Source organism: Chelon labrosus (assembly GCF_963514085.1).
Source record: "Chelon labrosus genome assembly, chromosome: 17".
Classification (NCBI taxonomy): domain Eukaryota; kingdom Metazoa; phylum Chordata; class Actinopteri; order Mugiliformes; family Mugilidae; genus Chelon; species Chelon labrosus.
Genome location: NC_140350.1, coordinates 763,414 through 907,592, shown reverse-complemented (window position 1 = coordinate 907,592; position 144,179 = coordinate 763,414). Strand labels below are relative to the sequence as shown.

The following is a 144,179-nucleotide window of genomic DNA, read 5'->3' as shown; positions in this document are numbered from 1 at the left end:
AATTAGGGGGCAGTGGCCAGAGAACGAGCCACGCACCACTGCAACCTCTACAAAAATCACAAACATTGCAATTAATAATTTATCAAATTATTATTTCAATGGAGTCTCATTCATAAAAGATTGTTATATACCAGTAAAAGCAGGTACAGCCTCACTGGCGAGAGGAGGGTGAGGTTAACTTGTCTGCAGCTCAAACCCACTGCAATCAAAAGTTATCAAAGTCAGTCAGCTGAGAGCCGAGTGCCAGACGAGATGGATAGGCAGGCAACGTCAACCTACCACGAACAGTCGACTGCACACAGTAAACACCGGTATCACCAAAGCACACATCGCACCGATAATGCACAGGAATGGCGAGAAGAAAATGGCCAAGTAGATTACCTGTAGAAGTGAACAATAGGACACGTTGTAGGCCAACACCTCAGTCACGCCAGATGAACACCAGGCTGCAGCCACCACCACGAAGGTGATCAGTGGAAGAGAGAGGGAAGGGGAGTGGCCATGCACCTAACTATAAAGGTGCGTATGGCACCACCCAGAAATGAGAGCACAGAGGCCCTGGCACAGTGCCCAACAGTGGCATGGAGGGAGACTACATCAGGCTACATATCTTATTATGCTCCTAGGCTTAAGGCTAACAACAGAAGAATGTAATAGGCGCAGTCAGGGGCGATTCTAGGGTCAGAGCTTTAGGGATGCTGAGCACCCCCCACCAAAGACTGGAAAGACAACAATAAATGAGAGAACACATCTTCCTTTAATGTCAAACTACTGTGTCACAAAGCTATCATTTGGTTTAAAAAATAAAGAAAAGAAATTGCATTTAAATGAGAAGATGAGGTAAGAACAATAAGTGCAAAACAAACTTAAGGTCAATAAACGTCAAAAAAGCAACTCCTAGCAAGCTAACCTCCTGACTATCAGGAAAAAAAATATTATCCAATCACAATTTATTATTTTTTTTAATTCCCCAATCTTTGTAAGGTAATTAGTGTAGCCAGGTGGTAAATGTTTATAGTGTCTCACAATATGTATGAGTTTCATTTATCATCACAGGGTGGCAGCAGTGAGCTGTGTTGGTTTCGGGCAGGCGCGTTTTGTTTTCCCGCCCAGTGCATTGTGGGTTATTGTTTTGTGCTTCCGTGCGAAGTGAGAGCCGAGACGACCATGTTGGGATCTGAACCTGGTGGTGCATAATCAGGTAACCACATGGCTGCTTTTGTCTTGGGAACAAAGGAGCCCTGGAAAAACCCCAGTATCCCACAATCCTCTAGGTGTGAAAACAGACTCAGCAGTTCACTGGCTGACAGTGGCATGTGACCTCTGAGGTCATCAGGTCATATAAAATGCGCTGTTTGGCCTTTGTTCTGTCTCTCTTATTCTCTTATCCTCTTACCCTCTACAACTCCACACCTCCACGTGGAGAACCCCAGCTGCTCGGCTGCAGCTGGGTGCCAGGCCTGTTCTCCTTACAGCAGCGAAGCGAGATCCTGCTGAGGAATCTACACCAGGTCTTTTAGCCAACAAACAGAAGGTTTGCAGGCTAAACTCCCAAACAACAGGAGCCACACGGCTAGTTAGCACCGAGCTGCTAACAAGCCACTTCAAAGGACTTCAAGGAGCGGCCAGTTTCCCTCCAACGTTTGCCATCAGGAAAACACAGCAAGGACTTCAACTTTTCCCGGTTTGGCTTTCCATCAGGAACCGCCAGCCACAGGAGCAACACACCAGAAATTGACTTTCCACCAAATCTGGTAGTATGACCTGGGCCTAGTCAAGCTAAGCTAAGCTAAGCATAGAACTTTGATTTGATGTGATATTTGTTTTATTGAGTTGTTTATAGTATAGTGGTTTGATGTTAGTTAGATTATGCAACACATAGACTCAGGGTCTTGCATGCTAAACTAACCACTCTTCCTCTAACCTGGCACCTCATAAAACGCTTATCACATTCCACACATCTACTGGCCAGCACATGGTCTGAGTGCCCCCACTCAGCAGCCATTGTTTCCTTTGTGTTCAAGACCTCAAGGCCCAGCGGCCATCTTGACACGCCCACAACCGGCGGTCATCTTGACACGCCCACAACCGGCGGCCATCTTGACACGCCCACAACCGGCGGCCATTTTGGCTCACACACAACCAGCGGCCATTTTGGCTCACACACACACACACACACACACACACACACACCTGTATTGAGTACACTGTAGTTAGCTTGTATGTTTACTTTTATTCTTGTTAATAAATGTCTTTTAAACATACCTGTCTGTTTAATGTTGCACAAGAGTGAATATTGCCAACCTCTACACTGCCAAGAACTCCAGATTCCTTCAACTGTAACTAGTTGTTAACGTGGTAATTTTGGTTATAGTTATTAAGTTAATTATTAATCCGAACTCCAAATTGACAATTTAGTATAATTTATGAGACTGTTTTGATTAATTGGCTATCTTTTCCCTTCCTAGAAGGGTGGTGCCCCGAGGTGATCTAGTAATTCAGATCCAATTATTTAATAATAAATAATTATTTTTGATAATTATTAATTATTCATGATAGCCAAACCCCAATACTGAGTGCCTTAGTACCAGGCCCAACAACCATAACGGTGCGGTTAACTCCAGAGACATTGTGAATTCATGCCAGTCGTAGACCGGGGCTGAAAGCTAGCTGCAGTGTACAAAGAAAACTCCAGCTCCGTGTTCATCGCTGTGTTGCATAGCCCACTGCCGTATTTTGTGTACTTTTTTCTTTTGTTTCATTCTCAAACCGAGAACAATTGACTTTTACGCTACTAATTCTGTCAAACCAGCTTCTTTTTAACTGCCATAAAATAAACGAGTTCAGCTATAAGAACCCCAGCAATTGTGTCCTGTGCGTTTCACATTTCCCGGGCAACACAATTTTGGTACCAGGAGTGGGGTTTGTAGCTAAAACAAACTTTTGAAATTGGCAGTAGTAGCTTATTTTTATTTTTATTCGAGAAAATACGGCAGTGGTGAAGATTGCAGGAGAAGCCTGTGGGTGGCCTGTGAGTAGTCGAGTCGGAGAGGTCGGCCTGTTGTGGAGGTGGTGACCAGTGAGAGACAGCGCGAGGTGCTCCAGGTGGTGCTACCGCTTCCTGATCGACACAGCTCATCCAGACCTTCGCGAGGATTCCGCCGTGACGTCAGCTGCCCAGCGCTACGTTCAGCCGCCAAGAGCAAGATTCTGTGGTGTTCCAAATTAAAGACTGTTTTCACAGTATCCTTGATTCTTGTGTTGGACTTAAGATTCACATTCAGACTGGACTTGGTAAAAACATTTCAAAATGTTTAGTGATTCTGCTGATGAAGTTGCTTCATGTCCTGGGGATGCCCAGTTCAGCCAGGCATCAGCTGAGGCTGCAGGTACTACAGATACTGAAATTCAGATTCGCATGCAAGAGCTTACAAAATTACGAGATGAACTCGTCAGGTTAAATGATGAAATAGGGGCTCAGAGGGCAAATGGTAACACCGCACCCACACGTTCTTACATCTATGTTCCAAGAGAACGCCAAGTTCAAGTATTTAGTGGGGAGGGTGGTACAGATGGGAGGTCTGTGGAAGAGTTTATCGAAGAGGTTGAAAGGGCATTGAGATCCAGAGAGCAGACAACAGAGGGGCAGTGTGACTACATACTATCCCTGTTGCGTGGTCCTGCATTTGAGGAGGTTAGACTATGCATGGGGTGTCAGTCAGTGGGGCCCAGTGATATATACTCCTACCTGAGAAATGCATTTGGGGAAAAACGTAGCACCACACAGCTTTTGCAGACCTTTTACAACCGTAAATAAGCTGACGGGGAAGACCTCCGTGACTATTCCCATGCACTGTCCCAGATCTTAGGCTCTGTAGTGAAGCAGTCAGCAAATGTAATACCTAATGAGAAAATCGTTCTCCAGGATCAGTTCATAGAGGGTTTAAGGGAGTCAGCTCTCAGGCGTGAACTCAGAAAGATGGTCAGGGACCAGCCAGACTGTGGCCTTCTAGATGTGAGGCACGAAGCCCTCTTGTGGGAAGTGGAGGAAAGCAGGTCCCATCGTCCCAGAGTTGTTAAGAGCAGCCAGGTTAAGTTGGAGGTTCCAGAATCCCAGTTGTCTGCTACCGAGACAAACAATGGCCAATCTACTGTGTTAGAGGATGTTCAAAGAGCGGTAGCTCATCAGGGGAAGCAGCTGGTGGAGTTAGGCAAAACACTTGCTGATCTAGCAAGTGCTGTAACTGAACTGAGTAGACGGACCACTCAACTGACTTTCCAGGAGCCCAAGCCACGAGCTAGAGCACAACCACGGTTCACCCCAGATGGCCAGCCTATCTGTTTCAAGTGTAGGGGCGTGGGCCATATTGCTAAAAGGTGCCCACAGGCCGAAAGGGGCCAAGATGATCCAACCCCTGGTGCTTCTGTAGTGCAGGAAAACTTTCACCCTCGGTTGTCATGAGCCAGGCAATTCGAGGGGAGTCTACTGGCTCACCATCAGTAACACAAGACAGAAGTAGGATCTTAGAGCGTGCAGTCGGGGAATGCAGAACTGTAGAGGTGAAACTTCAGGGAGTCTCAGTATCATGCCTACTTGACACTGGTAGCCAGGTCAGCACGATTTCTGAGAGTTTTTTCAGGGAACACTTGTCAGATAAAGGTGAAAACATTCACCCTGCATTTGAGTGGTTAAAGATCACCGCAGCCAATGGATTAGACATACCCTACATGGGCTATGTTGAACTTGAAGTTGAAGCAATGGGTCTGACTATTCCAGAGCGAGGCTTCCTGATAGTCAAAGATTCTGCACACTCATCCTCTGTTCCAGGCCTCTTAGGAATGAATGTGGTCAAAAGATGTCGAGAACTGGTACACACTGAGTTTGAAGGCACACTGCAGGGTAAACTTGACTCAGACTGGAGAGAGGCTTTTAGTAATCTTCATGCAGTAACTGTAAAAGACAGGCTCTCCTTTGCCAGAGTGGCAAGTAGAGAGATGGTCCATGTTCCTGCGTCATCTGCCGCCACAGTCATGGCAAGGGGACTTAGGACTGTGAGTGAACATGGCCCTTTAATGTTGCTGGAGCCTGTGAATGCACCCTTGCCTGGAGGTTTGGTTGTGGTGCCTACCTTAGTTTCATCTGAGAGTCACGTGTTCCCTGTACAAGTCATGAACATGTCTGATGAAGACATCTGGCTAAAGCCAAGGATCAGGCTAGGGGTTTTGACTCCTGTAGACAGTGTGAAAAGTGACGAACTTTGTGAGGTACAGTTCCAGAGAATTTCAGCAGACACTGAACAAGTGAGCATTGACAAGCACCCTGACACACCTACAGATGTAAAGTCAATCCTCGACCAACTCAATGTAAGTGGTAGCCCAGAACAGCGGGCTCAGCTGGCTTTGCTGCTGGAGAAATATTCTTTTGTGTTTGCAACAGAGGACGAAGATCTAGGCCACACTGACAAAGTACAACATGAGATCCACCTCACGGACGACATACCTGTGACACAGCCATACCGACGAATCCCACCCACACAGTACAGTGAAGTCAGGGAACACATAGGCAAGCTGCTAAAAAAGGGAGTTATCAGAGAAAGCTCCAGTGCCTATGCTTCACCGATAGTATTAGTGAGGAAGGCAGATGGTAGTCTGAGGCTATGTGTCGATTATAGGAAACTTAACTCCAAGACGAGACGTGATGCATTCCCGCTACCAAGAATAGATGAGAGTTTTGATGCATTGAGAGGGGCGAAATTCTTCTCAACTATAGATTTAGCAAGCGGGTATCACCAGGTGGCCATGCACGAGAGGGATATGAGTAAGACAGCCTTCACTACACCGTTTGGCCTATATGAATATGTGAGAATGCCTTTTGGTGTTTGTAACGGGCCAGCGACATTTCAAAGACTTATGCAAGTTACTATGAGTGATCTCATTTTTCAGATACTCCTGGTTTACCTAGATGATATCTTGGTTTTTTCAGAGACATTTGAGCAGCATTTGGAGAGACTGGAGACTGGAGACGGTTGCTGAGAAGTTCAGGGGATACCTGCTGGGTTCGAAATTTGTTGTCCTAACTGATAACAATCCCCTCTGTCACCTCAAAACAGCCAAGTTAGGTGCTATCGAGCAGAGGTGGGTAGCTCAACTGTCCGTCTTTGATTTTGAAGTGAAGTACCGTCCTGGTAGTAGCAATGCTGCCGCAGATGCCCTCTCTAGGCAGGAGTTTGCAGGGGAGCCTGAAACTGATCCTGATTCGGATTTTGATGGTTGTATTGCTGTGTGTAACCTGATTGAGAGAGGGACAGTTCTGGATCCTGATCTTGTCACTAAAAGCCTAGAGTGTTATAAGGTGAGACAGATTCGTGCTATGGAGTCTGGTTCTGGTGAGATAAGCATTAGGCAAGGCAACACACCCACACTTCCAGGTTTTACCAGAGAGGAGCTGATAGGTTTTCAGACAAGTGACTCCACCCTGAAAGAATTCAGGACATTTTGGGATAGAGGGAGGAAGCCTAGCAGCAGAGAGCGAGCTTCTCTGTCTAGCTCAGTGAAAAGGCTTTTGAAACAGTGGAAGTGTATACAGCAAAAGGAAGGGTTGTTGTACAGGGTTATCAAAGATCCCTGTCATGGTGAAGTGTGGCAGTTACTCGTGCCTGGTTGTTTAAGAGACCAAGTCTTAGAGAGTGTACACAACCACATGGGACATCAGGGCATAGAACGTACTGTAAACCTGCTTAGAGGGAGATGTTTCTGGGTTGGCCTTTATGAGGATGTTGAGAGCTGGGTAAAAAACTGTGAGCGGTGCATTTTGACTAAGATGCCTCAGCCAAAAATCCAGGCTCCAGTTAAAGCATTTCTGGCTTCCCGACCTCTCGAAGTGGTGGCTATTGATTTCACAGTGTTAGAAGCAGCTTCAGACGGGCGTGAAAATGTCCTTGTTGTGACTGATGTTTTCACAAAGTTCACACAGGCATATCCTACCAAGGACCAGAAAGCAGATACAACAGCTAAAGTTTTGCTCAGAGAATGGTTCATGAAGTATGGTGTTCCTGAGAGGTTGCATTCTGATCAAGGCAGAAATTTTGAGAGTGAAGTGGTCGCAGAGCTGTGCAAACTCTATGGGGTTAAAAAGACACGGACAACTCCATACAGGCCACAAGGAAATGCTCAGTGCGAAAGATACAATCGCACCCTCCATGACTTGTTGAGGACACTCCCACCAGAGAAGAAGAAGCGTTGGCCGGAGCATCTTCCTGAATTAGTGTATGCCTATAATGTCACTCCTCATTCCACCACCGGGTACTCGCCCTATTTTCTGCTTTTTGGTGTACAGCCACATCTCCCAGTCGATGCGTTACTAGGGCGTGAGTGTATGTCGGATCGTAAACAGGACTGGTTGTCTGTTCATCAGGAGAGACTCCGACAGGCACACGAGAGAGCCAGAGAATACTCAGAGCAGAAGGCAGCGGAGAGGGTTGCACTGCTAAATGAGAAGGTGTATTGTCCTCCAGTAGACATTGGTCAGTTGGTTTTCCTACGTCACAGACCCCTAGGGAGAAATAAGATTCAAGATGCATGGAGTCCAACAGTCTACAAGATAGTTGACATCCAGGGTACTACACATACGGTCGAACCTCTTGAGGGAGGTCCTGTTAAAAGAGTTCATAGGTCGGAGTTGAGGCCATGTGTAAAACCAGTTCCTAAACCCAAAACCAAAAGGAGGTCACAGATCAGTACACCGCCTGTAGTCAATGATGTGCCTCCCGAGTCACCTGACCCAGATTTTGTTGTGGTTGAAGAAAACTTGTCTCCTCAGTCCACGCAGACACCAAGACTGCCTTGTGTTTCTGACAGGAGAGATTTACCTGTGACAGCACCTGTAGGTGAGAGTGGCAGTGTAGGACCTGGGGAAGGTCATGCTGATAGGGGGCATTGTGACCGGGGATGTGTAGACAATGACATTCATTCAGACATAAATGACAGTGACTTGTTTGTACAGGAAAACAGGGCTAGAGACATTCCCACAGACAGAGCTGAAAGTAAGGTTTATGCACCTACACCTGCTATTAGGCGTAGCAAGCGGGCAAATGCTGGGTCTCATTCAAACCCTTTTAACCTGCCAAAGTCAGCCTGTAATGCTGTCTCAGTCAGCACGGACATGGTCTCCCAGGTTTTGACAAGCCTGGGTGCTGCTCTCTTTGAAAAGGCATTGCAGGGAGCATTTGAGTCAGTTAATGTTTTTTAGTCACCGAGGACGTTGACTAATTGCAGGGGAGCATGTAGCCAGGTGGTAAATGTTTATAGTGTCTCACAATATGTATGAGCTTCATTTATCATCACAGGGTGGCAGCAGTGAGCTGTGTTGGTTTCGGGCAGGCGCGTTTTGTTTTCCCGCCCAGTGCATTGTGGGTTATTGTTTAGTGCTTCCGTGCGAAGTGAGAGCCGAGACGACCATAACGGTGCGGTTAACTCCAGAGACATTGTGAATTCATGCCAGTCGTAGACCGGGGCTGAAAGCTAGCTGCAGTGTACAAAGAAAACTCCAGCTCCGTGTTCATCGCTGTGTTGCATAGCCCACTGCCGTATTTTGTGTACTTTTTTCTTTTGTTTCATTCTCAAACCGAGAACAATTGACTTTTACGCTACTAATTCTGTCAAACCAGCTTCTTTTTAACTGCCATAAAATAAACGAGTTCAGCTATAAGAACCCCAGCAATTGTGTCCTGTGCGTTTCACATTTCCCGGGCAACATTAGAATGCTGAAAAAAATAAAAATAAAAATAAGATTTCATATAACTGATGGATGACATTTTCCTTAATGAGAAAGAGAAAGGAACCAAAGCCCCACCCCTTTACATTTGTTATCATTGCAAAAGCTGTAAATGTCCTCTGTAGATAGGGTTAAACCTTGGCTTTAACATCAACACATATGCACAAACCAAAAGCTTAATATAAACTGTGGACAGTGGTTGATTGACAACCTGCACTACTAGCTTACCAGTAAACTCCTACTGAACAATAACAACAACAATATAAAAGTTGCTGTTGCTAATGACTGTAATGTGTTGGTGCTGAGTGACAAAGTAAATAGATCTATGGTAACTTATAGGAGCCACGCCCACGTGTGCTCGCTGCATGCGTGGGGGAGGGAGGAGTAAACGAGAAAGCTGGATCATACCACTGCTTTGTCTCCGCTTTTGTCCTCAGTTTGCTTTCTTTTCACTAACTTAATGTTAGCGTGACAACATTAAGTTAGTGAAAAAACATTCAGTAGTTCTAAATGTTTCGTTGGATTGCTTGTGCTATTTCGCGACGTAGATAGATCTTTTGGTTTCGCACATAAAGTGCACTTAACTACTATGCTCCTCATATCTTTATCTCTAACAAACTGAAAATAATGAGAGTATGTCCATCTCGAAAATGTACTGTCCGACGTCGAGCCTGCTTCAGCCGTACAGGAAGAAACGTTTTACAATTTGCGCGGAATTTTTCTCCTCTGCTGATCTCGTGGTGTTATTGGCGATAGTATAAAAACAAAACACCACTTAATTTCGGGTTAAAATGCATTGTAACGCGCGTTACTGACCTTTGTACTGATTAAAATATTACCCAATTTTTTTTTTGGAATGCCTTACATTACCGCGTTACAGCAAAAAGCAATTCATTACAGTAATTACATTACTTTTGTAACGTGTTACTCCCAGCACTGCTGCCAGATATTCCAAATCGGGGGAGCAAAAAGTTCCAATTATGCTCGTAGCTGTACACCACAAGTTGTGAATATACAGTGCCAAACCTCCACCTTTGGTCTTGCCTGAAGCTGTCCGTCTTATGTGAGATGATCCTCAGTCTGGCGTTGGTGAGGAGGAGACTGGGCAGAGCCGGTCTGTGTGGCTTAGCATGTAGCCTAGCACGCAACCCGCTCTGCTTGCCCCGCTTTTGTTCACGTTGTCTCCTCCGTCCCCTAGGCCACAGAGGGGTGATGTTAAGAGCCTCTGTGGTCCGCAGTAGTTCGGGTGGAATAAAATCCAGTTTAGGGGGTGCCACTTACGCCTTGGCTGAAGGGTATGGAGGTATTCATTTCTCCATCGACTCCAAAACTCATTAGCAATTGCATGCACTGGTCTCCACTGACACCTGAAAAGGTCTTTGTCATCGAAACTGCCAGCTGGAGGAGGCACACCTGGGGCCTCATGTACGAAGAGTTGCGTAGATTTCCTTCTAAATCGTGACGTAAGCTCAGATTTAGAAGCATTTCGAAGCACATTTCCTTTGTACATCCCAATCGAGCGTACCGGACCCCTCCCGGTCCACGCCCATTTTAAATATGCAACTCCCCGTCCACGCCCATTTTAAATATGGAAATTATATTTAAATTGACTCTGCACCTGAGATTCCCATCTCTGCGCGATCAGAAAACGAAAACATAAGAATGAGTAAGACGGGAAAGAAGAAGAACTTCACAGAAATAGAACTGGAGACGCTACTCACTGGAGTGGGGATGCGTAAAATGTGCTCTTTGGCACGCTGCCACAATGTTTACTTGCATTTGCGCATCACGTATGATCTGCACATTGATCGAATGAAAATGTTTCCTGTTGACATTTACAAATTCATGCGATGGCGCTTTTATATCAATGTGTGTGCAGTCGATAGCTCTGATTACATTCAGAAAACCGTCTCTCGCTGCAAATTGCTCTTTAATGTTGACCTGTTCAGATGCATTGTATGGGAATCTGATATACCTGGCTGACATGCGGATAATTCCGTCCCACACGGCTTGCATGGCTCTGCTCAGGGTCGACCGGCACAGCCCCGATCGGTCGGAGTAATAGTTTTCACATTGATGACAGTTTCCCGGCATCACCTCTAAGTGTCGCCAAAGGATCGACATCTGTAGAATCCTACTTACGCCAGCCACGTCGTTGGCGTAGGGACGTACAAAATTCCCAGACATTTCACTCTTGATACATCTGAACTTTTACGTGAGCGAGTACTTACATAACGTTTTTGTACTTAAGCAACGTTCGTACATGAGGCCCCTGGTTTTTGGGTCAAGAGCATAGCAGGGGTTAGCAGCATTGGGACATGAACCTGGTGGTGAGCTATGGAAGCTCACCATGCATAACCAAGTTAACCACATGGCTGTCTTTGTGTTGGAAACAAAGGGAAGCCCTGGAAACCCCAAGTCCCACAATCCTCCAGGTGTGAAAACTGACCCAGCAGTTCACTGGCCGACAGTAGCATGTGACCTCTGAGGTCATCAGGTCATATAAAATGCGCTGTTTGGCCTGTGTTTAGGCTCTTACTCTCTTACCCTCTTACCCTCTACAACTCCACACCTCCATGAGGAGAGCCCCAGCTGCTCGGCTGCAGCTGGGTGCCAAGCCTGTTCTCCATACAGCAGCGAAGCGAGTTCCTGCTGAGGAATCTGCACCAGCTCTTTTAGCCAACAAACAAAAGGTTTGCAGGCTAAACTCCCAAACAACAGGAGCCACGTGGGTAGTTAGCACTGAGCTGCTAACAAGCCACTTCAAAGGACTCAAGGAGCAGCCGGTTTCCCTCCAACGTCTGCCATCAGGAACACACAGCAAGGACTTTCCCAGTTTGGCTTTCCATCAGAAACCGCCAGCTACAGGAGCAACACACCAGAAATTGACTTTTCCACCAAATCTGGTAGTATGACCTGGGCCGAGTTAAGCTAAGCTAAGCACAGAACTAGAAACGTTGATTTGATGTGATGTTTGTTTTATTTAGTGTTTAGTATAGTGATTTGATGTTAGTTTAGATTATGCAACACATAGACTCAGGGTCTCTTGCATGCTAAACTAACCATCCTTTCTCTAACCTGGCACCTCATAGACTATTATCACATTCCACGAAGGCATTCAGCCAGCACACGGGAAATGACTGTCCCCGCTCAGCAGCCATCTTGTTTCCTTTGTGTTCAAGACCTCAAGGCCCCAGCGGCCATCTTGACACACCCACAACCGGCGGCCATCTTGGCACACCCACAACCAGCGGCCATTTTGACCCACACACACCCACACACACACCTGTATAGAGTACACTGTAGTTAGATTGTATGTTTACTTTTATTCTTGTTAATAAATGTCTTTTAAACATACCTGTCTGTTTAATATTGCACAAGAGTGAATATTGCCAACCTCTACACTGTCAAGAACTCCAAATTCCTTCAACTTTAACTAGTTGTTAACGTGGTAATTTTGGTTATAGTTATTAAGTTAATTATTAATCAGAAATCCAAATTGACAATTTAGTATAATTTATGAGACTGATTTGATTGATTGGCTATCTTTTCCCTTCCTAGAAGGGTGGTGCCCCGAGGTGATCTAGTAATTCAGATCCAATTATTTAATAATAAATAACTATTTTTGATAATTATTAATTATTCATGATGGCCAAACCCCAATATTGAGTGCCTTAGTACCCAGGCCCAACAGTGAGGAGGGATTGGAGGAGACCGGGTCTAAAGGTCTGGCATTGATTATGGCAGACACCTCTGCCATTAAAGTACAGAGCACATCATGAGTCAGGTGAGTATGTTTGGTTCGCAGCAATGTGGTATCAAGTATCGTCCTTGTCACGCCAATCATGCGGTCCCACACCCCACCCATGTGGGATGCATGTGGGGAGTTGAATTCCAATGTGCAACCTTTCTCATGTAGGTACTTTAAAGTGTTGGTTTGCTTTGGATCATCCGGTCTCATGCCCAGTTCAGAACTGGCTCCAATAAAGTTTGTACCTCGATCTAATCTCAGCTGCTTCGCTGGCCCTCTTAAAGCAAAAAAACTTTGGAGGGCGTTAATGCAGGCGGCTGCATCCATCGACTCTATGACTTCACTCTAAGAAAAAACTCCGTAAAAAAAACGTCAACCTGATAACGGATAATTCCATACCTTTTACGGACACTTCCGTCAATGCGTAAACGGATAATTCCGTAGCTTTACAGGTTATTTGCTGTACCCTTTACGGACGCTTCCTTCAACCTGATAACGGATAATTCCGTAGCCTACAGGTTATTCGCTGTACCTTTTACGGACACTTCCGTCAATGCTTAAACGGATAATTCCGTCGCTTTACAGGTTATTGGCAGTACCTTTTACGGACGCTTCTGTCAATGCTTAGACTGATAATTCCGTAGATTTACTGGTTATTCGCTCTACCTTTTATGGATGCTTCCGTCAATAAATCTGATTCCACCACAATATGTACAAATTGAGCAATTTTATTTTTATTTTTCAAGTTATTCAAGTGCATTTGAGGTAACAAGTAACTCTAAAAACAACAAACAAGAGAGAAATGTCAAATTTTGTAAAGTGTTATGGTCAGACAGGAACTTCAGCAATCTTGGTGGTATGTGTTGTTGCTTTGCTGCTTTTTTCTTCTCTGCCTTGGACCCATGGCCAGGAATTATTCCCTGGAAAATTCTAAGGAAATGTAAAAGTATTTTAGTTACACATGCATTTAAATAAATTAAACTGTAATACAGAGTAACATGCAGACAAGGTTGAGATGGATAAATACTCTTATACTCCAGAACTTTGAACATTACGCGAACAAACTCAAATGTATCAAATAGAAATACATTGAAGAATTTTTAAAATCCCCCTCAAATGTACACAGAAGGCCTGATTAACAGATGAAGAAGCGAACAAAATTATAAGACTTCAATCTGTGGCTCCATCATACATGGCCTCTGTCAACATCAGAATCAAACCCACAACCCTAGAGTCAAGTGTCAATCACTATACAAGCAGAACAACTCAGAGTCGTTAGAGAGACAGTGTTTTCTGAGACGAGTGGACCAAGCAGGCCGACTGAGCCTCAGCTCTTCCCCCACCGTCAGGAGGTGATGGGCCCTGAGCAGCTAACACTCCATGGGTTAAAGTGAAGGGGCTGAATCACAGCACCGTGTTTCGGTCATGTCTTATCAGTAATACACTACAACATGACAAGAATAAGAACTGCTTTAACCGACAATGCTGTGAATATTGTATCATATATGATTATATTTTTATTCATCTCTGGTGGAAAACAAAAGAACAAATCCATGTAAAAAAAAAAAAAAAGTTGGCTTCCAGCAGGAATTGAATATAGGCTACCGCTGGGAGAAATGCTGCAAGTGGTCATCTTGTCGTCTAGTAGTCATTTAATGGAATTTGGTCAGCTCAGGGCTACAATGGGGGACATTATGTGGTCACTGACAACTTCCTGATGGACAGCAATCTTGAAATGCCACCTTAAAATGTATATGAAAAATAAAATTAATTCAAGAAAACACAATATCGCATACTCTTTGACAAGACGCTAAAAGTCTACCACAGTCTGACCATAGACAAGTTTTGGTAAGAACAAGTATAAAATACCTTGAAAAAGATATTATGTACATTTTTTTCAGAATCAAAATTGTACATACATTAAGATTTTTGAGCTTGCAAGGAATGCGCAAATTGCACAAATTACAAACCTGTGATTGGGGGTACTTGGGAGGCTCGTCAACATCAGTCCTTCACTCTGACAGCATGAAATCAGCGCTGGCTCCATTCATTTCCCTCAAACTGTTCCTGCCAATATGGTGACGTCAACAAAAAAAGTCACATGACGCCCTATAGAGTGGGTTTCAAACCAGAGCCCCATCTGCGTGTCTCTGTACATGTGGATGTGATGAACAACAATACCAAGTTTAATTCAATTTCAATTCAATTTTATTTATATAGCGTCAATAACAATACAAATCGTCTCAAGACTTTTAGCTGTGGGAATGCGTCCATATTATTTACCGAGGGAATTCACGTCTGTCATCTTTGTGGGAGTTTACATCCCTCCCTCAGCGGACAAGGCAGCAGCGAGTGACACCATCCACGCCACTGTTGCCAGGCAACAGTCCAAACACCCGGAGGCCCTCGTTGTCATTTCTGGGGATTTTAACCACATCACCTTGGACAATGTTTTACCCACTTTCCACCAGTTTGTTCATTGTGCGACCCGGGAAAATAGAACTCTGGACCTACTGTATGCTAATTCAAAGGATGCATACAGTGCCACTGCCCTGCCCCCACTGGGACGGTCTGATCACAACTTGGTGTTGTTAACACCTGAGTATGTCCCTGCAGCGAAGAGACAGCCTGTCTCCACGAGGACAGTTAGGAGGTGGAGTGAGGAGGCTAGCGACGCTCTGCAGGACTGCTTTGATACCACCAACTGGGACGTGCTCTGCCAGCCCCATGGGAATGACATTGACAGCATGACAGACTGCATCACGGACTATATAAACTTCTGTGAGGATACAGTAATCCCTACAAGGACTGTCCGCTGTTATCCTAACAACAAGCCCTGGATCACCAGCCAGCTGAAGGATCTGCTGAACAAGAAGAAGCAGGCCTTCAGATCTGGAGATAAGGACGAGTTGAAGAGGATACAGTGGCAACTCAAGGTCCAGCTGAAGGAGTATAAGGACGCCTACAGGAGGAAGTTGGAGGCCAAGCTCCAGCAGAACAACACCCGGGACGTGTGGAGGGGCATGAAGCTGATCACTGGCTTCAACATCAAAGCCAAACAACAGGACGGTGGCCCAGACAGAGCCAACGAGCTTAATGTCTTCTTCAATAGATTCACCACTGGACCCCCTGCTGGCCCTCCACCCCCCACCACTCCAGTCTTTACACCCCCCCAGACGGCCAATCAACAACTGACCACTGATCCCTTCCTGCCTATCACCTCTGCTCTCCCCCCTACTCCCACCCCCACTGAGAAGACCAGCCCTATGACTGTGACGCCTGGCCAGGTGAGAAGACAGCTGGAGAGAGTCAAACAAGGCAAGACAGCAGGCCCCGATCGTGTCAACCCCCGGGTCCTGAGGACTTGAGCTTCATAGCTGTCTGGCATCCTGCACTTCATCTTCAACCTGAGTCTGAAGCTGGAAAGGATACCGGTGCTATGGAAAACATCCTGCGTAGTGCCGGTGCCCAAGAAGCCCATCCCATCTGGCCTCAACGACTTCAGACCAGTTGCACTGACGTCACATGTCATGAAGGTCCTGGAGAGACTCGTCCTGGCTCAGCTGAGACCCCTGGTGACCCCTGTCTTGGACCCTCTTCAATTTGCATATCAGCCTCATGTTGGTGTGGATGATGCTGTCATCTACCTGCTGCACCGTGCTCACTCTCACCTGGATGGTGGGAAGGGCTCTGTGAGGATCATGTTCTTTGATTTCTCCAGTGCTTTTAACACCATTCAGCCCTTTCTGATGAGTGAGAAGCTGCTGAGGATGGGTATCAGCTCTTCCATTGTCTCCTGGATTATTGATTACTTGTCTGACAGGCCCCAGTTTGTGCGGCTGGGGGGCTCCCTGTCTGATACTGTTGTCAGTAATGTGGGGGCACCACAGGGGACTGTCCTGTCTCCATTTCTGTTCACTCTTTACACCTCTGATTTCCAGTACAGCTCTGGGTCCTGCCACCTGCAGAAGTTCTCTGATGACTCTGCAGTGGTTGGGTGTATTAGAGATGGACGGGAGGTGGAGTACAGGACACTGATCGCGGACTTTGTGGAGTGGTCCCAGACAAACCACCTACTCCTGAATGTGGACAAGACCAAGGAGCTGGTCATTGACTTCAGGAGGAAGAAGACACCAGTGGAGCCCATCACCATCCAGGGTCTGGAGGTGGAAGTAGTGGACCATTATAAGTACCTGGGAGTCCACATGAACAGCAGACTGGACTGGAGGGACAACAGTGATGCTGTGTACAAGAAGGGACTGAGTAGACTCTACTTCCTGAGGAAGCTCAGGTCTTTTAACGTGTGCAGCAAGTTGCTGGAGATTTTCTACCAGTCTGTTGTTGCGAGTGCCCTGTACTTTGCTGTGGTTTGTTGGGGGAGCAGCACCAGCAAAAAGGACATAAGTAGGATCGACAAATTGATCCGAAAGGCTGGTCATGTGATTGGCAGTAAGTTGGAGACGTTTGTCTCAGTGAGGGACAGGAGGACACTGGACAAACTGCTCTCCATCATGGACAATCCGTCACATCCACTACACCAGACAATAGAGGGGCAGCGGAGCTCATTCTCCAACAGGCTGATCCAGCTCCGCTCCCACACTGAACGCTACAGGACTACTTTCATACCATTCTCTGTCCAGTTGTACAACAACTCACCTTTCTGTGACCGATAACTCATTGTTATTAATGTTAATGGACACTACTGCACCTTACACCTTACCCTGTATATATCATTTATATTTATATTCTTCCATTTCTTGTACATTTGTTCATATTCTAATGTGATAATTTGTACATTTTGGCTTATACTATTTCTATTTTATGTTACTAGATCTTATTCTACTTATTTTTTATTTCTATTTTATTTAATCTTTTCTTTTTATCTGAGGTACTTAAGAGTGTGTTTTTTATGACAACTAAGCTACTGTAACCAAGCAATTTCCCTAGTGGATCAATAAAGTTTATCTAAGTCTAAGTCTAAGTCTAAGACGCTTTACAAAAACCCGGCCCGAAACCCCCAGAGCAAGCCTGAAGGCGGTTTAGTAGTAGAAGTAGTAGTAATAGTAATAATGGTACGCTGATTTTTAACTTAGAACAATTTACCAGCTAGAAAAAACATACAGTAGTCCATGTACTGTAAAGGGACATCAAAAGTGAATGGAAATTAATCTTTTTTTATATATATTCTGTGTGTGAGATTCCTCCACCACCTACAGTAAGATTGCTAAGTCTGTGAGAAACACTGTATCCAGATAATAATCTTATGATCATTTTCTGGGGTTTAATTTACCTCATTTTGGTAGAAAAAGTGATCAGTGTTTTCCTTGAAGTATCTCACAATGCCAGAGGTCAGCTTTACTGTATTGTCACCGATCTTCATCCCTTTTGAGGCAAGGAAATTTTGGATGTTTGTTCCTTTTCTGGAAACTTCCTCTGTCAGTTTTGTTTGGACCGAAAAGCCTAGGAGGGTAGATGTGTGCTCAAACAGGTGAACAGCTTCAAAAAGGAATGGCCACTCTTCCATTATGGTGTTTACACTGCTTCCTTTGTTGATAATTTCATGCTGGATGGCATATGTATTGGCCATCAGTTTTTGAATAGTTGATTCCTGAAAATAGTGAGCACACGGGACATAACAGTTAATCAAATGAATCAATTCATAATTTACTAATAATATATATTTTTTAAATATTTGATGTTAATAATTATCAATTTTGTGCTTCTCGATTCGTGGAAAAGTTAGCCATAGAATAATTGCCAAGATAATAACAGATGATTGCAGCCCAACCTGAAGATGATGGGTTTTGAAGGCACTTCTCAGTTCATCTTGTTTAGAGTGTTGTCCTGGTCCACCCTCAACAGGAGGCTGCCACTGCACACATCCATAACGATCCGAATTTCTGGACTTTTTACTCCAACTTTGTCTTGTCTTTGAGTCTAGGTGCATCCGTGACACGTGGACAGCAAAACTATTAAATGAGGAAAACCTCCTCCCCGTCTTGGTGACCATGTGAAAAAATAAAAACATTGTTTACATGTCTGTGACATCTGCAGTGTTTCAGGAAGTCGACAGAAGAGACACAGTTAACACCACAAATGTTACACACCAACACAACATTAACTCTATTTATGTGGGGGAAGTATTGACACGGCGCTAGCTACAGGGTTCGAATTACAAAGTGGCTTTCGGGGGAGCCCTATTTTCCGATCCTCCCTGACTGACTTTAACGCTTTTGGTGCGTGTTCGGCCATCGCCCCCCCCCCCCTTAATATAATACTAAATAATATATATATATATATATATATATAATATATATATATATACATATTATGGCATGCCGTTCAGAAAATTAATCTTTGAATATATTGAATGAAACCTTGAATATATTGAATGAACCTTTGAATATATGGAATGAATCTTTGAATATATTGAATGAATCTTTGAATATATTGAATGAATCTTTGAATATATTGAATGAACCTTGAATATATGGAATGAACCTTGAATATATGGAATGAACCTTGAATATATGGAGTGAACCTTTGAATATATTGAATGAATCTTGAATATTTTGAATGAAACTTTGAATATATGGAATGAATCTTTGAATATATTGAATGAACTTTGAATATATTGAATGAACTTTGAATATATGGAGTGAACCTTCGAATATATTGAATGAATCTTGAATATATTGAATGAAACTTTGAATATATTGAATGAATCTTTGAATATATTGAATGAACTTTGAATATATTGAATGAAACTTTGAATATATTGAATGAACTTTGAATATATGGAATGAACCTTGAATATATGGAGTGAACCTTTGAATATATTTAATGAATCTTGAATATATTGAATGAAACTTTGAATATATTGAATGAACTTTGAATATATGGAGTGAACCTTTGAATATATTGAATGAATCTTGAATATATTGATTGAACTTTGAATATATGGAGTGAACCTTCGAATATATTGAATGAATCTTGAATATATTGATTGAACTTTGAATATATGGAATGAGCTCCATATATTCTTGGCTGGAAGAACTCTCAGCCAAGTTTCATGGATCGTCAGTTTTCACAAAGCTCGATCTACGCCAGGGCTATCTGCAGGTTCCCCTTCACCCAGCCAGCCGCAACCTCACTGCCTTTGTGACTCACATGGGAGTTTTCCGTTACACCCGCATGCCCTTTGGCCTTAGCTCTGCCCCCAGTTGCTTCCAGAAAAATAATGGCTACCATCTTCGCTGGGATTCCCGGGGTGGCCGTCTACCTGGACGACATCGTGGTGCACGGAGCAACATCCCCTCTGCACGGCGACCGCCTTTCCAGGGTGCTGGGTGTGCTCGCCGAACATAACCTCACGCTGAATGAGGAAAAGTGCATCTTCGCAGCACCAGTCATAGAATTTGTGGGGTTCCGCCTGACTGCCGATGGCCTGAGCCCGCTCCACTCCAATGTCGACGCTGTCCTGCAATTGCCCAAACCCTCCTGTCCTGCGCAGCTTTCGTCATTCCTGGGGATGACTGCGTACTACCTGCGTTTCCTTCCTAGGTATTCGGACACTACCGCACCACTGTGCGCTCTCCTCAAACAGGATGCACCCTGGGTCTGGACCGCCGCATGCTCCGCTGCGGTGTGTAGCATGTAGCAAACTTATAATCGTTATCTTTGCCAGATAATTTATCCGTCAGTCCAGGTTTGGAGGTTAACTTTATGTTTAATGATTTAGCCAAGACTAGACAAGAGACAAGAGTTGGTGAACTTGGAGCCTCCAGTGAAGGACACAACGGGAAGGTGGCCAGCACTCTTTACAGAGGGTCAGGTAATTTAAAACTCTTCCTATCTTTTATGCATTAAGTTTTTTAGTTCTCTTATAATTCATTGTTTGTCACATCTTTTATTAAATTACAGAATTAGCTTCAGCGTCCTGCTAGTGAAAAGTAGTCCTAAGAGGTCCAATATCACTATATCTTAAATATTAATTTGTCATACTTTTCCTTCAGATTCTGGCAGAGTTCTGTCGCTTGTCAAGCAAAAACCTGAATACAGAATTCTTCAAAGAACTTGACAAATACACCCCTCGCTTCTTTGAGATTTTCAAGACGCGGGGGGGGGGGGTTGGCCAGAAACTTCAGAAGTATCTGCAACAAGTCAGACCAGAGGTAAGTTTCTCAGATACAAAGTAATTAATTTCTCATCATGTGGGGAACAAAATACACAACCCCATTGTGTGTGCAGCTCTATTAATTGATTATTCTTTACCACAGGAGTGATGTGTGTTTGACATGATTTTTCAGAGTACAGATATTACTGCGAAGTGAACGGCAGTCCTCCGTGGCCTTCCTGTGATCCTTGGAGATGAGAACACAGACTTCTTCAAGACATGCTTTGTAAGTCGAGTCCAGAGGGCAGCCCAGGACAGAGCTGGACTTCCTGATGATCTTATCCAGCTTCTTCCTCTCCCTCTCTGTGATGCCACTGCTCCAGCAGACCACTCCGTACAGGATGGCTGATGCCACTACAGAGTCAAAGAAGGTCTTCAGGAGTGCCCCTTTCACTCCAAAAGACCTCAGTCTCCTCAGAAGGTAGACCCTGCTCTGTCCCTTCCTGTAGAGTGCGTCAGTGTGGTGAGTCCAGTCCAATTTGGTGTTGAGGTGAACACCCAGGTACTTATAAGAGTCCACTTGCTCAATGTCCATTCCCTGGATGTTCACTGGTGAGGGGAGGGCAGAACGATGTCTACGGAAATCCACCACCATCTCCTTGGTCTTCCCCGCGTTGATCAGGAGGTGGTTCCACCGTTCCACAAAGTTCCCCTTCAGTCCTCTGTACTCTGCGTCGTCGTCATCTCTGATGAGGCCAACAATCGCAGAGTCGTCGGAGAACTTCTGCAGTACACAGCTGTCGGTGTTGTGTCTGAAGTCTGCTGTGTAGAGGGTGACAAGAAAGAGGGCCAGAACAGTCCCCTGGGGGGCACCCGTGCTACTGGTGAGCAGGTCAGACACACAGTTCCTGTTTCTCACAAACTGTGGTCAGTCTGTGAGATAGTCCAGGATCCATGTAGACAGCTGGTGGTCCACACCCATCCTCTCCAGTTTGTCCCTCAGAATCACCGGCTGGATGGTGTTGAACGCACTGGAGAAATCAAAAAAGGTGATTCTCACAGTGCTGCCGGGCTTTTCCAGGTGAGCGAGAGCTCGGTGTAGCAGGAAGATAACGGCGTCCTCCACTCCATCATTAGGACGGTAGGCAAACTGTAGTGGGTCCATGGAGGGGCCCACCTCAGAGCGGAGATGTTCCAGTATCAGTCTCTCCAGTGTCTTCATCAGGTGGGAAGTTAGAGCCACCGGTCTGTAGCCGCTGAGGTCTTTAGGGTGTGATGTTTTGGGCACCGGTACCACGCACGAGGTCTTCCAAATCTGTGGTACTACTCTCAGCTCAAGGCTCAGGTTGAAGACATGCTCCACAACTACAGACAGTTTGTTTGCACAGGACTTAAGGAGCCTGGACCTGATACCGTCTGGTCCAGCTGCTTTCCTCGCTTTTATCTTCCTGAGCTCTTTTCTCACCTGGTCTGCTGTGAAGGACAGGGGTGGGGGATGAGTGGCTCCATCCTGGTGTGAAGTGGTTGTATTGTCTGATGAGCCAGAGGTGTGAGGGGCTGAGTGAGGAGGGCATAAGCCAGGTGTCGGCAAGTGAGGGAGCGGCTGCATGGGTGGAGGAGTGCGGCTTGATCAAACCTGTTGAAATGTAGATTTAGATCGTTGACCCACTGTCGATGCCCCTCAAGCTGTGCATGGGGTGTTTTGTAGCCCGAAATGGTTTCCAGGCTTCTCCACACCCCTCTGATGTCCTGCTGCTGCAGCTGCTCCTCCATCTTCTTCCTGTAGATGGCCTTTCCCTCCCTGATCTTCTTTCTCAGCTCCTTCTGCACGGTCCTCAGCTCCTTCTTATTCCCTGATCTGAAAGCCCTCTTCTTCTCCTTCAGCAGAGCTTTAATCTCAGGGTTAATCCACTGCTTGTTATCTGAGAAACGCCGTACCAACCTGGAGGGAACGGTGTTCTCAAAGCAGAAGTTTATGTAGTCCGTTATGCAGTCTGTCATAGCATTGATGTCCACCCCATGTGGATCACAGAGTTCTGTCCACACAGTGGTGTTGAAGCAGTCCCTGAGAGCTGCCTTGCTCTCTGCAGTCCACCTCTTCACCATGCGTGGGACCACAGGCTGCCTGTGTACAGTAGGTTTATACACAGGCTGCAGGTGCACAATGTTGTGGTCAGCTCTTCCTAGGGGAGGGAGGGGGAATGCAGAATACGCCTCCTTGGTGTTGGCATAAAACAAGTCCAGTGTTTTATTGTCTCTTGTGGGGCAGGTGACATACTGAGTGTATGTGGGCAGAACAGATGAGGGAGAATGGTGGTTAAAGTCTGCAGAGATGAGGAAGAGGGCCTGTGTCTGCAGCTTGTTGGTAACTGAGAGCAGGGCATCGGAAGCTGTGTCCGCCTTAGCAGATGGGGGGACATACACTGCTATCACAATAGCATGTGAAAACTCCCATGGCAGATAGTATGGCCTCGTGCTAACTGCTAACAGTTCAATGTCCTTACAACACAGTTGTGCTTTAACAGTGCAGTGTGTAGGTTTTTCACCACCTCTCGTTCACAAACACAGCCAGGCCTCCTCCTTTCCCCTTACCGCTGTCAGCTGTTCTGTCTGCGGAAGATGAAAATTGTCCAGCATAACAGTGGCGTCCAGGATGCTCGGTGTAAGCCAGGTCTCCGTGAAAAGAAGGATGCTGCTCTCTCTGTACTCCCGTTGGTATCGCGTTAGCGCGGCCAGCTCGTCCGTCATGTTGGGTGGAGATCTCACATTTCCCATGGCAACGGAGGGAAGAACAGGTGTCAAGCGTCTCTTCTTTTCACGACGTTGTTTTCCAGCATGGCATCCACGGCGGGTCTTACGGAGTAGCTCCGGGGGAATCTCGTGTCTGTCCCGAGGGAACAGTACAGCGCTACGCAGTGCGATCAGCTGTTCCCTCCTATAAACAAAGCACACGCAGGCCGCTTCGTGCATTGTTACGCCGGCCGGTCTGAATGTTGTTAAAAATACTCAGAAAAAGACTCAAAAAAGAGTGAAAAAGTGCAGAGCTGTCTTAAAAGTATATACAAAGTAAAAAGCGAAGCAAAAAGTGAAATAAATTAGAGAAAAAAAGAGGAAAAAGAAAGATTGAGTAAGAGCTGTTGCAAGCAGCTGCCGGCTTCGACCGGCGCCGGATGTAGGAGGTAACAACAACAAATCAAAATTCAAAATAAATGACAGTTGCAGTAGGGTGAATAATATTTAAATGCACATCGCATTTTTCATTACTATTTCAGTCAGTTCAGTTTTTTTTTACCAAACCACTGGTTCCTCCACTTCTTCCACTTGTAGCGGCACAACTGCTCGGTTCCCACACCGTATCGGTTCCAATGCATAACCAACTTGCTTTATAACAGGCTCGACGTGCTTTTCCATTTAATTTTCATCAGAAATGCTTCACACTCTTCAATAGCTGAAGGATCCAACCAACTCCATGACATAGTCGATGAAGTCACGTCAAAATGGCGACTCGCTAGCTAGCAAGCTAGGTAGAATTTTTGAAAAATGAACTTCTTAAATCTTTATCTTTTGACTTTAGCAAAGGTGTTATTCCTGATATAGTTCGCAGCACCCAGATCAACGTGTGTGTGTTTCATGTCCCCTTTAAAAGGGAGTTTTTTGTTTTTTCCTTGCCTTCATGCTGAGATGTCAGGCCGAGTTTTAGAACGGATTTTGTATAGCGTCGTGGTATAATTAGGGGTCCACGCAAACAAAGTTGCAAGATCCCTATTGTTTTTCTTCCGATTTTTCTTCTTCTTATATTTCTTCGCCTTAATGTTCTGTGTACCTACAAATGTCTGCCCAGGACAAACTGCAAGGGCGAAACACATCAAACCTGGTAACTTGGTAGAAGTCCTGCCATTCCACTTTGCCAAGGTGTCAATACACATGCATACAGCTAGGTGGCGCTATAATAAGTCAATTTACGTTTTGACACATATCTTGAGAACCGTGGGCCCTAGAAACAAAATTCTTTCTCCATCTGATTCCTTATATAGCCATGGTTCTAATGTACGAGACCACGCCCATTTCCGCTTGCAATTTTTTCCCGCCATTTTGAAAAAATTGCACCTCAAAGCAAAATCAACTCCTCCTAGCCCGTTCATCCAATTCTTACCCAACTTGGCATGTATTATTTGTGGACAAAGATAATGAAAATTCTTCAAAAGAACATTAGCAGGGTTATTAATGACTCCTTACAAGCCCACCAGGTTTGGTGCAATACGGTCAATAGGGGGCGCTACTGATGACTCTGCATCCCGCTCGGGGCCCACCCAGCAAAAACACGTTGAAAAAACATTTAAAAGACATCACCGCGTTACGCCTAAACAACGTCTGGATTTAGTTGAAAAGTGAAAGGTAAAAAGTCGTCATTTTCATGTCGTCTATAAGACGGCTCCATAGAGACGTCTCCGTGCGGTCTCAATTTGGTTGAAAAGTGAAAGGTAAAAAGTCGTCGTTTTCATGTCGTCTAAAAGACGTCTCCATATAACGTCTCTGTGCGGTCTAAATTTGGTTGAAAAGTGAAAGGTAAAAAGTCATCATTTTCATGTCGTCTAAAAGACGTCTCTATAGAGACGTCCCTGTGCGGTCTAAATTTGGTTGAAAAGGTAAAACTCTTCAAGCTCAAAATTATACACTACACCCAAATGTACAGTTCAAACATTTAATTACAAAACACTTCCCATGCATGAACATTATGCAAACAAACAAAAGTCGCCACCGCTCATTTCACTTTATAGCCGCCACCACCAGAGCACCCAGACGCATGTTCGAGGTGGTCCCCGAAGGCATGAAAAATCTCATGCTCTGTTGCCTTGTTGTTCCATTTTTTCACTGCAGCTGCAATGGCAAAGAAAAACATTTTTTAACAACACAATTGATAAGACAATGCATATTAAACATTAAAGGGGAACTACTGTTTTTTTTTTTTACAACCTGGACCTTATTTCTAACATAAAATATCATCGTTTACTCACCAATATCACTTTCATTTGCAGTTGTTCAGAAGATAATTAGATCAGCATATATCCATGTAGCGGGGGTGCCCAGGGCACCGAGACGCAGCTTCTAAATAACGCATTATCTGCCGTGAAACTCGTTCATTTCACCAATATTTTGTTATATACGATACGATACGATACGCTAGTGCTACCTGTTATCATCATTCCCCGGATGGTGTCTTCTGACCGGACGATGTCGTCTCTGAGCTGCGCGCGCACCCGCTACGGTCGGCTGGTTTACCACCGCAGTGAAGTTAGTTTTATGTTGTATATTCGACAGACATTCACTCTGGGTAAACCTCTCTATGGGTACAGTATCTCCGTGTGTTTACTGTATAGTCTTGAATACTTGAAATGTTGGAGTGGCTTGCTCGGAGTCGCACCGTACCCGTAGCGAAAAAGAGGTTTACCGAATGTCTGTCGAATATACAACTTAAAACTAACTTCACCGTGGTGCCGCACCGGCCTAACACGGAGGCTAGCCGCTGCGCACTTACCCAGAGGCTTTGGCAGCAGCAGCACTGGAACAGTCAAAATTTCCGCAGGAATTTTCTAGTTTGATTTTGTAAGACACTGGGATATTGGATGATGACGATTAGCAACTGTACTAAGGTTTCTGACACATTAAATGGATAAAATCATTACAGAAGACCTTGCCCCGGAGACAAATAAAGCTTTCTGAATCTGAATTCACCGCGGATTTGGAAATGATGCCGTTTCAGTGTATTTTCATTAGGCATCCAAAATTTACAGGAAAATAAATAATAAATAATAATAAAACCGGGAACATACCTCTTTTTTATTTTCCTCCGTTCCTCTTCTCATCTCTCAGCTCCTGCTCCTCTCCAGCTCAAACCGGTTCTTTTCGCGGGCTTTACAACTACGTAAGTAGGTATAACCAATGAGAGTGTGGGAACGAACTCACGTTGAGGGCTGGCCAATGAGAGCCGCGCTCTGCCCATGGTCCCACGCGACCAGTGGAAACACCCAGACTGCTTAACGTTTTTATTTTTATTAAACTTTTTTTGGGCTAAATTTGGACTGGACAAGACAGACTAAACACAACACAATTTTCAACAACTTTTTTTGGGCTAAATTTGGACAAAAAAAGGACGATTACACAAAGCCCAATTTTCAACAACTATTTTTGGGCTAAATTTGGACTGGACAAGACGGACTAAACACAACCCAATTTTCAACGACTTTTTTTGGGCTAAATTCGGATTAAAGAAAGACGACTAAACACAACCCAATTTTCAACAACTTTTTTTGGGCTAAATTTGGACAAAAAAAGGACAACTGCATAAAGCCTCATTTTCAACGACTATTTTTGGGCTAAATTTGGACTAAAGAAAGACGACTAAACACAACCCAATTTTCAACGACTTTTTTTGGGCTTAATTTGGACCAAAAAAGGACGACTACACAAAGCCCAATTTTTAACAACTATTTTTGGGCTAAATTACGGCCATGACGGACCGACCAGATTTAGCCCAAAAAACGTCTAAATGACGTCTGGTGTTCGGTGGGGGGCGACTTGGACACGGCATGGACCCCTTTATAATCGCTTGCGACTATCTAGTTTGTAGCCTATTGTTATTAACGACATATAAATCATATTGAACTGAACTGAACTGAACTGAATTGAAATACAGTTGAATCAACAGTCAGTGATTTTTTACAAATGCTGAATACCATTCATTTTCACTAGTGTACCTAATGAACTGGCAAGTGACTGTATTTATAGTTATTTATTTCTTCTTCTTCTTATCATCATTATTATTATGTTCTGTAGTACTTGCCAAACGTTTCCACTGATTTCAGCCCGCGCCAGCAGGAGTCTCCCGTTCCCATAGTGACAAGTCTATAGTTAGAGCCGTATGTAGAAAACGTTAAGCCACACAGAGTCCACAGTGTGAACGTTGGTTTCTTTCCGCTACCGTGCCTGTCTCGCGTTTCGACCAAAAAGCCGCAAAGAAGTTAAAGCGACGTTTTGTTTTGGTATACTGGGTTTTAAAGGTGCTAGAAAAGCAGGTGCCGCGTGGAACTCGTCGAATACCTTAGCTAAACCCTTTCTGTCAGAGGCTCTGCTGTGTTTTAGAGTCCGGAAGTTCTGTTTGGAAAAAAGTGAGAAAGGCATGAGAAAGAAATGAGCTGGAGCAAACTTCTAACTAGTATTTTTTGAGCACACAGAAACGCTTGTGCATGTGGTAAGATCTAACCGAGGGGACAGTTAACGCGTCTTGCCGTAGTTCTCTTCATAATTACCCGTGTATTAATTTATCGATGGGTCTGCCAACGCTGGAGTTCAGTGATTCTTTCCTGGACAGTCCGGAGTTCAGAGAGCGACTGCACTGCCATGAGATAGAGCTCGTGCGCACCAACAGATTTATAAAGGACCTCATCAAAGATGGAAACATGCTCATATCTGCCCTCAGGAGTAAGTAAACCCTTACTAGCCTAACTTGTTTTCGGGGTAATGGTTAAAGCCGAACAGTCTGCTCCCTGATACCGAAGGCCACCAATTCAAACAGAGCCAGATTAAGCCGCAGTGGACTTAATCATTACTTTGTTTTGGGTGGTATGTGCTGCTAACTAAATAGTGTCGGTATGTGATACAATAATATATGTATATCTTATAATCAGAGCCAGCTCTAGCCATTTTGGTGTCCTGGGCGTGATTACTTGGACTTACTTAAACTTAGATAGACTATATTATTATTATTGTTTAAAATAAACTTTATTTTATTTGACTATTACCTACATTTCCTATAATTAGTAACAAAGATAAAACAGTAACACTCAGCAATAATAACAATGATAACAGTCTAATAATAATATTAACAACATTGATTCAATCTTTATTTATTCTCGGAGGTTCATTGAGGGTAGTCCTCATTTTCAGTGAAGCCGAGATTACACAGTAACAATGGGATAACAATAGATATAGTATAATAATTGTGGAAAATAAAACAAAATAAAACAAATAATAAGATAACCTACATAACATTATAAAGGAGGAAGGAAGGGAAAAATAAAGATACAGAAAATATTAATAGTAAAATAATAAAATAATAATAATAATAATAATAATAAAATAACATTTACATAAAACAGGTACAATTTGACATAGGAAGGTTTGTGATTACAGATCTGAATTGATTATAGGAAAGTAGAGAGTTCATTTTTATGTTACATTGGAGATTATTCCAGGAAGTAGGGGCACCATAACAAAAGGCCGACTTTCCCAACTCAGTGTGGATACGAGGAACCTTGAGCATCAAACAGTCATTTGATCTGGTCTGATAGGGACCAGAATTCCAAACAAGCATGTTTGAAATATAACCTGGTAATTTTCCAATAATACCTTTGTAAATAAACAGGTACCAATGATTAAGTCTCCTCTCAGACAAAGATGACCAACCCACTTTACCATAGAGGACACAATGATGAGTGCTATAGCCATCACCAGTAATGAACCTCAGATCAGAGTGGTAGACTGAGTCCAGGGCTTTAAGTGAGCAAGCAGTAGCATTTCTATAAATCACATCACCATAGTCTAGAACTGACATAAAAACTGCTTCAAAAACTTGTTTCCTACATTCCATAGGAAGGTTGGCTTTGTTTCTGTAGAAGAAACCAATTTTTTGTCTCAGTTTTTTTACTAGGATGGCTATATGGTAATTAGATGTGAGTTTGTCATCCAGCCATATACCAAGATATTTGTACTCAGAAACTCTATCAATGCTGGAACCAGTTACAGTGGTTATTTGCACATCATTAACCTCAATATTCCTTGCTCTAGTAAATAGCATATATTTAGTTTTCTTTTCATTTAGTACTAATTTAAGATTAATGAGAGCTTCTTGAAGAACATTAAATGAAACCTGAAGATTAGCAATGGCAAGTTGAACAGAGTCAGCAGTACAATACAAAATAGTGTCATCAGCATAAAGGTGGACTTGACAACCATTTAAGGTAGAGACAATATCATTAATATAGATGGTGAAGAGAACTGGGCCCAAAATGGACCCTTGTGGAACACCCTTTGTGATTGGCAAAAACTCTGACTTGACATTTCCTGACTTCACACACTGAAACCTCTGAGACAAATAATTCCAAAACCATTCACATGCCTTATCATCCAAACCAATATTATGTAATCTTTGTAAGAGTAAGGGATGATCAACTGTATCAAATGCTTTTGACAAATCAACAAAAAGGGCAGCACAGTGCTTCTTAACATCTAAGGCAGATATTATATTATTAGTAACTAATGTGGTAGCTGTGATAGTGCTGTGGTTTGTTCTAAACCCAGATTGTTGTGGATTTCAAATTTGATGACATGAAAGAAATGACTTGAGTTGGTTATTAACCAGTGATTCAAAAATCTTTGATAAACAGGGTAATTTGGAGATTGGACGGTAATTATTTAAATCATCTCTATCACCCCCTTTGTACAAAGGTGTCACATGGGCTAGTTTCCATGCACTAGGAAATATGCCCATCACAATGGAGAGATTAAATATATGCACTATATGCTTTGTGATAATAGGAGCAGACAATTTAAGGAAAAAAGGATCTAAATTATCTTCTCCAGTAGGACTCCTAGTGTCAATAGCTTGTAATGCCTCAAACACTTCATTTTGAGAAAAAGGTTGAAAAGTAAACTTAGAAGCATGGTTTGTATAATGCACACAATTGTCAACTATCTGAGGAGTCCCTTTAAACTCTTTATCAAATAAATGCCCAGCTTCAACAAAATGTCTATTGAAAGCAAGGGTAATCTCATTCTGTTCAGATATGAAACAGTCATCATATTTGATATGGGTGGGCAGAGAATTAGTGGTTGTGTTTTTGTTTGAGTTTACTGCTTTCCAAAATTGTGCAGGATTTGAGCTGGAGTTTGCTATCAAGTCTAAGTAATAATTAGATTTAGCTTTCCGCACAGATGATGTGCATTTATTTCTAATTTGTTTAAAAGCTAACCAATGTGATGGGTTTCCAGTCTTCCTAGCTAGTGACCAAGCTCTGTTTCTTTCTTTAAATAAAGCTGATAAATCAGGTGAAAACCAAGGAGTTACTCTATCTTTTACTCTAAATTTTTTGAAAGGTGCATGCTTATCAATGACTGAAAGGAAGGTTTTTGTAAAGAAATCCAGTGCCATTTCAACATCTGTGATTTCAAAAGTATAATGTAAGTTGCTATGAAAGAGATCAGATAAAAAGTCTTGGTCATTAAAATGTTTTAGGTTTCTCTTTGTAACTGTGTGAGATTTGTTCTTGTTCATCTTTGTATTTCGTATGCATGCAACAGGGCAATGATCACTAATACCTAGCTCAAAGACACCACAGGCTGTAATTTTGTCAGACTTATTGGAAAAGATGAGATCAATTAGGGTAGACCGAGAATGATCTTTTAAATTTGGCCTTGTGGGTTCTGTTATTAGCTGAGATAAATTTAGACCACTACTAACTTCCTTGAGATAATTGGATGAATTATTCAGCCAGTTTACATTCAAATCACCCAAAACAATCAACTCAGCATTGTAGCAGCAGTACTTAGAAAGTAATTCTGCTAGAGCGTCTATGGAACTTAAATCAGCAGAAGGGGGTCTATAGATCCCAACCAAAACAACAGAGATAGGTCCCAAATAAATCTTAAGTACAAGAAATTCAAAATTATTTTGGATGGTGATGGCATTTAAAATTGTTACAGATAAATTAGACTTCACATAAATTACTACCCCTCCTCCTCTTCCAATTCTATCCACTCTATACAAGTTATAACCATGCAAAGCTATATCATGGTCATTGACACTGCTTTTAAGCCAAGTTTCACTCAGAACAAGTATATCAGGAGCTGTCTGTAACACTAATACATTTATATAGTCTAATTTCTGAAGTAAGCTTCTGATGTTCAAGTGAATTAACCCAAGACCGTTTCTGTTCTTAAAGATAAATGGGTTAAAATGACAGTTAGAAGTGGCATCAGAAGTGGAGGAAAACTGTAAGGGGGTGGTAACTAAATTCGATGCAGAAGCAATAGGCCTACGGTCAAATGGCATGTCTGAGTCACGTGATCCGTTGTCCGGAGTAGTGATTGGGATGCGGCCTTGGTGGTCGTCTGTTCTGGTGGATGGCACCAGAGAGTCCGGCACATTATCAGGGACACGGCCGCACGGTGGTGACAGCAAACGCCGTGTGCAGGCGCTGTGCAGAGATGATCCAGGAGGTCGCTGTAGATTCTCCACTGTAGGGAGCGGTATGTTTGCTGGAGCTTACTGCTCTGGAAAACCGCGTTGATTTGGCAAGAGATCCCGTGGAGATGATGGAGGGATGCTTTCCTCCGTCGCTCGGATGAGAGAGCGACGCACGCCTCTGTGCAAGTAGCGTTTCCGCCGGAGGATCCCGGCTGCCCGACAAAGGTGGAGCACCTCGATGTTGATGGTGTCGGTGGAGGAGAACTGTCGAAGTTCAAGGGGTGTGTATTGAAAGCCCCCCATAGCCGAAACACAAACTCCGACATGGATTGATGCATTAGCCAGTCCAAAGTGGAGAAGAAATGTTATCGGTGCATAATTTGCAGTCACATAGCTAGCACGAAGCCTCAATCTCCGGCTGGTCAGTCAACCGACTATTACCCAGCAGCTGGACAGTCAACCGACTATATGAACGCAGCGTCAGGATGGGAAAGGAGAGAGACACTAACAAGCTCGAGTCCAACACAGCTTCCACCACACAAGCAGACAGCAAGTCCAATAGCAGTGAAATAACAGTTGATCACCAAAACAGTGTAGGTAGAACGCGGACTAGAGACAGACTTCATAAAACGCAATAAAAGTGTGGAAAAACAAAATAAATAATTAAAATAAAAAAGGCTATCTATAACTGTACAGCTAAAGTAACGAATATACAAGAATTGAAGAAAAATAATCGGGAATAAAATAGTAAAATATAAAAAATCCAAACAAAAACAGGTCAGACGGAGCGGCTTGAGCAGCCAGCGTCTCCGTTGCCAAGCGACCAAAAAAAGACAACAATAATAATGACAACATACATAGCAGTGATATCAGAGACCACAAATAATTGGCTAAACTTACATTGTTCAGTGAGTGGTGAAGACGTGTTAGAAGGCTCCTCTGCAGCCGCTTAGAGGCTGAGTAATGGCCAACAATATTGATCATGTGTACATTGCTTCCTTTTTATCTGTACTAAATTATTATGTTTTGATGGGTTCATATAAGCAATTCAACAATAACTGAGTCCAATGACTAAATGTGATTTTTCAAAGGCCAATGTGACACTTTCACAATGTTTTTTTCTGATTATTAGTACAAAACATGAGAATACAAAGTTATAAAAAGCAGCAAATCCTCACATTGCATGAAGCATGACACATGCAATTGGCCCCGGTGTCAACATGTACTTTTAACGTGGTTTTTATTTGTCCTTGGTTGAAGTCTATATTTCAACAATATTTCAATACACATTTTAGATACAGGTCCTTTAATGGCAATACTCCGATAACTTCATTTCATTCATTCATTCATCTTCTATACCCGCTTATTCCTGTTAAGGGTCGTGGGGGTCTGGCTCTGGAGCCTATCCCAGCCGTCATCGGGCGAGAGGTGGGGGTACACCCTGGACAGGTCGCCAGTCCATCGCAGGGCCAACACAGAGACAGACAACCATTCACACTCACACTCATGCCAATTTAGAGTCACCAATTAACCTAATGAGCATGTCTTTGGATGGTGGGAGGAAGCCGGAGTACCCGGAGAGAACCCACGCAGACACAGGGAGAACATGCAAACCCCACACAGAAAGGCCCAGCCGGCCCATGGATTCGAACCGCTGTGAGGCATCAGTGCTAACCACCTCGCCACTGTGCCGCCCTACTCCAATAACTATCTTAACTAAATTGTTAGTATCAACATTTAAACCAGTAGTTTCCCTTTGTACACAAGTAGTTTTGCAGCCTCTCTGTGTGTGGACCATCTGTATAAATCAGATCCAGCTTGTAAACAAAGCAATAAGTGTGTTGCTTCTTAAAGTAGCCACCATCAGTATTTTCTATTAACTCATAGGGAAAAATAAACTTCCCAAACTCTGTTCATTTTACAGAGCTTTATAGTAGCTGTGTGGCCCACAATTGTACTGTTTTGGTTTAATTTCAGTAGTCTTATTGTGTCATGTTTGGGTACTGTATTCAGTTAAAACAACCTTAAAAACTCCTTCTATACTACTTGTGTAGCACTAAACTGGAGACAGACTAATAAGTGAATGAATAAAAAACTTATATTCACTATTTGGCCACCCTGAATGAATGATAATGTTGCTCATTAACTGCTGCCTGTCTTTGGAAGATCAGCTAAAATGTGATTATCATTGTTATCTTCACAACTCTTCCACTTATGAGGCCAGTTATGAGGATAGCTCTGCACATATCACCATATCTGAGGCTTGCTTGGATTTGTTTAAAACTATAGGCTGCTGAGAAAAAGTGGGATACATAGGGTCTAATAGGGGCCCAGCATATTATGGGTTAATCCAACCATGACACGGTGTTAACTAAAAGTACTGTATGTATGAAGGTGCAGTGTGGTAATGATCACTATAATGGAACATATTAGATTATTACGGATTGATTTGTCTCTTAGGTCATATAAATATTTTTTGATATATAATAATAATAAATGTCATAATTCTATAATTCTTATAAGTGGACATGAAGGAAACATTTCTTCCTATCCTTATCTTATTTATGTTTTATAGCAGAGAACTGGATTTTCATGTAAACAGAAACTACCACAAACCATTCTTTGCATCAATGCAGTCCAGCATCACTTAACTGACACATGCAAACTATATCATGTAGTCTACAAGTAGGACAGTCTACTCAATATTTCAAGGGAAGTTAATAGAAATACAATATAAATATAGGTCCATCAAGTGCCTAAATATTTTTACCATTTAAAAAGCAGACTTTTTGACATTAATAATGGAAATGATTTGTTTGTATATTCCAGCTCCTAATAATTAAAATTATATCCATGCTTTTCCCACTTGTAAACATCAGATATTACTGATGTAAACGGACCTAATAGTATGGATCTAATTGTTCTCATATGTTAATTCTCATATTTTTGCAAATCATCTCCATAGCTCTTTTTTTCAAAGAATAACACAACCTCATTTAAGTTTTCACTTAAACAGGATAAAGCTGTTGTTTACAGGTCCTTTGGCTTTCACACATAAAAGCGGACCACAGTCCTTGTTGCTGTTCTTCAGGCAGTTACCTGGTATGATTTGCCACTAAGAGACATTTTCATGGTTTCACTCTAAATGCAGTGGTGTGATTGAAATTGTGTCTGATTGAAGCTGCCATGCAGACCACTGTTAGGGCGTGTGAGTGAAAGTGTTTGTGTACCTTAGAGAATAAATGGTGGTTCTAAACTCTATTATTGGAGAATCGTTCGGACACGTAAACACTGTTTAGCAGGTTGTGGCAACTTGTTTACTGTTTATCAGACACTTGATGTCTTATCTTTGCAGTGGATAAAATGCAAGAGTTGGAAAATGCACTAATAATTTATTACAGGAATAAAGAAGGGGTGTGGCCTGTAGACTGTAGGAGAACGGGAGCATTATATTGTGTTGGACAAGTGAGGGTATATCTGCAAATAGTAAAACTATATTAGCTATGAATATGTGATGTCAATAATTAAACTGTTGTACCTGTTTCAAATGACTGAATGAACATGGTTTCTGTATTTTCTTAGGTCTGTCTCTTGCTGTGCAGCGGTTCTCCCAGTCTCTACAGGAGTTCCAGTTTGAATGTATTGGAGATGCTGAGACCGATGATGAGATCAGTATAGGTGAGACAGCAACTCCTCTAATGATCTTGAAAACTGTAAGCTGAGACTGCAACGTTGTGGAAAATACAACTTTCTGTTAATTTCTTCTGCAGCTCATTCATTGAAGGAGTTCTCTCAACTGTTAAGCACCATGGAAGAGGAGAGAAAACGACTGGTAAGAAGTGTGTGTGTGCGCGTGCGTGCGTGCGTGCGTGCATGAGAGAGAGAGAGAGAATGCTGCTCTTGAATCAGTACATTTCAAAACTTAATTTGAATAGAGGCCATTTTAAGTGAAGTTAAAAAGTTTCAAGATATACAGCAAGTAGACCAGTGTTATTTTACACTTAGCAGGTATGTTTAATCCTTTATTTATTACATTTAGCCCCTTTAAATGATTTGTTTAGTTTAGGTTAGGTTAGGTTTTCTATATATTCCTTCATATTTTAACTTCTACACTACACATCTTTTCTATTTCTCAGTTCACCATCCTCACTGCATAGAATGTCTGCGATTCATATACAAAGATGTTCTATAACATTAAGTGGTCAGGTCATCTGGTTATCATGGCATCTGACAGTGGGTGGGATATATGTAAGGGATAATGCCCGACGAGGTGTCCATTAACAGAAATTAATGGACGACGCGGAGGTGTGAACCGTTGCTTCCGTGAAGTCCACTCATTTCTGTTAATGGACACCTCGAAGGGCATTATCCCACTTATACCATGGTCACTTACGAAAGAAAGAAATATTTAATCAATTAATAATACTTTAATGTGTTTTAGAGTTAAAATCGTGAGGGTTTTTACAAGTCCAGCGCACTATTTAATATCTCCCGTATACAGGCGTTGCCAAGCAACGTGGCCACAGCGACCCGACCGCAGCAGTTGATCAGTGATGGGAAGTGAGATGATGGCTTAACCTTAAGTTATGTGATACAAAGTGTCATTTCAGAAGGCCAGTGCACTACTTACCGCTTGTGTGTGTCCAGAGGATGATGCGAAACTTTGTTTCAAAGAATCAAAGTTCACAGATAGTTTCCTAAATCGTTTTTATTACAGCAAATATTGTCAGCCATTCACTCTGATCATCACGTGTTGAAAGGAGCAAGCAAGTAGCCTATATGCAAGACAGAAAGATAGGCAATGGCAGTAGGCCTATGCCAGACGTAACTTAACTATCAACACACTATTTAAAATTAAATGCTACATTTCCATTAATTGTAAAATTTGATAGCGATATTGGCATGTCCATCATCGTGGCATTTGATGGACGGAGATTTAAAGTTTGTGGTTCGCCACGACCACTGCTTGGGACACTGGGAGATGACAAAATGTTGCTCCATTCTCGTCTGTTCTGTACTTACGGAGCCCAGTAAGCCTGCAGGCTGCTCTCACAACAATGCCCTGTCACCGACATGATCTGGTGAGTTTCCAGCCCGGCGTCAGAGAGACGACTGACAGCTGTGCTCCGGAGGCTGTGGTTGGTGTAAACCCGCGACAGACCCACCTGAAAGAAACAATAATAAACAGGCTATATTAATGAGGACAGAAGAGGGGTTATACGGCTACATTATTATTAGAATGTAGCTAGTGTACAGACCTCTTCGCTGATTTTTTTCAGCATGTTCTCCAGGTAGTGGACACCCATCGGCTCCCTGGAGTACCACACATCAGATGCCACAGTGATGGAGCGCTTCGGGTGGAGATAAAACGATTTTGCATCTGGTGGACACTTGGAGATGTACTTTTTAAAACTTTTTACTGGACACAGAGGATCCCCGGGCCTGGCGAACATGAACCCTCGTAGGTTTTCCTTGTGTGGGTCGTTCGGATCTTTATGGTTTTTTTGTCTGAGGATTATGCGCTAAGCTGAGGTATACAACGCCATGCTCGTCTCTTTGGATGATGAAAGATGTCATGGTCAGCTCTCGGCTCCCTTACCTGCCATGCCGAGCAAAACACAGCTGGATAGGGCTGGGTATCAATCAAAAATTTTCGATACCGATACCGATACCTTCACTTCGATCCCGGTTCCTGAACGATACTTTTTTCGATACCAATTTTATAAGATTATAAGATAACAAAAAGCAAATTACATTACACATTGTACAAATCTTCAGTTTTATTTTTCAGCTTTGGTAATTTTCCACTCCAAGCAGTTTTCTTACAGAAAAAATAAACAACAAATAATTTCCAGTGCAAAAGAGCACTTGCAAACAAGTTACAAATCAATCTAATGTTCTGCTACATACTGAGGACCTTTTCACTTAGCAGTTTTTCTTCAGAAAAATCAACATGTCTGCTTTCTCAGGACACAGACAAGCCTGCTCCTGGCTGATGGTGTCCCCAGCGGTAGAAAAAGTACGCTCTAAGGGTGTGGATGATGCTTGCACACAGAGATACCTGGTTGCCAAGTTTGATAGCATTGGCATAGTGTCCCTCGCATTCCACCACCAGGTTACTGGATTCACTGAGGTTAGGGTAGATGGCAGACCTCTGTACCGCTGTATCTCTTCCTCAATCTTCTCTGTGGTGCTAAGAGTGTTCTCTTGTCTTATTCCAACTGCCATGTCCTCATCAGCAAATAGCTCCTCAAGGGCAGAAAGCTTTGGCTTCTTCTGAGAAGAAGAAGAAGAAGAAGAAGGCCAATCAGAATAGATGCCAACAAGTAAATTTTGGGGGCAGGATGTCTTTGTATATTTTTATTTTACCAGTATTGTTACTGCAGCTGTACAGTCTTCATCAGAAGAGTTGTCATCATGGTCACCAGCTGTCCCTTCAAGCTCCTGCTCCATCTGCTGGGCCTGGGTCACTAGACCTTTATTCTGCATTCAGTAGATTAAGGGAGTCATATAAACTGATCTACAATGGAAGAGGAATCAAATATTATCAATAACAAAAAACACCTGTTGTGAGGTCCTAGTTACTAGCTCCTCTTGTAGTCTGGTCCACACTTCATCGGCCACTTTCGTCTTAAATCTTGGGTCTAAGGCTGTACCCTCCTCCAAGAACTGCCTGATGCTCTCATCCTGCAAGACAAAAACATACTATAGTAGTCAAATCTCTGAGTATACCTAATGAACACAACTTAAAATCTACAGGATTATGCTACATACTTGGTGTCGTTTTGAGAGGTCACCCCAGATCTTGTCCTTGATGGTCTGTGTAAAGGAGGAGTCCTCATCAGTCACTGTGAAGTGGTGCTGGAGTTTCCCCAAGATGGGCAGAATCTGGCCCAAAGTTGGACTCCTTCCAGCAGAGATGCAGATGGTTGAAGTATAGAGTATCTGCATTACTCTGACAAACTGTTCTGCTTTTCTATAATCCTCATCAGAAAGTCTCTCCAGTCTGAAAAAAAAAATACACATTGTTTTATTAGCTAGACCACAGCCCAGCACATTAGTATTCATTGATAAAAGAATAAGGTAATAACAGTGTCCATCCTTATCTATACCTGTCCTTCTCCATTGATTTTTTTTAGCCGAGGGTCCATGGAGGCTGCCTGGATGGCAGGAAACTGCTCCAGAAATCGCTCCACCATCAGGAACAGGCTGTTCCACCTGTTCTTTACATCCAAAATGATGGCATGTTCAGGAAGACCTAGAGAGAGACAGTGTGTGTGTGGTTGTCATAGGGCTGGGGGTAAACGATTATTTATTAAACGATTAGTCGGGCGATTATTTTATCGATTAGTCGACTAATCTAACGACTAATTGGACGATTATTAACGATTATTTTTCTGTTGCTTGATTAATGAAAACCATAATGTATCTCAAATAAATACCAAAAAAATACCAAAAAGATAATATTTTCGATGTATCAGACCTGACCCGCAGGTATTTTGCGTGCCTCAAGCAGGAATGTCAATCAGCTCCTCCTCCCAACTTGTCAGTCTCAAGGTTGCCTTGGCAACCGCTCAGCGTATCGGTACGGCAGCGCGGCGCTCTGAAGTTCATACGGTGGACCAATAATACTAAAATATGTTAACGGAGATTCTGACACAAAGACGTAGTAACGATGTACCGGTGACCAACGTCACTGTCTTTGTAACCAGTTAGCAGACCAGTTAGCAGACAACGGGCTAAATCTGTTAGCTTACTGTTCCACGGTAGCACACACGGCTAACAGAAAACTACTATAAATGACAACATCACTGCAGCAGCTAAACACCAGTCTGTTAACATACACGCTAACATACAGACACACTGAAAGTGTCCGATAGCCAAACAACCGCAGCATGTTTAACACGGCATTAGCATGCTAATTTAGGACACCACGCAAAAAAAAAAAAAAAAGTTCTGTCCGGATGATCTGTCGAAAACAAATGACAAGCTTTACGCGGGCCGGTCAGAGTCAGCCGCCAACATTAGTAGCCTACTTACTTGTTATTGTCTCCATCACGAGTGACAATGGGGTGCCTCCGTTTCAGATGCTGCTGTTGTGCTGGTGTGGTATGCCAACTCCATTTGACAAAGAGAGCAAATAACGATGCCTTTACGTTTTGTACTGAATTTGAATGATAGATGATTTAGGGTGAGCTGTTTTAGTCCTTTTTCGTTTATTGGGACTTTTTGCAGGGCTTATTTGGGAGTTGTGTGAGCAGGTTGCTGTTTCGTCCTCCATTCTGAAATGTTTTGGTATCCCACGTGTGTGGCGAAGCGTCGACGCAGAAATATGACGTCGACGAAATTTTTAAGTCGATTCGTCGACGTCATCGACGCATCGCTACAGGCCTAGGTTGTCAAATGGGTTGTTTATTTGTAGTAATAGTTCAATAATTGATTTAGCCATGTAATGTTGCACTAAGTTTACTCTATTTTGATTTAGACTTACCGAGAAGACGCTGCTTCTCTTTAAGGACAGGTTTAGCCAAGCTGCACCGCTTTAACCACACCACCATAGCTCTGATTCTTCCTGCCCACTTTGAGATGGCAGGTAGGGTGTACAACTTTTGAGCAGCAATGTTTAGTGTATGAGCAAAGCAGCCAATTTTTCTAATGCTCATCTTTTTTACTGCTACATCCATATTAGCTGCGTTATCTACAGTGATGGCGACCACTTTTTCCTTTATGTTGAATTCATCCAGAATATCCCCTATCTCCTCAGCTATTACATTCCCTATCTGTGATGTATAGACTGCCCTGGTATGTAGGATTTTCTCCTTCATGGTACCCTCTCTCACAAAGTGGACTGAAACAGTCAAGTAGTGGTCTTGTGCCACACTGGTCCACCCATCCGCGGTCACAGCCACATCTCTGACGTTTTTCAATTCTCTCTTGACATTTCCCTTCTCTACTGCATACCATGCAGGTATGAGTGTATTTGACAGCATGTCTCTGCTGGGGGGCTGATATCTGGGGTTTAGGGCTCTTATCATCTCCCTAATTGACATTAGAACACAAAAAATCAACAATAACATGGCTGTGTTATTATTGTTATTATATTATTATTATCTAGGCTGAGAGATAAAGGCTTCAGCAATATCCTTTACAGCTTACTTACTTCCACCATGGAGCCTCCACTGTCGAAAAAGGCAGCAAACGTTTGTGACTGTGAGGAGAAGATAAACATAACAGTGAGTGCACATTATGTAAGCTGTTTAACCAGCTGACCCAATTGATGAGCACATCTTAACAAGCTAAGCTTTATCTGTTACTGTCAATCTCTAGTTAGCTTTTGATTTAGCTAACTACATAGCCATAAAATAAAGCTACAGTAATATCTTAAGTTAGCGTCACATGGACCCAAGTTTAACCGACGGCGCGATGCACGTATTAAGTTGCAGTAACATTAAGTAAACGTACCTGTTGATATCAGAGACATAGCACCGTCGTTGGTACTCTCAGATGAAGCGAAGTCCGGTGGTGGAGATTTTGAATCAGGCCACTCGGGCCCTGTAACGTCCACAGGCGGTTTTGAATGCTGAGAGGAAGATGGCTGCGGTCCGCTCTTCTTGCAGTCAAACACGGAACAACTTTCTGCTCTTAAATTGATTCCGTGCACGGTCAGGTGTTTCATCAAATTAGTCGTATTGCCAGCCTTAGCAATTATGATTTTTTTGCATATATTGCATCGCCCAGTATTGGCATCAATCTTGCTAAAATGGAGCCACACTTTTGACCTTGGTGGCATTTTTTAAGCGTTTCAGCGACACACAACTACAGCTCACTATCACAACAAAGATGAACCCCGTCTGTGGGTGTAACCACAAAACGTCTCTGTCTGGTACCACGTATTTTTCTTGCATGCCGCAAAGTATAACGTTACAGCCAATCACAGGCAGCATTATCAGGTCTTGGTCACGTGATTAACCTCTGGGTACCGAAACTTGGCACCAAAAGACGAGGCATGTTTTGATACTCGGTACTACCGAAGCATTTCGGTCGGTGCCACAAAAGAACGGAAGTTCGGTACCCAGCCCTACAGCTGGATGTCAAACCACACCTTTCTGACGAGGCCGAGGGGTGTATCGGGAGACAGATGAACATCTGATTCTTTGAAGATCCGACTCTGTGATGCGAGGATGGTGGAAGCTGGTGTCCTTCCCACTCTTTCTGTAACGCTTCAGTATCGCCTTAAAAACCGCATTACTGGTCTTGAACACAGTGTCACTAATGATGTTGACGTCACTTAAATGGCGGTTAATACTGGCTCTCAGACTCCTCAAACTGGCAACACTGTATTCTCCTCCTTCCTTGGTTGAATGGACAGACGCATAAAACAGTCGCAAAACGTCATTGAGAGTAGCGGCAGTGTAGCTTTCAAAGTTTATGTCCATGTTTTTGTCAGCCAGGAAGTCTCTTAATGTTTTAACTGCCCATTTCGTAGTTTTCTTTGTGTTTATCTCGTCCTTGTCATCCTCTAATTCGTTCAAGATTCAAGATTCAAGATTTCTTTATTGTCAATTTCTCAATACGTTTGCAACATGGCCAGAGTTCAGCACCCTGATGGATGAAGCTGTTCAGCAGTCTGGTGGAGCGGGCCCGGAGGCTCCGGTACCTTTTTCCTGATGGCAGGAGACTGAAGAGGGGATGTAGGGGGTAGGAGGGGTCACTGGCAATGCTGGTGGCTCTGCGAGTGAGGCGGGTGTGGAAAATGTCTGTGAGGGAGGTCAGGGGGGCACCGATGATCTTGCTGGCTGTGTTCACTATGCGTTGCAGGGTCTTTCAGCAGGAGGCAGTGCAGCCTCCATACTACACAGTGATGCAGCCAGTGAGGACGCTCTCAATGGTTCCCCGGTAGAAAGAACACATGATGGAGGGCGGAACTTGTGCTCTTCGTAGTTTCCGGAGAAAGTAGAGGCGTTTCTGAGCCCTCTTGGCTAGTGATGTTGTGTTATTAGTCCAGGAAAGGTCTTCTGAGATGTGCACCCCCAGGAACTTGGTGCTGCTCACCCTCTCCACAGCAACACCTTCGATGGTCAGCGGGGGATGCTGGGGGTGACCTCTCCTGAAGTCGACAACAGTCTCTTTTGTTTTCTCCACATTGAGGATGAGATTGTTGTCTTTACACCACTGCACCAGTAGGCTCACCTCTCTTCTGTAGTTGGCTTCATCGTTGTTGGTGATGAGGCCTACCACAGTTGTGTTATCCGCAAACTTGATGATGTGGTTGGTGCTGTAGGTTGGAACACAGTCATGGGTTAGCAGGGTGAAGAGCAGTGGGCTGAGCACACACCCTTGTGGAGCTCCTGTGCTCAGCGTGATGGTCTTAGAGGTGTTTCTGCCAACCCGCACAGTTTGTGGCCTCCCTGTGAGAAAGTCCAGCACCCAGTTGCAGACAGGAGGTTTTTAATCCGAGGTGGCTCAGTTTTGGTATCAGTTGTTGGGGAATGATTGTGTTAAATGCTGAACTAAAATCTAAGAACAGCATTCACACATGTGAGTTCTTTGAGTCCAGGTGGGTGAGTGCTGGGTGGAGAGCAGTGGAGATAGCATCCTCCGTGGACCTGTTTGGCCTGTACGCGAACTGGTACAGGTCATGGGAGGGAGGGAGGATGGATTTTATGTTCTGCATGACCAGCCGCTCAAAGCACTTCATGATGGTGGAGGTCAGGGCTATGGGCCGATAGTCATTGTGGCTGGATGGGTTAGGGGTCTTTGGGACTGGGATTGTGGTGGCGGCTTTGGAGCACTTGGGGACAACAGCTTGGCTCAGGGAGATGTTAAAGATATCGGTGAGGACATCCTTGAGCTCCTCGGCACAGTCCCTTAGAACACGGCCTGGAATGTTGTCTGGTCCGGCTGCCTTTCGTGGGTTGATCCTGGAGAGGGTCCTCTTCACACTGGCTGGGGCCAGACACATGACTTGCTCGTCAATTCCTCCGGTGTCACCTCCTTGTGTCGCTTCTCCTTTTTCTTTTCATATTCTCTTCTCTGTTTTTCTTCTGCTGCATCCCAGTCTTCAAAGTTGTCAAACTCACCAAATAAGTTAAAAGAAATGATAAAATGACTAATGTTTTGTCTGTCTTGCTGTTGCGATGAATAAACTGTGAAATAACGTTGAGTCTCCGTTGCCATGGTTACCATCTTGCGTTTGAGCCAGCGCAATAATTTAGAACTGTCATCAGGCAATTTGACAAAACGTCTTTCCTAGGTGTACATTATCACTTTTTAACCTACACCCTCCAGCCAATCAGAATCGAGTATTCACCCAGACCATGGTATAATAGGCAGCAAGTGAACATTTAGTCCTCATAGTTGATGTGTTAGAATCAGGAAAAGCGATCAAATGGAAGGATCTGAGCGTCATTAACTGGGTATACAAAACCATGGCTCTTGTAAGGTATTCCCGGTCTGCCGTGGACAGTACTACGTGGAAAGCAGTGAATGGGCATTAGGGTTATAGGCAGAACATAATATTCCTAGCTTAAGGCAGTTTACTCAGAATGACAGAACTTTATACTAGCTGTCTGTCTAATATTGTTGTTCTGTAACTGCCGCCGGCTTCCAATAGCAGCATAAATGTGATTGTCACTGTTGCATTCACAACTTTTCCACTGCCCCCAAGAGGCAAAAAAATAATCAGTTTACTGTAGAGATAAGTCCTGCTAGGTGACTTTAGAATGTTAGGGTTGTCATAGGAACAATAAAGAGAGCAACATTTCCTGGAGCTAACAGCTGGTGTGTCTCTGATAGGCTCCTGCCTCATTACGTCTTGACTTAGCAATAACGCTACGACATGGTGTCAGAAGTTAATTAGTCAGAAGTTAATTAGTAGCCAAGTGAGTCGTCAGCTGGCGGTTTGTTATTTTTTTTTTTCGTGAAAAAGTGTCTTTTTAGTGTTAGTGTTGCCAACCGCTGCCCGGAAGGAAACGGTTTGTAACTTTGTAGCTTACAGCAACGTTACCAAGGCAACGGATCGACAGCGTTCATCATGAACCAGTTTCAAGGTGCTCCACCGGAGAAATTCTCGTTTAAAACAGAGGACTGGCCGAAATGGATCAAACGATTCGACAGATTTTGCATCGCTTCAGGTTTGGAAACCCAAGCAGATGAAAATCAAGTGAATGCTTTGATCTACACAATGGGCAAGGAGGCAGAATACATTCTAACATCCTTGCACCTAACGGCTGATAAGCAAGTGAGTACCACACAGTCAAAGAGAATTTGGACACTCACTTCGTCGCTCGCAGGAACGTCATATATGAACGGGCTATGTTTAATCAACGGCAGCAAGAGTTGGGCGAGTCAGCTGACTCGTTCATCACTGCATTACATTGCCTGGCAGAGCACTGTGGATACGGCGCGTTACATGACGAGATGGTGAGAGGCAGACTGGTCGTGGGTCTGAGAGACAAACGTCTATCGGAGAGATTACAGCTGGATCCTGAACTGACACTACAGAAAGCTGTCACTTTAGTTGAACAGAGTGAACAGGTGAAAAAGCAAAACAAACTGCTAAAAGCTAACTGCAAAGGAGACCTGATGAACACACAGCTGGACAGCATGCACGCACAGCAGCGCGGTGGTGCAAAAACAAAACAGGCTCAACCACGGTCCAAACCAGTGTTCATTAAAGCACAGAACAGACCATGCAGAAGGTGTGGGGACACAAGAGGGCACAGCGTAGACCAGTGTCCAGCAAAGGATGTAACATACAACCAGTGCAGAAAAAAAGGACATAATGCTCGAGTCTGTAGGTCAAAAAAAGTTACATGAGGTGAATATGGCCACAATGTCACACACGCAGGATAGTGATGGAGAATATGGAGTTTCTTTCCTGGGCTCCATGTCAACAGAGGCAGGAGACAGTGCTGGTCCCTGTATGACTGAGGTAAAAATGGATGACCACAAAGCAGTGTTTAAAATTGACACAGGCCGCAGATGTGACAACCATACCCAAAAAACTGTACGACGAGGGCCAGTACGATCAGCTATCAAAAGCTACATTGGCTCTAAAAGGGCCAGGAGGAAACCCTGTAAAAGTGATGGGCAAGTTCAAAGCCACTCTGAAAAAGTGAAATAAAACCAAGAAATAGACTGTGTATGTTGTGGATGAGCTGAGGACACCGCTGCTAAGCCGAGCAGCCGCCACAGAGCTGCAGCTGGTCGTCAGGCTGGACAACGTCAGCCTGGACACAAGCGAGGTGGTGAAGCAGGAATTCACAAAGCTCTTCTCTGGACTCGGAAAAATGGGGGGTGAGTACACCATCGTACTCAAGAAAGATGCAAAGCCTTTTGCAGTCTCAACACCTAGGCGAGTCTCACTTCCCCTCCTTCCCAAAGTCAAAAAGGAGCTAAATCGCATGGAGCAGCAAAGTGTCATCTCAAAAGTGGATCAACCCACAGCATGGTGTGCGCCCATGGTGGTCGTTCCTAAACGCGCACGAGAAGCTGTGAGCATTTGCACTGACCTCACCGAGCTGAATAAGTCAGTACAGAGAGAGAGACGTCGACTTCCCTCGGTGGAGAACACTCTTGGACAGCTCACCGGGGCCAAAGTCTTCTCAAAACTAGATGCCAACTCAGGATTTTGGCAAATTCCACTCTCCAAGGAATCTTCTCTGCTGACCACGTTCATCACTCCGTTCGGACGGTACTGCTATAATCGTCTATGTTTTGGCATCTCATCAGCACCAGAACATTTTCAGAAACGCATGCAGCAGATCCTAGAGGGCATAGATGGTGTGTCACATGGATGACATGCTCATCTGGGGAGCCAGTCAGGCAGAACACGATGAGAAGCTGCAGAAAACACTCTCACGGCGGCAGAGTGCAGGAGTGACACTGAACGACAAATGTGAGTTTTCGAAAAACAAGATAAAGTTTCTGGGGCAGATCATCGAGTCAGCAGGGGTCAGTTCGGACCCAGACAAGGTGGGCGCTGTCAAATCCATGAAGGAGCCCAGAAATGTCAGTGAGGTGAGACGCTTTCTGGGGATGACTAATCATCCTGGTAAATTCATGCCTCACCGAAGTGAGAAAACTCACCCACTCAGAGAGTTGATCAAGAAATCAAACATGTGGACTTGGGGGCCGCAAGAGCAGCAGGCTTTTGACAGCATAAAGGAGGACCTGACTACTCCTCCAGGTCTAGCTCTGTATAACCCAAATATTGATACGCTTGTCTCAACAGATGCCTCATCATATGGCATGGGTGCTGTTCTCCTCCAGCGGCAAGACAGCACAGCAAAGTGGAAACCAGTGGCATATGCATCAAGGGCACTCAGCAGCACTGAACAGAGGTATGCTCAGATTGAGAAGGAGGCTCTTGCTTCCACATGGGCCTGTGAGAGGTTTGCAGAGTTCCTCATCGGGAAAAACTTTCACATAGAGACAGACCACAAGCCTCTTGTCCCACTGCTGGGCTCAAAAAGCCTTGATGAGTTGCCACCACGCATCCAGCGTCTACGCATGCGCCCTAATGAGATTTTCCTTCACTATATCTCATGTGCCAGGAAAAGAGATAGCGACTGCAGATGTGTTGTCCAGAGCACCTGAAAACAGCACGCCTGCAGGACTGTCAGAAGACTCCATCATTGCTAGTCTACCAGCAACAGAGAGAAGGCTAAAAGAAATACAGACACAACAAGACAATGACGATACTGAGACAGATAAAGCAGTATTGTGCTGAAGGATGGCCAGACATGTTCTCAATAGGCCAGGTGCTCCAGTCATATCTGCCATTTCAAGGAGAAATGACAGTTCAAAGTGGCTTGCTTCTCTACGGCAGCAGACTTGTCATCCCGCCATCGCTCAGAGCAGATATGCTAGCTAAGCTGCACGAGGGTCATCTCGGCATAACCAAATGCAGGGAGAGAGCCAAGAGATCAGTATGGTGGCCTGGACTCAACAAAGAACTGACAAAAATGATAGAGAGTTGTGATACATGCGCCAGAGAGAAAACAACCCCGAGAGAAACAATGTTGCCCACTGAGTTCCTGCAAAGGCCGTGGTCTACAGTAGGAGCAAACCTGTTTCAAATGAAAGACAGACAGTATTTAGTCATAGTGGATTTTTATTCTCGCTTCTTTGAAGTAGCAAAATTAACTTTCACAACATCAGAGGCTGTGATTGAACACTTCAAGTCTATCTTTGCTCGTCATGGCATACCAGAAGTGGTGCGCACAGACAATGGCCCACAGTTTGCTTCAGAGAAATTTCAGAAGTTTGCACAGGATTGGAGCTTCAGCCACGTCACCTCCAGTCCACACTTCCCACAAATCAATGGAGAGGCAGAGCGGGCTGTGAGGACAATTAAAAATCTCCTCAAGAAATCCAGTGACTCCTATCTGGCCCTGATGGCCTATCGCTCTGCTCCTCTGGCCAATGGATACAGTCCCACAGAGCTACTCATGGGGAGGAAGATCCGCACAACAATTCCTGTCCTTCCCTCCCAGCTCAACCCATCATGTACAGATAGGGAGGACTTGAAAAGAAAGGAGCAAAGCTACAGACAGAAACAGCAGCAGAACTATAACTGTCGCCACGCAGCACGTGACATGCCGGAACTGCAGCCCGGCGACCATGTGTGGGTCAAGGACATGCAACAGAGAGGCACCGTGGTGTCCACTGCAGGAACACCCAGATCCTACATCGTGGAGACTTCAAGAGGCAGCCTGCGGAGGAACAGATTCCATCTCTCACAGACTCCTGTGGCGCCTGCCACACCCACCGAGATCCCTGACCTGTCATTGGAAAATACCACTCCAGCGGCAGATCCTGCTAGATCTACTGACACATCCGTCACCCCTGAGAGGTGTGACTTAAGTCACAAACACACTCCAGTGAACGAGAGACGCTATCCTGTCAGAGTCAGGACTGCTCCAGTTCGCTTGAACTATGAGAAAATGTGAACACCTACCCTGAGTGAATGCTGGATAACAATAATTCCCTCACTCAGTGGAAGAGCCTGGGCTCTTGAGACAGAAATGTATATAATGTGTGTTTTTTTAAAAAAAAAAAAAAAAAAAAAAAGTGACTGTGATCGTATATGTGTAAAATAATAATAATAATTGTTTAAAATCGGAGAAGACGATTATTTAACTTATTGTTATTTATTATCTGATGTTTACAGCAGTGATTTTTATGATACTGGTTTAGAAGAGTTTAGAGAAGAATCGAAGTGAAAAGATTTTAGAGTTTGCTTGAATTTAGATGAATTTTCAGTTATGAATGTATATATTTATATAGCCTACTATTGGTTTATTGTTACAACTAGAAAGTGTGTTTATTGGATAGTTTCCTCATGTCTAGTCAGATGTTTTTAAAGTAAGGTCTCTCTTTTGGAAACTAACTGGAAAAGGGAGATGTAGCGATAAGTCCTGCTAGGTGACTTTAGAATGTTAGGGTTGTCATAGGAACAATAAAGAGACCAACGTTTCCTGGACCTAACAGCTGGTGTGTCTCTGATAGGCTCCTGCCTCCTTACTTGACTCATCACACTGATTTCCTCAAGCTTGTGTCTTGATCTGGTTTTCCCAGCAGTATGATTCATATGTTTGTCGTGAATACTCCGTAGCAGCAGCTTGTGTGCTCCATGGCAACTTGGGAAATGTCTTTGACTCAGAGACCCTCCATCAACTGAGCCCTTTGTGTGGGAGTGACTGGAGTCTGGCAAGGTTTTTGTGAAAGTGACCTTTGTGCATGTGCAATGTATGGGGATAGTATGCTAAACCATGTATAGTGCTATGAGTGCTTGTGTATGTGTGTGTGCCTTTGTGGTGGTGTGCATGGTTGGGTTGCAGAGAAACCATGTGCAACCTATTTTGCCAGTTCCCCCATGAGACTGAGTGCAACCCCAATTGCCTAGAAAAGTCCATAAAAGGGTGCTGTGTTTTCGTCTGCTCTCGCTCTTTTTCTCTCTGTCTTTATATTTGTGTGCGTGCATATGTGTTCATTGTATGCTTTTCCACTTGCCATGGCAAAACTGCAAATCTGCTGAAGGATTTGAACGTCTAACAGTACCATCTTTTTTTTTTCTTTTTTTTTTTTTTTTTTTGCAATTCCAGCAAGTGGATTCATCTGAAATACCCTGCCTACATAACCTGAAAGGACTGGCAATGAGATTTAACAATGATTTTAACTTGTAGTTTTCACTTTGCTCCTGTTTATTGCATTATGTTAAAAACATACAAAGAAAGTTGGCCTCTCTTTGTATTGGTACAGTTCTAAACTGAAGTGAAACTGAAGTCCTGAAATAGGGCTGGGAAGTTATTTCGAACCTAAATCAGCTAGACAGAAAAAAGCGAAATTTTATTGATATTTGCAAAATACAGTTGAAACCAGATGTTTACATACACTGTGTTAAAAGACACATAAACCTTTTTTCCTCACTGTCTGAGGTTAAATCAGACTAAACCTCTCCTGTTTTAGGTCAGTTAGGATTACTAAAATTATTTCAATTTGTTAAATGCCACAATAATGAGAGAGAGAATTTCTTAGAGAATTTTTAATTACTTTCTTTAAAGTCAGTAGTTTACATACATTTCCTTAGTATTTGGTAGCATTGCCTTTAAACTGTATGACTTGGGTCAAACGCTTTGGGTATCCTTCCACAAGCTTCTCGAAATAGTCTGCTGTAATTCTGGTCCATTCCTCCTGGCAGAACTTGTGTAACTGAGTCAGGGTTGTAGGCCGCCTCGCTCGCAGACGCCTTTTCAGATCTGCCCACAAATTTTCTATGGGATTGAGATTGTGGCTTTGTGATGGCCACTCCAAAACATTGATTTTGTTGTCCTTAAGCCACTTTGTAACTACTTTGGCGGTATGCTTAGGGTCATTGTCCATTTGGAAGACCCATTTGCGCCCAAGCTTTAACTTCCTGGCTGATGTCTTGAGATGTTGCTTCAATATTTCCACATAATGTTCTTTCCTCATGATGCCGTCTATCTTATGAAGTGCACCAGTTCCTCCTGCGGCAAAACAGCCCCACAACATGATGCTATCCTCCCTCCATACTTCACAGTTGGGATGGTGTTCTCAGGCTTACAAGCTTCCCCCTTTTTCCTCCAAATGTAACGATGGTCATTATGGCCAAACAGTTCCACTTTAGTTTCATCAGATCACAGGACATGTCTCCAAAAATTAAGGTCTTTGTCCCTGTGTGTATTTGCAAACTGTAATCTGGCCTATTTATGTTGCTTTTGGAGTAATGGCTTCTTCCTCACTGAGTGGCCTTTCAGTCCATGTCGGTACAAGACTCGTTTCACTATGGAGAATGACACTCTCTTCCCAGCTTCAGCCATCGTCTTGACAAGGTCTTTAGCTTTTGTTCCGGGGTTGATTCACACGTTTCGGATCAAAACACGTTCATCTCTGGGACATAGAACCCGTCTCCTTCCTGAGCGGTGTGATCGCTGGACATTCCCATGGTGTCTATACTTGCGTGTAATTGTTTGAACAGATGAACGTGGCACCTTCAAGCATCTGGAAATTGTACCCAATGATGAACCAGACTTGTGGAGCTCCACAATTCTCTTCCTGATATCTTAGCTGATTTCTGTTGATTTTCCTATGATGTCAAACAAGGAAACAGTGTGTTTGAGGTGTAGCCTTAAAATACATCCATGGGTGTGCCTCCAATTAACTCAAATGTTGTCTGTTAACCTATCAGAAGCTTCCAAAGCTATGACATCATCATCAGCGCTTTCCTTCATTGTTTAAAGACATAGTAATCTTTGTGTATGTAAACTTCTGACTTTGAAGAAAGTAATAACAAATTCTCTAAGTAATTCTCTCTCTCATTATTGTGGCATTTAGCAAATAGAAATAATTTTGGTAATCCTAACTGACCTAAAACAGGAGAAGTTTAGTCTGATATAACTTCAGACAGTGAGGAAAAAATGTTTGTGTCTTTTAACACAGTGTATGTAAACATTTGGTTTCAACTGTATATACTCATGACTAAAGAGTCATAATATAAACACACACATATTTATATCTCATAGCTCGATAACCATGCTGTAGTTTTTTTCTCCGTTTCACTCAAGTCTCAATATCAACCACAACTTTCTCTTTTGTACTGCACAGTCAGCTGCTAAAAATGAACCAGTTTTAGTGTAATATTTTACATAAAATGCTCAGTTCAGTAGGTTCCTGTGTTAGATGAATGATGGATAAAATTCAGGAAAAATAGTGACTGAGGTTTGATCTGGTGATGCGATACTTGGCATGCGATACTTCAAGCTTTTTAGAATGCAAACAGGAAATAAACGAGCAATGTAGTAATTGAGAGATATTCTATTTCTGAAATTATCCGTTTCAGTATGAACACGCTTGCCTTGCCAAATATTTACATACTCAACCACCTCTGTTCTAACTGATGATAATCTTGGCAGTTAAAAAAACAGAGACACTAAACCCCCGGAAATCTACTTTAATTCTCCACTTGCTCTTATACAACATTTTTACAAAGCCATCAAAGGATATTTAACAAAGCCTATTTTAAGTAAAACGTCAAAGTCACTGCTTCGACCCTCATGGAAAAGTAACTGAACAGTGAAACATTTGATCGTGATGTTATTGTTTATTGTTGCAACACACTGAGCTGACAGTTGTGATTTTTTTCCCCTCTCTCCCAGATCCAGAATGCAGATGATGTTTTGATCTCACCGCTTGAGAAGTTTCGAAAGGAACAGATTGGAGCTGTTAAGGTATTTTTGCAGTACTAAATGATAACTTAAAAGCGTAGTGGATTATGAACATGCATGTTCATTAGAAATACTCTCGTGCTGTTCGGACAGATCCCACTGCTCTTGTCTGGTCCCAGTCAGGCTCATAGTCAGCATCGGAGAATCCATTTTGTTCAGATAAACGATGGACCACAGTCCAGTGTTAGTAACAAGGTCATGGGAACGGGAGGGAAAATAGGGAGCGCGTCACAGACAGAGCAATAGTTGAACTCATAGAGGCAGTATAAAGTGAGTCTGGTGTCTGGTTTTCAGCAGCTGTCTCTCAAGTTGTATAATTCATCTCATCTAGTTTTTTCTATTCTCAGGCTGAAATAAGGATATGAATAGCAGTGTCATACAGGGTTTTAAGAAAATTGAATGGGTCTAAAAGTCAAATTACACCTCCGCTAAGTGTCGATGGAGGCAGCTCCTCAGCCTGAAGAATATAGCAGGAGTGTGTGAGCAGCACATCCTTACTCAGATGTTGTTGAGCAAGAAAGAGCAGTTGACATAGTAAGGACCTGCGGCTGCTTTGCGCTTTTATTCATTTGCTTATTGGGTTGTATTCAACTGAACATCAATACATGTGAGCGCTGCTGACTATGTTGTATATACTAGAATATGATGCCTACACTGTAAAAAAAAATGTGTAGAATTTACGGTGAAATACTGGCAGCTGTGGTTGCCAGAAAATCACCGTCAAAATTACAGTTACAATGTAGAGGATATTACGGTATACCATTTTGGCAACCGTAAATTTTGCAGTCCACAACTGTTATGTATTTACGGTAGTTTGCTGCAATAATAACAGTTATAATGTAAACCTGTTTATGGTAATTTCCTGTCAAAGGAACGGTCTGTTTCCGTGATAAACATGGTAATAACTGTATAATTTAGTACGGTATTTTACCGTAGCTAGTTCAAATTTACGGTGAAATACTGGCAGCTGTGGTTGCCAGAAATTCACTGTCAAAATTACGGTGACAATGTAGAGGACATTACGGTATCCTGATTTAGCAACTGTAAATTTTGCAGCACAAAACTGTTATGTATTTATGGTATTTTGCTGGAAAAATAGTAGTTATAACATAAACCTGATGCCGACAATTTTCTGTAAAAGTAGAAGTCAGAAGTCAGTCTCAGGAATAAACACAGCACAAATCTGTATGATATATTACAGTATTTTATGGCAGCTGCGGTTGACAGAATTTCATTGTAAAAAAAAATACAGTACAGCACATGAGGAATTACAGTTGGTTGGCACAGATATTACAATCAGCAACAGCCTAAAACCCCATAGTGATTATAAACTAAATAACAAGTAAAGTCCATTGTACAGGCTATCATCAATAAACCTGAAGAAAGTGTTTTTTGCTTTTACCACTCTGAAAAACAGATTGAACCAATCCATCTTATCCAGTGTACTCACAAAGCAGCATATGTCCATATGACAGATAGCCCATGAATAAACATGAAAAAATAAGCTACTTGACCTGGTTTGGTCATGAGTAATACGCCACCGAGCCCAGACTTGACTAAAGATGGCACTGAACATGGGATAGTCTCACATGGATATGATGATGTTCAAGAAACTGGTACTTCAAGCATTCACCAGTCACCAGTTCTGATGGAAGAGTCACATGTTGTCCATCAGTTCTTCACTGTGGACTCGGTACAGTCATCCCTGCAGCCAGAAAACAGAAACAATGCAAGAGTTAGACTGATACAGTGTTTGAGCATGATGACTACACAGAGATAAAGTCAGCCTTCTGTTTTTGGTTTTACTTGGATCCAGTGAGCTACAGTTAGAACCAGCACTCCAGAATATAGTTCTGCAGGTCACCTCTATAACATCAGGGTGGAAAGCAGAAATGGACACACTTAAGTAGTAAGCCATCATCACTGTTTGTTTCACCACTGTTGACTTTGCAACCTTAAACACAGCATATACTCAGCAATCAATCACCATGTCTGCAACACTCAGTAAGCGGCCAAATAAATGAAGGTGGTGAAAAATTGAACTGATGACATACCAAAATACATATCAATAAATTGCCAATTATGAATGCAATATCCCCCCATCAAAAGCAAACCCTGTGCCAATGCACTGTTTATTGACTTTTCCTAAGTATTTCATACAATCAAAACAGAAAAATGCACCACTTACAGATAAATCCATGTCTCATTCATTGGTACAACTCCTTCCTCACTAACAGTTGGGCAAAAACAACTGGAAAAAACTGGACACTGGCCAACCCTATCAGCTGTAGCACCACTTACCTCTAATTAGACTTTACAAGAGTGGTGTCCAAGTCATTGGGTCCAGACTTGACTGAAGGCAGGTAGGAGTCTCACTGGCATCGTACAGTATGATGATTAGGCAACTGGAACTTTGAACAGGTGTTGTCATCATTTCTGCCTGAAGACTCAACAATTGTCATCATGTGTTTACTGACATCAGACAAGAATCTCTCTGCAGTCTGGAAAAAAGTACAACTGTAAAATAAAAAAAAAACGCAAACAAAAAAAACATTACCACTTTGACGATTGCTACTACTACTACCACCACCACCACCAACTCTCTGCCAAACAACAGTGATGACCTAGAAATAATGGTGAAGACTCAGAAAGTAGACAACACTTGTTTACATCCCACCAGTGACTACTGCTGAAGTTCCATGTGAAGTTCTCTTTGAGGTCGCTGCTAGGATACAGACTAAACATCCTGAGACACTTCTAATAATATCTGGAGACTTCAATCATGTTTACCTGATGGACTCACTGAGGGATGTGGTGGAGAGATACACACTGAAGATGGTAGACCATTCTGAACAACTCGGATCATCCACTTCATAACAAACGCCTTGATGGACCAAGAAAAGAGCAGTGGTGGACGGCTCCTCTCTCTTCACTGCAGGACAGATATATAGAGGATCCTTTGTACCTTCAGGCATCAGGCTTTTTAAGTCTTCTGCAAAATGGTTGATGAGCTGAAAATTGAATTTTCCTGCAGGTACAAATAAATTTGTATTTGCAACAGTAACATCAGAATAATAATAACAACAACAACAATAATATACAGCACTCACACATTTGCAAAGTACCTCTTGTGGGTCCTCCTGCTCCGGACCTGTCTGTGGTGGTATCAGTGGTGATTGCTCACAAGTTCAGTTCACACTTGGTGTGCACAACCCTACGCCCAGCATGTGCACATGTCCAACAGGTGGCAGTAACATGTTCTTTGTGTTCTAGGCCAGATTTGTGTTAAGGCAAATAGTTAATTTGTGGTCAAATAAAGCATATTAGATTTGATAATGCCTCCTTCCCCTCCTGTACAAAACAAAGACCAAAACAAACCAAAAACCATGATATGAACCAAACCTTAAATTTTATGAACTTTTAGATGTATTCTTAACATTTACTCTTACTGCGTTCAAATGATCTATTGGATATCTGTTCAGTTTACTTATCTTGAAGGAGATTCTGGATCTTAGTGATGTCAACGGCATTCAGCCTACTAAAGTGTCACAATAGCACTGGAACAAAAGCTCAAATGTTCTTCACAGACTGTTTTATTCACTTAAAGCACAGATAATCAAGAAACGCTGCACATTCCATGTCAGTATAACAGAGTCATTCTAAAGAATCAATGACCAAATCCAATACAAAAGCTTTTCTTGGCATTAAGAAAAAGTTAAAACAAAATTGACCTTTGGCTAAGCCCCGCCCCCCTTGGTTACTGTTGCTACGTCCGACATTCTCTTCTGGGCTGTGGTTTTCTGGTTATCTATAAGGCTCTGGTATCAATATCAAGGAGCAACACTGTTCATGCAAAGCTGGGTACGTCTCTATTCACTTCTATAATCGTTATTACGAAGCAAACGGACTAACGTTACACACGTATGCGTTGTATTTCTTCAGCGTGTGCTAGCGTATCAACAACTATGCAACTTAAGCTGTAACGGTGATGTTTTGGTTAGCTCCACAGGGTTTTGCGCGCACATCATTGGGCTTATCCATACCCTGGATGCTGGATATATACCGACAGTATAGCCTGCCGAGACCGAAAATATGAGACGCCTGCGTTAAAGTCAATGGAGCGCTGTGAAAAAGTGTCGGACCCCTGTGGGAGCTCTCTTGGCTGTGATTGGTCAATCTACATTCTAGGGTGGGGTTTAGCCAAAGGTCAATTGGAAAACTGTCTGTGAACTTACAGTAAATCACTGTTTGCCATTTCTTATAATTATGAAATTAAAATCAGGCCTCCCTCAAGTTGTCTGTCAAAAACAACAGCCTGCAAAAACATGAAAATAATGACAGTATTAATAATGACAAATGTTGTTACTTTGACCCCATTTCTCAAGTAATTATTAGCCAAAGAACAACAAACAACTCCCCAAATAAACAAAAGACAGTAAAGGCAAAATATTTTGTTTGCCTCTAAAACCACTAAGCACTTCCTCAGAGACAAACTAAATCACATGCAGATACTGGGAAAGAAGTTCTGAGCAGTGCCAGAGCCAAGGCCAACTGAGGCAGATGGGGGCAGCGCTGTGTACAGAGTGTGTGAACATATATAAAAATGGGCTGACATCCGCTCGGTAATGTTTAATATGAACATCCAAAATGGTGAAAATATGTACACATACATAATGTACCATAATAGAAAGCATAATATTTCCCCATTAGCAGTTCAGTTGATCAAGTCAATCTTTAACATGTCTCTCTCCACTCGTGATTGGAAAGATCAGCAATGAGCGTGAGGACTCGAGGGTTCACTGAAAGTTGCTTCTTGTTTTTCCTTTTTTCCACTTTTGTGCCCTTCTCCGGGTTGATACTGAAGAAACACCTTTATGAACACAAGACATTATAACCAACCACTCATCTGAATACAGTGGTGTGTTCTAAATATGTGTGTGCGTGTACTTTTTCCTCTTACCTCTGAAGGAATTCAAGCGTGGAGCTCAGTTCCACAGGATAGTGAATGTTGAGGCAGTAGTAGCTTCCGAGCATCAAACAAATGGCAGACATAAAGGTGGGGATTTGGTAATTCACTACCGTTTGGTCAACACTCAGCATGTACAGCTTTGCAGCGTAGCAGGAGTTTCCTGCAAAGAAGACAGAAGTAGAAAATAATCAATAGCACACCAGCCATTACCATCCAAAAGTGGACAATGAATTCCATATCATATTTAGCTTCATTTTTTTATTTTTTTCCCCAAGTATAAGTATGTGTCCTATCATCTCCTTTTTTCTTGGTTTGTTTTGTTTTGTATTTTTGGTTTAGTGAGTATAAAGTAGAACCTGAAAACTGAAAAATAAAGTAAAAAACAAACAAACAAACAAACATGACAGTGCACTCCATATCACATTTACCTTAGTTTCTTTTGGTCAAACTCAATATCAGCTTACCACACACAATTATGCATGGTGTGACTGGCAGGCTTTCCACATGACATGTTTCTTCCACATAATGAAAGAGGTTATCTTCTTTCTCATCAAAATAGCAGAGGAGAAGGAGTAAAGATCCTCTGAGCAGCCATCCTCCTTTTGTCCTTTCAAAATTTTCAGGTTCGTGACAAGGTGCAGTATTCTTTTGCTCTTGTCTGCACAGCTTCTCATGAAGTTCAGAAGGTGCTCTCCCTTTTTTTCTACATTACTGAGGAAAGTTTCCTTCAGTGGTACTCCAGTTAGCTCCTCAAAGTGCACTGCCATTCCAATCTCTTGGAACAGGAAAGGCCACTCCGCCAAGAGGGTTTGTATATCTGTCCCTTTATTTATTTATTTATTTATTTCCGTTGGGTGTAGTAAGTGCTCTTCATAAGACTTTTTACCTCATCAGGACTGAAGTTGAGCTGTTCATTAAGGACATTCATTTCATCTTTCTTCTGTTGCTGGGTTTCTGGTGTCTCACGAACTGGAAGGAACTTCATATCCCATTTCACGCAGCCATAAGTATCCTGTACTGCTGCCCTTTTTTCAGTTGGGATCTCGTCCGTGTTATCACCTGACCCCTTTCTACGTTTCATCATCGGTGTTGAGGACCGCTTTACATTTTCAACCCTGGTTTGTAACTGTTTAACAATGGAGTGATAGCCTGCTCCCACCACACCACCTTCAATTACATCTTCTAGTGACTTTGGATACTTTCCAACCATTTTTTTGGCAACTTCTACAGAGGTGCTGATTGTTGGAGATGGGCATACTTTAATCATCTCTGACACTACAATCTGAATCATTTCTCTGCGTAACTGTGGCTTTGGCCTTTTCTCCCTCTCGAAACACTGGATCAGTTCTTCTGGAAAATGTTTCCACGGAATCTCAAAGTGGTCCGTCCAGTCTGGACCAGCACTCAGGTGGCTGGGAGAAGGGGAAGTGGAGAATGTGGAGGATGATGAGGAAGATGGAGAGGATATTGTTGGCTGACTCTGGATTTCAGTGTTCTGTGCTGTAAAACAAAACTAATTTAATTTACAAAATGTGCTGAACAATGTTTTGTACTTGGCTATAATAAAAGGTAAATTTTGTCGAAATGTACTTACTGGTTTGTTTCCAGGCAGCAACCAATTGCCTTGCCTCAACTGCTCTGAGTACTGACAGATGACTTTCCCGGATGAAGGTAAAATACTCATTTGTCTCTACCCCCAATGATTGTAGGGTTTCCTCTAAAATATCCACAATTGAAGCTGGGAGTTGTGGCAACACTCTGGTAATGGCACTGCGTATGATGCTGTTATGTGCATCATCCATTTCCGAGTATAAAAAAAACGAATAAAGCTCAATTAGCTCCAGAATGTTAGCAGACATAGACATCCTTTAGTGTGACAGCACACAGTGTTTTAATGGAACCATTTGGTATCCTTCTTTACTGTAGGATGGCAACGGACAGAAATCAATTAAGTCACTGATATTCAGACATTTCATCATTTCATTGTCTTTCCTAATCGAGTACACATGGTACTCGGGACGGAATTCTGCTACACACACCGACACCAGAAAATAAACAGTGTCATTTTTTATCAAAATAAGCATTAGTTCTCCAAACTCCATGGAGTCAATGCTCCCTGAGATAAGGAACTGTCCCTTCTTATACGATGTTCCCTTATACACAATTTCAACCGTGACCTTTGTGTTGGTGTCAGTGAAATCAAATTGTCTGACTGCGTCTTGAATGGCTTTGCTGTACAGTACTGAGAAAAATGGAGAATTATCTTTAACTTGCATAATGGCTCAACCCATTGTTCCTGCTGAAAGATAAGCCTGAAACATCGGATGTCTTTCAGAGAGCGTATGGCAAAGGTTTTTAAAGTTTTTTAAATTTCTAGCACATCTCTTGAAGTAACTGTGCTTACTTTCGAAGCGCATTGTCCATAGCCTGATTAAAGGGCCAAATTTCAGAATGAGATCTGGGTAATGACGCAAATAATAGTGTTTTGGTTTCAGGTTACTTTCAGGGTTATTTTCGTGACTGTAAATATTCTTGAATAAGAATATCAAGATAAGCAACCTGAGGCACAGAGATTTTCTGTGCACATACCATCTCCACAATGTCTTTCAGCTGCATTGTCAACTGCCAGACATCATCTGTGGTGTCTTTTACTCTGTCGCCAATTATGAGAGCAGCCTTAGAAAATTCCAGTTTTGTACAGCCTGTCCTGACAGTTTAGCTGCTTGAGGGCTGACCTCACATGGCTTTGTGGAGGCATCAGAGTCACAGTATTTGAATTGTTCAATGCGCCGATTCAAAGTAGAGTAATTGCCGTTTTCTTTATGAAATATTTGAGATACAGTGCAACATCGTAAGACAAAATGCCCTCAAAGATGTCATGTCCTAGACAAGGTGGTAACCCTGGCTGACAGAGATTAAAGTGCTCCAAAGAATTGAATACAGACATGAATTTTATTCCTTCCACATCTGGAGTACCAGATGGGCTGTTTGGAGGTGATCAATAGCAGAAGCGTAGTTCTCAGGTGTACGTGCGGGTCCACACAGATTGGGATCACCCTGAAATTGAGATCGTGTTATTAGGCAGTACCTACAGAAGTATTCTGAGCGACTAAAATTTTCAGAGAAGTCTCCAGTACAATGTGAGCCCAAATTATCTCCCACAATGCAATACAAGGTCCCTGTTAGAGCCATTTTTTTGGTTTATGTGTGTATTTGTTTATATTTTGTGTATGCAAGAACTAGACATGCCAACCAACATGAGAGCAATCATGACAAAGTTGCCATTTAAATTCAGAGAAAAATGGAGGACAAAGGCACATGAAGTCTTGGAGAGGTATAATCGCAGAGCTTGCTTTAAAGATCTTGTTTCATTCATTGAACGTCAAGTTAAGATCATTTCTGATCCACTCTTTGGGGACATCCAGGACAGGACAAGTGGTTCACCTGCATCAAAGAGTGTCAACAGGTTCAAGTCTCAGTCCAAGTTTAGCAGAGTCAGGGGTGACAGTTTTGCCACTGCAGTTACTGTTGTTGACACAACCAAAGGTTCATGCTCAATCCCAAAGAAGCAGGACTCAATGGAAAGGTCTAAAAATGCATGTGTCTGTTGTTCCCAGTCTCACACATTGGAGGAGTGTCCAAAGCAGAAAGGGAAGAAGCATCGGGACAAAATTATCTTTCTGAAGGAGAAAAGGATGTGTTTTGGCTGCCTGTGTAGTGGACACATGAGCAAGGATTGCGACAGGCGCCTAACTTGCAAAGAATGTGGTCAGAATCATCCTACGGTGCTTCATATTTCAGAAAGGCCAAGAACCAGCATAGAAGGTGAACACTCTAAAGAACCACGACATGTCAAACCACCTTCTACAGAAACTTGTGGTCATACAGAGGCCGGAAGGGAGGATAGCATACCTAACAACATCGTCTCACAGGAAGAGCTGTCACAGTGGCCGTACCTCTCTGAAATCCAGATTCCCTGCATAGATGCCAATGTTGACATGTTGATTGGTACCAACGTCCCTAAGGTATTGGAACCCTGGGAAGTTGTCAACAGCCAAGGGAATGGCCCGTAGGCAGTAAGAACTGTACTTGGTTGGGTAGTTAATGGTCCCCTTCGAGACGGAGAAAACGACAAACTTGAAATGGGGTTCTCAGTGGCTGCCGTCAGTAGGATTTCAGTGTGTAAGCTGGAGCAGATATTGAACAACCAATACAATCATGACTTTAATGAAAGAAGTACAGAGGAAAAAGGGATGTCAAGAGAAGACATCAGATTTTTAAAGATTATGGATGAGTCAGCACAGCTTCAGGATGGCCATTGCAGTATGAAAATGCCCTTCAGAAAAGAACAGCTCACTCTTCCCAATAATCTTTCCATGATCAAGCAAAGGCTGCTGGGATTAAAGAGTAAGTTCAGAAAAGATGAACTGTTTCACCAGGAATACACCAATTTCTTCACTGATGTTATAAGGAAAGGCTATGCAGAGAAAGTGCCTCAACATCAACTGGATGGAGAAATTGGAAAGGTTTGGTATATTCCCCATCATAGTGTGCGTCATCCCAGAAAAGGTACTTTGTGCATTGTGTTTGACTGTTCAGCTGAGTTTAAAGGAGCCTCACTCAACAGCCAGCTTCTTCAAGGCCCAAACCTGACCAGTTCACTTCTAGGAGTCTTTGTCAGATTCAGACAGGAGCCAGTAGCGTTCATGGGAGACATTCAGTCTATGTTCTACCAGGTTAAAGTGGCTGAAGAGGATAAGGACTTCCTTCGCTTCTTGTGGTGGCCTGATGGTAAAGTGAGCCAACAGATTGTGGAATATCGGATGACAGTTCATTTGTTTGGTGCCGTCTCATCTCCAAGTTGTGCCAGTTATGCACTCAGGAAGACAGCAGAAGACAATCATGCTCACTTTTCATCAGAAGTGGTGAAAACGGTCAGGCAAAACTTTTATGTTGATGACTGTTTGAAGAGCTTGCCCTCAGATGGATGACAACATACCTACAGACATTAGCCATCAGTGGACAGGGACAGGATGGCTAGAGGATCTGAAAAGGTTGGCTTCATTCAAAGTTGAAAGATGCATTAAGCCCAAACACTTTGGACAACCCATTAAAGCACAGCTGCACAACTTCTCTGATGCCAGTGAAGATTGGATTTGGTACTGTCACTTACCTCAGAATTGAAAACAGCAAGAGCCAGGTCCATGTCTCCTTACTGCTGGGAAAAGCAAGAGTCACTCCCCTGAAACAGATAACCATTCCTCGTCTGGAGCTTACAGCTGCTGTCCTTGCCGTTCGAGTGGATCAGATGTTGAGAGCAGAGTTGGCGCTGCCATTGGATCAGTCAACTTTCTGGACAGACAGTACTTCAGTACTCAAGTATATAAGAAATGAGGACAGACGTTTCCACACATTTGTGGCGAATCAGGTGTCAACCATCAGAGATGCAACTCATGTCTCTCAGTGGAGGTATAACAATACCAAAGACAACCCTGCTGATTATGCCTCTAGAGGTATGAAGGTTGAAAGACCTGTCACTAAGCTATGCCTATTACAGGAAGCTGCAAGTTGTTAGTGTTGACATTTATAGTGACTTATATAGTGTGTATTATTGGTGTTATGGCTCTGTAATTTAAGTTGAAGGGAATTGTAATGTCAGCCGCCATTTACAATTAGGGACTAGTGTGTTAGAGCCATTTTTTTGGTTTATGTGTGTATTTGTTTATATTTTGTGTAATGCCTGTAAGCCACAGTAGGTGGCGCTGTGTACTGTGTGTGCAGGAAATTGTTTAATAGACCAGCAGGTAATTACTCAGCAGGTGTGCTGCTGACTGTGGAAGCACACAGTTTTTGACCGTCATCGTCGTCGTTGTTTTTTGTTTTTGCGTTGTGACAAACGTGTGAGCTTTGGTTTTGATTTTACACTCAAGTTACAAACTGTGGGGTCGCTGGGATAGCTCAGTGGGTAGAGCTGGCGACCCATGTGCCGAGGCTGAGTCCTCGATGCAGCAGCCCAGGGTTCGAGTCCGACCTGTGGCTCTTTGCTGCGTGTCATCCCCTCTCTCTCTCTGCCCCCCTTTCCTGTCCACCTTCAGCTGTCTATCATAAAGGCAACAAAAGCCCACAAAAAAAATATTAAAAAAAAAAAAAAAAAAAAGTTACAAACTGTGTACAGTTCGGCTGAGGTCACTTATTTGTTAAAGGGCGCAAACTGGGAATAAACAGTTGGTGACCGCATACGACGCTCATATGTTTAATTCATTCATTGGACCCGGAAGACGACGCGTCAACTACTCCAAGTACCGGTACAGCAGCCCCTCAGTGGCTTAGGTTCGTTTTGTTGTTTTTTTATTTTGATAAGAACAAGTCACTACAGTCCCTTTGATAACTGTTTCATCTGATACTACTATCCCATTCTTCTCCAATTCCTTCAAGTCTGTCAGTAATTCAGAGAAAACCTTTGCATGCCCAAATTCTTTGAAATCTTTCTCTCTGCATAATAACACAAGAACCATGTGGTCTGTATCTGACCGTACATGAAGAGGCAAGTTAGCGACTGATGCATAGACAGCTAATACCTTGTGTCTCGTCCTTGCAGAGCCTAAACGGTTAACAACTTTAAAGGCGTCCTGGTATAGTAATAGCTTGAGACATGATGGATTTTTAACAAAGAAATCATTTGATTTGAACATTTGTCCATCATTAATGTCACTAAGAACATCTGAGGGAGACTCAGCTGAGTGTTCCCCTGATTTCTGCCACAGATCAGACTCTAACAAATGCTTTAAAGTCTCTCTCACAGGCACATAATAGGCAAACCTATCTGTCCTGTTCTCATTTTTTCCTAAATACACTTTCTTAGGCTCCACGTATTTGAACTGTTTTTTGAAAGTTTGAGCTCTTGAATATGCAGTCCTCATTGGCCCCATATGACATGCAGAGAACAGATCTGATTGTCTGACAGACTCACAAACTTTGTTGATTTCCTCATCTGATAATGATGTGTCATTTTTTAGCAGTGATGTCAGTTTACTCAAACTGTGTGTCTGACCCAACTCGTGTATGTTCTGCAATTCCTCTATAATGATTTGAATAGTCGAAGCAGGCAGTAGAAACTGCCCCTGCAATTTCAAATAGAATTAAAGCTGCAAGCAGCGTTGAACGGGCCCTCGCACCCCACGCCCGTCGGCGACCGGCAAGGACGGGGTCACTGCAGTTCTCAGGGGATACAGTGGAGTAACAATGCACCGTGGCACGATGCACAGTCAATGCAATTCAATATTTGTCAGAGCAAATCATCTGTGACAGATGGCTGTTTTGAATGTATTCTCTCTGTGGCATCAACAAACAATTGTATAATTATTGTCTCTGTGGCATCAAAGTATGTTAAAACAGCATCACCAATCATTAAAAGTTTAACCAACACACACACACACACACACACTAGCAGCCAGCCACCAGAGAGAAATGCTTTGGCTCCATCTGCTGGACAAAGTAGCACACTACGTGCATAATGATGGAATCAGGGAGACGGTGAAAATTTTTACTTTGTAATTTTACTTTCACTACCATGACAGGCCCAAAGTTTAACGAAAACTCACAATTTTGAGTGATCACGATGACCATAGGTATGTCCTGACAAAATTTGAAGAGAATCCAAACATCCTGACAGGAACAGCAGCTCATACAACAGACACCAGCAAAATCAGACATTTCCTATTCACAATAGGTGGCGCTACAATAATTGTATGAATATTGACATATGGATGTGTTCAGTTAGGGACCAATAACAATACTGTTAAGTTTGATGCACTTTGGACTGAATTAAAGCACATTTAATGCAACTTCCTGTTTCATGGCGCGTCATGAAACTTTCAGGGGCCAGAAGACCCACGCCACTTCGACGAAAAGTCAATAAACCCCCGTCAGAATCGTTCCCCTGGCTTTCAACAACCTATTTCCACATTTTGAAGTCAATCTGATAAGGTTAATGCCTGATTTACAAACTCTACCAACACCATTTTTTGTCCAACTTTCACTGTTTTAATCAAAATAGCAGACTTCCTGTTGGGTTTAGAATATGGCTACAACTGACTTTTTTGTGCGTCCTGGGATGTTACATATATGTGACATATTTCCAGATTTTTAGACGCAACGGGCTTCAGGGGCTGGTATGTAGATGGTATGTAGATGGTCCGTAGATGGCGCTACAGAGCCATTTTGCCACGCCCATGCTCGAGGCCCTGATACATTAAAGTTTTCAGGCAAACGAATCTTTCTGCAAATTTGCAGGACTTTTCGTGCATGTTTAGAGGTCATTTTCATTTTAAAAAGACACCAAATAATAATAATAAGAAGAAACAGTACGAAAACAATAGGGTCCTTGCAACTCCGTTACATGGCCCTGTTGGGCCCCTGCACTTTGTTGCTCGGGCCCTAATAAAGAGACCTTTCGTAGAAAAAGGTCATAGAAATCTTGTGACATATCCATATTTTTATTTCACTTTCATCCACGCTTGTCTCCGCACCCGCCTCATACACTTGAGGGCCAAAGTCAACCAAATCGGTTGGAGCAGATGATGACTGGGAAGCTGAATTTCTGTATGGCACACAGATACAGCTGTCTGCAAAATCTCTGTGTTTTCGTGACATATGGGCAGTAAATGTAGATTTTACTTTGAAAACATTTGTACATCCTGTCATCGGACAACTTACAGCATGCCCTTCCGCAATATGATCCTTTAGATGAGCTATTACAGCTTTCCCGTCTTGACACTGATCATTCATCAGTCTTTGGTTGATGAAAGTGTGGAACTGTTTCATCTGGGCTCTTTGTAGCTGAGTGGTCAAAGCACTGGTTTACTGTTTTTGAGGACATGGGTTTGATTCCTGCTTTACCAGTCTCAGTTGAATGTCATTCCCCCAGTTGCTTGTTTTAGTAATTCAGCAATGGCGCTCAGCTGCTCTCTCCAGTTCTTCCTCTTCTTCCTAGGAAATCCTACTTCCCATGCATGTAAATTCACCAAACTTACCAGATTTACTCAACTCCAAGCACATGTCAATATTCCTCATGGGGGGTTCTAAACTTTTAAAAATTTGAACATTCCTAACAAACCACCTGTACATGCTGTAGTTTTGCAACTTTCACCAAAATGTAGCCACAGTACTTGAGAAACTTTTGTACAGTAAATTATGAAGACCATCACTGTATTCTTTTAAAAAAAAAAAAAAATATTAAACCTTGCTTGTTCCACAATTTTTGCTCAATAACAGAATTTTTGAAATTTTTTGAAATCTGCCTTGACAACTGCTGCCGGGCGATTTGTGAAGCCACACACCACCTCTCGTGTCCAGCCAGTTAGCTCAATGACTTAGAGGATGGTTCTTGATATCAGAGATTGTGAATTCAAGCCTTAGCTAAGGTCAGATAAACATTGTAATGCTGATCTTCTTGGTGTCTCCCTATTTTGTCTCTTGTTAATCAAAATTGCCTAACTTTGTCCAAAACTGCATGGCCCCGACCACTGCTGCAAAGCAGCTTTAATGTTAAATTTGTATTGGCTAGCCAATACAATGTAGGGTGAATTCATAGATTCATCCTCCATTAACATAGTAAGTAACAGTAACCTAAATTATATCTTTTTAAAAATATGGTTTTCTTTGAAATAAACAATATTGGACCATATTTTTCACATCTCGTCTCTGTAGAAATTACGGTATGTTTTTGCTGAATGGCTAACGGTTTTAAACTGTAAATTTAAATGTACGCGTCAGCAAATTCTGTAATTTATACGGAATGATACTGTACATGAGGGCGGCACAGTGGCGAGGTGGTTAGCACTGATGCCTCACAGCAAGAAGGTTACCGGTTTGAATCCATGGCCGGCTGGCCTTTCTGTGTGGAGTTTGCATGTTCTCCCTGTGTCTGCGTGGGTTCTCTCCGGGTACTCCGGCTTCCTCCCATCATCCAAAGACATGCTGGTTAGGTTAATTGGTGATTCTAAATTGGCCGTAGGTGTGCGTGTGAGTGTGAATGGTTGTCTGTCTCTGTGTTAGCCCTGCGATGGACTGGCGACCTGTCCAGGGTGTACCCCTGCCTCTCACCCGATGACAGCTGGGATAGGCTCCAGCAGACCCCCGTGACCCTTAACAGGACTAAACGGGTATAGAAGATGAATGAATGAATGAATGATACTGTACATTTTAGGGTAATTACCCACTTTTGAATTTACAGTATCTTACCATCAGTTTTCCAAACATAAACAAGAATCACAGTAAAATCTTGTGTTTTTTTATGTAGTTTTCCCGTAAAATTTAAAGTTATATACTGTTTCTTTATTTATAGGAATTCACCGTATTTACTTTACAGTTTTTTACCGTTGCTATTTGACGGTTTTTTACTATATTTTTTAAGGACTTTCTTGCATTGTATGTATTAAGTGATAAGTAGAGGTTGCACTAGACTTTTTTGTTGTCTGTCATTTTGACATTTGACATTCTGACTTTTGAAAATAAAAATAATGACATATTCAATAGCATTTAATTTTCATTCATTTTTAATTAATATTCAGTCCAAACTAGCTGAACATAGAATCCACACCGTGGATACACACATCAAGCAGATGAATATATGTAGGCTAACTTTTTGTCTGTGGCCCTAGTAGCTACATACACTATATTGCCAAAAGTATTCACTCACCCATCCAAATAATTGAATTCAGGTGTAGAAAATCAAGCACCAAGGCATGCAGATTGCTTCTACAAACGTTTGTGAATGAATGGGTTGCTCTCAGGAGCTCAGTGAATTCCAGCATGGTACTGTGATAGGATGCCAACAAGTCCAATCATGAAATTTCCTTGCTACTAAATATTCCAGCGTCAACAGTCAGTGGTATTATAACAAAGTGTAAGCAATTGGGAACGACAGCAACTCAGCCACAAAGTGGCAGGCTACGTAAAATGACAGAGCGGGGTCAGCGGATGCTGAGGCGCATAGTGCGCCAACTTTCTGTCAATCGCTGCCTACAGACCTCCAAACTTCATGTGGCCTTCAGATTAGCTCAAGAACAGTGCATAGAGAGAGCTTCATGGAATGGATTTCCATGGCCGAGCAGCTGCATCCAAGCCATACATCACCAAGTACAATGCAAAGCATTGTAGGCAGTGGTGTAAAGTACGCCGCCACTGGACTCTAGAGCAGTGGAGACGCGTACTTGTCTGACTGCATAATGCACATGCGAGTGTGAAGTGGGGTTGTTTTTCAGGAGCTGGGCTTGGTCCCTTAGTTCCAGTGAATGGAACTCTGAATGCTTCAGCGTACCAAGAGATTTTGGACAATTCCATGCTCCTAACTTTGTGGGAACAGTTTGGGGATGGCACCTTCTTCTTCCAACATGACTGCGCACCAGTGCACAAAGCAAGGTCTATAAGACATGGATGAGCAAGTTTGGTGTGGAAGAACTTGACTGGCCGGCACAGAGTCCTGATCTCAACCCGATAGAACACCTTTAGGATGAATTAAACCGAAGACTGCGAGCATCCTACATCAGTGTCTGACCTCACAAATGTGCTTCTGGAAGAATGGTCAAAAATTCCCATAAACACACTCCTAAACCTCGTGGAAAGCCTTCCCAGAAGATTTGAAACTGTTACAGCTGCAAAGGGTGGGCCAACGTCATATTTAACCCTATGGATTAAGAATGGGATGTCACTTAAATTCATATACGTGTAAAGGCAGATGAGCGAATACTTTTGGCAATATCGTGTATGAACAATGAAATTAAACGATTTAGCTAAAAATTAGGGGTGGGGCCCAAAAAAAAAAAATATAATTAATTACAGACTTACAGACTAATTAATTAATCTCGATTAATCTCATTTTAATCGCGGAACAATATTTGGCCCAAAAAGCAACATTTTTTAATTTAAATGGATTTTAGTGGACGGCTGAATCAGATAATAGACACAGACATGGCTACCATATTCAGACATGAATATTGTAAACTCAAATTCTTTTAATGTCTGGAAAAATGCATTTAATTGCATTTCAGTAGGAAAAGAAAGAAAATATCCCTGGCCAAAACCAAACACACCCTGAGTTAAAGTGCCATTTTAAGTGCTTTAAGTACTTTTTCAGAACAGTATTGACTTTGAATGGTAAAAAAAAAAAAAAAAAAGAAAAAAGTTTGGACTGATGACAGTCTTGTCCGTACCATTGAATATGTATACTAGGTCCTTACTCGGACCGGGATTGCTAGCGCTAAGAGCTCTTAGATGGCACCGTAGGGTTGAAGTGCTTCGGTGGTATGCAAACTTTTTTTTTTTTTTTTTTTTTTGCACAATTTGCACAAAATGCTTTTTTTAAAAGAAAATTAAAATTCCCTTCCCTCAGTCCTAGCAACGTGCTTTCATCCAATTCCTCCGTTTTGGAAGTTGTTAGCCGAGCTCTGACTTGTGCATCAGTGTAATCGGTGTACCAGGAAATCGTACACTGACAAATGTTCTGCGATGTTTGGAATGCAAACTGTGATTACAGACAAGAGCCAATTAATGACCTCACTTGCCACCAAGTGGTCAGGGGTGTGAATTGCAATCTGTCAAAATGACAGATAGCCTTCAGATTTTTCCATGACAGTTTTAAAAAAACGGTCAGTGACGGAAAATATTAGATAAGATAAGATAAGATGTTCCTTTATTTATCCCACAGTGGGGTAATGTGTAGTGTTGCAGCGGCATACTGTTTGAAGGACGTACACACGAGATAGAAAAATAAATAAAATACCTTACTTTCTAATTATGTAGAAGAACTTTAGTCATTGATTTAACATAAAAATGTGGAAGGCCTTGTCTAGAGGAAAGTTTTTGTTTAGTTGTGGGCTACTGTAGAAACATGACATATATAGATATGAAAGTTTCCATCTAAGCTAACAAATAATATTTCTATTAGAGTCCCCTTAATCCTTCACACTGGACTTTTAAGGTCTGGTATAACATAAAAGTACATATATAAAAAATGTGGATACTTTTTTAAACATTTCACCCCTACTTAATGGGGTATACATGACTAGAAAGATTATAATATTAAAGAGTGACATTCTGTCCTTGTTTGAATTGACAGACCTTTGTTAGAAAATTTTAGAAAAAGTTGTTTTAATTTATTGCTGATGTCCTCTCGTCATCCATGTCTTCCTCAGGAGGGAAAGAAGAAGTTTGACAAGGAGACAGAAAGGTACTACTCTGTGCTGGAGAAACACCTCAGCCTGTCCTCTAAGAAGAAGGAATCCCAGCTGAATGAGGTAAACTGTTCTTGGGGTTCTTTTAAACCCACAACAACATCCTAACCAAACATTTTGGATAGCGTTAACTAGTGTACGATATGTGCAGGCTGACTCACAGATGAGCAAAGACAGGCAGGTGTTTTATGATGCATCTCTGCAGTATGTCTTCAAGATCCAAGAAGTGCAAGAGAGAAAGAAGTTTGAATTTGTTGAGCCGGTGAGTTCACATTACATAATTGTTTATTATAGACAACTTTATCACAATTAAAGTGTGTATTTTTGTTCCTAGCATTCAAATTTCACATTCGCAGTGTACTAGATATCTGTAAAGCCCACTTCCTTGATTGTGCAGATGACTGACAATCATTCTTTTGTGACGATCTCATTATGAGACCCCTGCTAGTATTTTCCATGTGATTTCCTCCCTCTGCTCTTCAGTTATTAGCCTTCCTGCAAGGGTTGTTTACATTTTACCACGAGGGCTATGAGCTGGCCAGTGAGTTCGAACCCTACAAACAGCAGCTTCAGTTTAACCTGCAAAATGTAAGTGTTTGTTTACTGCAAAACTTTCTCAGCAGACTACACTTAGACCCATTTATCTTTAATCCAAATTAAAGCTAAACTGATGTGAATGTGCAGTCCTTAATTTATTATTTTCAGACTGCAAAATTCATTGGGCAGTGCTAAACCTTTCTGTTTTCAATAATATGGTTCTTTTATTTCTTTAAAATTAAAATTCTGTGAACATTTCTGTCATTGTTGCCACATTTGGGGCAAGTTTTCAGAGGACTTTTGAAATTTTTTTGTAAAAGCAGACACTTTTTAAAAGCAAAATTTTCAATACAGTTTATTACGTGTGTTTCCTGTTAAGGCTCGCAACAACTTTGAAAGTACACGTGCTGAGGTGGAGAGGTTGATGAAGAGAATCCAGTCTGCAGAAGAACACTTCAAAGCTCCCAGTTGCTTTACGATGGAGGGATATCTGTATATACAAGAGAAACGTGAAATATACTAAAATCATATGCTCTCCTCTGTCTTACTGCTCACATATGCTGAGAAGAAAAATAAATATCAGACACATACTAGCAGATTTAATACACACAAGTTCACATATATGATACGTATGTATGTATTATTTAGGTCCACTGGGCAGCGTGTGGACCAGATACTACTGTACATACGAAAAGAGCTCCAAGATGTTCACGATGACCAACACAGAGGCTAGACCAGCCAGCAGACTGGTGAGAATGGTGATGCGTACTCCTAAGTTATTACACCTTGTAGCTTATCCACAACAAATCAGATATATTTCATCACTAGTATATATCGCAGATAAACAAAATAGAACAATCAGTAACACTTTAAAGTATTTAGTTTTTTATACTTTTGAACTTCATCACACGTCAAGTGTGTATTACAAACACATTTCTCTGTTTACAGAATGGCATGATGAACGGTACACCAGAGATGTTTAGGCTCCGTTCGTGTGTCCGGAGAAAGACCGATTCAATTGACAAGCGCTTCTGCTTCGACATTGAGGTGGTGGAGAGGTGAGAGGGAAAGATTAAAGTTAGGTATCTGTCATTCATGTCTATTTATTGAATAAACTGCAATGTGGCTTCTGGATTGAGCTCAGCTAATATCATCACTCTCTTTACCTGCAGACATGGTGTCATCACCCTGCAGGCGCTTTCCGAGGCCAACAGACGGCTGTGGATGGAGGCAATGGATGGAAAAGAACCTGTATGAATATGTCCACCATTAAATATATAATGGTGTAAATGTGGGGAAAATGACTTTTTCTTTCTTTGCTTAGATTTACACGCTGCCGACTCTGCTCAGTAAAAAAGAGGAAAGTAAGTATTGAGTTTCATTCAGTAGATTGTATTGACTAACATCTATTAATATCTTGCTGTGTCTCTGAAATGTCAAGTAAAAATGCTTGTAAAAATGTTTTACAGCATTTCTAAACGAAGCAGGCTTCAATTTTGTCAAGAGGTGTATTGAGCTGATAGAAACAAGAGGTATTTCTAATCTTAAAATGTTCATATGAGAAACATTATTATTATATATTTTTATTGTGTTCATTGTTGATTTGTATGTTAAAACTGTAGGCATTGGGACCCTGGGACTGTATAGGACAGGAGGAGTGAACTCTAAAGTGCAGCGGTTGATGACGAGTGTGTTTGGTGAGAAACAGCTTTGCAATGTCATTGTCAGTGATGCTTTTTTTTCTGCAAGAGGAAGATTTATTCCTGCACAATGTATAGGAATTGTATTTAAAAGTCCATCTACACAAATAAGTTACAGATTAAGATTTTACATTGTTATGCATTTGGATAAATGGCAAAAGAAGAATTTCATTGTACAGGGAAACATGTTTCTACAATGTGCATGTGAAAATAAACTCTTTAAATCTTGAATCTTGAATATTATTAATTTATAACCTACTTTCCTGCAGCATCCACAGCTCCCGCTGACTTTCAGCTGGATGCAGATGCCTGGGACAATAAGACCATAACCAGTGGCCTTAAGAATTATTTCAGGTAACATTCAGTATATTACAGAACAACTTCTTTCAAATAACACTGCTCAGTAATCATGCATTTATATTTTCCAATGTGCATGCAGGTGTCTAGCAGAACCATTACTGACCTACAGGCTACATAAAGAATTAATCAGAGCTGCAAGTAAGTTCCTACTGCCTCATTTTACATGCACAAATAGAGTGTGGCAGACAAAATTTTTGCTGAATTGTGATTCAGTGTACATTGTACATGATATAAACAGAAGCACACCACATCCATCCCTCTGTCCTTACTCCTTGTTTCATAGAGTATGAAGACCAGAAGCACAGAGTGAGAGCAATTCATGCTTTTGTACACAAGCTACCAGAGAAAAACAGAGCAATGTTGGACATCTTAACCAACCACCTCCTCAAGTATGTACTTGTGCCTTTAATCCTTTATGGGGCGAGGAACCATATTTTGTAACTTCCACACACAGTTGTGTCCCGGTGCCTCTCAGTGAGGTTGAGAAGCTTGTGGTTTTCACCCAGCCGATCTGCAAAGATCAAGATCAACATTTTCAGGTCAAATGTGGTCTGCAAGGTCCACCTCTGCATGAACGCTGAGCGTAACTGCTTAATTAGGTACCACGAAGAAGTGGCCTAATGTTGTGTAATGTGATAATGTGTATGTTGACAAGTGCCTGAATCAGCACTTACAGTTGAAACCAGATGTTTACATACACTGTGTTAAAAGACACATAAACCTTTTTCCTCACTGTCTGAAGTTATGTCAGACTAAACCTCACCTGTTTTAGGTCAGTTAGGATTACCAAAATTATTTCTATGTTGTAAATGCCACAATAATGAGAGAGAGAATTTCTTAGAGAATTTTTTATTACTTTCTTCAAAGTCAGAAGTTTACATACATTTCCTTAGTATTTGGTAGCATTGCCTTTAAACTGTATGACTTGGGTCAAACGTTTTGGATATCCTTCCATAAGCTTCTCGCAATAATTTGCTGGAATTCTGGTCCATTCCTCCTGACAGAACTTGTGTAACTGAGTCATGGTTGTAGGCCACCTCGCTCGCACACGCCTTTTCAGATCTGCCCACAAATTTTCTATGGGATTGAGATCTGGGCTTTGTGATGGCCACTCCAAAACATTCATTTTGTTGTCCTTAAGCCACTTTGTAACTACTTTGGCAGTATGCTTAGGGTCATTGTCCATTAACTTCCTGACTAATGTCTTGAGATGTTGCTTCAATATTTCCACATAATGTTCTTTCCTCATGATGCCGTCTATCTTATGAAGTGCACCAGTTCCTCCTGCGGCAAAACAGCCCCACAACATGATGCTACCCCCTCCCCCCCATACTTCACAGTTGGGATGGTGTTCTCAGGCTTACAAGCTTCCCCCTTTTTCCTCCAAATGTAGTGATGGTCATTATGGCCAAACAGTTCCACTACAACCCCTGGCAAAAAATTATGGAATCACCAGTCTTAGAGGATGTTCATGCAGTTGTTTAATTTTGCAGGAAAAAAGCAGATCACAGACATGACACAAAACTAAAGTCATTTCAAATGGCAACTTTCTGGCTTTATTCATTCATTCATTCATTCATTTTCTATACCCGGTTATTCCTGTTAAGGGTCGTGGGGGTCTGCTGGAGCCTATCCCAGCTGTCATCGGGCGAGAGGCAGGGGTACACCCTGGACAGGTCGCCAGTCCATCGCAGTTTCTGGCTTTAAGAAACACTAAAAGAAATCAGGAAAAAAAATTGTGGTAAACAGTTACTTTTTTAGACCAAGCAGAGGGAAAAAATTATGGAATCACTCAATTCTGAGAAAAAAATTATGGAATCATGAAAAGCAAACAAACAAAAGAACACTTCAACACACCACTAGTACTTTGTTGCACCACCTCTGGCTTTTATAACAGCTTGCAGTCTCTGAGGCATGGACTTAATGAGTGACCAACAGTACTCTTCATCAATCTGGCTCCAACTTTCTCTGATTGCTGTTGCCAGATCAGCTTTGCAGGTTGGAGCCTTGATAAGAAAAGTGTCCAAAATGTCAACGTAAACTTGTGCATTTATTGAAGATGTAATGACAGCCATCTCCCCAGTGCCTTTACCTGACATGCAGCCCCATATCATCAATGACTGTGGAAATTTGCATGTTTTCTTCAGGCAGTCGTCTTCATAAATGTCATTGGAAAGGCACCAAACAAAAGTTCCAGCATCATCACCTTGCCCAATGCAGATTCGCGATTTATCACTGAATAAGACTTTCATCCAGTCATCCACAGTCCACGATTGCTTTTCCTTATCCCATTGTAACCTTGTTTTTTTCTGTTTATGTGTTAATGATGGCTTTCGTTTAGCTTTTCTGTATGTAAATCCCATTTCCTTTAGGCGATTTCTTACAGTTCGGACACAGACGTTGACTCCAGTTTCCTCCCATTTGTTCCTCATTTGTTTTGCTGTGCATTTTCTGTTTTCAAGGCATATTACCTTAAGTTTTCTGTCTCGACGCTTTGATGTCTTCCTTGGTCTACCATTATGCTTGCCTTTAACAACCTTCCAATGTTGTTTGTACTTGGTCCAGATTTTAGACACAGCTGACTGAACAACTAACATCTTTTGCAACACTGCGTGATGATTTACCCTCTTTAAGGAATTTGATAATCCTCTCCTTTGTTTCAATTGACATCTGGAGCCATGATTCACGTCAATCCACTTGGTACAACAGCTCTCCAAGGTGTGGTCACTCCTTTTTAACTGCAGACGAACGAGCAGATCTAATCTGATGCAGGTGTTAGTTTTGGGAAAGAAATTTTACAGGGTGATTCCATAATTTTTTCCTCAGAATTGAGTGATTCCATATTTTTTTCCCTCTGCTTGGTCTAAAAAAGTAACTGTTACTGACTACCACAGTTTTTTTCTTGATTTTTTTTCTTTTAGTGTTTCTTAAAGCCAGAAAGTTGCCATTTGAAATGACTTTAGTTTTGTGTCATGTCTGTGATCTGCTTTTTTTCTGCAAAATTAAACAACTGAATGAACATCCTGGTTCACCAAGACTGGTGATCCCATAATTTTTGCCAGGGGTTGTAGTTTCATCAGACTTTAGATTGTAGGTCATCTTGTACTCTGTTAAGCACAATACCAAAAGTTGTTTGCCAAATTTCCTAGCGTATGCGTAGGACCCACTGCGCCTGAAAAAGTTCGGCTCAGGATTTTTTTTTACTTTAAGCCCTGCACTCTAGGGTGGAAAGTGTGAATTAGTATCTCAATGAGTTAAAAATACCCTTCAATTGTGAAAGCATCTTGATTTCCTAAAAAAAAGAAAGAGTGATATTCGAACTCTGTGTGCTTTTGAAACTGTCACCCATTTGGTTTTCTGTGTCTGTCCTATAATATTGAACATCATGTTCATTGTGTGTGCTTGCAGGGTGTCCTCTCACAGTGACCAAAATATGATGACTGTGTCCAACCTGGCAATGATTTTCGGGCCCACATTGATGAGGTCACAGGAAGAGACGGTGGCCGCCATGATGAACATCAAATTTCAAAACATTGTGGTGGAAATAATCATTGAAAACCATGACAAGGTAACCTTACAAGCACGCACACACACGTAAAAATATGTACTCACAACTAACAGACATGTGAACTGTATGTTTCTGTCAGATCTTTGGGAAGGTCCCGGACCTGTCAGTGCCGTTGCCTCAGGTCCCTTCCTCTCGGGCCACTTCTCGAAGGAACAAAGTCATCTGTCTCTCATCTGGAAAAAAAAAGGCCCTACTCTACCCTCCTGCTCTGTGTCTGGCGGACAATGACAGTGAGTTTTTCTGCAGTTCCTATTATCTCTACTCTTTTCTCAAGGAGTTGAACTGAAAGATAGAAAATAGTAAAAAAAAACATTGACTGCACCCAGATTGGGAACCACTAGATTACATGAACTGTATACAGAGAACAAATGTTAGTTTTGGTAATCTTATAATGTCATTATTCATCTGTTTAAGGTTTCTCACAGAATAAATAAATCATTTGTTTATAATTTGATTTTGGAGACTTGCAATGTGCATTACTTAAACTGCTTTTTGAACAAAATTCTGCAGCTCTGCTATACAGGATTACTTTACTATGCAAACATGCAACATAGCGGTTTCTTAGGGTAGCACCAAATTAATATTTATCTCAAAGTACCATTAAAGCTGACAGGAATATAATTATTTTTTCCAGCTATTTGGTCAAAAAGATTACAATATTCCAGTCTGGACTAAAATGGTGGACAGACCAAACAACCAGCACTGCAATCCTTAGGAATGCTAAAACAAAAGATGATACTATAAGTATTAAAATGTCCACTTGGGAAAAAGCTCAATAGTCATATGCAAACAAATGAGAGGCTAATATAACAACACCTGAGCAGTTCTAACCTTGTCATTGTCATTCAGTCTCTCTATTATATGACTTGTTTACTTCCAGGTGACACATTCAGTAGCAGCCCAGACACAACTCCAATGGGCAGCCGAGAATCCTTGTCCTCCCATTCCTCTGAAAAGATTGGACTGTCTCAGACCTCCCCTCCGTCCTCTTCTGCTGCAGAGCCTGCCTCACCTTCCACATCACAATCATGTCCTCCTGCAGCGTGCTTTTCCTCCCTGCTGCACAACTCGTCAAATGGGAAAGATCAGAAACACCCTCCACCCTCACTGTACCACATCCCTTCCTCTACCCTAACTTCTGGTCAGCTCACTCTGGCCCAGCAGACTTCCTCTGTGTCCTGTACCAGGTCCTCACTCTCTGCAGTGGAGAAGTCTATGAAAAGACACTCAGCTGTCTCCATGTCATCTGCAAAAGAGTCAAGATCTTGTTCCAGAAACTCCACGCCCAGCGCTTCCATCCAGCAGTTATCAGTAGAGCATGCCTCCTCTCTCAGGGAGGGTGTACCTGTCCAGAGAGTGGCATCTGTCTTCTCTCTGAAGAGTTCTCATTCTGTGGATCAAAGTAATGAATCCAGTAGCACTGTCACAGAAACCAAAGTGACAGACTCTATCTCTCTTCAGCAGCAAAGGACTTCTTACAGCACTATCTCCTCCTCCTCTTCCTCTTCATCTTCATTGTTTCCCTACCAGCTTTCCACATCTTCCTCTCTGACCTCCCTACACATCTCAGAGGGTGTGTACCCGTCAGAAGTATATACAAACACACAATACAATCAAATACAATTTCAATAAATATCACTTCCCTGATAATGTTGATTGATGTTGATGCTTCTGATTTATTGTGCTCCAATGCAGATTACAAAAGCTGTCATGCATCACTACAGAGTCTTGTGTCTCTCGACCCTCAAGAGGCAACGCGTGTGTGTAAACACATCCGCTATGGCTCTGACCTGACCCCAAAACACTCTGCAGCAACATCCAGCAACGGTTATCAGAGGCCTGGATCACTGTGAGTAAAAACTGTTTTCATATTTACTCATTACGGTGTTCTAATCAAGAAGCAGAGAAAAAAGCTTAGAAGAAAACAACAAAATACAGTTATCCTTGTGAGCTGTAGGCCTAGTGGTTGGCTCAACCTCAAAGGGATCAATCAAATTTTCAAATTTCTCCACATTTCCACCTGTGAACTCTCAGGCATCTTTGTTCTGATTCCAGGAGTGATTGCCGCTCTACTCATAGAGTCACTCTCAGTCAAAACTGGAAATTATCTCAGGAAGTATAAGTCATGTATTGCACATAACAATTTTATGATTGTATGTTATAGATTATCGGTAAGGCTTCCACGGCGTGGGAGTTCAGTATTCTCCTCAGCGTTAGACATATGCTCCTCTGGGAGGTAAGATAAATTTGAGGTTATCTGAGACATATCAGACAAAGCCAACCTTAACTTACCTCCTAAACCTTTTCTTTCTTTTCTCTATTTTTCTTTGTTTTGTTTTTTCTTTCAGGGAAGCAAAAGCTCTTTATTCCTGTGAGGCAGAGCACAGCCATGAACTGAGCTTTCCACAGGGGGCACTGTTCTCAAATGGTAAGCAAAGCTTTATAAACCTCTATAAAAATGTTTATTTTTCTGAGGGCCCCATAGCTACATTTACATCTGCTAGTAGTTTGACCTCACTTGTGCCCTCATTGTTGTCAGATCTCGATATGCTAATGAATCAGACGGTGCTGATAATATTGTCAAGAAATATGACATGTTCCAAGTCAAGGGAAGCAATGCTGCTGTATGGGCTCTGCTTCTTTGAATGAGAGTCAGGCGGGTCAGAAGCAACGAAATTTGGTGGGTTTGTATGCGTTTACTGTGGTGGTTTGTGAGATATAAACATGTAGTGGTTGTAGCGCCCCCTATAGCCCGAATTTCACGAAACTTGGCATGATTGTACGCAAGCATACTATAATGACGGTTGCTAAGCTTCATAAGGTCTGGGTGAATACTTCAAAAGTTATAGGCCTTAAAGTCATATAAAATGTTTCCGTGTTACCTGTAGCGCCCCCTGTAGATGTAATGTCACGCGACTTGATGGGCGTCTATGCAATATGTTACAGATTGTGTATGCCAAATTTCATGAAGTTAGCTATTGCAGATATTGAAATGTTGCTTTTGTAGCGCCCCCTAGAGACCTAGAGTCACAAAAGTTGGGGCGCTTATACAGAATCATATTATTATCAATGATATGAAGTTTGATTAAGTTTGGGTAATACTTCACAAAATATTAGCTTTGGAGTTATATTGTGCTACACTGTAAAAATTATGGCAGCCGAAAATTTGCGTGGCCTAGTCCATTAAAACCAGGATTATACAAGGAATCAGAGGGAGAAAGAATTTTGTTTCTAGGGCATACCTTTCTTGAGATATGAGGCAAAATGTAAATTGGCTTATTATAGCGCCACCTAGCTGTAGGCATATGTATTGACACCTTGACAAAGTGGAATGCCAGGACTTCTACCAAGTTACTTGGTTTGATGCCTTTTGCCCATGCAGTTTGTCCTGGGCAGACATTTGTAGGTACGCAGAAAATTAAGGCGAAGGCGAAGAAAAATAAAAATCGAAAGAAAATCAATAGGGATCCTGCAACTTCGTTTGCATGGATCCCTAATAAATTGTCTGAATACGCTTTACAAAACCAGTGGCAAGAAAAAAGGAGGAGAGGGGAGGGGAGATGGAGAGAGGGACACACAATTGTTAACATGCTGTACAGTAGTAGCACACAATTCCATGAGTAGTAATAGATTAATTAATATACAGGATAAGATGTTACGCCATGATCCCAGGCAAAACACATTTAGAAGCCCAGTCCAGCTGAAAACCAACCAGCAGGGTAGCAGCCAGATGACCAGCTACCAACCAACACGAAGACACCAGATACCTGGCCTAGTCAACTGCAGTATGCAGTATGCTAGGGCTGGGCGATTAATTGAATTTCGATTTCGATTTTGGTTTCCCTTGCTCATGAAAACAAGATGATTGTAATAAAACAATCATTCTGCCGCACGCCGTGTCTTGTGTGGTAAATGCAGCAAACCCTTCCATCTTGACCTGTGCACTCCGCTCCGCCCCGCCCCAGGCTGAAAAATTTCGCTTTCAGCCACGTGCGAGTGAGTGTTTGGGAAAGAAAAAACATGAAAAAAACATGTAGAAAAGGATGACAGAAGATGGCAGAAAGGCAGCCTTTGGTCGGGAAGAAAGGTAAAGCGAATTCTGTGGTGTGGAAACACTTCGGTTTCGAGGAGTCTGACTCGGAACAAATGACGATATTGTGCAAGATATCTCACGCGACCTTGTCTGCACCTCAAGGGAACACAACCAATTTATTTAACCATTTAAAGTCCACACACGACAATGAAGGAACAAAAAAAATAATATTTTTTAATATTGTGAATACGAATCAAATTAGTAACCATGGTAAACTATAAAGAAAAACGGATTTTTAATGTTTGAATCAGAATCCACCGAATAAAGTTATTATTTTTTTTATTTTGTCTTGTTTTGCACCCGTACCATAAGTGCAAGAAAAAATCCAACCGCGTGCTCCTGCAGGCATAAAGAAATAACCAATGTCAGCCTTCAAGTCTGGGATAGTGTTTATTTTTTATTTTTACATATTATTTAATTCATTTTATTAATATATTTTTCTCTTATTTATTTGTATTTTTCTTGTTTTTCAGTTCAAACTTATAGTGTTAAAAGAAATACCAGAGTTAAAAGTTCAATAAATGCTTGTTCTCAAATCAATCAATAATCGTCTTTAATAATCGCGATTACAATATCAATCAAAATAATCGTGATTATGATTTTTGCCATAATCGAGCAGCCCTGCAGTATGCAGTATGCCGCATGTCATTTGGGTTTTCAAGTGGGCACCTCCCTTCACTGATGTTTCGTTAAGTTAGGCCCGCGACACCTCAAGAAGGCTTAACAGGCTTAACAGGCTTAACAAGTTTTTCCCATCATTCAGTGACTTTCATCAACCCAGAAAATAACCTAGTCCTTTTTATGCAGCAACCTGTATTGACCTGCTAAGGTCTTGTGATTTCCCCCGTTGATGCAAACTGAACCACGACCTAAACACCCAAACACAAAATTAATCTAACAAACCATTGTGTCCTTGTGATTCACCCCATTCAGGCAGACTGAACCACAATCCAAATACTAAAATTACCCAGCCAACCCTACCTTTAGCGAGCTCCCCAGCAAGCATGACTCCTCCTTACCCTCAGCCATTTGCTTTCTGGCTCTGCTGCCAGGGACATGTTGCTTATTGCAACCCTCTGGCTTTTTCCACATATGCCCAGCTCGTTTATGAGAGCAATGGTGGATTTTGCCACAAGTCCACAGCAACCCACCTCCACTGGTCACACACGAGCCCTCCAACCTTACTGCTCTGCTTCTGCTGCCATCTCTACATATTTAGCTCTCTTGCGCTCATTAGCCTCCTCAACTCTATCTTCCCACGGGACAATAAGTTCAGTGAAATAGACTACCTTCTCTGGCTCAGAGAAGAACAATAGAACAATAGAAGATCAGGCCGTAGCTGGGTGCTGACTATTTGGGTTGGGATAATTAGCTGCTTGTTTAAATCAACCCTCATCTCTCAGGCTCCTCCTACACACAGCTGCCCTGGGTTATGCCTGACTCTCAATGGTCTACCCTTTTCTCCTTTACTTAAAAACATGATGTGTCTGTTCTTTTTGTTAGCAGCTATGGAATTTATTTTTAATCGTTTTTCCTCAATTGCAGCTGCTAAACATTTGTGTATCACCCTTGGGAAAGACTAACCCTACAACTTGTCAGAATATGACTAAGTGTACACAAGAACACAGTGGGCTGGTAGCATCCTCACCTAACCACTGGTTTAGGTTCTGGGGAGACGGCAGCACATCATAAGTAGCCCCTATTATAAATTGAATCCTGCTAGCCTGCGTGCTCTACAGCTCTCTCCTCTTCAACTTCCTTTTCTCTACACTCTCCCAGTTCACCCATTGTCCTTGCTTAGCTTGCGACACTTACAAGTAAGACTTACAGCTGTCACAGATGATGTGCTCTGAAAAATATTCAACTGCACAGACTATGCATCGTGCCACGGTGCATTGTTACTCATGTATCCCCTAAGACCTGCAATAACCCCGCAGTTGCCGTCCCCGACTGCCGCGGGGTGCAAGGGCCAGTTCAATGCTGCTCGCAGCTTTAATTATTATTTTATCCACTTGAAACCATACAATAGTCTAGAGCAATCAAACATAAATTTGCTTATACAGTCCTATTTTTATAACTCTCACTCAGACTCTGAGTCAGAAGTGCGTGTATACTGTAGTTTTGGTTCGGACAAATCACGTGTTTTTATGATATATGAACCATTTCACTGCTTCATTCAGAAACCCTGTCACTGGTTTGATTGTCTCGGCTCTTCGGGAGAACTGAGATGAGTCTTTGAAGCAAATAATGACTGAGTCAAGAGAGATTTGGTTTGACAGTGTTGCATTCAGTACAGATATTCTCTAACACTACTAAACCATGATACCAAGAGCAAATGAAAATAGCTGATGTAAGCGCTGAAACATATTGGTGTAAAATGGTGTATATTGGTGCAAATTAGCGAAGGTTCATAGAGTGTAGTGACGTAAATCAAAACGGTCCAAAGTCAATAGCACAGTACGAATGGGGCTAGTGGTATGTTGAAAAAACAAGGGCCTTGCGTTAGTGAAGCAAGACTTAGACTTAGACTTAGATAAACTTTATTCATCCACAAGGGAAATTGCTTGGTCACAGTAGCTGAGTTGCACATAAAACACACTCTTAAGGACAACAGATAAAAGAAAGATTGAATAAAATAAAATGAAGTAAATAAAATCTAATAAAATAAAATAGTATAAGCAAAGTCATTACTACTGAGGGCTAAAGGACTAGATGGCTCAACAGAGTTACGACTCTTTGTCCACCTGACTACAGTGCTGAAAATAAATCGGGGATTGTTCTTCTTCTATTAATGATGAAAAATATGCTAGAGGTTTTTTTTTTATAAATTGGTATATGAATTGTGAGTTTTGGTGTCTGTCTAAAATCATTTAATAAAATGACATTTGATTGGTTTGAGCACTTTATCTTGACCTGAGTTGTTTGTCTTTGCAGTGTACCCATCTGTGGAACCAGGTTGGCTTCAGGCAACGTACAATGGCAAAACAGGACTCATACCTGAAAACTACATCACATATATGTGACGCCCCCTGATCATCACCATGACTCTGTAAAACATGAAGATCTGTCGTAGTTTTTACTGATTAAGATAAAACTCAGCTGATCGTATATATAATATACAGTGCTCATAAAAAGTAAAGGAACACTTTGAAAACACATCAGATAAAAAAATCACGCTGGATATGTATACTGATAGGGACTGGGTTATGTCTGGATTCGATTCCATTTGGGGCCTTTCTGTATGGAGTTTGTATGTTCTCTCTGTGTCTACGTGGGTTCTCTCCAGGTACTCCGGCTTCCTCCCGCCATCCAAAGACATGCTGGTTAGGTTAATTGGTGATTCTAAATTGGCCGTAGGTGTGCATGTGAGTGTGAATGGTTGTCTGTGTTAGCTCTACGATAAACTGGCAACCTGTCCAGGGTGTACCCTGCCTCTTGTCCAATGACAGCTGGGATAGGCACTAGACCCCCACGACCCTCCAGAGGACAAGCAGTTGCTGAAAATGAATAATGAAAATTATCAACCTACAGAGAGCTGAATTCAAAGACCCCCCGAAAAGTGAAAAACTGATACGTCAGGCTGGTCCATTTTGCTGAAATGTCATTGCAACAACTCAAAATAGTACTTAGTAGTTTGTGTGGCCCCTAAGTGTTTGTATGCATGCCTGACAACATCGGGACATGCTCCTAAGGAGACAACGGATAGTGTCCTGGGGTATCTCCTCTGGACCAGGGCAGCACTGAGCTCATGGACAGTATGAGGTGTGCAACCTGGCAGCTTCGGATAGACCAAGACCTATTAGATTTAGGTCAAGCGAGCGTGGGGGCCAGTCAGTGGTATCAGTTCCTTGATCCTCCAAGAACTGCTGCTTGCCACATGAGGATGGGCATTATCGTGCACCAGGAGGAACCCAGGATCCACTGCACCAGCATAGGGTTTGACAATGGACCTACTAGAGGAAGTTGGGTCCTCGGACCACCCTCATGAAGTCTGTTTCTGATTGTTTGGTTAGAAAAGACGAGGAGGTAAAAAATGTCAGTGGCTTCCACGGATAAAACCATTCCTGTTTTGGGGATCGTCTAATTCGCCTTTGGCTAAGCCCCGCCCCCCTTAGTTACTGTTGCTACGTCCGACATTCTCTTCTGGGCTTTGGTTTTCTGGTTATCTATAAGGCTCTGGTATCAACATGGCTTATGCTGTGACAGCTCTTCCTGCTGAACTTTTGTCAAACTTTTATAAAGCAGCAAATAAAGTGTCCGATAGAAGTAGGCAAAAGGGGCTGCAACATGCGTTCGAAGGCTATATTCAGGACATACAAGTGAAACGCAACGAACAACAAGGCATCCAAATAGAGGCAAAAGCATACCGGTCACAGTCAAAAAATGAACCACCGCATATCCTATTAATCGAGACGGAGGCTGGGACTGACAATATCAAGGAGCAACACTGTTCATGCAAAGCTGGGTACGTCTCTATTCACTTCTATAATCGTTATTACGAAGCAAATCTACTAACGTTACGCACGTATAACGTATTTCTTCAGCGTGTGCTAGCGTATCCACAACTATGCAACTTAATAATAATAATGGATTTTATTTAAAGGTGCCTTTCTTGGCACTCAAGGACACCGTACATACATTCATAAGAATACTTAAGCTGTAACGGTGATGTTTTGGTTAGCTCCACAGGGTTTTGCGCACACATCATTGGGGGTTTTGAGGGGTTGAGCTGACTGTGAGGACGTCCACACAGTTTAATCCAAAGACGACACTTCAGGATTTGACTTCGGTTTTGGGAAGGGGAAAAAACGGACACCCCCTTCCAACCTTTCTGGGAAACGCGTATCTGTGTTACAAATGCCCCAGGCACAACGTTTAAACACATTTTTGATAAACTACGACAGTATAGCCTGCCGAGACCGAAAATATGAGACGCCTGCGTTAAAGTCAATGGAGCGCTGTGAAAAAGTGTCGGACCCCTGTGGGAGCTCTCTTGACTGCGCTGTGATTGGTCAATCTACATTCTAGGGTGTGGCTTAGCCAAAGGCGAATTGTTATCCTTCTAGTGCACCTGATTAACAACACCCTCTGCTACTTAACTGACCAATATCCCAGACATTTTACGGACTTGATGCTAATGAATAAAATGTGTTCCTTTAAATTTTTTGAGCAGTGTTTTTATCACGTAACTGTTAACACTGACTACTATGGCGGGATATGAATGATATGTGTACTGTATATAATCATCATAATGTATTATTAACCAGTTTATAATACAGTAAATGTAAATATTTGAGTTCAGCTAATCAACATTACCAATTCCTCTTTGTGTTTATGTAGACATTATGTGTGAAGGTACATGGAACAACAATGGACATTTTAGTAAGTTATGTGGTCAATTTTATAACTGTATGTCCTGAAATTTAGTATACTCTTGCCTTGAGCTACTGCTCAAGTGGTGGTCTAAGACTGAATCCTGTCTTTACACCTTCCTCCTGCTGTCTCTATCAGTTTTTCTACAGTCTAAACAAAAGACAACCATTTCAAAAAAGTTTGTATGTACAGATTAAATTAAGGTTTTATATAACTGCGTAAATATTAATTTTCCCAAGAAAAAACATACAGGCAATGTGAAAAACAATGTAAATGCTTTCTGTAATACCGAATATTTCAAGTAAGAGGACAAGCTGTGTGTGTTGGCAAGTTACAGGGTTTTTTGCACCTTTAAAGGGGAACTACCGTTTTTTACAAGATGGAACTTATTTCTGGCATATAATGCAATCGTTTACTCACCCATATAACTTTGGTGTCATTTTTAGTCCTTCAGAAGATATTTAGCTCCAGTGGAGTGCCGCGTATATCCATATAGTGGGAGTGATCAGGGCACCAAAACGCAGCCTCTAAATAAATATAAATCAATATTTTGTTATGATACGCTAGTCCTATTCCCCGTTGAGTCCAGAGTTATCCTAACCTGTTATCCATGTGCGGACGTGCAGCGGTTTGTTTTCTTGGGTCAGCTGTTCCTCTCTCTGCCTCCTTTCAATGAGCTCCTCATCCGTATACTCTGGCTCAAAACGGTAAGGACGTCCATCATAAACAAAGTCGTCGTCCACAACCTCAAAAATATTCAGCCATGTTGCAAAAAACTAGCAGTAGCAAATTAGAGATGACATCATCCAGGTCAGAGCTTAGTAAGTGATGATAACATGTAACTCAGGACTCAACGCTGAATAGCACTAGCATATCATAACAAAATATTGGTGAAATGAACAAACTTCACGGTGCCCCGATCACTCCCACTACAGTTGAAACCAGATGTTTACATACACTGTGTTAAAAGACACATAAACCTTTTTCCTCACTGTCTGAAGTTAAATCAGACTAAACCTCTCCTGTTTTAGGTCAATTAGGATACTAAAATTATTTCTATTTGCTAAATGGCACAATAATGAGAGAGAATTTGTTAGAGAATTTTTTTTATTACTTTCTTCAAAGTCAGAAGTTTACACACATTTCCAGTATTTGGTAGCATTGCCTTTAAACTGTATGACTTGGGTCAAACGTTTTGGGTATCCTTCCACAAGCTTCTCGCAATAGTCTGCTGGAATTCTGACAGAACTTGTGTAACTGAGTCAGTCAAGGTTGTAGGCCACCTCGCTTGCACACACCTTTTCAGATCTGCCCACAAATTTTCTATGCGATCAGGGCTTTGTGACTCCAAAACATTGATTTTGTTGTCCTTAAGCCACTTTGTAACTACTTTGGCAGAATGCTTAGGTTCATTGTACATTTGGAAGACCCATTTGCGCCCAAGCTTTAACTTCCTGGCTTGAGATGTTGCTTCAATATTTCCACATAATGTTCTTTCCTCATGATGCCGTCTATTTTATGAAGTGCACCAGTTCCTCCTGCGGCAAAACAGCCCCACAACATGATGCTACCCCCCCCATACTTCACAGTTGGTATGGTGTTCTTAGGCTTACAAGCTTCAGCCTTTTTCCTCCAAATGTAACGATGGTCATTATGGCCAAACAGTTCCACTTTAGTTTCATCAGATCACAGGACATGTCTCCAAAAATTAAGGTCTTTGTCCCTGTGTGTATTTACAAACTGTAATCTGGCTTTTTTATGTTACTTTTGGAGTAATGGCTTCTTCCTCACTGAGTGGCCTTTCAGCGACAGCCCATGTCAGGACTCGTTTCACTGTGGAGAATGACACTCTCTTCCCAGCTTCAGCCATCATCTTGACAAGGTCTTCAACTTTTGTTTTGGGGTTGATTTGCACGTTTCGGACCAAAGCACGTTCATCTCTGGGACATAGAACCCGTCTCCTTCCTGAGCGGTATGATGGCTGGACATTCCCATGGTGTCTATACTTGCGTATAATTGTTTGAACAGATGAACGTGGCACCTTCAAGCATCTGGAAGTTGTACCCAATGATGAACCAGACTTGTGGAGCTCCACAATTCTCTTCCTGATATCTTGGCTGATATCTCTTGATTTTCCCATGATGTCAAACAAGATAGCAGTGTGTTTGAGGTGTAGCCTTAAAATACATCCACAGGTGTTCCTCCAATTAACTCAAATGTTGTCTGTTAACCTATCAGAAGCTTCCAAAGCCATGACATCATCATCAGGGGTTTCCTTCATTGTTTAAAGACATAGTAATCTTTGTGTATGTAAACTTCTGACTTTGAAGAAGGTAATAATTCTCTCTGTCATTATTGTGGCATTTAGCAAATAGAAATAATTTTAGTAATCCTAACTGACCTAAAACAGGAGAGGTTTAGTCTGATTTAACTTCAGACAGTGAGGAAAAAATTTTTTATGTGTCTTTTAACACAGTGTATGTAAACATCTGGTTTCAACTGTATATGGATATATGCAGCGCTGTGCTGGAGCTAAATATCTTCCGAAGGACTAAAAATGACACCAAAGTTATATGGGTGAGTAAACGATCGTATTATATGCCAGAAATAAGGTCCAGGTTGTAAAAAACAGTAGTTCCCCTTCAATTGCATGAGAAATAAAACTTAAATTAAAATTTAATTTTGTCATAACTAAACCCATGCATAGATGTGTGTTCATTTGTTTGTTTGTGTGTAAGGGATCAGTGACCCTTAAAAGTATTAGCTCTATATTGGAAATGATCCAGATTATATGAGCATTATCCACATCATGAAGTGACACAAAAACGAGCAATTTTCAGCTACATTTGTGCTGTTTTCATGTGTTTTATACACCTGGTATGCTAACAGCCAAGCAGTCAGACAAACTCGTTTATCACAAGCCAGGAAAGCAAGCTCCTTGCTACTTTATTAACAATCTACATGCTTGACAGGTGAATATTTGCATGAAAAGAGTGAAACTGTAATAAACAAAATAATCATTTATTAGCCAGTTTAGCGACTCACTGCACAATCACAATACTCCAAACAAACACCAACATCAGTCACAACTCAACAAAATAATGCTTCAGCCAATATGACGAGACATCAATTAGTATCCAGCTATCATAAAGCAGCATCATTGCTAGTAAAGTGCTGTTAGCTGCTATCTCACTTTGTACATATTAATTAGAAACAACCAAAAAACTTATAGCCATTGCTTTCCGAGACATAGGAAAGGCATAAGATACTGGAGAAAATTCTACCATGCACATATCCATGCCTCACTCAGCTCAATCACATCATATGCTTTCCATTTCCCACAATGCAAACAAAGGCCCAAATGCAACCAAATGTCCCTTTGGAGAACTTTGGCATGTAATATTAACTGTCCCAAACAATATACAGCACATTAACTTTCATACTAACTTAAATCAAGGAACAGAACAATATTTTGATTTCATATTCACGTACATACATCCTTGATTTATCAAAGTGTATAAGTGTATTTGCATTCAGTGATGGAGAAGAGACACTTTAAGCTCTTTGAGATGTATAGTCTTATTTACACGTGTAGGTGACAGGCAGTGCTACTATGAAGGTGAACCGATGTCTCCCAGCCTCCTCAAAAGTCCATCAAATGTGTCCATGTTCTGTGATTTTTCCTCCAGCAGCTCATAACGCAAACTGGAGATGTCCTGTTTGATCTCTTTCAGCTCACCTGGATAAAAAACAAAACAGAAACAAGTGAAAGAAAAGTCTAAATGGAAAACCTCAAAGTTTGAAAAATAAAACAGAAATTTATTATTTCAGATTAGACAGAACAATTGAAACAGCAAATTCAGTTCCACTGTCATTTTGATTTTACCTTCAGTGATCTCGTCACTCTCCCTGTCAGCTTGGGCTTTAATGATGTAACGTTTTATCAATCGCTTCATGATCTTCTGCAACCAGTAAAGAAAAAGAAGGTAATCAAATTCTTTAAAAATGAATAATTAACAATACCATATAAGGCATAATGTACTGTAGGTTATATTATTATCACACACACTCACCTGATATCTGGTTGGACTAGTAGAATATCCTGAATTATTTTTGCTCACCCCAATCTGGAAGATTGAAATTATCTCAATTAACTGAACAGATTTGTGACATTTCTCACAGATCATGAAACGACTGATTTCTCTGAGTGTTTTTCCAAGCAGAAACATACAAAAGACATTGAATCAAAATAAGAATTATAAAAATAACAAATTACTATATTGGGCTACATCATATGTTACAATTCTTCAACCATTCATCCTATTTCCTCCCTCCCCAACTTTACATTTCCCGAAAAGAGGATGAAGGGGCCTCATATTTTCTCAAAAGCTCCTGTTTATCTTTTAATATGTGTTTCGTGCTTTCAGGAATGACGCAGTTTTAGTAGTGGTAACCTGGTTTATTAACCAACATGACAAGGAAGCTCTAAGACAACTAGTCGGCATTCAGCACCATAACAACCTGGTCCTTCCACCCGGTAACCTGTGTTCTTCAGTACGGTGGCTGCAGATATATGAATAACACAGTGACTGATCTACATCGCCCTTTCTTAGCTCTTGCTCATGCCATAACAAGACCATGTTGTCAACTATCAATACTGACTGAATAACATATATTGAACAAACCCTCAAATAACATATATTAGACAACTGTTCAAAAGTCAGACAGTGAAGATTATCAAATGTAAAGAAGACAATTTGCCCTTAATGAACAATATGATATAATTATACTTTAACACAAAATTAGGTCATTTATATACCTGAAACAAAACCCAAAGACCTCAGTGTCAGCTCTCAGCAAATCAGAGAATTATCTTAAATTACATAACCTTCAAAATTTTGAGCTGACTGACTCAATCTTTCTACTTAGGATTTGGCTTACCATAGCCATAGCGTGTTATGTACAGACCTCCAGTTGTGTTAGCAGATATCACAGCTTTAGGAGTTTTCATATGTGACCGTTCAGTGTTGTGTGACACTTTTGTCGGAGTGTGCTGATTGTTAAGTTCACGTCCACTATCTTGACATTCATTGTCATCTGGGTGGTGCTGTGGTGGAGCAGGCTTGACAACGGGCAGAATGTGGCACCTATTTCTCCTGTACAGCTTTCCTTCTGAGTGAATGCAATAGGATTTGGGCTCCTTACAGATCTCCTTTACCATGTCTGTTCGATTGTAGCCTAGAGGGGTCTGCATTTTGATAACGTGTTCTTCCATCAAAAGTTGAAATGGTCGGCTTGATCTGTCATAGCACAACTTCTGCGTCAGTCTTTTTTTAAGAAGCTGAGCCTTTACCTCCAGTGGCTTGTACACCTCTGGTTCAAGCAACTTTCTTGAGACTGGCAAAGTGGTGCATGTTTGCCTTGACATCAGTCTTTGCGCAGGGGACCCAGGTTTTGAGTCACGTGGTACATTTCTGAGATTTAACAGATTGAGAAAGACATCACTTCCATCTCTATGAGACTTTTCCATGAGCTGTTTTGCACTACGAACAGTCCTCTCAGCTAAATCATTAGATTGAGGATACTCTGGGCTGCTCGTGACATGAGTGAAATCCCAATGTGGAGCTAAGTTCTTAAAGTGCTGACTTGTGAATTGTCTACCATTGTCAGATATGAGTGTGTGTGGTGCCCCACGAACTGAGAAATGTCTTTTGAGTTTGGTGATGGCTATTGCTGATGTAGCATCATGGAGTAGATCAATCTCATACCAGCCTGAATATGAGTCTACCAAAACTAGGTACAGCTGATTGTGCCACTCAAAGATGTCTGTTGCTACAGTGGACCAGGGAAGATCTGGCTCTGGTTACATACTGAGCATGACTATATTTCTTTGTCAATGTCATCTGTCATTGTGAGCAGCGGAAAACAGACCCCCTTGCTCTATGTTTAGTTGTTTCTGCTCCAGGATGTCCTCTGTGTACAATGCTAGTGTAGACTTTTTGTAAACACTTTGGAATGACAGCCTTATGGCCTTTCATGATAACACCATTTTCAGTTCATCTCTGAAAGAATAATAGGGATGGATAGCATGAGGAAGGCTGGATGGTCAGCTAGGCCATCCATGTCTGATGATGGAGCTAAGAGTCTGCAGAGTTGTGTCGTCTGCTGTGTGTCCTTTCAACTCCGACAGCTGGTAAGAAGAGATGTAGTTGACATTCATCACATCACAGCTGTCCTCCTCTTCAGCTTCCTGAGCAGTTGAGCTTCTGGGAGCTCGAGACAGTGTGTCTGCCACATACATAAATTTGCCGCTTTTGTATATAAGTGTGAGGTCATACTTTTGCAGTCTGAGCATCATCCTTTGCAGTCTTGCTGGAGCTGCATGTATAGGCTTCTTTAGTATGGTGACCAGGGGTTGATGGTCTGTTTCTATGGTCACTGGCTTGCCATAGATATAGTCACTGAATTTGAAGCATAGTGACCTGTCCAGGGTGTACCCCACCTCTCGCCAGATGACAGCTGGGATAGGCTCCAGCAGACCCCGTGACCCTTCACACAACAGTTTTGAGCATGCAAAAACTCCTGCTAGCAGCTCCTTCTCAGTCTTTGCATATCTGGTTTCAGTGTCAGTTAATGTGCGTGAAGCATAGGCTACAGGTTTTCCTCCCTGCAGACATGCAGCACTAAGTCCATACTATGAAGCATCGCATGTGAGGTTTACATTGTAGTATGACAGAACTGGTGGACTAGACACATGTGTTTTTAGCTGTTCAAAAGCATTTTGCTGCTGGTCATGCCACGTCCATGCTGTGGCCTTGTGTGTTAGTTGTTGTAGCCGTAAACTCACTAAAGTTGGGAATAAACTTTCCAAGGTAGTTAACCATCCCAAGAAATCTTTGTAAAGCTGGAACATTTGTTGGTGCTGGCATTTCACTGATCACTTTTGTGGTCTGCCTTGAGGCCTTCACTGGAGAAAACATGACCAACACAGCTGACCTGGTTCAGCCGGAACCTGCACTTGAGAGGATTGAGTCTCAAGTTCACCTCTCTGGCACGGTTGAGCACTCTTCTCAAATTAGCATCATGCTCTTCCACTGTCTTACCGCCAATGAGTATTTCATCAACTACAATTGCACAGGGATACCCAGCAAAAATCGTTGAGTTGAGTCCGTAGGGCATTCGCAGAAATCTGTAACGACCAAAACTGGTGCATCTAAAACTGAAAATACAGCTGCATTTGACATGTGTGCAGCCACTTCCTCTACAGTGCGCATGGGGTGATGTGGTCTTTTTAGAGCAGTGTTAAGGTCTCTTGGATTTATGCATATTCTGATTTCTTGCTTGTCCTTTTTGTTTGTAGCAACCATTGATGACACCCAGTCAGTTGGCTCAGAAACTGGGGTGATGACACCTAATTCCTGCATTCTGTTCAATTCAGCTTTGACTCTGTCTTTCATAGCCACAGGAATGTGATGTGCAGGACAAACAACATGTCTCACCTGTGGATCAGGTGTCATGGAGTAAGTCACAGGTGGTTTCCCAGGCTCATCTGAGAAGAGGTCGCTGTATTCAGACTGAATTTGCTGCGACAGATCATCATCAGTAGGACTTAACTGATGAACATCTTTTCTGAATGAGACTTAGACTTAAATAAACTTTATTGATCCACCCATCTCTCTGCATGCACGTAGACCAAGCAGTGGCAAAACATCCTCATGGACAATCAAGAACGGCAATGTGTGTATTTGTCCTTCTAGGTGACACTGTAGCTGAACAAGACCAACAGTTTAAATTTTGCTGCACCCATATGCAACAAGGTTTGTGGGTTACATATTTACTTCAAATTGTTCATTTCTCTTTATCTGTTCAAATTTCTGAATTGACAGGACATTACACTCAGCACCAGTATCAACTTTCAGCTCAACTGGACTTCCATTTACATGTACAGTAACAAAAGCTTCATCTTCTTCAATTACATGTACATCTGTTGAATCAACAGTCTTTTGCAATGTTAGGCCATCAATGTAGAATGTATGATCAGCATTATCAGCTTGGTCAGGTTCAATCTGATGAACAGCTCTCCTGGATTGTAGCTTATTGTGGCCCTGTTGTACAGATCTACAACATCTTAGGAAGTGATTCCATTTTTTACAAGCGTTGCACTGTTGATGAACAGCTGTGCATTTGTCTCTCCACAGTTGTTGCAGTTAGCAATGCTCTGTTTGCCATAGTTTACTGAGTGATTGTCCACTTTATCTCTATCATGAAGCTAGTGTCTTATTGTGCTCTTCTGTCATCTCATATATTTGACAGACAGAGACTGCTTTGGCTAGTGTTAAGTCACTATCACATAATAGCACTTTCCTCAGATTAGCATTATTTATGCCACAGACAAGTCTGTCCTGAACTAGCTCTTCACATAGATCTCCAAAGTTGCAGCTTTTTGCTTTAATTCTCAAGTCACTGACATATGATTCAATGGTCTCTCCAACCCTCTGATTGCGTGCATTGAACTTTCCAAAACTATCTTTTCAGGCATTCGGGATTCTACTTGGATTCAGTGGGAATGAGGACTTGTCCTCCCTCAAATGTGTGTGAAACTCCCACTTCTGACACCATGTTTCGTGCTTTCAGGAATGATGCAGGGTTAGTAGTAGTAACCTGGTTCTTTAGTACGGTGGCTGCAGTGGCTAAACAAACATATGAATAACACAGTGACTGATCTACAATATTTAAAGTCTCTCAGGTCTGAGGTGCAACCTGTGATGCAGTCTAAACTGCTGAGAGGTCTGTCTGCTCTGTCTGGACCTCACAAGCTGAGAGAGTACAAACTCTACGTGTCATGTTTGATGGTACCTGGTTAAGCTGGGTCTCAGAGTTCTCCTCACTCTGTCCTTCCACAAATTGCAGGAGAAGGGCCTTCATGGCCATGGCCAGTCCCAGCATAGATTTTGGACTGGGTACAAGGTTAAAGGGCACAGGGAGCGTCCTTCCCTCCTCAAAGTAGGAGAACCAAAGTTTTGCCCTAGCAAACTTCCACTCAACGTCAGCATCATCCTAAAGAGGGACACAAAAGAGGAGAGAGAAGAAAAACATGTAGATAGTAGAGGTTGTACCGACTAATTGACTAGTCCACTTAATATGAAGCCCATTCCGCCGTGACATGCAGAATATGTAAGTCAGTCCTGAAATACAACAAATGTACCACTACATTTCACACATTCACTACATTTTTATTTTATCTTACTAGATTTTATTTTACTTATTTTTTTTTTCTATTTTATTTAATTTAATCTTTTTTTTATCTGAGGTTCTTAAGAGTGTTTTTATGTACAACTAAGCTACTGTGACCAAGCAATTTCCCTTGTGGATGAATAAAGTTTATCTAAGTCTAAGTCTAAGTCTCAGTCCCATCTGAAAAGGCATCTGCTAACACTAACAGTGGAACGGTCCAAATCCTCTCAACGACAATGAATTAACAACTTCACCTGTGGTAACAGAGAGAAGGAAGCTGTAAATCAACAATTTGATGGTGCATTTCATTGTCTGAAGTTATTAGACCTTGAGCTGCTTATACATGGAAAAAGCTAGGGAGATATACGGCATTTTTTTAATCATGTCAAAAAAAATAAAAAAATAAAAAAACTAAATAAATTCTGTTAAGTTTGCTTTACATCTAGACTCAACTCTCGAATTCAGTGGTCATCCTGGGTTCATCCCTAAGTTCCCCTAGACCTTCCCAAGGACGTAACACAAATGAGGGCTTGTCTGGGATAAACTTTCTAAGTGAACCCAAAGAAAGTTGTGGGCCCTGATGGTGTCTCTGGACAGGTGCTGAAGGACTGTGCAGCTCAGCTGGCTGGGGTGACCAGCATCTTCAACCAGTCCCTCAGTCAGGCTGTTGTCCCCCCCTGCCTGAAGTTCTCCATTATTGTTCCACTCCGTAAGAAGAACACCATCAGCAGTTTTAATGACTACCGTCCGGTGGCACTTACGCCTATCATCACGAAGTGCCTCGAGAAACTGGTCCAGGGAAGTGGCCACTCAGCCACTGTTCATTGGAGGGGAGTGTGTGGAGAGGGTCTCCAGCTTCCGGTTCCTGGGTGTGGACATTGAGGATGACCTGACCTGGAGCACCAACACCAGAGCCATCGTAAAAAAGGCACAACAGAGACTCTATTTCCTGAGGACACTAAAGAACAATCACCTCTCCCAGAGACTGCTAGTTTCCTTTTACCGATGCTCCATAGAGAGCATCCTAACTTACTGTATCTGCGTGTGGTTTTCCAGCTGCACTGCAGCAGACACTAAGGCGCTCCAGAGGGTTGTCACCACAGCCCAGAGGATCATCGGCTGCCCCATCCGCTCTTTACAGGATCTATACAACTCCCGCTGCCTGAGGAAGGCCCAGGCGATAATAAAGGACACAACCCACCCTGGACACTCAGTCTTTGAACTGCTCCCATCTGGTAGACGGTACAGAAGTCTGAAGGCCAGTAATAATAGACTGAGGAATGTCTTCTATGCAAGAGCCATAATAGCACTGAAAAACTCAAACACTAAAGAAATAAAGTGAATGTACAATAATTCTCATAGTAATGTGCAATACATGTGTGCAATAATTTCATATGTGCAACTTATAATAACTTTCTGGTGTGTAATGTGGTGTGTAAGTGCAATAACTTCATGTTGCAATAACAGTTGTTATGTCATGCCAGTGTCTATAGTCTTATAGTTTTGTAGATACTTATTTTTTTTATTCTAGTTTTTCTTACATTCCTTACCTTATTTTTTTTTTTTACTGCACCTAAAAGGGGACCTCAGGCCACCTTAATTTCGTTGTACTACAATGACAATAAAGACATTCTATTCTGTTCTATTTTCTACACAGCAGTCTCCTGATCATGTGATTAGGTCTCCATCAGCTGGAACAGTGTGAAGCCTCTTCAGTTGTATTTTGTTAATAAGAGATACACATGGTAAACCTCAGATATATCATTTGTAAAAAATTTAAAATCTAAAATGTAAATTAACCTTAACTGGTAGTCCTTTGCCTGCATATTACTGTAAAGGTGGAAAATAATAGTTTTATGCTGTTATTGAAAAGACTGTAATAAACAGTAAAATTCAACAACAGCATGGTACCATTAATTTACTGTTAAATGTTTTATTACAAGAAAGTCTTTAAGAGTGAATGTATGCCTCTTGTGAAGATAGTCAGACTGCTGATAGAGCTTGCCCCAATGATCATTAAACATTTTGCTGACAAACCTCTATCTCCTGGAAGGAACTGTTAATCATGGCGATGAGCATGTTGAGCAGCACTATCACCATGGTAACGTTGTAGACCCCGTACAGCACGTAACCAATGTTCTCGATGAATTTGTGCCCGTTGTTGATTATAACAGACTTGACCTCGGACAGTCCAAATATAGCCCAAAACAATGTCTTGAAGCTCTCCTCCAGGCTAGATGCAGAGAAAGAGACGGGGGGAGATGAGAGAAGAGTTATTTTCGAATTTAAACAAACCATTAATCATCACAACGGAGACATTAAAGAGGATCTTTGAGAAAAGCAAAGGAAGAATTAAATTTTGTTTTTTAGGCTCACATTTGAGCCACACACATTTAAGATGTTTACATTACTCTGCAAACTGATTTTTTATTTTTTTCCAAACATTTGGGCAGCTATTGACTTCGATTTATTTAACTATTTCATGAAAATAAACCTGCAGGGACTAAAACATTCTTCTGATAGCCAGGTAATCCATCATATTATATTAATTTCTTACATTCTAGTTTTGTAAAAATGCTGTTATATTTGTAAAGCTGTCCCAACCAGCACAGAATGACCTATATTGGCCATAACAACCAGTGTAACCAAGGAGGTGAAGTGACGGGAGAGGAAAGAACATTTTCAATGTCTTTCAGCATATTTTTACCTCTCTAATTTACTGTAATTTTTTGTTTTGCTTTTAAACACATGATGTTTTCATGTCATGGCCTCTTACATCCTTCAAATAAAATAATCTGAGTAGTTTTTGTTGCACTGCTAATGACCTGTGCCCCACATAGATGTGATTTCAGTTTAAATGGCTTTAAGCTTGAAAATCTCTCGGAGCATTCCTCTCTGACTGTGTCCATAGTATTAGCATTGTCTATTCTTGTGAATGTATGAAATTACAAGAATATGAATTATGCTCTTATAATATCCATGTTTTCATTCATAATTATCTAGCCTTTCTGATATCTGAATCTATATAGTGGTTTGATAAGTTGGTAGTGAAATTTAAGGGAGCAACTGTATCAAATTTGTGGTGTGCACAGTGAATGTCTCACGTAGTAAAGGCATCATTCTGCTTCGCCCCCAGGTAATAAGAGTACAGGTTGAACATGCCGATCATGAACGCCAGGAAGACCAAGATAAAGATGACCATAAACTTGAAGATGTCCTTGACGGTCCTTCCTAACGAGATCTGCAGTGGGCCGAAGCTCTCATTGGCTGGGAGGATGTAGGCAATCCGAGAGAAGCTCAGCACCACTGCAACCGCGTACAGACCCTCTGACACCAACTGGGGATCTGACGGCAACCAGTAGATACGTGCTGCAAAAACAAAACATGAATCAGCTAGTAAATGTTGCTAAATCTGCCTTGGTTAAAACAATATTTCAAGCAAGTCATGCTGGGTAGCACAATGTAATGCAAATTTAGGAGGACACTTGAAGAGTAAAGACAGAGAATTGGGAAAATGAGCATTTTTTTCTTGTGCTCTTGTTCTCCTCCGAGAGAAGTTTGTGATAAAGTCAATGTAAATCGTATAGATGCTACTCAGTTTGAGTGATGCTACTCACTCAAAAACTGCTTTTGATACTTTTAATCTCTTATTTATCCTCATACTGATGACTCTTACTGATGGCTTGGCCGTCAGTATGAGTGCCCAGAGCTTGTCCAGGTCTTCAACTATATGCTCCTATGGACCACCTTGTGCTAACTTGAAGCAGTTGTTTACATTAAGCTAATGCTGCTATTTAAACTGCATTTAATTTTAGTCTGCAGGTGTGTGAACATGCTCACCCAGAGTAAAGTAGTTTATCTCGGGGGGCAGTGTGACATTAATTAGTGTTGTGTAATGTGAATATACAAAGGTCTGGGCTATGTCAGCATGTCTCAGAGCTGAAAATCGGCAGCTGAAGGAGGCAAGGAAGATTGCCAGCATCCCAAAATCTAGGAAGTTCCACGGTTCAACCAGGTATTCTCCGGGTCCCTGACTCCAGATTTCCTTAACCTCAGCCCAAATCATGCCTGCAATACAAGTTAAATAATGTGATACACACAGGATTATTCATGAAGATTTTTAACATCATCATCATCATCGTCATCATCATTATCATCATATTTTTCATAAGTGTTTTATTTAAATGTTATGTTATTTATATGTGTGTCTCTTAAGCCGGGAGTCTCTGTAAAATTGATTCTTGATCATCATCTTATGCTCACCCATGACCCATGAAATGATGAGGATCTCCATCCAGGTGAAGGGTGTCGTCGTCATCCGGTAGAGCAGCAGCTGGTCAGAGTAGAATTGTGGACCTCCTGGATACTGATGGTGGGTCATGTTTGGTAACAGGGTGGTGCCTGCAAAACGGTCAGCAGCATTCAGGATGAGAAGACCCAAGAATATTGTAAAGGATGAAGCATGGGCCACAAACTTCATGAAGGGGCTGCGCATCACTTTCCCCACCTAAGAAGGAAATGGAGTAACAGAAGCTTGAGATCCAACAACCTGCAGGGAATTCAAAGTCTAGATTGTACATCTGTGCATGAGTGAACTCAGAGAGCATATGTTACATACTCTACTACACGGAGCGACCCAGTAAGCCACAGCAAGTCCTGGCAGTCCTATAGCCACCGCCAGCACCACCAGCAGTTTAATGGCAGTGGTTTGTTGTCTCAGACCGGGCAAGTTCTCATACCAGATGCTCAGCAGCTGCTGCTGGCAATTAGGATGAGCCACAAACTGAAGAACAGGAAAATTAAGGGAACTGGTTATTAACATACTCCAGTAATGGTAAGTGTCACAAGGTTAATCTGGCAATTATTTTGGTGATTAATTGTTTAACAAAATACAATCCAGTTATCTTGGTAACATCTTTTAAACAATGAGAAACAGTTCAAGCCTCAAAGATGTTAATTTTGAAACAACAACAAAATCAGACAAAAGCAGAAAATCCTCACATTAGAGTTTTGCATTTTCCCCTTGAAATATAATTATCAACTGATTAATTTTTTTGGCTAAAAAAGCCATTTTACATTTTGGCTCATATTTTGAGAACCGTGTGCCCTGAAAATTCTTCAAAAGAACTTTAGCAGGGTTATTGACAACAAAGGTAATGTCTAATTAATTTTTAAGGCATGGCGCAGTATAACTCCAAAGCTAATATTTTGTGAGGTATATACCCAAACTTAGTCAAACTTCATATCATTGATAATAACATGATTTTGTACAAGCACCACAACTTTTGTGACCCTTGGTATCTAGGGGGCACTACAAAAGCAACATTTCAATATTTCAAAAACTGCAATAGCTTACTTCATGAAATTTGGCATACACATTCTGTAAAATATTGTGTAGACGCCCATCAAGTTGTGTGACATTATGTCTACAGGGGACGCTACGGATGACACAGAAACATTTCACATGACTTTAAGGCCTATAACTTTTGAAGTATTCACCCAGTCCTTATGAAACTTAAAAACCGTCATTATAACATGCTTGTATACAATCATGCCAAGTTTCGTGAAATTCGGGCAGTGAGGGGCGCTACAACGACTACATGTTAATATCTCACAAACCACCACAGTAAACTGCTTGAAATTTGACAATAATAATCTGTGGATGACTCCTTACACGCCCACCAAGTTTAGTGCAATAAGGTCTATAAGGTGCGCTACTGATGACTAATGCCTCTGCGTCCCGCTCAGGGATGACTTCGTCACGGCATGGACCCCTTTATGATTGCTTGCGATCATCTAGTTAGGGGTCCATGCAACGACGTTGCACGATCCCTATTGATTTTGTTGCGATTTTTATTCTTTACCTTCGCCTTGATTTTCTTGCGTACCTGCAAATGTCTGCCCAGGACAAACTGCAAGGACAAAAGGCATCAAACCTGGTAACTTGGTAGAAGTCCTAGCATGTCACTTTGTCAAGGTGTCAATACACATGCCTACAGCTAGGTGTCGCTATAATAAATCAATTTACATTTTGGCTCATATCTTGAGAACCATGTGCCCTAGAAACAAAATTCTTCCTCCTTCTGATTCCTTACATAGCCCTGGTTCTAATGGACCCTTGGTCTCTAGGGGATGCAACAAAAGCAACATTTCAATTTCAATAATATATTGTGTAGACGCCCATCAAGTTGCGTGACATTATGCCTACAGGGGGCGCTACAGGTGACATGGAAACTTTCATATTACTTTAGGCCTATAACCTATGTGTTCACCCAATCCTTATGAATCTTAACAGCCGTCATTGTAATATGTTTGCGTACAATCATGCCAAGTTTCGTGAAATTCGGGCTGTAGGGAGTGCTACAATGACTACATATTTATATCTCACAAACCACCACAGTAAACGCATACAAGCACACCAAATTTCGTTGCTTCTGACCCACCTGACTCTCATTCATTTGTCAGCCAAAGGATTCCTCCACAGACACTTTGCCTCCTTTCAGGCCGTGTCCAACCCACTCATGCATGGACCCCTTTATTATTGCTTGTAGTTTTATTTATTACTTTTAATTTGACATTTATTTTTTTTTTGAGTTTTTTACCATCATGTTTAGCTGAAAACCCTGTTGGACCACTTTGCATTCTCTGTGATGACATTGTCAAGACTGCTCAGCTGCCATATGTGTAATTTAAAAAACAATCAAATGGTAATTGAGAGTGTGACCCAGTGATCAGTTATCCATAAACCGTTTACTTGTTGACAAGGAGCTGTGAAATAAATCTCTGGTTGGATAGTTGGAAATCAGTTTGAATGTATGACTGTGATCCTTTAACATAGATAAATGTTTACATGCTCATAAAACTCCTTTCTGACCTCTGTGTCATTACCTGTCCGAAAGCACACTGACCTTTTTGAGTTCATATTTAATGGCTAATTTGAGCCGTGTGAGGGAGGGGCGGCCTGGAATATCATAGCTCTCCTCAGAGGCAGTTTCTCCACTCAGTATGGCCTCCACTTCTTCTGTGCTGCGACATAGATCCAGGAGGCCCACCATGTAGTCCTTACACTGGCTCGACAGATGGCAGTAGTCGTTCTATGGGGACCACAGTGGAATAAAATGTACACCCAAGAGTGAAACATTTCAGACGAACTGCAGCAGAAGTGGTCTGATGCTAAAGTTACGAATGAAGCAAGGAGTTTGTAGGTGACATTATGTAATTATTTGAGGAAATGTCACCATTTTAACTGCACTTAAAAAATAATTATCCCATTTTGAAACAAAAAACTGCATTGGCAACTTTTCTAATACCATCCTACAATGAATAATCATTTTTTTACATTCAAAGATAACAAGGAGAGTATGATCTTTGTGGTATAAAATTGTTATAGGTCTTATTGGACTGGCATTTGTACCTTAAACTCTTTCTCTATATTAGCCAGCATGGCCAGTTCGTTGCTGAGCTCCAGGGCTGCCAATACGGGGTCCTCATTGGACAGGGAGAGGTAAGCAGGACTGGCAAGGCCTCTGTATGCATTGATCCTTGATCGGGAATGGCTGAAGGAGTCAAACTGCTGCTGGTAGTTACACGAGTCGCAGCCACAGAAGTAGTCATGAGGAGGATCAATGCGAGCCCCTTTACTCAGCAATGTGTGGACTATCTCGTATTCCTGACAGTGTGCTGCAAGAATCACTGGAGTCACATCATGAGAAAACCTGTGCGAATGTACAAACAGTGATAAATCAAAGGCAGGTTCCAGCACCCCATTCACTTGTCTGTGCTCTCTTTCTTCAAGGGAGAGAAGATACAGTTTTCATATTTATAATGAAAGAGCAATAAATGTAGAAATCTTCCGCTAAAGTAATTAGTATCACCTGTTCTATTCATGTCGTACTATCTCTGACTCATCCATCAACTGTTTAACTGCAGATGATCAATAACGTCTTTTTATATTCATACAGGTGAACCTCTGCTCCACTGCCATTTTCTTCCACAGCTCCCTTCATCTCTCCCACCTCCTCCTACTGCTGGTGTTGTTTACTTTACAAAGATACAGTGGTCCATTGCAAGTCTGAGTTTGACATTAATCTTTCTAGTTTTCTTGTCAAGCATTTGATTAGATAGGACTCTCATATCTGTGTGCAGTAAATATGAAGCTACTGCCAGCAGCTGACTATCTTAACTTAGGTCAAAGACTGGGAATGGGAAAACCCGTTGCTGGTTACAAAAATCGAGCTCTAAAGCTCACAAACAGTGTGATAATAAGTTTGATGTGCCAAACTATTTCTTGGTTAGTTTCCTTGGACTCTGCAGCAATGGAAGAAGGTCATGTGGTCTGATGAGTCCAGATTTACCCTGTTCCAGTGTGATGGGCGCATCAGGGTAAGAAGAGAGGCAGATGAGGTGATTTTCCAATCATGCCTAGTGCCAACTGTACAAGCCTGTGGGGGCAGTGTTATAATGTGTGGTTGCTGCAGTTGGTCAGGTCTAGGTTCAGCAACATTACGTGCCCAAAGAATGAGGTCAGCTGACTACCTGAATATACTGAATGACCAGGTTATTCCATCAATGGGTTTTTTCCTCCCCTAGATAGCACGGGCTTGTAATCGAAGCTAAAGGCGGTCCAGCGAAATATTAGTGTGTTTTGTTTTGATGGGGACTTTTTTTGGCCAAACAGTGTATTGCCTTTGTAACTGTCTTACCTTGTCCCATCTTCATCATAGGCATAGAAGTCATCCAACATGTCTACCTGAGCAGGACTCGCAGTCAGACGATGTGCATCTCTAAAGGAAGGATGACCAAGCAAGGCCTCCGTGATACGGATGTAACCTTTACCTGTAATACACACAACACACACAGAATAGACCTGGTTTGATACCGGTTACTTTGACAATTCTTAATTTTGTGTAATAATTGCTTGTCTTTATTTTTGGTTGAAGCTTTTAGTTCAGCGGCAGTAAAACTAATCAAAAAGCGATCCCAAAAAGCGATGGACTTCGTTTGTTCAAACCCTGATCCTCATGAGGAGTTAATGACTCATTTTAAATACCTGGCTGCTTTGCTGCAACTCCCACCAGAACATCTCAGAAATGTGTCCTTCACTTTATCCGGTAAGTGATTTTAAGGATTATTCATATGTTAAGTGTCTGTGCCCAACATTGCTAGCCTGTTAGCAGAAGTTAATTAGATAATTAGCCAGCTAATGAATTAGCCTTAGGATAGCCTTCCAGCATAGCTCTGGTGTGTTAGCGAGGCTAACGGGAGGATAACGAGAGGCTAGCGGGAGGATAACGACAGGCTAACAGGAGCTTGTCATGGCACCCAAGTTAAAACGTAATACTGAAGTTTTAGAATTCAGAGGGATGATACTTTTAAATAAAGTGCATCTGTGTGAAGTTGGAAAATATTATCCACCACATAAAGTGGGAAACGTTTATGTCTTGTTGACGTTACTTTTTCCATATGATCAATGTTACGACAACGTTAATGACAAACTTGGTTTGGTTTGATATTAAGTGTTCAGCTGTGTTCTGTTACAATAAAATATTAATATATAGTAATATATGATGACTTTTTCCTTAAATAAATGATGCCCTGTTGCACGGTGGTGAGTTATATTAAGTGTTATGTCATAACACATTATTTTACATGTCTGTTTGTGTAAAGTGATCCAGTCAGGCTGCAGTGATGTTCAACATGAGATGAAGAGCTGGAGTACCAGGACTTCTCGTCAGTGCAGAAAACAATTTGAAAGTCTTCACTTCATCACTGATTCCTTGTTACAGCCCGGAGGTGTTAACTTTAGTATTGATGTTTTTCTAAATAAGATTATGAAATAACTATTGCTTGAATAGCAGTAATCATTTTTGTTATTAATACTGTAAATACATTATTATGATTAATAATCAATTATTATGATTTGCTTGTACTTTCAGTTGACAGTGATATTTTAATGTAAAATGTACCATTTACCGTCAGCACAATAGACCTAAGGAGTGTAAATTCAAAGAGAATTTATTGAAATGTGACCTATAACTTCTGAACAGAACTTAAATACAAGACATTAAACACAAAATGGTGACTGTACAAGTCTCAGTGGGCTTAAGGGTGGGATTATAGTAATGAGGAAGAGCAAAGGTGTAAGTGGGTGCATGTCCTCCTTCATCATGATGACCAGCTCGATTTGGCTGACCTCTCACATGTCACTGCCACCTCAGAGGATGATGCCCTTCCTCACAGGCAGTAGGAAAAAAAGAGGAGAATGCTTTTCCATCAAAGTTCACACCAACCAGACATCAGACACATACGTCCAGTCTGCGGAGGTTTCTTAATAATAATAATAATAATAATACATTTTATTTGGGGCGCCTTTCATGGCACTCAAGGACACCTTACAGCAACAAACAATAACAACAACAGATAAAATAATAAAATACTAAATCACTAAAAGAATGTTAAAGGGAGTACGCCTGTTTAAAAAGGTGGGTTTTCAGATGTGATTTGAAGGTGGAGAGTGTGTCAATGTTCCTGATGCTTGGTGGGAGAGAATTCCAGAGACCGGGGGCAGAGCGGCTGAAGGCTCTGGCCCCCATGGTGGTCAGACGGGCAGGAGGCACAATGAGGCTGATAGATGAGGCAGATCTGAGTGTCCGGGAAGGAGTGTTGATGTGGAGAAGGTCAGATATGTATGGGGGAGAGAGGTTATGAATGGCCTTGAAGGTGTGGAGCAGAATCTTGAAGTCCACACGAAATTTGACCGGAAGGCAGTGAAGCTGTTGCAGAACAGGTGTGATGTGATTGATGGATGGGATCCTGGTGATGATGCGGGCAGCAGAATTCTGAACCAATTGGAGTTTATGGATGTACTTGTGGGGAAGACCAAAGAGAAGGGAGTTGCAATAGTCCAGCCGAGATGTGGCCAGGGTGTGGACTAGGATGGCAGTGGAGTTGGGAGTGAGGGATGGGCGGAGACGGTTGATGTTGCGTAGATGGTAATACGCTGACCGAGTAATGTTATTGATGTGGCTTTGGAATGAAAGAGTACCATCAAGGACGACACCCAAACTCTTAACCTGCGGGGAGGGGCAAACAGAGGAGTTATCAATGGGGATGGTGAAACTTGGAGTTTTAGTGAGAGTGGACTTGGAACCAATGAGGAGAACCTCTGTTTTATCACTGTTGAGTTTCAGGAAATTGGAAGAGAACCAGGTTTTAACTTCTTGTAAACAGTCACAGAGGGAGGAGGGCGGGAATGTGGAGGTGGGTTTTGAAGAAAGGTAGAGCTGGGTGTCGTCCGCATAACAGTGGAAGTGGATGTTGAATTTACGGAGGATCTGACCAAGGGGGAGGAGATAGATGATAAACAGAATAGGGCCTAGTACAGAGCCTTGGGGAACACCAGAGGAGAGGGGAGATGGTTGGGATGTGAATGTTTTCAACTGGATGAAAGGTCTCTGTAGCTCTCTAGGCACCACGCTGGACAAACATGTCACCAATGATCCACACGGTAACTATGAAGGAAAATAAAACTATAAATGCTTACAGTAATGAAAAATATAAAGGAAATAGTATTCTGTCACATCTGTGGGATAAAAGAAAACAACCTTAAACTAGATGATCGCAAGCAATCATAAAGGGGTCCATGCCGTGGCGAAGTCGTCCCTGAGCGGGACGCAGAGGCATAAGTGGGTCCGACACGGCCTGAAAGCCGCATATAGCTGACAAGTGAATGAGAGTCAGCCGGGTCGGAAGCAACGAAATTTGGTGGGCTTGTATGCATTTACTGTGGTGGTTTGTGAGATATAAACATGCAGTCGTTGTAGCGAACCCTACAGCCCGAATTTCACAAAACTTGGCATGATTATACACAAGCATACTACAATGATGGCTGTTACGTTTCATAAGGATTGGGTGAACACTTCAAAAGTTATAGGCCTATAGTAAAATGAAAGTTTCCGTGTCGCCTGTAGCGCCCCCATAGACGTAATGTCATGCAACTTGATGGGCATCTACACAATATTTTACAGATCTTGTATGCCAAATTTCATGAAGTTGTCTATTGCAGTTTTTGAGATATTGAAATGTTGATTTTGCAGTATCCCTTAGAGACCACGGGTCACAAAAGTTGGGGCGCTTGTACAGAATCATGTTATTATCAATGATATGAAGTTTGATTAAGTTTGGGTATGTACTTCACAAAATATTAGCTTTTGAGTTATACTGCACCACACCATAAAAATTAATTAGCCATTAACTTTGTAATCAGTAACGCTGCTAAAGTTCTTTTGAAGAATTTTCATTATCGTTGTCCATAAATGATACATGACAAGCTTGGTGAGAATTGGATGAACAGATGAGGAGGAATTGATTTTGCTTTGAGGTGGAAATGGGCGTGGCCTAGTCCATTAGAACCAGGGCTACATAAGGAATCAGAGGGAGAAAGAATTTTGTTTCTAGGGCACACGGTTCTCGAGATATGAGCCAAAACGTAAATTGGCTTATAATAGCGCCACCTAGCCGTAGGCATGTGTATTGACACCTTGGCAAAGTGAAATCGCAGGACTTCTACCAAGTTACCAGGTTTGTCCCTTTCGCCCTTGCAGTTTGTCCTGGGCAGACACTTTAGCTATGCTGAAAACAAAGGCGAAGAAGAAAAATAAAAATCGCAACAAAATCAATACCCCTAAATACAGGTGACATTTTTCAAATATAATGTATATGCAGAGAACTAGCCAAAGCTATGCAACTGTTTAAATTGAACACAAGTTAAGACAATACAATTTTTTTTAAAACGTTAAACGAATTTGTGTAGTATAATTTCAATCAAGCAAATTATCATATAGAGTGTGCTATAGCTTAGGTTAACTTACCTCAAGTAACATGAGATGGTACTAGCATCATACCAGGAGCAAGTTAGCCGGCTGCTAGCAGATGGGTTTGTTTTGAGCAATCCACAGTTTTGAGCAAACAAGGTCCATCGCTTTTTAGGGTCCTCTGGAAATATTTCCGTTGTGTGAGTTTTTGAGTTTGCAGCGCCTATATGTTTACAGCGCATTTCTGTATTTGCATTGCGTTTCTGTACTTGCATCGCGTTTCTGTACTTGCAGCACCTTTTTTTGTATTTTCAGCGCATTGCTGTATTTGCAGAGCGTTCGTGTACTTGCAGAGCGTTTTTGTGTTTGCTGGTGTTGTGAGTCTATTTGCACGTGTTTTCTTAAGTTGCGTTGAGCTCACTCGGCCACCGTACAAACAATTAAAAATAAGCTCTTGCAGTTTAGATTTTTAATTTCCTTGAGAGTAAAGCTGATCTAATGTCTGTTTTGTGATCTGATTTTTGCTTTCCTGGTCCGGAAATTATAATGTCAGAGATTACAACTAATTGTTTTTCAAGCATGTCCTCACAAGGATTTGTTGGATTACAAAAAATTGTACATAAGAAACCTTTAATTAAAGTCATGTTGTTTATTTACGTGTTGCCTTGTCATCTAGTGTTATGTGCCAGACAGGGGCTGTATTTCTCTCTCTGGCTCTCTCTCTGTCACGCTGCAGTGAGTTTATGTCTTGTTTCTGTTGTCTCGTGACTTCCTGTTTTATTTTGAAAGGTAACTCTCCACTCGTTTCAGGTCACTTGCCCTTCCCTCGTGTGTCACTGGTCTTATTGTCCTCCCTGATTCCTGACTGTTTCCACCTGTTTCCCATTAGCCTCGTGTATATATGGTCTGCGTCTTCCCTTGTCTTGTGCCAGAGTGTTTTGTCCTATTGTGCACCCCAGCCGGAAATCTAGTCAAAGCCACAGCTAAGTCTGTTCATCGATATTGTTTATTGATTCCTTTTTGCCTCCTCGTGAGTGATTGTTTTTGTTTGCGAACCTCGAACTCTGTTTGTTATTTACCACCGACGTGTGAAGTCTGCCTCCTATTTGGAGTGGTTTTGAGTTGTTAGTTTTGTTTTCTTGATCTCTCCTTTGCATTTTTTGAGAAACCGTCTCTGCTTCGGAGTCCTGTTTTGAGTACCAGCCTCAACAGACTCTCTCTCTCGTTTGCGCATGTGCGGAGTGAGTGCTGGAGTGACCTGTGAGTGTGAGTGAAGCGGCCTCTTTGGCCTGTTTTCAAACTTTCTATCTTTTGTATGTTGTTTATCCGTTTGTTGGTAGATTGTTTTTTTTGCTTTTGGTTACTCTACAGACACTGTTGCCGTTGCGTTTATTTCTCTTAGTTTGCCCTCCCGCGGAGTCAGCCACCGGCTCCGGCTGGCAGCGTGGCTTCTGTGGGAAGAATGGAGTTTGAAACTCCGACGAGACAGCATGGTGTGAAAATTCAGGGTTCCGCAAGTGTAGAAGATTGTAGTCTTGCGATTGGTGATGTGGTGGGTCATGAGAATGTTAAATCAGCCTCGCGCATGAATGGCGCGGTTGTGGCTTTTATTGGTACGGTTGAGAAAGCTAGGGAGGTAATTGCAACTGGCATTACTCTTCACAACGAACATATAGTTGTGCTCCCGCTTGGTTCTCCCGCAAAGAAAATTATCATCTCTAATGTTCCACCATTTATTAAAGATAGTGTGCTTGAAGGGATGTTAGGGGTGTATGGTCGGCTGGTCTCATCCATAAAAATGATTCCTCTGGGGTGTAAATCACCGCTGCTGAAACAGGTTGTTTCCTTTAGGAGGCAGGTGTATATGGTGCTGCATAATCCTGATGAAGAGCTCAGCGTGACAATGAAACTCTGTATTGGGGGTTTTGATTATACGGTGTTTGCTACGTCTGATTGTGTGTTAAAGTGCTTTAACTGTGGTCTGATGGGCCATGTTGTCCGCAACTGCCCTCAAAAGGGTAACAACGCGGGTCAGCCACCAACGGCGGCTAAACCGATTGTGGACTGTCCTGTGACCGCGTCTTCTTCCACCGGGGCCAGCGCACCTGTGCGTGACGCAGCGGGAGGAAAAGCCGATAATGATACTGGCAGTTCGGAGGTAGAGCTGATTAATCTGATTGCAGATGACAGTGAAGTCGTAGTTGGTGGTTCTTCTAGAGTTGAGCCGGAGGTGGTGACTGTTACAGTAAGTGAAATGATCACGAAAGAGTTGGCTGCTTTGAGTGGGCCAAAAACTGCCGGTAGGACAGCGCTGGACAGATGCACGGAGGACGCAGGTGCCGAAGTTACGGGCGCACGTTCCTCAGATCCTGTTCAAGACATTGCGATGAGTGGAGATTTTAAGATCCCTTTCAAAAGGAAAGTGGATGAAAATGCAAGTGGCACAGTGTCTAAGGCTAAGAAAGGTGATGCAGTTGCAGACATTGATAGCGATGACGAATCTGTCTGTTCCGATGTGTCTGATTCTTCGCAGGGAGACTTTATTTCTCCTGAACTGTCGGTGCAATACAAAGCAGAGGATATAAGCCGCTTTTTAACCGATACAAAAGGGCAGCGTAATGTTGAAGTTGAGCATTACTTTCCTGACCGTCCTCAATTTATTAATGATGTTTTGTACTTGCTTAGAGAGCATGCTTTTACTGGGAAGGAGGCCGCACGTCTCCGAAAATTTCTGACTAAACTCAGGAAAAAAATTAGGGTCCGGCAGTCATCGTCACCAATGGCATTTTAATGACTGTTAATACACTAACCATTGGCACTCTCAATTTAAATGGTGCCAGAGACAAAATGAAAAGATTGACTTTAATAGATTTTATTAATTTGAAACAGGTAAATGTCATGATGGCCCAGGAAACGCATAGTGATAAAATGAATGAAGTTGACTGGAGGAAGGAATGGAATGGTCAGATTTTCTTTAGCCACAGGTCCTCCATTAGTGGCGGTGTGGCAATTTTGTTTTCTAGGGATTTTCTCCCTCTCTCCTGTCATGTACAGGATTTAGTAGATGGGAGACTTCTGATAGTCAAAGCAGTCTTTGAAGGCTACGCCTTGTATTTTTTAAATGTTTATGCTCCTACAAATCGGGCTGAAAGACTTTTTTTTTAATAGACTAAATGAGGTGTTACATGGTCTGGATTCAGAGTGTCGTCTTTTTGTAGGGGGGGAATTTAACTGCACGGTGAATGACAAGGTGGATAGGAATCACCCAGAGCCTCATGTTCCCTCCCAGACTGCAGTGATCCAACTTATCAATTCTCATGATCTATGTGACGCATGGAGAACCATGCATCAAGGGGTCAGGGTTGGATAGGATTTACACTCTGAAGCATCATCTCAACACTGTAAAGACATGTTATATTCTGCCAGCTGGTTTTTCTGATCACTGTGCTGTGTTTTGTAGTGTGTGTGTGTGAAGGCTTTTAGGCCTAGGAGTGCGTACTGGTGTTTTAACACCTCACTACTTGAGGATCAGCACTTCAAAGAGACCTTTATTTTCTTTTGGGAGACTTTTCGGAAGCAAAGGGATGCGTTTTCCTCTTTGCGGAGTTGGTGGGATTATGGCAAGGTCCAAATCAGAATGTTCTGTCAATAGTACACGTTTAGTGTCACTAAGACAATCGTCTCCTCTTTAAGAGTATTGGAAAATGACATCTTAGGGTTACAAGGGTCAGTAACACACACAAGGACTGATGACTATTTGAAACTCCTAGATGAGAAAAAGGGCATGCTAACTGAACTACTTGGTGTCAGGGCACAAGGGGCGTTAGTCCGCTCCCGTTTTCAGAGTGTTGCCCTGCTGGATGCTCCAACCAAGATTTTTTTCAATTTGGAGAGAAAAAATGGTCAGAGCAGGATAATGCACACCTTAAAGTCTGACACGGGTCAGGAGCTGTCTGAGCCTGCTCAGATACGCAATCATGCAAGATCTTTTTATGAATTGGGATCTGTTGGTTTCTCACCCACTGTTTTTTTTGATGGCCTGCCCAGAGTGCCTGACGAGTGTCACGAGGTGACAGACAAAGTGTTAACGCTTGATGAACTTAATCAGGCTCTCATGAGCATGCAGAACGGCAAGGCTCCCGGTATTGACGGGTTACCGATTGAATTTTATAAGGTGTTCTGGACAAGTATTGGGAGGGATCTCCTTGCAGTGCTCCATGAGAGCTTGAGGGAAGGTTGCCTTCCGCTTAGCTGTCGCCGGGCGGTTATTACATTATTGCCTAAGAAGGGTAACCTACAAGAAATAGGCAACTGGCGCCCTGTCTCCTTGTTATGTTCCGACATGAAGATATTATCCAAGGCTCTGGCTAAAAGGCTGAAGGAAGTAATTGGTCATGTAGTGCATTCAGATCAGTCCTATTGTATACCTGGCCGCTCCATTTTTGACAACATAACTGTAGTCAGAGACCTGATGGCTGTTTCAAAAAACTTGGGGATTAATGTGGGGTTGATCTCTTTTGATCAGCAGAAAGCCTTTGACCGTGTTGAACATGAATACTTGTGGTCCACTTTAGAGTCCTTTGGTTTTAGCCCTGTACTTACAGCAATGGTCAGGGCTATTTACTGTGACATTGAAAGTATTTTGAAAATTAATGGGAGCCTGAGCGCACCTTTCAAGGTAAAGAGAGGGGTCAGGCAGGGGTGCCCCATGTCAGGCATGCTGTACTCCATTGCAATTGAACCCCTGCTACATAAGCTGCGTTCTGATCTGAGGGGTGTCTCTTTACCTTTCTGTGCTGACCGTTTCTTTTTGTCTGCTTATGCTGATGATGTAACTGTCTTTGTTAATGGAAGTGATGATATTAATGTGTTGGAAACTACTGTGAATGATTTTAACCTGCTGTCATCTGCCAAAGTGAACTGGGGGAAGAGTGAAGCCATTTGGGTTGGGGAGGTGAAAAAAAGGTGTACTGGTTTGCCAGGTGGGTTGATTTGGAAAAAGGAAGGGTTCAAATATCTGGGTGTGTACCTGGGTGATGATACCTTTGTTCAAAAGAACTGGGATGGGGTTTTGGAAAAGGTTAAATGTCGTTTGGGGAAATGGAAGTGGTTGCTCCCTCAGTTATCTTATAGGGGCCGCCTTTACATACAGTTACTGGGAAGGTGCTGTATAAAAACCTGGTCACGGTGTCTAACAAGACTACTCTGACTGGTAGAACGGATACGGTGTGGAGAGACAAGTTCTGCATTGATGATAGAACTAAGCCTGTGTGGAGAGTTTTTTACAAGTCTCCATTGTCAAAGAGAACAGGCGATCTTCAATGGAGGATCTTGCATGGGGCCGTTGCTGTGAATGCCATAGTGTCTGCAATAAATCCAGCTATAAGCGACATATGTCCTTTTTGCACAGAAAGGGAGACACTTTTTCATTGTTTTATGGAGTGTGGTAGGCTGCGTTCTTTGTTTTGTCTACTAAGTCTTTTGTTTTTTTCTTTTGGAATAGGTTTCTCAAGACAAGGTTTTATACTGGGTTTTTTCTATAATCAGAAGCACAGAGCAGAATGTGAGCTTATTAATTTCATTGTTGGTCAGGCCAAGCTGGCAATCTACATCAGCAGGAAAAACAAGGTTCAGCGGAACATGGGAGATGATGCAATAGCTATCTTCAAGAACTTAGTCAAGTCTAGAATTCTTGTTGATTTTCATTTTTATAGGTTAACAAGAGATACTGAGTCTCTTGTGAAAAGATGGTGCTTTGCTGGTGCTCTATGCTCTGTGAAAAATGATGATCTTTCCTTTGCTTGTTTTTTGAATTGATGTTTTGTGGTTTTGTTTTGATTTCTAGAGCTGATTTGTTAGTGGTGCTCTTATTTGTTGTATAATAAAGTGTGCTTAAAAATCAAAAAATCTCTCTCTGTGTGTGTGTGTGTGTGTGTGTGTGTGTGTGTGTGTGTGTGTGTGTGTGTGTGTGTGTGTGTGTGTGTGTGTGTGTGTGTGTGTGTGTGTGTGTGTGTGTGTGTGTGTGTGTGTGTGTGTGTGGCGTTTTGCGTGTGTGTGTGTGGCGTTTTGCGAGAGTGTAGTGTGGTAGCGAGTGAGTCTGAAAGTTATCTGGAAGGTTTGGTTGTTTTTTCGTATATTCACTGGTGTTTTCTCACAGTTTCTCTTTCTGTACACAGTTGTCTTAAGCACTGTCGGGTTTTCACGGGGGGTAGTGTGCTGATAGGTGCGCTGTACCGAGACAGCCAGTTTTTTGCGCATGTAGTTTAGCGGTAGGAGGAGTGGTTGGATGTGAGAGCCTGAAAGCGGCCTGCAAAAAAAAAATTATCCTGTCAAATTTGCTGCCATTTATTAGTGACCATGTTTACATGGTCTTTAGTATCCCGGTTTTGATCGGATTTTTGAAGTATCCCGTTTTTGTGTTTGTCCATGTAAACACCATATCCCGAATTCAGAAATCGGGATATGCCCATTTCCCGATTTCAAGAAACCCGATTTTGCTACCTGGAGTACTCCGATAGAAGCCGGGATACTGGAGCATGTATACACCTTATCCCGATTTGTGACGGCTGCCCACTGTCTGCACAGGCGCGAGTGACGCCAAGTGACGCACTAGATATACAAACAACATGGCGGCAATGACAACTTCTCACTTTTGGAGCGACAAAGAGACAGAATTTTCCCTTAAAGTAATGAAAGAACCAAACATAACGATGTGTTTAAATGGCAGAAAACACCGAAATGCTGATGTATTCAAATCTGTTGCGGAAAAGCTACGTGACGCTGGTTTTCCACCTCGCTCCGTTGAACAAGTTAGGTCGCGTTGGAAAACATTGAAAAATACGTAAAACACGCATGCGCAGATAGGATGCAGTGATCGGAAAACGGGTTACTGGTATTTATCATGTATACGGGGATATGAATAACCGGGTTTCTCTGTGTTCCATGTAAACACCATATCCCGGATATGCTCAAAGCCGGGATAAGCCTCAAAATCGGGATACTAAAGACCATGTAAATGCAGTCAGTGATGAGGTGCTGATTAAGGAGCTATTTTGTCATGGGCAGATTGTGTCTGCAATGAAGATGCTTCCATCAGGCTGCCAAGCCAAGTTGAAGCATGTAGTTTCTTTTAGGAGGCAGGTCTACATGATTCTAAAAAATGACAATGAAGAACTTTAATATTGCAATGCGATTTAAAGTTGAAGGCTTTGATTATACAACTTTTGCTACAACTGAGGCGATGAAGTGTTTTGGGTGTGGGCAGGAGGGGCACTTGGTGCGCAGCTGCCCAGAGAGGGCTCGGGAGCTAGAAGCCGAGGCTGCTCAGAGTGTGGAGGGTGAGACTCGGGCTGCAGGGGGAGGCAGCAGCCATGGAGCCTACTGATGTACAACAGGATGGGGAGAGTGCCTCCACCTCTGCTGCAGGGGTTGGACAGCAGAGTCAGACCAGTGTTGAAGGGGAAGGAGAACAGGAAGAAATGAACATTGATGAACTAATCACTGATGAGGAAAATAGTGTGAGAGACGATGAGTCCATATTTAAAGTGCCAGTCATGAAAAGAAAATCGAGAAGGGAGTTTAAAGAGGCATGACCAAACAAAATGTCATTAAAGGAAAAGGTGCAACAACGTATTTCCTCTGACTCTGACAGTGAACAGGAGCTCTCTGACTCATCCTTACCTGATGGTCAGAAAACCAATGGCTGTAGTCTTGAGCAGATTCGCAGTTTTCTGGAAATAACTAAAGGGAAAAGGGAGGTCTGGGTGAACATTTTTTTTCCAAATAGTTCACTTTTTGTAGATTCAGCTAAGTGGCTGATGAGACAGAGAGGTGCTGATGGTCTGAAGGACCCAGAGGTTTTTCGCCTCAGGAAGTGGGTGCAGAAGGTGAAGGCACAAATTAATAAACGATGAATAGAATAAATAAGGAACAACTATGTCACACCTTTTTCCCCCTTCTGATCTCCATATGCTTGGCCATGAGTAGTTTCAGAATTTCTTCCCTCAGTCTTAATGGTGCAAGAGATGTTAAAAAAAGAACTATGTACTATGAACTTCTAAAAACAAAGTGTATTGACATCGCCTTTGCTCAGGAAACCCACAGTAGACAATGAAGTTGAGTGGAAGAGAAAATGGGATGGAAATATTGTTTTGAGTCATAAGAGCACAGTGAGTGCAGGAGTATCGGTGCTTTTCTCAAAAACATTTTTGCCAGTATCTTTTGACGTTGAGGAGGTTGTAAAAGGGAGGTTACTTAAAGTAACTGCTAGATATGAAAAAGCTACAGCAACCTTGTTAAATGTATATGCACCAGTGCTTCCTGGTGAAAGATGTAGTTTTTTAGAAAAACTTGCAAGCACCCTTTCACAATGTGCTTCTACAGACTTTCTAGTTGTAGGAGGAGATTTTAACTGTACTGTTGATAATTTGGACAGGAATCATTTAAAACCTAATCCTCAGTCAAGAAAGATTTTGAAACACATCATTGATACCTATGAATTGGCAGATGTGTGGCGCTCTAAACATGCAAATGATGCACAATACTCATGGGCTCATGCTAGAGATAATTTTATCTCATTAGCAAGGCTGGATAGATTTTATTGTTTTGAACATGTGTCCAGTAGGATTTTCTGATCACTGTTTGTTAATAGGAAATGTTTTTATCAACAATGTGAAACCTAAAAGTGCATACTGGCATTTTAACACTGTGTTGCTAAATGATGGACATTTTAGGAGGTGTTTTTTTCTTTTTCTGGAAACGGTGGAGATCTAGAAAATCACAGTTTCAGTCTTTACAGCAATGGTGGGATGTGGGAAAGATACTGATTCAACAGTTTTGTACTCAGTACAGTTTCAATGTCACTAAAGAGATCAATAAATCAATCAAAGATCTGGAGATTGATATAGTGGAGCTCCAACATTTAAGTGGGTCCACAGGAGATTGAGGCCATTTTCAGGTTCTCAAAGCAAAACAAGCTGCTTCAGCAGATCTGCTTGGGGTTAGAGCGCAGGGGGCCCTGGTCCGATCGCGCTTTCAGAATTTTGCTGAGATGAATGCCGCATCTAAATTTTTCTTCAATCTGGAGAAAAAAATTGTCAGAACCGACTCATTCACTGTATTTGATCAGCTGATGGAAAAGATCTTACAGAGTCTTGTCAGATTCGGAAAAGAGCGGTGGATTTCTTTTCTGAGCTCTATAAAAGCGAGTTCAGAGAGAACTTGCTGTTTTCGGAACAGTTTTTCAGTAATTTGCCACAGGTATCAGCACAGGACAATGCAGACTTAGAGCGCCCTCTGAAACTGCAAGAACTGTAGGAGGCGCTAATGAACATGCAGAATGGGAAAGCTCCAGGAATGGATGGCCTTCCGGTGGACTTTTACAAGACCTTCTGGTCCACACTAGGGGAGGATCTGCTAGAGGTCATAAATGTCAGCTTGTCTACAGGAAAACTACCTCTTAGCTGTCGGAGAGCAGTCCTCACTCTGTTACCCAAAAAAGGGGACTTGTGCGAGATGAAAAACTGGAGGCCAGTGAGTCTGTTGTGTGCTGATTGTGAAATCTTCTCAAAGGTGTTGGCAAAGCGGTTACAAAATGTGGTGGGGCATATTACAGAGGTTGACCAGTCATATTGCATCCCTGGCAGATCAATTCGGGATAATATTTCCCTAATTCGAGATTATTTGGAAGTCTCTAGTTCATTGGACTCAAAGTTTAGTCTGATTTCTCTCGACCAAGAAAAGGCATTTGATCGGGTGGAGCACCAATATCTATGGACTACCTTTGAAGCTTTTGGTTTCTCCCCAGGGTTTGTCGCCATGATTAAGACTCTTTATTCTGACATTGAAAGTGTACTGAAGGTTAATGGTGGTTTGAGTGTTCCTTTTGGTATTAAGAGGGGTATTTGGCAAGGATGTGCAATGTCGGGCATGCTTTATGCTTTAGCTATTGAACCCATGTTATGTATGATTAGAAGAGAGTTACAGAGAGTACAATTGAGAGATAATTTTATACCTTTCCACCTCTCTGCTTATGCAGATGATGTTATGATAGCTGTAAAAGATGATAATGATGTTAAAAAGTTGATCAATATATCTGAGTCTTTTGGAAAAATTTCCGCTTCAAAAGTAAATTGGGATAAGAGTACAGCTTTGCTAGCTGGTAAATGTCAAGGAGATGAGCCAAGGCTACCCAGTGGAATTAAATGGGGGAGGAATTATGAAATTATTAAAAATTATGAAAAATTGGGAGGGAGTGGTGGAAAAAATGGAGGGGAGACTAAAGAATTGGCAATGGCTTTTACCCAGAATGTCCTATAGAGGGCAAACACTCATAATTAACAATCTGGTGGCTTCTACCTTGTGGGACCGCCTAGCTGTTTTAGAACCTCCAGTGAATGTGTTAATGAAATTACAGTATGTGAACTTTTTTTGGGATAGGTTACACTGGATACCACAGGATGTCTTATATTTGCCAAAGGAGAGAGGGGGGCAGGGATTGGTTCATCTGGAAAGCAGGAAGGCGGCTTTTAGGCTTCAGTTTGCACAAAGCTTCCTGTACGGTCCAGAAAAGCTACCTTGGAGGCAAGTAGCAGAATTTATTTTTGGAAGGGTGAGTAATTTGGGATTTGGAAAAACATTGTTTCAAATTGAATTGTTTGTCACCCTTTTATGTTGGTGTGGTAAAAACATGGTGTTTGATGGAATTTGGTAGATTGGGTTTAAGTGATTCACTGTACTGGCTGCTAAAGGAGCCGATTCTCAAAGGTGCTCGTTTAGGTACTTTTTTGGAACAGACACCATCGATGTCCAGGACTTTAATCAGCAAAGGCATAACTACTGTCCAGCATTTGTTTGAAATAACAGGAGCTAACATGGATAATGCCATTGCCCTGGCAAGAAGACTGGACATTCGATCTGTTCGAGTGATGGGACTAATCCTGGACAAATTCAAGAAAGAAGTACCAGAGGAGGATAGAGAGTTGCTAACAGGATGGCTTAATGGACATTTAACACCTGATGAGACCGACATTTTCCCCAGGTTGTGCATTAGGTCACATCTTACAGGCTGTGATAATATGGGGTTTCTGCTGGAAGCTGGCAAGAAGGTAAGGTTGTCACTGGACTCTGTGAATGGGAAAGCAATCTACCAGGAGTCTGTCAAGTCCTTAAACAAAGACAAATTAAAAAGCAGAACAGACATGCCTTGGAGGGATCATTTAAAAGTTTCGTCTCATGTTAAACCTGTATGGAGCTTGCTTTACAAACCACCATTAACCAAGAACGTTGGTGACCTACAATGGCGCATTTTACATGGTATTGTGGCAGTGAATGCTTTTGTTGCTGTGATAAATCCTGCAGTTTCTGATGAGTGTCCTTTTTGTTTTGTAAGAGAGACTATTTTTCATTGTTTTGTAAAATGTGCCAGATTAGTGTCCTTATTTAGAACACTGAGCACTTTATTAGTACTGTTCAGAGAGTCTTTTACTGAACAGATGTTAATTTTTGGTTTCCATTATGAAAAGAAGAAGAAGAAGAAAGGTCGACTGCTTAATTTTTTCTTTGGCCAAGCAAAGTTGGCAATTTATTTAAGTAGAAAAGTGAAGATGGACAGAGGGCAGAATTATGATTGCTTATTGCTTTTTAGGAGTTTAGTTAAAGCATGTGTGCAGGTAGAGTTCAACTACTATGTGAAAATGGAGGATTTAGAGTGCTTTTTCAAGGTGTGGGATTTTGAAGGAAAATTTTTTACTGTGAATGAGTTGAAAAAAAAATCACATTTGCAGAAGTGTTGCTTTGATTTATTTTAAACCAACTGTTATTTGGTGTAATCTTTTTTTTTGAAACTGAACTAATTCCTCCTGAATAGTGTTTTAAAACCTCAAACCTCTCTCCCCCCCCCCCCCCCCCCCCCCCCCCCACAACAAAACACAACAGAGCCTAAATATGGGGGGCACTACAAGTATTATGGCATAGAAAAGGGGATCTATCGTTACTTGAATCAGATGGACACTAATGATGTACACCTCACTGTAAACATCGATGGCAGTAGTAGAGTCCAATTCTGGCCAATACTGGTGAAGTGTGGCCATTTTGATCCCTTTATTGCAGCAATGTTTAGTGGACAAAGTAAGCCAATTCCACTTGAGGAGATCTGAAAGTCAGTTCGCACCAGGTCACCAGTAGCTCCGTGATTCTTAACTTTTTAAGTTATTCTTGTGTGTTCCTTCGATCTTTTTTTTCCTAACTTATCCTTGATTTCTATGCCAAAAATCAATCACCATTCTTTTGGCCATTTTTGTCTTTTTAAGCTGCTTTTTTTTGTTTTTTCTGGACTTTCCGTGTTGAGCAGTAGTGCTCAGCAGAGTGGCTGTCCATTCAAGCAACTGCTAGCGTTGTCCATACCCACTGTGCTGTCTGGAGCGAGGCCTGAGATTCCTGAGGAAGTTAGGAAGAAGCGCCGGGGATGCTGTGCTGGAGCGAAAGTGAAAGAGCGGAGACAGAAATTAAAACCAGCGGGGCCATCTATCCTTGTGGGGAACGTGAGGTCTCTGGTAAATAAGATGGACGAACTGTGTGTACTTGTCAGAACCCAGAGTACGCCGTGAGCAGTATTTTGTGTTTTACGGAGACCTGGCTGCACGCGGACTTCCCTGACCACAGTGCGCCTATACCCGGCCTCAAGACTCTACGGGTGGATAAAGACACGGTCCTGAGCGGTAAGAAGAATGGCGGCGGGATTGCTGTTTGTGTGAATGAGAGATGGTGCAACCCCGCTTATATAACTGTGAAGGAGCGTGTCTGTACACCAGATATTGAACTTTTAGCTGTAGGAATGTGTCCATATTATTTACAGAGGGAATTCACGTCTGTCATCTTTGTGGCAGTTTACATCCCTCCCTCAGCAGACAAGGCAGCACCGTGTGACACTATCCACGCCACTGTTGCCAGGCAACAGTTGTTGTCATTTCTGGGGATTTTAGTCATATCACCTTGGACACTCACCCTCTTTCCACCAGTTTTGTTCATTGTGTGACCCGGGAAAATAGAACCCTGGACCTACTGTATGCTAATTCAAAGGATGCATACAGTGCCACTGCCCTGCCCCCACTGCGACGATCTGATCACAACTTGATGTTGTTAACACCTGAGTATGTTCCTGCAGTGAAGAGACACCTTGTCTCCACAAGGACAGTTAAGAGGTGGAGTGAGGAGGTTTGAAACCACGAACTGGGACATGCTCTGCCAGCCCCACGGGAATGACATAGACAGCGTGGCGGGACTGCATCACGGACTACATAAACTTCTGTGAGGATACAGTAATGCCTACAAGGACTGTCCACTGTTGTCCTAACAACAAGCCCTGGATCACCAGCCAGCTGGAGGATCTGCTGAACAAGAAGAAGCAGGCCTTCAGATCTGGAAATAAGGACGGGTTGAAGAAGATACAGTGGCAACTCAAGGTCCAGTTGAGGAAACGTAAGGACAGCAACAGGAGGAAGCTGGAGGCCAATCTCCAGCAGAACAACACCCGGGACGTGTGGAAGGATCAAAGCCAAGCACCAGGACGGCGGCCCAGACAGAGCCAACGAGCTTAATGTCTTTTTCAATAGATTAAGCGCTGGACCCCCTGCTGGCCCTCCACCAGTGGTGGGGCCACTCCAGTCCTTACACCCCCCAAGATGGCCAATCAACAACTCACCACCGACCCTTTCCTGCCTCTGCTCTCCCCCCAACTCCCACCCCCACTGAGAAGACCAGCCCTATGGCTGTGACGCCTGGCCAGGTGAGAAGACAGCTGGAGAGAGTCAAGCAAGGCAAGACAGCAGGCCCTGATCGTGTCAACCCCCCGTGTCCTGAGGACTTGCGCTTCACAGCTGTCTTGCATCCTGCACTTCATCTTCAACCTGAGTCGGAAGCTGGAAAGGATACCTGTGCAATCCCATCTGGCCTCAACGACTTCAGACCGATGGCACTGACGTCACATGTCATGAAGGTCCTGGAGAGACTCGTCCTGGCTCAGCTGAGACCCCTGGTGACCCCTGTCTTGGACCCTCTTCAGTTTGCGTATCAGCCTCATGTTGGTGTGGATGATGCTGTCATCTACCTGCTGCACCGTGCTCACTCTCACCTGGATGATGGGAAGGGCTCTGTGAGGATCATGTTCTTTGATTTCTCCAGGGCTTTTAACAACATTCAGTCCTTTCTGATGAGTGAGAAGCTGCTCAGGATGGGTGTCAGCTCTTCCATTGTTTCCTGGATTACTGATTACTTGTCAGACAGGCACCAGTTTATGCGGCTGGGGGGCTCCCTGTCTGATACTGTTGTCAGTGATGTGGGGGCACCACAGGGGACTGTCCTGTCTCCATTTCTGTTCACTCTTTACACATCGGATTTCCAGTACAGCTCTGGGTCCTGCCACCTGCAGAAGTTCTCTGATGACTCTGCAGTGGTTGGGTGTATTAGAGATTGAGAGGAGGTGGAGTACAGGACACTGATTGGAGACTTTGTAATGTGGTCCCAGGCAAACCACCTACTCCTGAATGTGGACAAGACCAAGGAGCTGGTCATTGACTTCAGGAGGAAGAGGACACCATCCAGGGCCTGGAGGTGGAAGTAGTGGACCACTATAAATACCTGCGAGTCCACATGAACAGCAGACTGGACTGGAGGGACAACAGTGATGCTGTATACAAGAAGGGACAGCATAAAATCTACTTCCTGAGGAAGCTTAGGTCTTTCAACGTATGCAGCAAGTTGCTGGAGATTTTCTACCAGACTGTTGTTGCGAGTGCCCTGTACTTTGCTGTGGTTTGTTGGGGGAGCAGCACCAGCAAAAAGGACATTAGAAGGATCGACAAATTGATCCGAAAGGCTGGTCATGTCATTGGCAGTGAGTTGGAGACGTTTGTCTCAGTGAGGGACAGGAGGAGACTAGACAAACTGCTCTCCATCACAGACAATCCGTCACATCCACTACACCAGACAATCGAGGGGCAGCGAAGCTCATTCTCCAACAGACTGATCCAGCTCTGCTCCCCCAGTGAACGCTATAGGACTTCATTCATACCATTTTCAGTCCAGCTGTACAACAACTCACCTTTCTGTAACAGATAACTATTCATGTTAATGGACACTATTGTACCTTACTACCATTCCTGTGTACATAATATATATTCTTCCGTTACTCTATCTTGTACATTTGTTCGTATGCTAATTTGTACATTTTTGCTTATACTATTTTTATTTTATTTTACTAGATTTTATTTTACTTGTTTTTATTTTATTATGTTTTTATTTAATCTTTATTTTATCTGTGGTTCTTTATTTTTCAGTGTAACTAAGAGTATTTTTCATGTGCAACTAAGCTACTATGACCAAGCAATTTCCCTTGTGGATGAATAAAGTTTATCTAAGTCTAAGGGGCCATCCACACGGAGACGCTTTTAGGTTTAAACGCAGATTTTTTGCATCGTTTTGGCAGATCGTCCAAACGAATCCTGTAAACGCATTGCCTTAAAACGAACTTTTCTGAAACCTGGTCCCAGGACCTGTGGTATTGAAAACTGAACTGTCATCTGAAGGGTACATGCATTTCTTGTCCTCGTCAGTAGCCATGTCGATAATGCTGGAGTCAGATGACAGGATTCGAAATGCCTATCTCCAATATGCTCATGAACTCATAAGTACTTTGTCAACAGCTGTGCTGTCCTGTATGGCAAGACCTATCCTGTATACAATGTACATGGACTAATTAATCTCCAAGAAGATGCCAGCCACTTCAACTGCTCCTTAAATTATATTTTGTGTTTACATTTGAAAACTACCTGCAACAAATCAAGAAACACGCAAGGAGTGGGAGAAATCCTCTGTCACCTGGGCCCGTATTCCTAAAGATTCTTAGCGCAAAGAGTTGCTCCTAGTGGCCAAATTCTAAGAAAATTCTTAGAATCATGATGTTTTCTAAGAATTTCCTCTCAAAGTTAAGAGTAGATCCTAGCAAAGATAAAAGGTATTCCTAAAGAATCTTAGCTCTTGAGAGTGCTCCTAAGGTGAGATCTGTTAAGAGCAGGGAGGAAGACTTTTAGGAGCCTTAGGAGTTTCTTAAGCAGAGGAGAAAATGGCTGAAAGAAGAGACAGGAGAGACATTCTCCAAACACTGAATGACAATCAAGCTTGTTACAATCGCAATATCACCGGAAATGAAAGTCATCACAACACTGAGGTATTTAGCAACAGGAAAAAATGCAAAAATGCAACAATGCAGCAGTGATGACTTGGGGTCAAATCTACGTCTCAAAACACTTTTATTCCCATTGACCAGTTCGGTCAGAAGCAAACACAGTTCCTCTGTCCAGTTGGGTTTCCTACTTCATTTTTTCTCTGCTGCTGTTTGGTTTGTGGAAGATTTGAACACCAACCAACACTGCTTCTTCTCGGCCGGTTGGCAATCACAGAAATTGATGAAAGCTGAGCCATTTTACCCTCGTTAATACCAAGTGGATGAAGGGCAAAAATGACCAGCATGGTAAATGAATGGAAGCAAATAAATAGAACTATCAGCATGTGAATACTGTGCAAGTGGGCCTGAGTTTAATCACACATTTTAAATATAGCTTACTATTTATTTATTTTTATGTAAAGTATTATTTATAATTACACAGTCTTCATAGAGATAAGAATTTTCTGGAATCACTCCTAAGCTAAGATTCCTAGCTAGGAATTTTTAGGCTAAGTTAGGAGCTCTCTGAGAGGATTCTCAGAATCTTTAGGAATATGGGCCCAGGTGTTTATCCCTCCACCTGTCTGTTCTGTCTTACTGCCAAAACATCCTTCTTTCAGTGTAACCCTCATCCCTCCTCCACACATGTCCAAACCCTCTTCAACCTCAACTCTCTTGCTTTATCCACAGGCTTAACCTGGTGGCATTTACTTATTGGTAAACTTTTCTTTGCATATTGTTGCATATTCCTTTCTGCCACTTCCAGCTCTGAGTTATCTCTTCTAACATGACATTCATCCAAGTAATTACTTGTGGAACATTTATGTTCATGTACAAAGACTTGCATGGATTTCCTACTGAAACGTGGCGCACGCTCAGATCCAGAAGCACATGTTCCTTTGAACATCCCAATCAACGTGGAATTAAGTGCACATGTTGAACCCAACCCCTCCCCTCCCTGTACTTACCCCCATTTAAATACACAAATTATATTTAAATCGACCATGCACCTGAGATTCCCCTCTCTGCACAATCAGAAAATTAAAACATATGAATGAGTGACACAGGAAAAAAGAAACTCTTTTTACATCCAGACTCAATTTCATTGCTTTTCCTGTGTTCGTCCCTAAATTATGCTACACCCCCTTAGGGATGTAACACAATCAAAGTCAGCATTGTCATCAGACTACAAAAACTAACTCAGTTAAGCTATACTGTGTCCAAAGGATAGGTTTAACTGTGTCACAGCATTCTAATTCATTTGGCAGATGAAGGTTTCATTCATTATCAGGCACTGTCACTGGACTACAGTATAAACAGTATAAACATGCATATTGCAGTGACCGAGAGAGCTCAACACACTGCAGCTTGAGAAAATGCGCAAATAGACTGAAACTCACAACACCAGCAACCGCAAAAACACGCAGCATAAACTCACTACACCAGCAAACACCATACAACCACACTGCAAAAACAGAAATGCTCTCCAAGAAGTGCAACAATAACGGAATTGTTGTTTCTGCTCATTTCCACTCACCAGTAGCAAACGTCAACAATTTCAAACGTCATAAAGCTTTGAAAAAGTGTGTCTAATATTAAACATCTTAAGCCACTAAGGTAAGTAAGGCAACTTCAAAAACAACAACAACCCTTTATACCTTAATAATAAAACAGATATTGAATGTTTTTAAAAAATGTTTACTTAAAATTTTGAAAGCCTGGAATAAACATACAATGAACCAGCATTTATTGCAACAATGAAAACCAAGACCTGCTGTATATTGATGATTAAAGCTTTTACTATAATTTTTTTGGGAAATGGGAAATCTGGCCTAATCTGAATATGAAAGTCCTGGGTCTTCCTGGGAGGAGGTCCTGAGGCATCCTGTTCAGGAAGTTGTTTGTTTCAATACAAGGAGTTCCAAAATATTTTAAAATTGCCCCTGCAAAGATAAAATTCCTTTGGTTACTAAGCAAAAACAAAATAAAAAATAACCGCATATTCCTATATTATAATTCCAGTGATGCTGAACTAACACAAAAACATTGTAATATATAGTGTCCCTTTAAAGTATGCACGCAATTACAATGTTTTTTAAGAGGTTTCTGCATTTATTGACACATTGTATTTGTTAAAGTAATAAAACGGAGATAAATAATCTACTGCCACAGAAGTCTAAAATAATCAACAATAGGCCTAATATTTATTAGTCACTTAAAAAACAATTAGCGGGTCTGGTGTCACTCACTTCAGTCAGTTAGTCAGTCCCATGGCAGGACAGAACAGTTCATTCACATGTGACATGTTTGTTTTATTTTAGAAAACTTCATGAAGAAATCACTAAAGCTGGGTTTATGAGCATACAAATGTCCTGACAAATAACAACCTAGCTTTTGAAAAACTTGCCGTTACACCTCCCCCATTCACCTCACATCACAAATAAATGTCTTACCTTTATCCTTTGACCGTTTTTCTTCTTCTTACGTTTTTCTTCCCCACTAGGAACATTTCTTTTTCATGGCTGTAAAATCTTAAAGCATACAGTACATAAACACATGAAATAGCTACAGATAAAGATGTTTTTGTGTTTGCTAGTGTTGTGAGATTTTGCAGCACATTTTTGTTTTGGTTATGTTGTGAGTATTTGCAGAGCACCTGTTGTCAAATGGATGAAAACTTTTCTTAATTTCCTTGTATTTTGTGTATGTGCACGTGTTTTCTCAAGTTGGAGTGCGTTAAGCTCCCTTGGCCAGTGTAGTTTTGGGTTGTGGTGGGGCTTACCACTAGCTAACTCTGTTTGATCTCTCAGCTGCAACACTTGTTCAGGCTTCCACGGCAGATAAATGATAAATGAACTTGACCATTACATGACTCTCAAGGTTTCCAAGAATGATGGACATTCGTGTCTGACATTTGTGCAAGTCTTGACTTATTTTGAGAACTGCAATTTCAGCCGTTATGAGTTCATGAGTCTTAAATGTATTTTTTTTCCATCCACAAATGTACACGTCTTACTGATGGCTAGAAGGAGGGCGTCACCCACTCTTGCCAAGTCTGCCCTCCCCAACAGCAGCTCCGTCACCTCCAGATGCTCATTGGCCACAGCCAGCTGCAGGGCATTTTGGCCCATGTAGTCAACAGCATTGACGTTCAAGTTGGGCACATGGAGCAACATGCGGCGCACCTCCGGTATGTTGCCGTATTCAGCTGCCTCCAGGAAGCGCTGCTCCACCTCTGACAGGCTGACTGTGGGAGCAGAGAACATGTAGGCTGGACCACGGAGAGCCTGGCGTCGTTTTACAGCGGTGAGACGAGCCATGAGCTGCCTCTCAGAGCTGCTGTGGCTGCCAGAGAGTCGGGAGAGATAAACACACACCATATATATACATATACATACATATATATATATATATATATACATACATACATACATACATACATATATATACACACACACACATACATACATACATACATACATACATATATATACACACACACACATACATACATATATATATTACACAGCTCAATTTGTGCAAAACTGCACTTCAAGTACAAATGTGTTGGTAACACAGCAACAGCTTTACAGCACCTGTCCAAAAGTTTTTCATAAAATGTTTAATGAACTGGTATTTAAGGCACTTTTAACACAACTCTAAATTTCTTATTAACATAAACAAATCTGATGTCATTTGAGAAGTAAACAAACAAGAAAAACGGGCGAGAAACAGCAGTCAGAGTTTGAAGACAAACACAAATCTAAGTCAATTCAGGTGTATGGAGTGAAATCTTTGAAATACAGTCCACAAGGCTGGAATCATGAAGTGAAGTAAGGAGTTTGGATGCAACTTAAAGAAGTCAGTCAGAAAATGACTGAAATAAAAAGCACACTAGTCTGCAGGAGACAATTATACTCTGGCTCGCCCATAGCGTCGATCTAAATCCCATAGATCTATTATCGGCTGCCGTGGAGGAAAACATGTCAGTATTGACGAAGTGAAAAGCTTTGCTGGCTGAAACATAGAGGAAACTTTCACTCCAGCTGTTGAAGGACCTGGCTGATATTATTCAGATGTTGTCAAACAGTTCTGAAATTTGAAGGATGGCAATCGAAACGCTCAAACACTGTAACCGAATTTTTCAGTGAAGCCTAATTTTGAACATTGTAAAACCTAATAAACCTTGTATTTTTGTATTTTTGGGGTATACTGTTGGTTGTAAACAGATTTGTACACATTTAGATCTCAAAAATCATGAGTAGACACAAGTTATTGTAGCTTTGACTTGAATAACTGCAACTCTTAATTTATTTTGCATGCTTTGTATCTTCATCAGCATTAGAAACATCCTGTGCAATGAGAAATATCACAACTCAGGTTTTGTTTGAAAATATCATAAGATATTAATTTAACAGATAGATATCTAAAAGACCGTAAAAGTGCTATGTAAGTGCTATATACTATGTATGTATAATTTTAACAGAACCAACAGAACATAAACACATCTGTCTGAGCAGGGGATGAAAATGAAAGACTTACCCAAGACATCGTCCAGTGCAACAGTATTCTTCTCCAAAATCATCGTACATCAGCAGGTTGTCACGGCTCCTGGCTCGGGGACTGTCACTGCAACCCCCAGGCCGGCTACTGCCATGAACTCCCAGCGGTCTGTGGTTCATCCTGAAGGTGATCAACAATAGAGGGTCTGCTGCTTCATGTAAACGAGTAATGTCTGTGGCATGTCTCTCGCTCCCTCTCTTCCTCTGTTGCCCTGCCCCTCTGTTTTTTTAGTTTCCTTGAGAAAGAATGCATCCTTCTGGATTCTAGTATACTTTTATTTACATGATGCACTGAACTTTACAGATGTGGAGGGCAGCTCAGTATTGTGAGTGAACACACAGAGGGTTAGTGGTGATGGATGGCCATTTTTGTCTCAGTTGTTTTAACTAAGTCTATATATATATTTATTTTAGGAATTACGCTCTGCATTAATGTTTTAAATATTTTGTTGTTAAAATCTAGGAGAATAACAAAATCAGAATACTCTCAAAATATTGTGTCATGCCAGAAGTTTTAATGCTGGAGTTATTTTAAACAGCACTGTTTAGAATAAGCATTGAGAATGTCAGTGTGTAAGTACATGCGTGCAGGAATGACTGATGTCTGATGAACAGCAGATGAGATTCCTCAGGGTTTATATTCCCAGCAGACTTTGCTTCCTGTGTGCTCCCACTCTCCACTGATCCCCATCCAGTGTGGGAAAACTTTGTATACACTAACACACACACATACACAGTATGCATGTGTGTTAATAACTGGCACCCACTTTTAAGTGGCTTTTATTTGAGTTTTTCTGATGGTAAAGTGTGTTCTTATTCTTTGTTTCTCTCACTGCTCCTCAAGTTGACCATTTTTTGTTGAGTTTTGAATAGAAATTCACATGAAACACACCATTACATCACACGGACATCTCAGTATGAAAAAATCTGATCAAGTCGAGTCTCTGATGTTTGATTGTGGCTGTGAAAATTGCCTTTTAAGGGCCTGATTCGTGAAGATTAGTCAGTTTGGAAGGTTCATGGAGTACAGTGTCACATTTCACAGGGAGGATGGTAGAGGGAAACGGGGTAAACTCTGACAAATGTCAACAGGGTTAGTTTTTGTTAAGACTTCCTCCTCAGAACAGATCTGGATGTAAACACTGTCAGCCCAAACATACACACTCTTATTAGGGGACACTGACGGGACGAATACCTGGATAATTCTTTTGTCTGCATGCGTGTGTGTGTGAATTGTGCAAATACCAGACCACACAAAGAGTCCTGCGATGTTATCACCTGAATCAGTGACACTCCAACATAATTTGTGTGTGCTGCTGGGACATTAGAGAGGACAAAACTGTTGCCATTAATGAAAAATTTATTATTTACAGCTATTTACAGTGGAAGTACAATGATTTATTTATTTGTTTATTTATTTTCACATTAGTTCTGGTCCTATACTCTTCCAGGTATACTCTTCCAACTACTTTAAATCACCAACATTAAGGATTTTTTTCAACCTTTTGACTGGTTCAGACTATTTAACAAGTAGGAGTTCAAACGAGATTTATTTACCAAAATCCAATCTATTAAACGTAAACCTTTTTGTTTCATCTGATTCCACTTCCTCTCTCGCTTTTTAAATTAAAACATTAATACATTGACTTAAATTAGACATTCAGTATTTTCCTATCTCAGCTCTATAAATACACTGCCTGGCCAAAGTCACCACCTGTATTTAACTAAGCAAATAGGTATGAGCCTCCTATTGGATAATTACTGCATGGGCAATTATCTTTCAGCTGGCAACAAGTTATTTAACCCTAACTGATGCAATGAGGGAGTTCGCATGCTCTCTCTCCCATCAGGGTAAGAAGACAGGCAGATGAAGTGATGAACCCATCATGCCAAGTGCCTACTGTACAAGCCTGTGGGGGCAGTGCTATGATCTGAGGTTGCTGCAGTTGGTCACGTGTAGGTTCAGCTACGTTATGTGCCCAAAGAATGAGGTCAGCTGACTACCTGACTACCTGAATGACCAGGTTATTCCATCAATGGATTTTTTCTTCCCTGATGGCATGGGCATATTCCAAGATGACAATGCCAGGATTCATCTGGCTCAAATTGTGAAAGAGTGGTTCAGGGAGCATGAGACATCATTTTCACACATGGATTGGCCACCACAGAGTCCAGACTTTAACTCCATTGACAAACTTTGGGATATGCTGGATAAGGTTTTGCTCAGTGGTCAGACTCCCATCACCAGTACAAGATCTTGGTGAAAAAACAATGCCACAGCAAATGCGGGCTGTAATCAAATATTAGAGTGTGTGACCTTTTTTTTTTTTTTTTTTTTTGGTGTGGACAGGCAGTGTACTTCAAAACGCATACAATGCAATATGGTGACATCTGCTGGCCAACCTTCAACATAGCATTTGCATGGAACAATAAAGGGCAAGGTGTCATAAAACACTATGGCACTGTTATGTATGTTTAATAAAGGTTTTATGTGCATCTTGAAATGTATGACTTTTTTTCATTTTAAAAAATAATAATATGCTTGTGTCATTCTGAGACAACAATCTCTCTCTGAATGTGGAGAAGAGAAAAGAGATTGTTGTGGACTTCAAGAGAGTGCACACCTAGCATGCTCCTCTGACCATCAATGGTGCTGCTGTGGAGAGGGTGAGCATTCCTGACTGTCTTTGGGATGTGCTGGAGAAGATCTTGGTGGTGACGTTTTTTTTTGGCCAGTCTGTCTGTCTGTCTATCTGTCTGTCTATCTACACTACCAGTCAAAAGTTTGGACATCACCCTCTCATTTAATGTTTGTTCTTTATTTTCATGACTATTTACATTGTAGGTTCTCACTGAAGGCATCAAAACTATGAATCAAAGCATATGGAATTATGCAGTAAACAAAAAAAGTGTAAAATAACTCATGATTCATATTTTGGATTCTTCAATATAGCCACCCTTTTCTTCTCTTGCTTGAACTCCTTCATGAGGTAGTCACCTGAAATGGTTTTCCAACAGTCTTGAAGGAGTTCCCAGAGATGCTGAGCTCTTGTTTGCCCTTTTGCCTTCACTCTGCGGTCCATCTCATCCCAAACCATCTCAATTGGGTTTAGGTCAGGTGACTGTGGAGACCAGGTCATCTGGCGCAGCACTCCATCACTCTCCTTCTTGGTCAAATAGCCCTTACACCGCCTGGAGGTGTGTTTGGGGTCATTGTCCGTTCACCTTTTCTGCGCTGCACAAAGGCACGGTGGTTGGAACCAAAAATCTCAAATTTGTACTCAGACCAAAGCACAGATTTCCACTGGTCTAATATCCATTCCTTGTGTTTCTTGGCCTAAACAAATCTCTACTGCTTGTTTCTTTTCCTTAGTAGTGGTTTCAAGCTACTATTTGACCATAAAGGCCTGATTGGCGCAGTCTCCTCTGAACAGTTTATGTAGAGATATGTCTGCTACTAGAACTCTGTGTGCCATTGATCTGGGCTCTAATCTGAGGTGCTGTTAACTGCGATTACTGAGACTGGTGCAATTTGCCCCTGGTGAGGTCTCCCAAGGCAGATTGGTCCTAGGCGAAGAGCCGGACAAAGACCGGTTCCGAAGACCCTTTATAAAGAAGAAGATTAAGAGTCCATTTATAATAATAACACATTTTATTTATAGGCACCAATCTGCCTTGGGAGACCTCACCGGGGCAAATTGCCCCGGACAGCATAGCTCCCAGTGGCATTAGGGCACTCAAACCCCTCCACCACGATAAGGTGACGGTTCAAGGAGGAGCTCACAACAAGCAATACATTTAAAACAAGTTGAATGTTGAGTGGTTTAGCTTATCAGTTGCTTTAAATGGACTCAATAAGTTCTAAAGGGTGAAGTTTCTTTCATTTATTATTTAACCATTTGAAGTGTAATGACATTTAAAGAACCATTCTTTGGTACTGCTAAGAGATAAACATGTGGTATAATTTAATGCAAGTGAAAACAAGTTAATTTGTATTGTGAAAGAATGTTTCTGAAACTTTAAGACAAAAATTGTTGGTTAAAACTAAAGGTTAAAAAGTTTAGGTTAGTTGAAATGTGTATTATTATTGCAATTTAACTGATATACTAATTAGTAATCTTCAAGCTAAGCTAGTCAATTTACCTAATTTCAGTTACATTTGAAATAAGTAACCCAACTCAAACAATAATGGACATGTCTGTGTATCATGGTAATACTGAAGCTATAGAGGTACAGCAGCAGTCTAAGAATCATAATGACGCAAATTTAAACACAAATTCATTACAAGACAGTGAGGTTGGTGTTGAGAAACAAGCTGCTGCACAAGAAGGACCATAAAGAAGTCAGAGGAACCGAACACTCACTGAAAAGGGTCAAGAAGTCTAAGAGAACAAATCTAAAAGGCTTTTGAACAGTTTCATAGCTGCGTACAAGAAACGGAAATCTCTTGTGAGTGAGGCTAACAAGGCACATGACAGATCACCCCCCAATGAGACCACTGCAAGACCACATGACTAAAATCCACCATGTTTTCAACAGATATAACTCAAGCCTATGAAGACTTGCATCTTCTTAGGCTTGATGGAGATGGAGAGACTCGCTGTCGAGTAGACACATGGGATGATCTCACAAGAAAGATCTTGCAATGCACGATCTCAGTGAAGAGACAGAAAAAGGACGAGATTCTAATGACGATCAAGCATACAGGGTTGCAAATGAGTCAGTGTTTTTATCAGCAGCATCCCAGAAATCCAATGTGGGCTCTCAAGCTACAAAGGGTTCAAGCTTAAGCTGAAGATGTTCAAGTCTGTCCTCTGCAAGGATACAAGAAGCTGCAGCAGAGTTAGCTGCAACTCAAGCCACTATGGAAGTGTTACAAGAAATGGAACATGAGAAACAGGAGCTTGAACTACTTGAAAATGAGGACAGACTTGCATTACAAAAAGCTGAAAATGCTGCAGGCAAAATGCTTTAAAAGAGAACCGCATGCAGATAGATTTGCTTAAAGACAGTCAAGAAGATAAATGCTGCAAAAGCAAGACTGCAAGTCTATAAACAAGAAAGAAGACTCAGATCAAGAGATATCAGAATTGCTCCATGACTGTGAGTCTAGGCAAGAGAACCCTGTACCTAAACCAAGAAATCTCCCAGTGCATCTTATGACACAAATTGGTGCACATGTACACAAACTACCACAAAGGAGCACCCTGCAATTAATGCCCATCAAGAGCATAGCACTACATCACTTGCTAGTGCAATATCAGAGTCAATCAATGCAAGCTGTCAGCCTGTACCAGAGCCTTCTGTATTCAGTGGAGACCCACTAAGATATAAAGACTGGAAGATGTCTTTTCAAACTCTGACAGGCAGGAACAACATTCCAGTGAATGAAAAGATCTACTACCTTGGCAAGTTTGTTGGCGGACCTGCAAAGAAAGCTATTGAGAGTTATTTCCTGATAGGCACGGAAGCAGCTTACCATTCAGCATGGAATGTCATGGAAGAAAGATATGAAAGCTCATTCATGATTGCTGAGGCTTTCATAGATAAGCTCACCTCATGGCTATAGGACCAAAGGATAGTGTTGAACTAAGAGAGTTCCCAGACTTTCTTCAGGGCTGTGAAGCAGCAATGTCTGAGATTAAAGGTCTTGAAGTCTAAAATAACTGTGGTGAAAACCAAAGGATGCTTACCAAACTTCCTGATAGGTTGACAGCCAGATGGAACAGAAAAGTAATTGAGATTGAACAAGAAACTAAGCAATTCCCTGTCTGTTTGTTCAGTTTGTCACAAAGGAAGCCAAGATAGCCTGTAGCCCTGTGACCTCTCTTCACGCTCTGAAGTCTAGTGATGGTGAAAAGGTGAAGACACCAAAGTCCCGAAATGTATGTGTGAAGGGGCTGGCAAGCAGCTCTGAATAAAACCCAGATGTTAAATTCAATTCAATTCAATTTTATTTATATAGCGTCAATAACAATACAAATCGTCTCAAGACGCTTTACAAAAACCCGGCCTGAAACCCCCAGAGCAAGCTTAAAGTTTGTGTATTTTGTGAGAAGTCAAACCATAGCATTCAGACATGTCGAAGATTCAGTCAATTGAAGAAAGAGTCAAATTCGTGCAAACAAATAAAATGTGTTTTGGATGTTTGAAAACAGGACATCATTTCCGCTCAGACTGCAGCCGAAATAACGCATGTAATACTCCAATGTCGGTTTGTGCACATTCAAAAAATTGCTAGGAACCTTTTGCAAGCACTAGTTTCTCGCAGGACCGGTCAGAGTGGTAAGCAAAACCACAAATAATTCATTTCTTTATATAACTGAAAAATCAATTCAGGCGTTAAGGGGTTAAATGCTGCATCTCTTCAACCAAGGAGATGGTGGTGGATTTTCGCAGACGCCGTTCTGTCCTCCCCTCACCAGCGAACATCCAGGGAATGGACATTGAGCAAGTGGACTCTTATAAGTACCTAGGTGTTCACCTCAACACCAAACTTGACTGGACTCACCACACGGACGCACTCTACAGGAATGGACAGAGCAGAATCTACCATCTGAGGAGACTGAGGTCTTTTGGAGTGAAAGGGGCACTCCTGAAGACCTTCTATGACTCTGTAGTGGCATCAGCCTGTACGGAGTGGTCTGCTGGAACAGTGGTTCTGGCTAAACTGTCCTCCATGCTGGACAATGAGTCCCACCCTCTGCATGGTGACCTGACAGGACTGAGGAACAGCTTCAGTGACAGACTGCTTCAACCTCGATGTGTGAAGGAAAGATACAGAAGGTCTTTCTTTCCTGCTGCCGTTAGGCTCCACAACAAGCACTCCTAATATGTGCAATATTTTTACACCTTATGGTGTCATAACACCAGTCTGTGCAATATCTGACTATTCTATCTCTGATATTTCTGCATGCTGTTGCAAACTGCAATTTCCCCATTGTGGAACAAATAAAGGTTTTCTTATCTTATCTTATCTTATCTATACACCACCACAATGGATTTGAAATGAAACGAACAAGATGTGCTTTAACTGCAGACTTTCAGCTTTAATTTGAGGGCGTTTACATCCAAATCAGGTGAACGGTGTAGGAATTACAACAGTTTGTATATGTGCCTCCCACTTTTTAAGGGACCAAAAGTAATGGGACAATTGGCTGCTCAGCTATTCCATGGCCAGGTGTGTGTTATTCCCTCATCATCCCATTTACAAGGAGCAGATAAAAGGTCTACTCTCAATATGAGATCCAAAGAGCTGTCACTATCAGTGAAGCAAGCCATCATTAGGCTGAAAAATCTAAACAAACCCATCAGAGAGATAGCAAAAACATTAGGTGTGGCCAAATCAACTGTTTGGAACATTCTTAAAAAGAAAAAAAACGCACCGGTGAGCTCAGCAACACCAACAGACCTGGAAGACAACGGAAAACAACTGTGGTGGATGACTGACGAATTCTTTCCCTGGTGAAGAAAACACCCCTCACAACAGTTGACCAGATCAAGAACACTCTCCAGGAGGTTGGTGTATGTGTGTCAAAGTCAACAATCAAGAGAAGAATTCATCAGAGTGAATACAGAGGGTTCACCACAAGATGTAAACCATTGGTGAGCCTCAAAAACAGGAAGGCCAGATTAGAGTTTGCCAAACAACATCTAAAAAAAGCATTCACAGTTCTGGAACAACATCCTATCGACAGATGAGACAAAGATCAACTTGTACCAGAGTGATGGGAAGAGAAGAGTATGGAGAAGGAAAGGAACTGCTCATGATCCAAAGCATACCACCTCATCAGTGAAGCGTGGTGGTAGTGTCATGGCGTGGGCATGTATGGCTGCCAATGGAACTGGTTCCCTTGTATTTATTGATGATGCGACTGCTGACAAAAGCAGCAGGATGAATTCTGAAGTGCTTCGCGCAATGTTATCTGCTCATATTCAGCCAAATGCTTCTTTAAGGCAAAGAAGTGGAATGTTATGAATTGGCCCAGTCAATCACCTGACCTGAATCCGACTGAGCATGCATTCCACTTGCTGAAGACAAAACTGAAGAGAAAATGCCCCAAGAACAAGCAGGAACTGAAGACAGTTGCAGTAGAGGCCTGGCAGAGCATCACCAGGGATGAAACCCAGCGCCTGGTGATGTCTATGCGTTCCAGACTTCAGGCTGTAATTGACTGCAAAGGATTTGCAACCAAGTATTAAAAAGTGAAAGTTTGATTTATGATTGTTAATTTGTCCCATTACTTTTGGTCCCTTAAAAAGTGTGAGGCACATATACAAACTGTTGTAATTCCTACACTGTTCACCTGATTTGGATGTAAATACCAGAAACACCTCAAATTAAAGCTGAAAGTCTGCAGTTAAAGCACATCTTGTTCGTTTCATTTCAAATCCATTGTGGTGGTGTATAGAGCCAAAAAGATTAGAATTGTGTCGATGTCCCAATATTTATGGACCTGACTCTAGTTGTGAATGAATGCCTGCTTTCTAGAAGAGGTGCCTCGGTAACATGACCCACTTGGCTTTGTAGTACCTTTTATTGTAGTGTCGAAGCAAATGCAGATGTGCCGAGAGAAAACCGGATGGGATGAACCACTGTCCGATGATCTACGGTCACAGTGGGAATCCTGGCTCTTGGACCTACAGACGAGCTGATGTTAAGTTTCAGCTATGTTACCTTCTAGCAAGCTTCGGTCAAGTCCAAAGACACGAACTCCATCATTTCTTGGATGTGAGTGTTACAGGGCATGGAGAATGCATTTACCTGAGAGCAGTCAGTGCAACAGGAAAAATCCACTGTTTGCTGGTTATGGGTAAGGCCAGAGTGGCCCCCACAAAGGTCACTACAGTCAGTAGCAGTTTAAGGCACGGGCGAACCGGGCAGCCGCCCGGGGCGGCATTTTTTCATGACACAAAGGGGGCGGCACGAGCAAAAATAAACAAATAAATCTGCGCCGCTACATGGTTTTCTATTATCTGTCATATCTGTGTGGGGAATTGGCAAATTGGCGCCTGCTGCAGCTGCAGGCGCCCAGCTTGCTGAGAAGGTGCCGCCACAGAAGGTGTGTGTGAGAAAGGGAAAGGGGAGGGGGGCGCGGGGGACAGTTCACCTCTGGGTCTCTCCCAAATTGAACGACGGGGGGGTCCACTGTGTAAAAGGGCTAAAGTCAGTCACACCTTGACTTTCTTCCATGCCTTTCTTCCATTCTTCCTCTGCCACTGACTACAGTACTTGAACTTTCAGCAGCTGCTGTTGCTATTCACACCACTGACTTGCTTAGAAAGGAGTTGGAACTAGATAGAGCCCAGGAAATCTTCTGGACAGATTCAGGAGTCATCCTTGGGTATGTCAACAGCGAGACCAGAAGATTTCACGTATTCGTAGCAAATCACATTCAGTGGATCAAGGAAAGTACCAATCCAAGCGCTTTTAAGGTGAAGGAGCTCATTGCTTCCACTTGGTTTATGAATCCAGACTTTTTCTGGCGTGATGAGCTTCCCAGCGGAGATTTTAAGGTGGGAGAAATTGCAGTTGAAGACCCAGAAGTACGTAAGGCCTTTGTATACAAGACCTTAACAACACAAGACCAGTAGTGGTTTTAGGCACGGGCGAAATGGCCAAATAAAAATAGGTAATACAAAACGATTATATAAACGATGGAAATCTGTTGATCGTCGAGTGTCAAATAAACGCAGAGATTGACAGAAAAAGGTCAAAGCCATCAGGTGCCCAATTTAGGAAAAAAAGAAAAGATAAAGGTATGCTATGTTCTCTCTGTATGATTACAGTATCCATGTCATGAATGAAAGGCTAATGTTAATTGTTGGTATACGTTTGTTAGCCTTTTTGCTATGATGCTTGCAATGCTTATACAACAGTAATTCTTCTTAACAAACACCAGATCTAATTTCACCGTAAGATTGTGCTTTGCAACAAAACTGTTACAAGTTCAGCCCAGGGCGTAATTCAATGTAGAACCGCCACTGCACAAGACTCACTGCTTGTTTGCTTCTTCAGTTGGACAAGGTTAGTCCAAGCCATTGCCAAGCTTGTTTGAACTTAAAGGTTTGGTATCGAGAACCAATGAAGCCACAAGTCTCGAAGAGAGAAAGGAGGCAGAACTTACCATCATTGGCATTGTCCAAAGGGCAACTCTCTCAGAGGAAATCCAAAATCTTCAATGCAAGAAGGAGATCACAGCTAAGGATAAGATCAGCAAGCTGCACTGACTGAATCCTTTCTTGGATGAACGGGGCATTCTCAGGGTGGGAGGTCAACTTGAGCATGCTGCTTCACATCCTCACATCAAGCACCCAGCAGTCTTGCCACTGGCCACATGTCAACCTGACTGATTAAGTACTATCATCAACAAGTGCAAAACCAAGGGCACTGCATAACAATGAATGAGCTATGATCAAACAGCATCCGAATAATTGTGCTGTGTTGTGGGTGGCACAGTGGCGTGGTGGTTAGCGCTGATGCCTCACAGCAAGACGGTTCTGGGTTTGAATCCATGGGCCGACTGGGCCTTTCTTTCTTTGTTCTCCCTGTGTCTGTGTGGGTTCTTTCCGGGTACTCCGGCTTCGGAGAACATAGACTGGCGGCCTGTCCAGGGTGTGCCCCGCCTCTCGCCTGATGACAGCTGGGATAGGCTCCAGCAGAACCCGCAACCCTTAACAGGAACAAGCAGTTACAGAAACTGAATGAATGAATGAATGGTTCAGGAAGCATGAGACATAATTTTCACACATGGATTGGTCACCACAGAGTCCAGACCTTAACCCTGTTGAGAATCTTTGGGATGTGCTGGAGAAGGCTTTTCTCAGTAGACTCTCCCATCATCAATACAAGATCTTGGTGAAAAATAAATGCAACAAGAATGGATATAAATCTTGTGACATTGCAGAAGCTTATCAAAACAATGCCACAGCGAATGCGTGCTGTAATCAAAGCTAAAGGCAGTCCAACAAAATATTAGAATGTATGACCTTTTCTTTTTGGTGGCGTATTAATCAACATAGGTTCTGCTACACCCTCAGAAAATTTCAGTCTCACTGCCAGATAACACAAAATACTACAGCAACAGTCATTTTGTTCAAGCTATGGTAAACTTAGATTATATCAGTATTAACTTAACCTTGGAGACAGGGGGGACAACGAGCCTGGCACTGTTTAGATAAAATTACTTCAAAAAGTCACAGCAGCCTACCAGAATACAGTCATCTTATAAAACCAGTACATGTATTTTATACAGTTCAGATTTCATATAAATTAAACACAAAAAAAAATTCAAAAGGTTCATGAGTAAACTGTAGATTTTATTGCCTCAGTCATTCCCCCATGTTTCCAGTCTTTATGCTATGCTAGCTAGACTAACTCTGCTGCTTCTTTCATATTTAGCATGCAGACTTGATAATGATACTTGATATTTTAAATGAAGTTAATCTTCTAAAAGTCTCAACATATAACTAGATGATCGCAAGCGATCATAAAGGGGTCCATGGTGTGGCGAAGTCGTCCCCAAGCATGACGCAGATATATCAGATCAGATGCATTGATGCCACAGAGAGAATAATTATACAATTGATTGTTGATGCCACAGAGAGAATACATTCAAAACAGCCAAGACTTTCACTGTCTTACTGATTCCATCATCATTTCAAGTAGTGTGCTACTTTGTCCAGCAGATGGAGCCACAGCATTTATCTCTGGTGGCTGTCTGTCTCTGAGTGTGTGTGTGAAGCTGTTTTAAAATACTTTGATGCCACATAGAGAACAATTATACAATTATTGTAGCGCCACCTATTGAGAACAGGAAATGTCTTATTTTGTAGTGTGACCTGCTGTTACTGTCAGTGATTGGATTCACTTCAAATGTTGACAGTCCAGCAGATGGAGACATAGCATTTCTCTCTGGTGGCTGTCTGTCAGTGTGTGTGTGTGTGTGTGTGTGTGTGTGTGTGTGTGTGTGTGTGTGTGTGTGTGTGTGTGAAACTGTTTTAACATACTTTGATGCCACAGAGAGAATACATTCAAAACAGCCAAGACTTACAGCTGTCACAGATGTAAGACACGTCTTGTAAGTGCTCGGAACGGACCGCTAGTGCTAACAGCTCTTAGGGGGTACTGTAGGGTTGAAGTGCTTTGGTAATATGCAAACTTGTGTCAATTGCAATCTGTCAAAATGACGGATGGCCTTCAGATTTTTCCGTCACAGTTTTAAAAAAAACGGTCAATGACAGAAAATATTCGGTTAACACAACCCCTGATGGACCCCTAAAAAATCGCAACAAAATCAATAGGAATCCTGCAACTTTGTTGCATGGACCCCTAAATACTGAACATCTTGCAGAGCAATAGTCTCCAAACATTTACTTATTTTGAGCCATCAGTTGAAACACAAACCATTGCTCCCAACACTATCTTCTGATTCTAATCTTTAGAACAGGAAAAATATATCTGAACTGCAGTATAATGTACATCCTGCGAGGTGCCCAAAGCCATCAGCATAATAGGCCCAGGGTCGCTTGAAGTCAGTTCATCCATCAGTCCTCCTCTGCATCACCGTCCATCCACCTCCCATGTAGTCCATCTCACAGAACACCTGCAGGACAAGCCTTGCTTAGAGTGGTCCCCAACAAGCGCGTAATGTACAGTGCATTCTGAGAGTATTCACATTGCTCCACATTTTGTTATGTTACAGCCTTATTCCAAAATGGATTAAACTCACTTTTTCCTCAAAATTCTGCACATAACACCCCATTAGGACAATGTGAAAAAAGTTTTTAAGGTTTTTGCAAATTCATTAAAAATAAGAAATCACATATACATAAGTATTGTATTTGCTCAATACTTTGCTGATGCACCTTTGGCAGCAAGTACAGCCTCAAGTCTTTTTGAATATGATGCCACAAGCTTGGCACACCTATCTTTAGGCAGTTTTGCCCATTCCTCTTTGCAGCACCTCTCAAGCTCCTTCAGGTTGGATGGGAAGCGTTGGTGCACGGCCATTTTCAGATCTCTCCAGAGTTTTGAGCTTCAATAAATATTCTCAAAAATATATTTTTTCACATTGTGATTATGGGGTGTTGTGTGTAGAATTTTGGAGAAAAAATAATTTAATCCATTTTGGGATAAGGCTGTAATATAACACAGTGTGGAAAAGTGAAGCATCGTGAATACTTTCCGGATGCACTGTATTGTCAATGACTGAATAAATCATGTACCTGTACCTCAAATGAAGAGTCAGTATTCTCGGGGTGGATTATGTAAATACCGCTGGGAATCTTGTTGACAACTGACGCAAGATTGTCCTTGATGTCACTGCAGTCTCGTCCTTTATAAATAATAATAATAATTTAAAATCAATAATTATAACCTGACAGACAACAACACAACAAAGAACACTGACAGGAGAAGTAAATAACACTGACCATCTTGTGACAATGCAATGTTCTGTTGGGAAACGTTTGGACCTGGCATTTGTGTGGATGTTACTTAGCCACCCACCTAGACCCAAACTATAGCAGTGACGCTCCTTGATGGCAGCAGCCATCCCCCGCAGGATGCAGCCTTACACAGGCACACACACAAAAATGGTTTTGGACAAACTCAAAAAACTTACAAAACAGCACAGGGTGATGACCTGGCCTCCAAATTCCCTAGATCCCAATTTGATCAAGTATCTGTGGCATGTACCCAGCCCATAGGACGCATAGGCCCCATTAACAACATTCTGTTGCCACACACCACAGGACACCCTCAGAAGGTCATGTCCATTCTTTGATGAGTCACAACTGTTTTGGAGGCACAAGGGAGACCTACACAATATTAGTAAGGTGGTCATAATGTTATGCCTTATCAGTATATTGTTATTTGATCAGTAATAGAATTAAGAACAATTCATGTAAAATGAATTGTTTTGATTTCTAGTCACTAATGGCCCAAGAGAATATATAATATAATTCACTGCACGTAACTTGTCGGTGAATCATTCAAATGTGGCACAACTTGTCAAAAGAAAATAATGTTAGCTTAGCTTTGGAGACTAAAACTTTTACAAAATGGACATGTGCAGATTAGCCAGGCAGAGAGTGCCAAAGAAGATTGTACTGTTGGTTTGCACTGTAGAAGAATTGTAGAGTAAATGTATGACACAGGATATTGTTTGACCCATAACCATGAAATGAAATACCTTGTACCTCTTTTTGAAATAATGGATAAAATTATGCAGCAATTTCAAAATATTATTTATCCCTATTGTGACTGAAGCCTACACCTTCCGTAATTCAGTCACTCAGAAATCACACCATTACCCCTTATGGACAGTAAACTGATTGTAAGATTGTGTTTGTGTGTGAGTTACCGTGGGATTGCACAGGTTTAATGGAGTACATCTCAGTGTTGCTTCTCTGAACCTCAGAGCTGAGTGTCTGCACTTTGGTCATCAGTTCTGTGACCTGGAAATGTGACACTGTCGTACATTTAGCCAGCTAATCTGATGCAACCAAAGAAAAATAGACTGCTTTTTACCTGATTGCTGAGGATGTCCACAGCTCTCTGCTGCTCCTCCATCACATCTCTGATCAGTTTCCTAGTGCTGCGTCCAAACGGCAACAGAGACTGTCGTAACTGGCCTGGACATAAACACACATTCTGAACAACACATGACAATGAAGGATTTAGCAATAACAAGAGGAAAGAGACAAAACTTTACCACAGACTGAGTGTTTCTCATCTTGTAGCAGCTTGACGGTGATGTCACAGGGGATGGAGCATGTGTCCCGAACTTTGACCTCCCTTAATGGTATTTGGCCTTTGACAGGAGCATTAGAGAAGTCCTCACCGGCTATTTTTGATTGGTTAAAATCATCATGGTTTCCTTTGT

The 144,179-nt window shown here is 42.0% G+C and overlaps 3 protein-coding genes across 7 annotated transcripts in view; 1 reads left to right on the top strand and 2 right to left on the bottom strand.

Moving 5' to 3' along the window:
• Positions 1 to 27,540: 27,540 nt before the first annotated feature.
• LOC311502290 (rho GTPase-activating protein 42-like) lies at positions 27,541 to 89,086 on the top strand. 2 transcript variants are annotated; one of them, XM_084564454.1, is made up of 24 exons: positions 27,541 to 28,119; positions 35,465 to 35,560; positions 35,653 to 35,714; positions 52,564 to 52,635; positions 70,795 to 70,896; positions 71,039 to 71,095; positions 71,317 to 71,421; positions 71,750 to 71,879; positions 72,019 to 72,119; positions 72,319 to 72,428; positions 72,543 to 72,621; positions 72,695 to 72,734; positions 72,840 to 72,902; positions 72,993 to 73,067; positions 73,340 to 73,424; positions 73,510 to 73,568; positions 73,714 to 73,819; positions 76,839 to 76,998; positions 77,078 to 77,228; positions 77,879 to 78,571; positions 78,694 to 78,847; positions 79,163 to 79,234; positions 79,347 to 79,426; positions 84,026 to 89,086. In XM_084564454.1, exons 1-24 carry the CDS (start codon positions 27,966 to 27,968, stop codon positions 84,112 to 84,114), a joined length of 2,895 nt encoding a protein of 964 aa, XP_084420580.1. In that variant the 5' UTR covers positions 27,541 to 27,965; the 3' UTR covers positions 84,115 to 89,086. The 2 variants fall into 2 exon arrangements, with proteins under 2 accessions (XP_084420580.1, XP_084420579.1); XM_084564453.1 differs by having other exon boundaries at positions 70,985 to 71,095.
• A 339-nt stretch (positions 89,087 to 89,425) lies between these two features.
• Positions 89,426 to 129,570, bottom strand: trpc6a (transient receptor potential cation channel, subfamily C, member 6a). 4 transcript variants are annotated; one of them, XM_084565054.1, is made up of 15 exons: positions 129,272 to 129,570; positions 127,746 to 128,074; positions 104,401 to 104,533; positions 103,113 to 103,413; positions 102,607 to 102,792; positions 100,317 to 100,481; positions 99,962 to 100,205; positions 99,539 to 99,766; positions 98,803 to 99,067; positions 97,736 to 97,931; positions 95,321 to 95,521; positions 93,964 to 94,047; positions 90,538 to 90,591; positions 90,351 to 90,426; positions 89,426 to 90,203 (listed from the first exon to the last, which is right to left on the bottom strand). In XM_084565054.1, exons 1-15 carry the CDS (start codon positions 129,409 to 129,411, stop codon positions 90,076 to 90,078), a joined length of 2,730 nt encoding a protein of 909 aa, XP_084421180.1. In that variant the 5' UTR covers positions 129,412 to 129,570; the 3' UTR covers positions 89,426 to 90,075. The 4 variants fall into 4 exon arrangements, 3 of the variants coding, with proteins under 3 accessions (XP_084421180.1, XP_084421181.1, XP_084421179.1); XM_084565055.1 differs by lacking the exon at positions 93,964 to 94,047; XR_014699555.1 differs by lacking the exon at positions 89,426 to 90,203 and having other exon boundaries at positions 90,373 to 90,426; positions 93,964 to 94,013.
• An 11,266-nt stretch (positions 129,571 to 140,836) lies between these two features.
• The window catches only part of angptl5 (angiopoietin-like 5), a gene marked incomplete at its 5' end in the record, with an annotated part of 4,168 nt that continues 825 nt past the window's right edge, over positions 140,837 to 144,179 (bottom strand). The window contains 6 exon segments of the mRNA XM_084564246.1: positions 140,837 to 141,830; positions 141,834 to 141,896; positions 142,525 to 142,628; positions 143,658 to 143,751; positions 143,825 to 143,928; positions 144,009 to 144,179. The exon segment at positions 144,009 to 144,179 is cut by the window's right edge and continues 1 nt beyond it. Coding sequence (XP_084420372.1) covers positions 141,732 to 141,830; positions 141,834 to 141,896; positions 142,525 to 142,628; positions 143,658 to 143,751; positions 143,825 to 143,928; positions 144,009 to 144,179 — 635 coding nt within the window. The 3' untranslated portion in view covers positions 140,837 to 141,731.

Excerpts from the sequence above, each read along its gene's own strand:
- trpc6a (XM_084565053.1), bottom strand. The coding sequence starts at position 129,411 with ATGAACCACAGACCGCTGGGAGTTCATGGCAGTAGCCGGCCTGGGGGT. Across the intron at positions 104,534-127,745 it reads CGCCCTCCTTCTAGCCATCA|GTAAAGGTTACATCCGTATC; the intron begins GTAAGACGTGTA and ends TGTGTATTACAG. Across the intron at positions 102,793-103,112 it reads ATATAGAGAAAGAGTTTAAG|AACGACTACTGCCATCTGTC; the intron begins GTACAAATGCCA and ends TGGTCCCCATAG.
- LOC311502290 (XM_084564453.1), top strand. The coding sequence starts at position 27,966 with ATGGGTCTGCCAACGCTGGAGTTCAGTGATTCTTTCCTGGACAGTCCG. Across the intron at positions 35,715-52,563 it reads AAGAGGAGAGAAAACGACTG|ATCCAGAATGCAGATGATGT; the intron begins GTAAGAAGTGTG and ends CCTCTCTCCCAG. Across the intron at positions 71,096-71,316 it reads AGTTTGAATTTGTTGAGCCG|TTATTAGCCTTCCTGCAAGG; the intron begins GTGAGTTCACAT and ends TCTGCTCTTCAG.